The sequence below is a fragment of the Amphiura filiformis genome, chromosome 7 (genome assembly GCF_039555335.1).
Source record: "Amphiura filiformis chromosome 7, Afil_fr2py, whole genome shotgun sequence".
NCBI lineage: Eukaryota > Metazoa > Echinodermata > Ophiuroidea > Amphilepidida > Amphiuridae > Amphiura > Amphiura filiformis.
This window is the reverse complement of record NC_092634.1, coordinates 3,485,904-3,613,029: the sequence shown is the minus strand read 5'-3', so window position 1 is coordinate 3,613,029 and position 127,126 is coordinate 3,485,904. Positions and strand designations below refer to the sequence as shown.

At 37.5% G+C, this 127,126-nt stretch overlaps 3 protein-coding genes and 1 long non-coding RNA gene across 4 annotated transcripts; 1 reads left to right on the top strand and 3 right to left on the bottom strand.

Annotated features, from left to right (window-relative positions):
- Positions 1-15,849: 15,849 nt before the first annotated feature.
- Positions 15,850-17,595, bottom strand: LOC140156638 (uncharacterized). The gene is made up of 3 exons (XR_011859573.1): positions 17,495-17,595; positions 16,730-16,812; positions 15,850-15,992 (listed from the first exon to the last, which is right to left on the bottom strand). It is a non-coding gene; the product is annotated as an uncharacterized lncRNA (long non-coding RNA).
- Positions 17,596-30,198: 12,603 nt separating this feature from the next.
- On the bottom strand, positions 30,199-65,346 carry LOC140156567 (uncharacterized). The gene is made up of 17 exons (XM_072179507.1): positions 65,274-65,346; positions 64,725-64,850; positions 64,163-64,288; positions 63,771-63,896; positions 62,980-63,129; positions 61,229-61,390; positions 58,837-58,995; positions 56,215-56,339; positions 54,703-54,933; positions 51,610-51,757; positions 51,140-51,279; positions 38,868-38,945; positions 37,351-37,401; positions 36,320-36,491; positions 34,987-35,208; positions 33,735-34,060; positions 30,199-30,508 (listed from the first exon to the last, which is right to left on the bottom strand). Exons 1-17 carry the CDS (start codon positions 65,344-65,346, stop codon positions 30,401-30,403), a joined length of 2,523 nt encoding a protein of 840 aa, XP_072035608.1. The 3' UTR covers positions 30,199-30,400.
- Positions 65,347-65,439: 93 nt separating this feature from the next.
- Positions 65,440-85,394, bottom strand: LOC140156566 (X-linked retinitis pigmentosa GTPase regulator-like). Its single transcript, XM_072179506.1, has 4 exons — positions 85,367-85,394; positions 76,498-76,623; positions 67,642-67,734; positions 65,440-65,675 (listed from the first exon to the last, which is right to left on the bottom strand). Exons 1-4 carry the CDS (start codon positions 85,392-85,394, stop codon positions 65,440-65,442), a joined length of 483 nt encoding a protein of 160 aa, XP_072035607.1.
- A 249-nt stretch (positions 85,395-85,643) lies between these two features.
- Positions 85,644-116,346, top strand: LOC140156636 (ornithine transcarbamylase, mitochondrial-like). The gene is made up of 10 exons (XM_072179572.1): positions 85,644-85,741; positions 91,713-91,903; positions 92,667-92,878; positions 94,706-94,793; positions 94,965-95,118; positions 95,850-95,972; positions 96,768-96,821; positions 99,409-99,558; positions 100,017-100,154; positions 114,948-116,346. Exons 1-10 carry the CDS (start codon positions 85,679-85,681, stop codon positions 115,005-115,007), a joined length of 1,233 nt encoding a protein of 410 aa, XP_072035673.1. The 5' UTR covers positions 85,644-85,678; the 3' UTR covers positions 115,008-116,346.
- The last annotated feature ends 10,780 nt before the right edge of the window (positions 116,347-127,126 follow it).

The window sequence follows — 127,126 nt, the reverse complement described above, 5'->3', positions numbered from 1 at the left end:
GGTTATAAAGAAGCAAGTTATTTTCATATTTTTGTAAACATAAAAACAAGATATTTGCCATTGTAATTATTGTGGTATGTAAATCACAGATTGTTATTTTTGCATAATGCCCGGTACAAAGTTTTGTGCGTCTTTTGCAGCTGTACTGGGGTCCATTTCACTAAACTTTTATGTAAGGTAAAACCCATCGTAAAGTTACAAATACCCAATACTGGACGTAACTTTACGAAGGGTCCCTGTAGTAAATCCCAATTACTTCTGAAGGGTATCGTTCATTAGTAAGTTTAGTTTACAAACGATTTCAAGACTTACAAAGCTGCGTAAAGTTGAGTGAAATGGACCACCGGTGCATGTAAATGCATGCATGAATACATTCTATATTCTGTATTGTACAGTCCAGTAGGATGTAGTATGCATTTTACATGCATCTGTGGCACAACCCATACAAAACATGAAACTATATACCGGTACTCAACCCAGGTCACACATTGTGGACAGCATGTTAAGCATCTATAGGAGGAGTCAGGATACAAACCAAAACTGCCAATTTGCATCTCAAATTTAGCTTAATTATTAATACTGTTAAATGTATAATGTATACATTTCTAACTAAATATTATTTTATTTTTCCTTTTTGGCTAATCATGTTATCATACATTTCAAATGTGGTAGTGATGTTGGTGTATATTTTGCTAATCGTGCAGACTATACACGCACATGTACAAGAGCAGTTTGTAGACTCGTTTATGGCGCAACCACAAAAAAAAAACACATTGACTTCACTACCAAACTTGAGGTCAACAGTATAGTAGTTATTTACTGGGGACAGTCTTTTAAAAACTAGTGTGAGCATTTTCAAGACCCAAAAGAGGCTGTTTGATGTCAACAACATAATGTTGTTTTCGGATTGCAAAATTTAAATGTATGCTGAATGATATTTACAACTAAGACATCTATCTTTACATCCACTTGGATTTCCAGGAATCTGGACAGACCCTGTATCCAAATAAAATCTACATGGTTGGTATGATACTGGTAACCTTTTATTGGAATTCACTGAACAATTTCATGTGGAGGATTAGTTTGGTTATCAAAGGTTTTTACCGTTTAATCCAGTAAACTACTCGCATCTTTAGCTTTCGCCATCTTGGATGATGACCTCAAAAGTGACTTGGTTCACTGCTTCTCCCTCATTCCCAGCGTGTGATGGTGCAAGCAGTCATACATGTATATGTGGTCTTAGAGTGTATGAGCCTATCACGTATATATGACTCGCTGCTTGCACCATCACACGCTGGGAATGTAATAGCTATGAATAAATACAATACTCATCTCAAGAGGTCACTTCAAATCATCCGTAAGTCATGATCACATGGTGTAGGAATGTTCTCTGTATTCTCAAAGTGACCTCCACTTGGGATGAATCTGGTAAAAAGAGACGCATGCATCTGACAAGTGCAGCCCTTTGATATGGATGTACACATTCCAGCTGCTGTATTGGCCTATTAATAGCATCTATGCATTTGTATATTATGGGTGAGAATTATGCGATATTGTATGTGTGTGAAATTGGAATATCTTAGGAATGATGTATTCAAATGGATTCAATACACAGATTTATAAAAATGTGATGCAGTTGGGCTAGTCCAGTTGAAATCCATACACCCCCCGATGGAAGAAATGAGCTTAATCTTCCACATAGGGAGTGTGAATGGGGTTACCTGAATGGGTGACTCCATTTGAAATCTACACCTGGGTGTAAGATTAACAGGGCCTTGATTTCATCTTGGTTTGCGAGAATCAAAATCTATCATAGTCACTGCACTTAAAAAAAAAAAAAAAAAAAAAAAAAGAAAGGTTTTATTTCAAACTCTAATGGTGACCCGCAGGTCAAATTGCTAGAATTGTACATTAAACACAACTAAACAGACACAATGCAATTTGCAGGCAGCAGCTTAATCAGCGCCAATATTGCAACATAGAAACAAACAACGATACAAACATCCAATCCAACCCAACCCCATCCCCCGTGAGGCAATGAGGATAAAGTGCCTTGCCCAAGGACACAACACGCTAGCACGAGCGGGGCTCGAACTCACAACCTATGTATTATGAGTTGGGCGCCTTATCCACTCGGCCACACGTGCTCCCACACTTACTGTATGATACAATGAGAGAAGTTGATTCTCGCAACCAAATCTTACAAGAATCATTACGAGAATTGATTCTGTGATCCTCGTCGAAATTGAGGCCCTGATTAAGATCATGTCTTCATGTCATAGAGGGTGTATGGATTGTAATTGGAATAGCCCATTACAGACAATGTGGTTCATTACAGAAATTATTCAGGACTTCTGGAGAAAACACAAAACAGACTGGATACCATGTAGCCTGCCAGTTAATTTGTACTTTTTTGTTCATTAAGTTAATGGCCAATTTTGTATATAAATACATGTATTACATCACAAACTTGTATAAGTATCAATTCTTGCATATTATGTGATTATATGAGTGGCTATTTGTATCTGTGTAATGGCAAAAAAATTGTTAATCTTGCTTTCCTCTGACAAAAAACATGTGTTTTTTAAATTTGTCACAATTAACCCCCTGGATACTACCAGTGCTGCCAACCCTTCTTGATCCTGCAGAAGACTTACTCATTTGCTGACAATTTTCTGTCTTCTGCAAAACATATTATATCTTCTGCATTTACAGCCATCTGTGTTGGCAGCTCTGTACCACTGGTCATCTAACAGCATTTCTGATTGGTTGATAACTTGAAATGCTCAATTCAATTTGGCAATTATGACTAGGCTTTAAACTATTTATGGTCAAACTTGCATTTGCAGATGATCTTATTAATACCCTCCTTGATTGGTTCAAAATTGGACACAATATTCATTTTGGCCAATCAGCAGGTAGTTCTCATGGGGTTAAAGTGAAGGTCACAACCCGTCTCTCCCAAATTGTTATATGTGACCCCTCGGCACAACTGAGCCCGGATGTCGCCAGTGCCACTATTGAGATATGCTCCATCGAACTTAACAATAAACAATAGGAAACAAAGGATTTATTGACTGTTTTATTGATTTTTCACTACTTAAATGTCAAGTACTATAGACATGATATACATCATTTTAAAGCTAATTTTAAGCAGAATATTTTGGTTGAATATCTCAAAAATGATGATTGGCGACTTCAGGGCTCAGTTGTGCCGAGGGGTCACATATGTCATTGGAAAGCAGCATTTTTTTTTCATATTATGGGATTCATACAGTGCCTTGAAATGGGATGCAATGTGATGTGTAAGATAGGCTGCAAAAACTTATGGGATCATTTGATCACATTTTTATTTGAAAATTTGTTTTGTACATTTTTATTTGTATTCTGTTGGTATGTGGTAACAATGGAACTTGCAACTACATGTTGTTGGGAAATTTTAAATTTTCAACAAAATAATAAAAATATACATTGTAACATTATATTGTACATGTAAAATTCTAACCTTATTCAAACATCTGTAAAACTGCAAAAGTTAGTCAAATTGGAGAAACTTTCAGAGGTGTAAGACTTCCGGAAATTCCCGGAATTCCGGAAATGTGGCCAAAATAAAAAAATTCCGAATAAAAAAAAAAAAAAAATTTTTTTTTTTTTTTTTTTTTTTTTTTTTTTTTTACATTTCCGGAATTGGATGATGATAATTCGTCATAAAAAGAGCAAAAAGACAAGCCCCGTGCACTTCTGGAAATTTGGCGAGGTGCTCACCTTTGGCTCGCATGTTTTTCAGGGAGTGGATCGTTACCTCGCTTACACCTCTGAACTTTACTGGATGGCTGCCACCCAACACTAACCCTAACTCTTCTCAAATTCAAAATCTCTGAAGCCTTACTCAAATTCAAACCGTAATCCTAATCTTTACTCAAATTCTAATGGTATGAATTGTACTTAAGATTTGATCAAGTCGATTATAAGTTGTATTATTTGGTAGAGTTGCATGAAGGAGTGTTGTATACAGCTATTCCAAATCTATACACCCTGTTTGGAAGACATGACCTTAATCTTCCACTCAGGGAGTGTGAATTTCAAATGTTGTTACCTGAATGGGTGACTCCATTTGAAATTCACACTCCCTGTGTGGCAGATTAAGGTCATGTCTTCCAGAGGGAGTGTGTGGATTTCAACTGGAATAGTCTATTTCAGTTTTGCAGTCTATTGTAATATGTCACATATTGTATATGTATATACTAACTGTAAATATTGTTTTTTGATTCAGCAAAAAGTGATAAAAATAAATATATTCTCACTACCAGGGAGCAATTCACTGAGGCACTACTATACAAGAAATATCAAAACATGGTTGATATGATGCTAACTTCAGACATGAAAATTTTCCAAGACCAGTTTTCATGCCTGTAACTTAATTAGACTAGTAATTGGTGGGAAAGTATCCAAGTTTGTACACATTTTCATCTTTTTGTAATTATTTATTAGTAAAAATTGGTTCCAAAAGGTTATGATGATGAGTCGAGCTTGGTTATTGTGGTTTGTGCACCACATGTGGCTCTAGTTTAGCTTTCCTAAAGTCTGCAGTCCCTGTGCAGTGTTTCTAGAAATTGTGCAGCATTGACTTCAAGTAACATTACAAATTGATCAGTATCTAGAAACACTGCAACTTCCTGTACTACCAACAGCGCTGCTAAACTGAATCCTGCATCATCTACACTGGGCATGTATTATGCTTGTAGTGATGACCAAAAACCTTACTGCTAGTATTGTGTCGGACCCATGAAAATAATCTTGAGTGACTTTGGTTAGTCAGTATCTAGAAACACTGCAACTTCATGAAGTACCAACAGTGCAGCTAGACTAAATTCAATGTCGTCTACACTGCAAATGTATTTGTGTTATGCTTGTAATATCAACTGAAAAAACTTACTGCTATAGTTTGATCAGCTCGTAATCGGCGGGAATTGTTAGGCTTTTATCACTATGTCGAAAAGTTGACCCATATTGAAAGTGTCATAGTTGACCTGTCTGGTCTCTATTGTGCATGTTAAAGAAAACAGACGTATCGGACTTGAATGAATAATTTGTGATGCTTCTGGCAAGATGTCACAAGACAATTCTGGAAATAAAATATATAGATATTAATCTACAATGTTATAAGGCCCGCCGATTACGAGCTGATCAAAGTACAGTATTGTGTTGGACTTGTGAATATATTCTTGCGTGATTTTGGTTGTGCACCTTAGTGTGACTGCATATCGGCGCACCGTTGTTATGTGCTGTTGTGGCAAGATCATGCTCCGAAGTTCTGTGTTAAAAAACAGACATGGTCAAAGGGTCAATTTGGTCACAACTGCACAGTCTCAGATATCCAGATACTGGTGGTAAGTCAGACACTTTTCTAATGCATGTTTCTCATCGTCAACCCAGATAGTTGATGAATGAAGTGCTGCTACAGACAGCCATTGCCTGCGTTCAAGGAACCAGGTCTAGAAGAAGTGAATTAATATTGAATTGTTCCTTGGAACTGTTAATAGTGTACATAAACATAAAGTTATCATTATAATAACTGTACAATACAATAAATACACAAAGCTATTTTCTCATTGATTACATTGATCCAATCAAGATAAAATTTTAGAAATAAAAAAGAATTATGGATGTATATATTGCAGATATCATTGTATAACTATTGTTGTTTATATTATTTACTATTACAAATTCAAAATATGAATATTCATAGCATATTTTGTGGCGTTATCAATGAATAGTTATGAGGCATTTGGAATTCACACTCCCTGGAATAGTCCATTGTTGCTTTGGTAATTTATACACATAGTCAGGCTGGGAAGTTTTTAGAATAGCATATCAAGCTTGGGTCAGAAAATCAAGGTACAGCTCTAAAGCTGTGAGTGGGCAGTGGGCTATTCAAATTGAAATCCATACACCCGCTATGGAACACATGACCTTAAACTTCTACACAGGGAGTGTGAATTTCAAATTGGGTTACCTGAATGGGTGACTCCGTTTGAAATCTATACCCACTGTGTGGAAGATAAAGGTTGTGTCTTCATAGGACATAGGGGATGTATGGATTTCAACTCGAATGATGGTAAATGACTATTGGCTTTATCTCACTAGTCAGTTTATTATGTATTTTTTATTGTAGTCATATTTGTTGAGAACATTGAAGGATATATTTTATATTTAAACTTTCGTATGCCCATTGAGGAACTCACAAATTGTGTAATAATCAGAATTACACTGGCAACAGTTTGGACTGTGTTACTTGTTGGTCATGTGGAATTGAATCACGGTGAAAGCAAAATATTTTGTAGCATTTTGTATAAATAATTTAATCAGAAGCTTGATTCCTAGCCATTTAACCTGCTGAGCACTACCTGCAGATCTAACATTGCCTCTGATTGGTCAATTACATGGTATTTTCACTTTAATCACCAATCATAATGGAGCTTTGCAAATAATTCACCCAAATTTGTTTGTGTGGTGAAATTATTCTAGCAATGTTGCTGATTGGGCCAATTGATAATGAAAACTTCTTATTAGCCAATCAGCAGGTAGTTCTCATGGGGTTAAGTTTGAATAATTCATTAGGTTGAGATTTGTTTATATATTCATATATGAATCTTTCAAAAGCATGTTGGGAGCTTTCTCGGAATAAATACCAATGCAAATGCGATTTCACCCGAAGCCCAATAGATAAAAAGCCATAATGTACGATCTTATGGACATAAAATGTTTTAATTTTTTTTTTCAAACCTGATTTTTTTGGGCATATTGTAATGTTTACACATGTGCCAACTTCACCTATTATGGAATCAGGCAAATTTGTTGTGTTTGCAGGTCCCGATGGAACTCCCATGTTAAAAAGCCAAATTAGCCAGCGGCATTTCTTTCACTTCACCTTGTTATTTCTACTTAAAATCAACAGAACCCCTTCCTGACAGTTATTGCTTATATTATTTCAGCTTTTTTGAGTAAAGAATAACAAAATTAAAATGTTACAGAAATTGTACATTATGGCTTTAAGGTAGACGAAGAAAGACATTTTTGAAATAAAGTGAAATTTAATTTTAATTTAAAGTTGGTGAAGAAATCTTTCTTTTTATTATTAATTTTTAATTTATATTTTAATTCACTGACCAATTTCATTTTCTACATGTCAAGGCACAATCCTTTCAAACAGATATCACATAAACTAGCTATTTGTTATGTGGTAATCAAGGCATGTACACATTGGCAAATGTGAAAGGATTGTGACGTGACATGTAGTTCTTATTCTATAGTAATGGTAAATCAGTTTGTAATTTTTAGCTGTGATACAAATGATGGATCAATTGTACCTTGTGTGCTGTCTTAAGTTATCATTTCATTTTCTAGTGCTTATATTCATCTTTAGTGAACAACCAAATGTTTATGAAGCTCTATAAACTTATCTGTCGTATACAAGTGATATAAGGCTTAAAGAACATGTCTTTCAATAAGTACTTGCATATTGGAGCATTGTGAGATTTCACAAAAATTGTGCCCTGAATTTTGGTCAAAGTCCAGTTTTTAACATGTGCACAATGTTTACCCATATACGGTACTAATCGGACTCTAATTAAGCTTAAGTTAGTATTTTTCATATAAAACTATTATTTTATATTAAAATTTTGAATTTTCATATAAAATTTTGATATAAAATTCGCAAATCGAGGGTTGACAAACAGGCGGCCTTAACTCACTTTTGGCCATGTTGAGATTTTGGTACCAAAAACATCTGTAATACCCACAGATTCTTAAAATCATAAGCCTTAACTCAATTCAACTTCCTATTGCATCTATAGCACAATAATACTTGGTCACATCTCAATGCAAAAATATAATTTTACTCATTTTTCTCAAAAAGGCACTTTTTGAGTTAAGGCCTTCTGTTTGTCAACCATCGAAATGTTGTTTTGCCTGTTTGTAATTTGTATTGCACAGTTCTGATGTATTTAAAAAAATGAGCCCGACAAACTTTATAAATCATTGTTTAACATCAAATTTGTTAGTATTGTATGTGGCAAAATATAAAAAAATAAGTAAAGCGACCAACCAACCTAGTCTTTGGAGCTGTAAGACAATACAGGCCTAATCAACATTTGTAACCTCTTCATACCTAATACTTTTGTTCGCAGGGCTTCAGTCATTTGGTTTGTTCCTTCAATTCAACTTTGCTACACATTTCTTCACATTAATCAACATTGTATTGAGTTCTTTTGTGATGGCTTGTTTTGTTAACCCCATGAGCACTACCTGCCGATCTAACATTGTCTCGGATTGGTCAGTTACATGATATCTTCATATTAATCACCAATCAGAATGGAGCCTTGCAAATAATTACCCCAATTTTTTTGTGTGGTGAAATTATTCTAAAAATGTTGCTGATTGGTCCAATTGATAATGAAAACATTTTTTTGGTCAATCGGCAGGTAGTACTCATTAGGTTAAAGATTACCACAATCCTAAATGATTTGTTCTTTTTGTAGACTGATATGAAATAGTGTTATATGATTTGTTTTCTTCAATAAAATGAATGAAAGAACGTAAGTGTTTGTCTGTGTGTTAAAAGTCTGCCTGTTTCTACTGGCCTGGAACATGTTTACAGATAAGAAATAAAAAGAGTAAGGTAAAGTTAATTTTTTATTACTTATGTGGTCCAAGCTGTGTGCCAAGCGTAGACGAGCGTACACACAGAAGAAATAATGACGCCGATTGGCTGATCAACGCACTTGACAACAAGCCGGTTGACCCATTGGTCGTCGGCGTGGCGCGTAGTAGGCGACCTTGTTACTTCAACGCGATCGCAATTCACCAGCGCGTACCCGGACCACGTAAGTAATAAAAATTAACTTTACATTAACTTGACGTGGGGAAATAAGTAAAATACGGACTAGACAGTACGCAGAGGGAGGACAAAGCAGCAAGTAGGCATTAGAAGTAGGTAAAGTTTGATAGCGAAAAATGACCAGTTCCAAGGCTCATAGAAGTGTCAAACCTGCAAAAACAACATGGATCAATGGGAATACAAAAAGTACACTAAAACAAGTGATGAAAATCACTGTGCACATAAACAGACAGGCTAAACCAAACAACCAATGTAGGCACAAAAACAGGCAAAGTTTGATGGCCAAAAATTGCCACTTCCAGAGCCCACAGAAGTGTCAGGAAAACAGTACAAGCTCTGTGCACATAAAAGACGAATAAAACCAAACAGACAAAAATAAAAACCCTGATGTTTTGAGCAGATAAACTGTGCTTCTTCAGGGACAGACAAAATATAAAAGAAAATAAAAAACTGAAGGCAAGTTCCAAGACAACAGGCTCAATGCAAAATAAACTTCCTCAATGAGAGCAAGTTGCTACAAAAATACAGATACTTGCCAGAGCAGATACCTTACACTTCCCACAATGCATTTCAAATTTCTGTACTGATTTGCTATCTACTCATTCAATTAGCTTGGATTCTAGTTTTTCTAAAATATTTGAAAAAACAAATTGTGGTCAAAGTCAGTGAAAAGTGCTGTTATCACACCTTTAGACCAAGTATGCATGGTAAAGTATGTGTCCGGGAGTATGTGTTGTATTTTTGTATCTACCAATGATATCACAGTATGTATGGTATAGTGTGTGTTGCCTGTACCCCTGATAGCACAGTATGCATGGTACAATGTGTGTTGTATCTACCCCTGATAGCACAGTATGTATGGTACAGTGTGTGTTGTATCTACCCCTGATAGCACAGTATGTATGGTACAGTGCAGGGTCAGAAATTTGCAACCAAGTGCGAGAATCCTTTTGGATTCTCCCAGTGGAATTTTGCAAGAATCCATGGATTCTCGCCATATAACTTTGTATGATAAACTGAAATATTTACGAGAATTCATTTTAGATTCTTGCAATTTTGTTGACGAGAATCTTTGCGAGAATGGATTCTCGTCTAATTTCTGACCCTGCAGTGTGTGTGTTGTATCTGTCCCTGATAGCACAGTATGTATGTATGGTACAGTGTGTGTTGTATCTATCCCTAATAGCACAGTATGTATGGTACAGAGTGTTGTATCTACCACTGATAGCACAGTATGTATGGTACAGTGTGTGTTGCTATCTTTCCCTGATAGCACAGTATGTATGGTACAGAGTGTTGTATCTACCACTGATGGCACAGTATGTATGGTACAGTGTGTGTTATATCTACCCCTGATAGCACAGTATGTATGGTATAGTGTGTGTTTGCTATCTACCACTGATGGCACAGTATGTATGGTACAGTGTGTGTTGTATCTACCCCTGATAGCACAGTATGTATGGCACAGTGTGTGTTGTATCTATCCCTGATAGCACAGTATGTATGGTACAGTGTGTGTTGTATCTACCCCTGATGGCACAGTATGTATGGTACAGTGTGTGTTGTATCTACCCCTGATAGCACAGTATGTATGGTATAGTGTGTGTTTGCTATCTACCACTGATGGCACAGTATGTATGGTACAGTGTGTGTTGTATCTACCCCTGATAGCACAGTATGTATGGCACAGTGTGTGTTGTATCTACCCCTGATGGCACAGTATGTATGGTACAGTGTGTGTTGTATCTAACCCTGATAGCACAGTATGTATGGTATAGTGTGTGTTTGCTATCTACCACTGATGGCACAGTATGTATGGTACAGTGTGTGTTGTATCTACCCCTGATAGCACAGTATGTATGGCACAGTGTGTGTTGTATCTACCCCTGATAGCACAGTATGCATGGTACAGTGTGTTGTATCTACCCATGATAGCACAGTGTGTATGGCACAGAGCTGCACAGTGTGTGTTGTATCTACCCCTGATAGCACAGTATGTATGGTACAGTGTGTGTTGTATCTAACCCTGATAGCACAGTATGTATGGTACAGTGTGTGTTGTATCTACCCCTGATAACACAGTATGTATAATACAGTGTGTGTTGCTATCTACCCCTGATAGCACAGTATGTATAGTACAGTGTATGTTGTATCTATCCCTGATGACATAGTATGTATGGTACAGTGTGTGTTGTATCTACCCCTGATAGCACAGTATGTATGGTACAGTGTGTGTTGCTATCTACCCCTAATGGCACAGTATGTATGGTACAGTGTATGTTGTATCTATCCCTGATAGCACAGTATGTATAGTACAGTGTGTGTTGCTATCTACCCCTGATAGCACAGTATGTATAGTACAGTGTATGTTGTATCTATCCCTGATAGCACAGTATGTATAATACAGTGTGTGTTGTATCTACCCCTGATAGCACAGTATGTATAATACAGTGTATGTTGTATCTATCCCTGATAGCACAGTATGTATGGTACAGTGTGTGTTGTATCTACCCCTGATAGCACAGTATGTATAATACAGTGTATGTTGTATCTACCCCTGATAGCACAGTATGTATGGTACAGTGCGTGTTGTATCTATCCCTGATAGCACAGTATGTATGGTACAGTGTGTGTTGTATTTACCCCTGATAGCACAGTATGTATGGTATAGTGTGTGTTGTATCTACCCCTGATAGCACAGTATGCATAATACAGTGTATGTTGTATCTATCCCTGATAGCACAGTATGTATGGTACAGTGTGTGTTGCTATCTACCCCTGATAGCACAGTATGTATAATACAGTGTGTGTTGTATCTACCCCTGATAGCACAGTATGTATAATACAGTGTGTGTTGTATCTACCCCTGATAGCACAGTATGCATAGTACAGTGTATGTTGTATCTATCCCTGATGGCACAGTATGTATGGTACAGTGTGTGTTGTATCTACCCCTGATAGCACAGTATGTATAATACAGTGTGTGTTGTATCTACCCCTGATAGCACAGTATGTATGGTACAGTGTGTGTTGTATCTACCCCTGATAGCACAGTATGCATAGTACAGTGTATGTTGTATCTATCCCTGATAGCACAGTATGTATAATACAGTGTGTGTTGTATCTACCCCTGATAGCACAGTATGTATAATACAGTGTGTGTTGTATCTACCCCTGATAGCACAGTATGTATAATACAGTGTGTGTTGTATCTACCCCTGATAGCACAGTATGCATAGTACAGTGTATGTTGTATCTATCCCTGATATCACAGTATGCATGGTACAGTGTGTGTTGTATCTACCCCTGATGGCACAGTATGTATTATTATGACTCAGAATTGATGTGAAGATCCACTAACCAGTTATCTGATTACTAGAAATTAAACCAAATACATGGCTAGTAGATCTTCCATCTGAGACGGGGAAAGACTCAACAGAAACAAACGGAGAGCAAAATATAACTTCACAAATAAACTTTAATTTCTCATCAACAAAGTGATCACAATAATATAATAGATGAGCGAAACATTCTTAGTTCATCCTCCGGCTATGGCTGGCTGACAACTGCCCCGAATAATAGCGGGTAATTGAGGAGACGGAGCTGCGGAGCGATATATATTTAAATTAGCTATGGAAAGCAAATAGCGCCATAACACACGCCCTGCCTTTCTTGAATTGGCGCCTGACAATTCTAATTTAATAATATAACTTTTAAAATAGCAATTTGAATTGATCAACCTATGATTTAAAAATATATATATCTTTCTAACACAAACTTTAACATCAGACATAACATTCATCAAGTAACTGCATGACTAATAATTAACTGCATCTTTTTAATCTGAAACATGTAACTCCAAAACACGATTGGATAGGGAGAAAATTATTTTAAAAACAACATCTTTTAAAACTCTGAAGCTAGTACAGCAGACAAGGAAAAGGGGAAAAGGGGATGACAAACTAACACAATTCTGAAAGACATCGACCAAGACCTTGCACAATCCCCAAACTGGGCATTTACAATGTCAAGTTCCATGTGTTTCAGAAAGTGCGAAGATCTTACTCTACACCTTAAACTACACCTTAAAATTAACCCTAGAGTTCATAATCTTGAATCGCTGAATCCATGGCCAGTAGATCCACCGCTGTCGACTTGAACCCATTCGCTGCACTGTACTTGACGCTGATCTTGACGTTGAACTTGACACTTGCGTGATGAACTCGACACTCAATTTGTCGGTGTGATTCAGATCATGTTTTCCATAAAATTTTAAACATGACGTAACAAGAATTGCTTTTTGCAATTAGACGATAACTGATGACGGATGTCAATATAAATAACAGCCGAATTAATTTCTTCATATAACTGCAGTTTTCAATGCACCAACATTGTGAAATAAGACGCAGTTCCTCCCGTAGATACAGTACTTGGATTTAAAACGCACGAAACAATTCCACACGACGAAATTGCACTTAGACATTCAGATCTGAAGACAAATAGCTGGATAATATTTGATTCAGAATATAACGGGCTTACATGAAAATCGTATGCAAAGTTCCATATGGAAAAGGGTTTTAAAGTTATGCACCATACTTTGCATAGAATGACGTCATGTATCAGGTCACAGTTAATAACCCGTATAATATTTCTTTATTTCTGAATCAAATCTTATTCTGGAATCACACAAATATTGTACTGACGAAACTTCACAATCATTTCAGAATCACACATATTGCATACCAACTGGAACAAAATTCTTCTTTGTCAAGTTCAAATCCAAATGCACCTATTGTTCAGATGATTGACCACGAAAATGACCGAAGAACTCCATAATCCATTCAGCACGACTCGAATTCTCTGAAATATAAACTCAAGCAAAATACACAGTATAAGTATAACACATACATACTATCTAATTTAGCATATCTCTTAATTCCATAATCATAAGAATACCGTATACCAAATATAACATGAAATACAGTATTTCATCATAACATAACACACGCTGCCTTTCTTAAATTCTTCACAAATTTTGAAAAATTAATACAGCCAAAATTCCATAAACACGCAATTTTCAATTCAAAACTCATAATTGAAATTACAATCTGCTTTATTCTCCACATAATTTGGAAAATGAATACATCCAAAATTCCATAAACACACAATTTTCAAAAATTCATAAATTACAATCTGCTCTATGCACATTAGTATTACAAAATTTAATTGCAACACATTCATCTGTTTTTGCCAGATATCTTCACAGGATTACTTTTCAAAAATTCCAAAGCAGCTGGGTTTAAATTATCAACAGGCTCCCAAGTATTTCTGGAACTTGGGAAATCACGCCACTTGATAAGATACTGAAGCTTGTTGTCCCTGTACCTACCACGTAATATCTTCTCTACTTCATACTCACTACTTGTGGTAACAGGAGTCAAAGGTAGACCCGGTATAAAAGATGTGCGCTTATCCAATTCCTGGGATGCCATAAGTGGGGCAAACGAGTCATCTGGACAATCAGCATCTACAACACCTTCTAGAGGATCCTTTGCACAAAATCTTTGGGCATGACATGATTTTCTGGTCTGGCATATCGATCATAGGCAAACTTCATTCGATTAACATGCACTGGGGCTGACATCAACTTATTGTTTGTCAGATTTCAACACGGAAATTCACGGGCCCCGCTTGCTCTCACGAGTAAGTATGGTCCTGACCAAAATTTCATGAGCTTCTTTGACAAGCCTGGTTGAGTGGCTGGAATATATAACCAAATTGTATCACCCACCTGAAACTGTACATCACTTGCATGTTCATCATAACGGTCTTTCATGCTAGCTTGATTAAGTTCAAGATGTTGCTTAGATATTGCACGGAACACTTCTAATTGAGATACCAAATGATGGATATGTTCTCTCACTGTCTTCTCTGGGTATTCACTCTTAGCCATCAATGTCACATCCAGGGGTAGTCTTGCTTCCCTGCCATATAATAAAAAGAAAGGGCTAAATCCTACAGAATTGTCTGCTGGTGTAGACCTATATGCAAATTGAATGGCTGGAATATACTCATCCCAGTTTGTCTGATACTCATTAGCATAGTGTGACAAGGTATCTAAGATAACAGAGTTAAAACGTTCCTGAATAGCATTACACTGTGGATGATAACTACTTGTATTCAACTTTGATGTACGCATAATTCTACACACTTCAAGCACCAGTTTACTGAGGAAATTTGTACCTCGATCACTAAGCAAATATTGCGGACAACCATGTTGACATATAATATGATCAAAGAATGCTCTAGCTACAGTGGCTGCATCAATAGTCTTAATTGGAACTAAGATAGGCCATCTGGTACAGTGATCTGTAAAACACAATACATACCGATTACCATTGGTTGTAATAGGTAGAGGACCCAAGATATCCACACTTACACGCTCAAATGCACTGGGGAGCTTCATGGTCATCATGGGAGCTCTAACTTTGTGTCTATGTGTTTTTCTCTGAGCACAAGATATACACGATCTTACCCAATTGTCAACATCTCTATACATACGCTTTCCAGAAATATCTTTGGCGGATTTTGTGATATGTTCTCTGAAAACCAAAATGAGCTGCTAAAACATTATCATGACAGTTGTTAAGTATGATATCAATCATGGTTACAGGTACATAAAATTGCACAGTATTTCTTTCTGGCATGTGACGCTTTGGCGATGGTGTGTGCCATATATGATACAAAATACCTTCATGGACATAGTATTGATCTGACTGAAATAAAATATCACGTGCTTGTCTTTGATTATCAGGCAATATGTCTTCATCCAAAAATCTTATCATGGGACCAGCAAAAGGATCAGCTAATTGAGCATCTTTGAAATGGTCCACATTAACATCAGTTGGTAAAGAAGGAACTTTTGAATATCTACATACTTTTTTGTCTCCATTCAGTCGTCTATTCCTCTGAAATCTCAGATTTCGAACAGTATTCACTTCTGGATCTGGCTTTGTCTCTGACGCAGGAGAGTCATTGATAACATCATCAGTCATTGTCTCCAAGCCACATTCTGTCCAGTTTGAATCTGTTGCTGAGGAAGTAGGGGAGTCAACATGATATGAGTTACATGAATTACAAGATTCTGACACTTGAGTTGGTATTCTACTTAGTGCATCTGCATTACCATTCTTACATCCTCTTTTATGGACTACTTCATAAGTATATGATTGTAACTTCAGTACCCATCTTATGGCGGCTAACCTGTTGTACGCTTTTGACCAAACAACCATTTCAATGCACAGTGATCAGTCTGAATTATGAACTTTACAGTATGTTGAAGGTATGGGGAATATTTCTTAATCCCTTCAACCACAGCCAAAGCTTCAAGTTCAGTAGTTGTATACGCTCTTTTTCGGAATCATGCAAAGCTCTACCTCCATAACAAATTACCTTCTCTTCACCATCTTGTACCTGTGCTAAAATGAAACCAAGACCTTTTATACTGGCGCCAGTTTGCAACATAAATTGAGTACCATCAAAACGAGGGTAAGCAAGAATTGGAGGTTCTACTAGCTTTTGTTTCAGGATTTCAAACGCTTCTGCACACTCTTTTGACCAAATAAATTGAACATCTTTACGAGTGAGATATGTTAAAGGTGCGGCTATTTTACTGTAATCTCTAATGTACTTCCTGTAATAGCCTACAAAACCTAGAAATGATCTTACTTCCGATACCTTCGTTGGAACTGGATACTCTTGGACTACTTTGGTTTTCTCTGGATCAGTAGCTATCCCATCTTTACTTACAATGTGTCCTAAATAACGCACCTGTTCTTGAGCAAAAGTACACTTTTTAGGCTTGAGCTTCAAATTGGCTTCTCTCAACCTCTGAAATACTTGTCTCAAATGATCTACATGTTCATTAAAATAATTGGAAAACACTATTACATCATCAAGATATATTAATACAAATTTCCAATTTAAACCTCTGAACACTTCTTGCATAACTCTTTGAAACGTGGCTGGAGAATTTGTACACCCCATTGGCATTACATTAAACTCATACAAACCATCTTGTGTAATGAAAGCACTCTTTTGTTTTGAGCTTTCTTCAAGTCCAATTTGGTAATAACCTGACGCTAAATCTAGTGTGGAAAAATAATTTGGTGTTCCTGCGCCTAAGCTATCTAATGCATCATCTATGTGAGGTAGAGGAAAATTATTCTTTTCCACAATTTGGTTACATAATCTCATATCACAACAGAATCTTAGTGTACCATCAGGTTTAGGAATCATTACAACAGGAAAACTCCAACTACTGGTGGATTCTCTGATTAAACCATCTTCTAACATCTGATTGACTTGTTTACGTATTTCAGCTTGCACATGAGGAGGTTGTCTATAAGGACGACATTTGATTGGCGGATGATTACCAGTTCTTATGACATGCTCAATTTTCGTATATCTTCCTCTAGGACTATCTTTGGTTTGAAAAACGTCTACATACTCAGCTATAAGATCAGATAACAAATCAGAATCGGTTTCAGTTAAATGAGAATCATTGAAATTGACCTGAGAAAGAACTTCACGTACCTTAGGATCTGGCGAATTCTGTGCCTTTACATGGACTGATGATACAGGTACTTCATCTACTACAGAGTCATCTATATCGGTAAAATGAATGATTTCACTGTTATTTACAAGTGTAAATGTACCAAGTTTTGTTCTAGGATACAACACAATTGGTTCATTGCTAGTGTTTAACACAAGTAATTGAGTACTACAACTAGATTTGTTAGCAATAGGTTGAACACTTGATACTGTATTGGCAATCAATACTCCTAAAGCAGTGACTCTCCGTCCTCCCTGACATAATCCTATTGTGCCTTTTGGAAGATTATTCGATAACCTCGCACGCACCACTGATTGTGAATGAGGCGGAATTTCTTGCCTTTCAATTACACGTAAATTACTCCTCTTAAACAATCGCAATTTCTGTGTGTTAAAATCTAATCTGGCCTTATGCTGTTTTAGGAATCTTTTTCCCAACATGATTTCCTGACTAAGATTTCGAGCAATATACATTGGCACGAGAAATTTTGAACCTTCAATAAACAACGGAACAACAACAAAACCACTGATTTGCAACACAGATTTATTAGCGGTACGGGCTTTTGTTAATCGCGGTTTTGACACTGCAATTTGGTGTGACAATTCTAAAGAATGCCAGTACTCATGATCGATTAGATTCATTGTACAACCAGTGTCAATTAAACAGTCAATGGTTTGGCTACCAATAGTGACAGAAATATAAACTTCTTCATCAAAATCTGTTTCAACGTTATCACTATCGGATGCAGACGCGGCAAAATTTGAATCAAATTTTCCATTGCGCCGAACTTGGGCTGAATTACACGGAGAATTACTGCTCTTTTGACGCGTTTGGTCAGTCACACTGTTTACATTACAACTATTTGAAACAAATTTCTGTACAGTTTGTGCATGTTTTAACTGTTCATCAGTTGGATAACAACAGTTACTACGACCCCGATTATACACATCTTCCTTTTCAGGACACTGTCTGTAGCTATGACCTAGTGTATTACATCTGTAACATTTCATATTACGGTCATTAACCTCTCTACACGTATACGGACTCTGATCAATACAGCTATTACTGTTTACAGGTGCATGACATCGATCATTTACATTTTGTTCAATAGATTCAATGTACCTCTCATTGGACAATATCCTTTCATTGACCTCGCCAAAACAATTGTTTGTATCGTCCCCACGCTTTAGGTACTACTCTCACTATTTCACTAGTACTTGTATCCACTAATTTCACTATTTCATGACTGAGTCGGAGTAGATCATTATATTCTGTACTATGGATTACCTTCTCTGGCTGCTCTGAGTCAGCAATTGGTATGCCTCGGTGCATGCCTAGGGCAACTTGTATGCCTATAGGAGCCATAATCACATTTACTTTTCGCCATTAATATACATTGTATCAATACAAGAATATCACGCTGCAATATTATTCACAAAATGGCCGAAAACAGAAAACACGCAACAATATTCTTCGCGCCCTAATTCAACTTTGGCGGAAATCACTAGAAGCGTATTTCACTTAATCTATCAAAAATATCACATAATATATATATACAATGAATCAATCCAATATTGCTAGAAATAATAATACCAAATTAACTTACCTGGGGGTTGGTTTTTCCCACCAGGGGCAGCTGACAGCCAGTCACAGCTTGCTTGGTACCGAAAAGATCGGATTCTGCACCATTTATTATGACTCAGAATTGATGTGAAGATCCACTAACCAGTTATCTGATTACTAGAAATTAAACCAAATACATGGCTAGTAGATCTTCCATCTGAGACGATAAAAGACTCAACAGAAACAAACGGAGAGCAAAATATAACTTCACAAATAAACTTTAATTTCTCATCAACAAAGTGATCACAATAATATAATAGATGAGCGAAACATTCTTAGTTCATCCTCCGGCTATGGCTGGCTGACAACTGCCCCGAATAATAGGCCGGGGTAATTGAGGAGACGGAGCCGCGGAGCGATATATATTTAAATTAGCTATGGAAAGCAAATAGCGTCATAACAGTATGGTACAGTGTGTTGTATCTACCCCTGATAGCACAGAATGTATGGTACAGTGTGTGTTGTATCTATCCCTGATAGCACAGAATGTATGGTACAGTGTGTTGTATCTACCCCTGATAGCACAGAATGTATAGTACAGTGTGTGTTGTATCTATCCCTGATGGCACAGTATGTATGGTACAGTGTGTGTTGTATCTACCCCTGATGACATAGTATGTATGGTACAGTGTGTGTTGTATCTACCCCTGATAACACAGTATGTATAATACAGTGTGTGTTGCTATCTACCCCTGATAGCACAGTATGTATGGCACAGTGTGTGTTGTATCTAACCCTGATAGCACAGAATGTATGGTACAGTGTGTGTTGTATCTAACCCTGATAGCACAGTATGTATGGTACAGTGTGTGTTGTATCTTCCCCTGATAGCACAGTATGTATGGCACAGTGTATGTTGTATCTAACCCTGATAGCACAGAATGTATGGTACAGTGTGTGTTGTATCTATCCCTGATAGCACAGTATGCATAGTACAGTGTATGTTGTATCTATCCCTGATAGCACAGTATGTATAGTACAGTGTGTGTTGTATCTACCCCTGATAGCACAGTATGTATGGTACAGTGTGTGTTGTATCTACCCCTGATGGCACAGTATGTATAGTACAGTGTGTGTTGTATCTACCCCTGATGGCACAGTATGTATAGTACAGTGTGTGTTGTATCTACCCCTGATAGCACAGTATGTATAGTACAGTGTGTGTTGTATCTACCCCTGATGGCACAGTATGTATGGTACAGTGTGTGTTGTATCTACCCCTGATGGCACAGTATGTATAGTATTGTGTGTGTTGTATCTACCCCTGATAGCACAGTATGTATAGTACAGTGTGTGTTGTATCTATCCCTGATAGCACAGTATGTATAGTACAGTGTGTGTTGTATCTATCCCTGATAGCACAGTATGTATAGTACAGTGTGTGTTGTATCTACCCCTGATGGCACAGTATGTATAGTACAGTGTGTGTTGTATCTACCCCTGATGGCACAGTATGTATGGCAGTGTGTGTTGTATCTACCCCTGATAGCACAGTATGTATGGTACAGTGTGTGTTGTATCTATCCCTGATAGCACAGTATGTATGGTACAGTGTGTGTTGTATCTACCCCTATTAGCACAGTATGTATATTTACTAAATACAATGTGTTGTATCTACCCTGATACAGTGTGCATTGTATCTACCCCTGATATCACAGTATGTATAGCAGTGCCGCCGAGAGCCATTACGGGCCCGGGGGCAATGTGAACGCACGGGCCCCTTTGAATAGTGATGACGGTGCAGGACTTCAGGTGTGGGGGTGTGTGGGGGGGGAGGGTAACAATGGTATAAATTTCTTTGTAACATGGGGGAGGGAGGTTGGTGTAAAATCCTTGAACATATGTTGCAGCGGAGCGAAAGTAACATGTTTAGCTGCCAATAATCAAATATGAAATTGAAGGAGACAAATGCGCTGCCTTTACAAATTTGCAATTTGAACGGCATGTTGCTCCCAGATTAAGTTTCTCTTAACAACTTCAACGCAAAGTGCAAACAATTTGCCAATTTGAAGCTAAAATGATCCAAGTATGAACCGTTGAATTGGACAAATGCGCCAAGCGCGCGAAAATTTGTATTTCAATTAGCGACTTTTGCTCCCAGATTGGACCTACTGAAACAAACTGAAGGGCAAATGCACGCGAAGCGCGCGCAAATTTGCAATTTGTGTTGCCACGATTAAGCTGCACTCCCCTGATTCCTTTGGCAAAAGCAAACAGTAAATTCAAATATTTAATTAGAGTGTGTGCTTCAAAGGCTATCTTTTTTTTTTTTTTTTATGGGCCCGCTACTTTTTGTTTGCTGTTTATGGGCCGTAAAAGAGCAACGAAAAAAGACCTTATAATGGACCCGTTAACGGGCCCGTAAAGGCAAAGAAAAGAGACCGTAGTGGGCCCGGAAAAAGCAAAGAAAAGATATATACCATAGGCCCGTAAAGGAAAGAAAAGAGACCTTAATGAATATGTAAAAAAAGCTTAATAGCAAAGAAAAGATACCATAATGGACCCATATAAAGAAAAAAGAGACCTCGGAGGGCCCGTAAAAATCAAAGAAGAGATACCTTAGGCCTAATGAACAAGAAAATAGACCTTTGTTGGCCCGTATAGTAAAGCAAAGAAAATATGCCTTATTGCAAGGTATCTTTTCTTAACCTTTTACGGGCCCTTGAGGTCCGTTTTCTTTGCCCCATAGTAAAGTATCTTTTCTTCATTTTTACGGGCCCCCTAGGACCCCGGGGTAACGCCCCCGGTTACCCCCCCTTGTCGGCGGCACTGATGTATAGTACAGTGTGTGTTGTATCTACCCCTAATGGCACAGTATGCATGGTACAGTGTGTGTTGTATCTATCCCTGATAGCACAGTATGTATGGTATAGTGTGTGTTGCCTGTACCCCTGATAGCACAGTATGCATGGTACAGTGCGTGATGTATCTACCCCTGATAGCACAGTATGTATAGTACAGTGTGTGTTGTATCGATCCCTGATAGCACTGTATGTATGGCACAATAAGCGTGTTGTATCTATCCCTGATGGCACAGGCGCTTTTAAGGACACTTTTGCCAAAATGCACCCAATTGGGCGCATTGGTCTTCACTGAAAGAAAACCCACCCATCAATATACAAAAATCGATGAAATGGTATCCCAAAACCATGGCACATCCCTGTATACCTTCAACCTGGGAGAGACCCCCCTCCCGGGACAGGATCTTAGCTAGAAATTGAGGTTTGCCTGTCATTTGAATAAAAAATGCCAGCCCTAATTTGTCCTTTAAAACATTGACCTGACTTCTACAGTCCATTGGGGGCTCAGAGTTCAAATGTGTTACTATGGCCTTCTTTTGCGAATCTGGTTTACTAAAAAGGTCAATAGGGATGTTTCTTGAACACCACAGGTCATAAGCCCTGGAGGCACAACAACGATATTGGAGCATGTGAAAATGAAATATCACCTACAGAGTGCTAATATTCCTTACAAAGCATGGGTTTGAATAACGCGCCAAAGATTCACAGAGGATGATAATAGTTTGTTTGTCCTCCACCACACTTGACTGACTTTCAATGCAGTCATTTTTATCAACCTTTTAACCTTTTGTGCAAGCGCCCTATAGCCTTTCTTAACACCTTCAATTATAATTTAGCATGTGTCAAAGGCATTAATTTTGTCTGTCCCAGGAGCAAACATCCAAGTCTAAAATGACGGGCAGACGGGTGGTTAGCTTAGACACTGTGCAGAGAGTACATGCCTGTGTATTTTACACAATGCCTGTGTATTTTACACAATTAATACACTCCTGGCATTAATAATTATATTTTTCTAACATATAATTTTGATTTGAAGCCCATACCAGTGTGTCACCATGCCCCTTGTATGCCAACACAAAAGTATGTAAATAATACAATACACAAAACAAAGAGACATGTTTCTAAATTGACTTTCCATTTTATTTCTTTATTATAGTTTCCATTCTAACATGTGGTCTGCTCCCACAAAGTCGCAAGTTGGGAGTTTGAGACGTTCCAACTGTTGAGTTGACGTTCTTTGTATAATCAGTGGCATGTTCTTTATGAATGGGGACATAATGTGCTGTACTCTGTATTCAATTCTGTCCCATCCACCCGCTACTGTTTTCTTTTATGTCAGAACTTTCAGGCACTTGCACTCCACTGCTGGTTTTCTTTTCAGCATCCAGCAATATTTGCAACTGAGCACCTGGGATATGAATACCTGCTATGTATGTTTCCTTTAGTGTTCCTGTTTTATTATTGTCAATTTTGCCATACATGTATATGGTTTAAAACAATTTACCTTTCCTTTGCTGACATATCTAAACATTAGTCCAAAAAAACTATTTCGATGAAGACAATCAAACAGCTTCTTTTATAGTTTGCCTTACATGTACACACCTTTTTAGGACTTATAGGACTTAATGTTTGAGCAGCACTTGTTAAGGAATTATAGAACTCAACACTATAATCAAAGATGGAATTAGTTTGCGTCTGATGTCACTGTCAATCAAACTCCCCACGGCCCTTGATTGGTTAGTAGCGCGTAAAATGAAGGTTGATTCATCTGGTGCCAATTGGAGAAAAGGAATTGCAGAAAATGGTGACAAATTACAGTACTTTTACAAAGCAAAAAGCAACTTTTCTAGGCATTGTTGATATGGTGCAGTAAAAGTTTCCTATTACAAAGACTTAAAGCCATATTATAACATTTGCTGAGGAAGACGCCCTCACTGAATTTTTAAAATTCCTTTTTTACACAATTAAATTGTACTTTATTAAACCAATATACCCTGCAAAAATCAAGACTCTATAGATTTTGAATAAAACGCCGGAACCGGCGCTTTATTATTACGATGGAATTATTAGTCGAACGTATACACGATGTTCATAACACACAGTACGTACACGGCGTGCGGGACGGTGATATACACAATAAAGGGTCGTACCACAACATGACCGAAGGAGTGGTACGTATTGGCATATGTGCGCTGGTAGTAAATTCCAATTTTCTTTGCTTTGCCGTAGTTGTTCGCTCAAAAATAAAAGGGATATATCTGACAGTAAAAGCTAACATTTTATGGCAAAGAAATGCTAATCTATTTTGTTTGAAAATGTTATAATATGGCTTTAACTTTGAGAGGATTTGTAAATCTGAAGGTGCAAAATTAACCATAAGGCATGCTGTTTTATTGCCATGTTGAGAAACTTCACCGTGCCTGGGTTTGATTGACAGATGAAGTTTTTTTTAAATTCTGCTTTGATTATAAACACTCTATCAACAAAATTATAGCGCCCTCAACTGCCACTATCTCCACATACTTGAAAACATGTATTTCTTACACAAAAGGCACAACTAAAAATGCACCTGAATGATTTCATAAAATGTGCACATTATGTTTTCATACATACAGGTATATCATCTAATAATTCACATATCAGTGTCTGGTCTTGGAAATGGGCTATTCCAGCTGAAATCCATACACCCCCATGGAAACATGACCTTAATCTCCCACACAGGGAGTGTGAATTTCAAATTGGGATACAAGAATATGTGACTTCATTTAAAATTTACATCTCCTTGTATGGGGAGATTAAGGTCATGTGTTCCATAGGGGTGTATGGATTGTAACAGAAATATCCTATTTTGGAGCAGACGACGCTGAATGGGTGATGCCATTTAAAAACTACACTCCCTATTAAGAAGGTTAAGGTTATGTCTTCCATAGGGGGTGTATGTAATGTAACAGGAATATCCTATTTTGGAGCAGATGACACTGAATGGGTGACACCATTTAAAATCTATATCCCCTGAATGTGGAGATTAAGGTTATGTGTTCCATAGGGGTGTATGGATTTCGACTAGAATAGCCCAATATCTGCCTGGTAACAAAAGTGTACATGTATTGGTTTAATTAAGTGCATCTTGAAGGAAACAATAAAATAACACATTAACATTTTGTTCAATACAAATTATGCTTTTACAAAAGAAAAAAGGATCAATGATATAAATAGCTTTCTTCTATCAAAATTGAATAAATCTTTAAATTTTATACAAGAGTACTTTTCACACAAAGTACATTTAATAAAGCTCTTTCTATAAATTACAAGTGTACAGTATATATACAAATGTACAAAGTAACATGCAAAGAATACTATTGCCATACAGGATAAATACAATATTCTCGGACACAGTAAAATGAGTTACATGTCTGTACAAAAAACTGTATCATGTTATTAGTGACCACCACTCGTCAACTTTTCATAATTGTGTACTTCCACAAAAGGATGCACTTGTCGGCTGCTACGTCTTTTTTACATTGCTAGGAATAAATACCAGACTCATCTCAAGTGGAGGTCAATCACTTCAAATTACCACCAAGCACATGGGTTAGGAATGTTCTCTATAATCCTAAACCATGTGACTTAGGGATGAATTAATGTGATATCCACTTGAGATGAATCCGCATTTATTCCTAGCTATCTTATCACAGAATTAGAGAAGGAGAACTGGGACTCGACCGCCATCTTGATACATAATACAGGCATGGAGCAAAAATTGTTGGGTATTGTTTCCCTCGAAATGTGCTTGAGGCATTCCTTGTCATGCAAGTTTGGCATGAATGATGGTCGAATTTGAGAGACGCACTTGATGCAACCTTGCACGTGAGTACCAAGACGCTGCAGATGAGTCTCCGCGCACTGCCGGAAAGGACCCGAATACCCCAAATTCAATTTTCTCCCCATAGCTGATGTTGCAATTGTACGGGGCAGTATAGGTAGTCCCGGTTCTCTTTCTCTAATTCTGTGTATCTTATACAAAAAGACATGTAGCAGCTGACAAGTGCATCCTTTTGACACAATTATGGAAAAGACTAGCAAGTTCAAATGCATCAAGAATCACTTACTCTGAAAGTTTATACTGACCAAAAGTGCACCAAGCAATTACTTGGTTTAAAACATAGTGCATAGACATACTAACAAGGGTGTGGTGGGCCAAGCAATCAATTGGTACAAAACTTATTATATATGCATATTGATCACGAGGGGAAGTTGCAGGAAACTTTACCAGGACAAAATTGGCAGAATCTCATAATTATCTTCATTGGGCTGGAAAAACCCATGTACTTGTGGCCCTTGACCATGTTTAAAACAAAACTGCCAAGAGGTTACATAGGAGGTTGTGCTTTAAACATGTTCAGGGGCTAAAGACATATAGGTTTTTCCTGTCCAACGACGATATATATATACACATATGTAGATATAATGTTGACATTTATTTTTCTTGGAAGTTTTGGGTACTGCTTTTTTTTCCTGCTTGACAAAAACATTCATACACTACACAACTTCTGACTGCATCTTATAAACTATCTTCTCAACATATCTTACAAATCTTATACACTCTCTTTACTGTACAATACTTACTAAAATCAAATTATAATTTCATTTTAAAAATAAGAAAATGGTAAAACATTGAATTAATCATGAACAAACATACCAGCAACTTCCACTCAATGAATTAAATATGAGAATCTGTATTCTGCCATTTTCTCATGTCATTGTTGGTGGGGGAAATAAAGGGTTGACAAGTTTTAAGTCCCCCGTAAAACTTTTTAAATAAATCAACAAGTTTTATATAAAATTAAAAAGTTATTCTTTGTGAAAAACAAAGCAAAATCAAAATCTGTTCTAAAAAGTCTTAGGGAGGAACTTAGATGTTGTGAAGCCTTCAGTATACTTCTGGATTAATTTGTCATGAATCTGATAATCTAATAAGCTTGTCATTTATAAGCTACAGAAAACTAAAAAAAATTGTAGAATCGCTACCAGCATTGGGCTATTCCAGTTGAAATCCATACACCCCCTGTGGAAAACATGACCTTAATCTCCCACAAAGGGGGTGTGGATTTTGAATGGAGTCACCCATTTCGGTAACCCCATTTGAAATTCACACACCATGTGTGGAAGATGAAGGGGGTGAATGGATTTTAACTAGAATAGCCTATTTGATCACCAGTGATTATTTCTGGTGACTGATGTGCTGAGATTCGTTCATGAAATTAATCCCTGTATTACAAATAATTACAATCAGACATTTCATAAATTCAACTTTCTACATCAAGGCATCAAGAGTATTTCAAGCTGCTTAAAAACATTTCTTTAGAATAAATTTGATTGTCAACATATATAGTGAATATAATATAGGATTTTGTCTTCTGCCTATCCAATATATCATTTCATGATGGATGGGCTGGCATGGAGAAGTCGTTGCCGGCGTTATGAATAGGAAAAAGATAAAATCCTATCCTATCCTCATTCAATTGAGCTGATCATCATATCAAAGTATTTTGGATTACTAAACTGAAAAACAACAATATAACTGCCCATTAGCAAAAGTGTACAAACCCAAACAAAGTTGTTTACCACTATCAGCGCTGTGCACAGTGATCACGCTACATGTCCCCTGAATTCAGTGTGCACACCAACGTTTATCATGCAATATATGCGTAGTATAAATGGCCTGTCTTTTATCACTGTCTAATATTGTCTCATATTATACAGCTGAAAACCAACAATGAATTCTTTACAAACCACACCCACTGAATAAGAATGTACATTAGGTGACCATTCACTTTTCATCCTATATTGAACCTTGTGGACAACATATGTGACACAATCTGCTCCATGGGGGCCAAATGAAGCATTTTTGAAAATTGAGTTACTATAATTATTACCTTGTAGTAGCATTAGGCTATCATATACTGAAAACACCAAAGGTCTAGCATACTTGGTTCTAAAGTTATGAGGTTTTATTTGTGATGTCTATTTTCTTATGTATTTTATTGCTTTTTACTCCATATGTTTGCCTTTATCTCACTTTCAAATTTACCGCCTTTGGTCCCCCATGGACCAGATCATGTCACATATAGCCTATACATGTATATATATTATATTCTTTTCAGAAACATAATACTATTTGAACAGACTGTCTTGATAATTCAGGTTAATAATGCCATGTTTGGTCATCGTTTAGTATACATTTGTGATGTGATCAAGGTAAATGAGTCTGATGTCGATCAAAAACAAAAATCCATTTTCACTTTCATTACATGAGCCATTCTCAGAGATTTACGTTGCTGAAAACCCCATCATAATTAGATGGTTTCAGATATTTTAGTGTTGCTCAGAACAATGAAATGAACAAGGAAGTTGAATACTGTTATTGGCTACATGTATATCTCAAAATCAATATTCCCGACATCCGACTCATTTTGCTTGATCACATCACATTTTACAAATCATAGACAATACCTTATAAATACTGTGGAATATTTACTATGCAACTGTTTCATGTTGTGTTGTTTTTAGTGTTACATTGCACTAATTAGACTAGCCCAGTTGAAATCCCTACATATGACCAAAATCTCCCACACAGGGGGTGTAGGATTTCAAATGGAGTCACCCATTCATGTAACCCCATTTGAAATCTACACTCTCTGTGTGGGAGATTAAGGTCATGTCTTCAATAGAGGGTGTATGGATTTCAATTGGAATAGCCCATTTGCTCACATAATGCACTATTCAAGTACATGTACCTCCCCCACCCCTATACCGGGAATATAGGACACTGGTGGCGATTGTAAGCTGGGATTCTAGGGATTGACCGCTTGATGTTTTCAGGGGTGAGGGTGTGTAGCGATGTGTAACTGTAACAGTGTGTAATTACTCGACCCTGCAGCCTGCAATCCCGGTCATAATTGTTCGAACACTTTAACATGGGTACTTCAAAATATGCCCCCATTCCCCCCATCAATGTTGTTGGTCATGCACCCTTAGAAACATCCAACATTGAATGGTGGGGCAGGGGAGGCTTGTAGTAGTAGGAAATGGTTCAGACTTCACGTCAAAGAAAGCGAAATTTTAATATGTCAAGTATATCAAAAAAACGGTCTCAAACAGTCCTACTTTGACACAAGTGTTCAAACTATTTATGTCCGGGATTGTGGGTGATAATTTCCTGCACTTGCAACCTGAGGGATTGGCAATGGTAGAGACAACAGGATAGTAGGGTATGTAATGCCTACAAGGGTCGTGAAATGCCCAAGGGTCGTCCAATATTCACACTTTCCACGGATCTGCCATGTTAATTGCTACCAAAACGAGGTCCTCTCCCTTTTCTAGCCCTTTTCTAGCAATATGCCAGAAGGCTTTTGCAAAGTGTGCATCGCAATTAAAGCATGTGTTTGACAGGCAACATGCACTTTGCGGGTAGAATCTGGTTTTGAGATGACTGTGTGGTCGGCTATATTTAAATGTAATTAGTCCAAAAATAAGGTGATACTTGAATAGTGTATAACAGTTAATACTGGTTTCAGTATATTGCAACAGAAAATAATGAATACATGTCTGCTTAATAATTCTGCTTGTCAAATATGGAGCATGGTTATGATGTCATCTACAATCTGGGTTGTAGTACCACCACAGAATTAGAGAAGGAGAATCGTGACTTGACCGCCATCTGGCAAAAATTGGGGCTATATTCCGTTTCCCTCCAAATGCGAACAAGGCATTCGTTGTCATGCAAGCGCAGTCGCATTTAAGAGACACACTTGATGCGACCTGCACGCGATACCAAGAAGCTAAAGATGAGACGCAGAATTGTTTTTGTTTGTCTCCGCGTACCGTCGACTAGGACCCAAATACCCCAATTTTCTCCCATAGCTGACAGCACGATTATACGTGGTGGTATAGGGAGTCCCGGTTCTCCTTCCCTAATTCTGTGAGTACCACAAATATATGGAGAGTTGTGATGCAAAATGCCATGTAAAAGGCTACCCTATGTTGAATATGAAATTACTATGACATAGCAAAACTGAAATATGGTAACTCAAATACGAAATAACAATAGGGCAGTTATGCAATGTTATTAACAAAATCTACAATTTCCAGACAATTTTCATTTTCTATTTAATTTTAGATGAAGTAAAAATGCCAAGAATTCTTGAAGGCTTATACCAGCAATCTAAAGATAACAAGATGGAAACCTGGACCTCTATGCCATGGTATCCAATGGGAAGAGGTTTGCTCTTTGCAATACTTCACATTGTGATGCAATGTCACATAGAGGTAGAGCCACCACGCTATCTACTTGTTGTGGTCCAATCCTTTGATATACCCTAGTTGGCTGGTTTCACCTCACTCCGACATCTATAAAATAGTACATGGTTTGATTTCAGGTGGGATCATCTCTCAAGGTGACGTCTATAAAATAGTACATGCTTTAGATTTACTTTGGTCCCCGCTGGATGTTGATGCTTTGGAGCCTTCATCTGGTTCAACTGGTTTCTTCTTTTTCCAAAATTGCCATGGCTGTGTGAGAACAACAAATCAATCAATTAATTACCACTAATGATGTTAAAATGGCTGCGTTCAATTAACTCAATGTCGAGAATGCACACTGCCCCAATCGATCTGAAATTTAAAAAAATCCCATAGGAAAATTGCCAAAAAATGGCTTGTGCTCCCCCCCCAATCATGGTCGGTGCTCCCCCAATGTGATGACCCACACTACGCCACTGGGCATAATGATTTAGTGTGTGGGATGTGATTGTTATAAATTCTATGCAAAGCATAACAAACTAAATGTTGATTAATATCAATCGCAAAAATCACCAAAAAAAGAAGAAGAAGAAGAAGAAAAAACCCAAATCACATCCTTTTGGTCCTTGCAAATAACAAATCAAAATGGCAGACATCTTGCCACCTTATACATTTTACAGATTCTGTATCCTTCCTGGGAAATTTGTTGCCTTTTAACCCTAACCCAACTAGGACTCACTAAAGCTCACTATTAAAACCGCTATGCGTGCATGCATTCCACGGGACTTGATGACGCAATCAGACCAAGTCATATATACCCAAGGAATCGCTGGCCGGGCCAACGCCACCTGTGTAGCTACATGCTGGGGATCTTCATGCGTGGCATGCGAGGGGTCCGAGGTTCAATCCCGGGGTGCCAAGTGACTTTCTTCTTCATCTTCCCTCCTTTTTCGCTCCTTCTTTCCCTTCCGATAGCACAAAAACCACGGGTAGGGTTAGGGTTAAGCTACATGCATGTTTTCCCTATATGCCTCCTTAACCCTAACCCAACTAGGACTCACTAAAGCTCACTATTAAAACCGCTCTGCGTGCATGCATTCCACGGGACTTGATGACGCAATCAGACCAAGTCATATATACCCAAGGAATCGCTGGCGGGCCAACGCCACCTGTGTAGCTACATGCTGGGGATCTTCATGCGTGGCATGCGAGGGGTCCGAGGTTCGAATCCCGGGGTGCCAAGTGACTTTCTTCTTCATCTTCCCTCCTTTTTCGTTCCTTCTTTCCCTTCCGATAGCACAAAAACCACGGGTAGGGTTAGGGTTAAGGTACAGCAGATAGGGGTTCATACACCAAATAACTACATGCTAGACTCAAAGACACATTAGAAATTCAACCCCAGACACAGAATGCTAGCATTAGGCTATTCCAATTGAAATCTATACCCCCTATGGAAGGCATTACCTTAATCTCCCACAACGGGGTTGTAGATTTCAAACGGAGTCACCTACTCAGGTAGCCCATTTAGAATTGACACTCCTTGTATGGGAGGATAAGGGGGAGTATGGATTTCAACTGGAATTGCCCAATATTTCACTATACAACTTTTACTCTCAATATGATCAGCAAAAACGAAGCAATAAGAACGATCAATATCATAAAATAATCTACATCTAGTATGGGGAGAATACAAAAGGAGACAACAAAAATTATCTGCTAAAATATTGCAACTTGAACTTACATGAGCATGCACAGGGTGCAGTGAACAAATTATGATCCAATATTGGTATGAATGTTAACAATGTGACATGCACAGTAATTGATGCAAGCATTGAGGAGGGAAAATAATAAATCAAAAGTTGTTAGTTGGTTAGCAAGCCCTTAATATGGGTGGTTAGTTCTAATTTGAAGATCTGCTCAAAGTTACTTTTTTAGGGCAAATAATTTAAAAATATAAGAAATAAATATAACCCACCAAGTGGATCTCATGGAGCTGTTATTAGGCAGACAGACAGTCAAGTTAGCTCAATCGATAAGGCATTCCACTATGGTGCGATAGGTTGCGGGTTTGAACCCTGGCAGTGTAGGCTCTTGGGGAAAGATTGAGTTGGTTTGAAATTCCCCTGGACAAGGAACTTACTGCTAATTGTCTTGTTGTGACCTGTATGAAGTTCTGGTTGCAAAGTTTATTTGTGGAATGTCTGGTGCTAGGGTGTGTGCTCTTGAAGCTGCAAAGTCCCTGAATTGTTGTTAAATGGTTTATGGAATGATGTGGGCCGACACCCTGTAAAGTGTGCTGAGGCTTGTGGATCAACGTCTAGGCATTGTGCCTGTGCGTAGCACACTATAAAGCACTGCGCTTTTTTTAAAGTGCAATTGAATGCAGCTAGAACACAACGAGTTGAACAGGAAAACAACAGGACAAGGGTTTACGGAGGTCTGATTTTAGACAGCATGTGGAAAAACCTGCATGAACAGTCATTGATTTGACAGAATTGTGGGAAATTGAACTTGGACCTCAGAAATGAGAGGCGAGAGCTTTGACCACTACAACCTGTCTAACCTTGTTAATGACCTTTTAAGAATTATTTTCATTATTTTATCTCCTTGTATTACAGACTGATTTCATGCAACATGCACCATATTTTTTGTCAACATGTTTATGTGCTTTTCTTGACATTCAATATTAAATCAATTTGACATTCAATAGCAAAATCAACACCTTAAAAGAGAAAGTTCATTTCTTTGAGTAGTCATAAATTTAACACAATTGACTACAGGCCAGGACGGAGCTACGTCATGCCGGTGAAAACAACCAAGTGCCGGTGAAAACAACTTGCGCAGATCAATCAAATTAGGTCACTGCACTGTGCGCCCACTGTGCATCGCAAGCGTTACACTTGCGCCGAGTGCGTGTTTGGAATGTTTTGTTTTTGAGCTGCAAGTTGCCAGGGAAATTTGTTAAAAATAGTCTGCTCTCTCCTATAAGCAATAGGCTATTCCAGTTGAAATACATACACCCAATATGGAAGACATCACCTTAATCTCCTACACAGAGAGTGTAGATTTCAACCATTCAGGTAACCCCATTTGAAAGTCGCACGCCCTGCAACTTTTTACAGTGATCGATGACACACTTTGAGCTATTCCAGTTGAAACCCACCCTACCGCTGTGGAAGATTTTGGAAACACCTTCCACAGGGAGAGTATGTTTTTCAAACATCAGAGTTAATCATTTTGAAACTCATACTCCCTCTGTATTAAGGCTTAAACCAATATCTTCCACAACTGGAGTGAGTATTTTAAATGGAAGTTACCCAATTGTCTATTCTATTCAAAACTCATACTCTATCGCATCTGCATGGTTTGCTTCACTCGGGCAGCTGCCCTCACGAAATAAACCATGCAGACGATGCGGACGCATCGTTGTTGTTAAACGGTGATGAACACAGTTGAAACATGATTGAATCCCTAAATCAATCTTTACTAGTCATACCTTGACTTCATCTTCTGGTGATTGCTCATAATTCTTGGAATTGCTCTTTTCTTTTGTATCTTCTTTCTCTTCCTTCTTCCCATTTTTTTTTTTTTTTTTCTTGTCCTTTTCCTTCTCATCTGTTTCATTCTCCTCATCTTCATCCTCATCGTCATCTTCGTCGTCGTCCGCATCATCATCATCATCATCATCCTCATCATCATCGTCGTCATCATCATTCTCTCCTTTCTTGGAAGACGTAGTAGGTTTGCTATCAGCTTTTTCTGTTTTCCCTGGTTTGCTGTCTGATTTGGTCCTCTTTGCAGCTACTTGTATTGCTTTTTTATCTGCAAAAAAATAATAGTATCAACTTTAAAGTAGCGAAACAAATCCTGCAAATTTGGAACAAATTCTGAGAAAGTCTTAATTGAGAACCCAGATAACAGATAACTGATTGTATGTCACATAATGATGGTTCTGTTATGTTACAACATTTGTCAGTAATGAAATTAACGACAGGGTCATTAAAGCTATGTTATAACATTTCCATAAAATATATTTTAGTATTTCTTTTCTATAAAATGTTAGCTTTTACTGTCAGATATGTCTCCTTTTAATTTTGAGCTAAACAACTGAGGTAAAGCAAAGAAAATTGGAATTTACTACCAGCGCCGATGTCGTCAATGCATTTCACTTCATCAGTCATACTACGACGCGTTTCTTTGATGTGTGTTGAGTGTTCCGCACATGTATGTTCCTGCGTTTTATTAAAAATCTCGGATTTTGACTAAACTACAGCACCTAGAGTCTTGATTTTTGCTGGATATGTTAGGTTAATAACGTACGTTATAATCATGTAAAAAACAGAATTTTGAAAAATATTGAGGGCGTCCCTCCTCAGCAAATGTTATAATATGGCTTTAAATTCATGTCGATTAACAATAAACTTTATTTATTTATTTATTTATTTATATTTATAACATTCGGTCAAAGCCAGGCAAAGGCCAATAGTGCTCAGAGACTACTACTACTACTAGTAAATTAAAGGGATGTCAACCAAATATAACAGGACAGGGATATGGGTAGAGGTCTGATTTTAGAAACAGGAGGAAAACCGGAGCACCCAGGCCACAGTGGTTGGAAGTGAGTGAGAAGTTGTAAATACATAGCAACAAGTTCAAGTGCTAATGTGGATAAAAAAATGGTTTATGTTAAAAATTGAAATTTATCACAAAATCATAATGATAGCAATTTAAAACTAAATATAACATACCAGTTTCTTCATCACTGTCATCTTCGTCTTCATCATCATCATCGTCATCATCATCATCGTCATCATCATCATCATCATCATCATCGTCCTCCTCTTCTTCTGTCTTCTTGTTGGTAGTTTTAGAGGACCTTACAGCAGGCACAGGGCGATTTGAAGACTTCTGTGATGTACCATCTGCATCATTGTGTTGCCTGTCAGCTGCCTTTTGGACTTTTCCCTTTTCTGATGAGAAATAAATTTATAATAATGTCAATTTTGCACTCATTAAGTTTTACGCAAAATTAAAAGAAAGAAATTGTGCAGTTCTTGATGCAAAGGAATTGGCTGGAATGCCTCCACCCTAATGTGCGTCATTTTACTGGAAACAGTTTCATTGGGAGAAAAAAAAAAGGATTAGTCTAAATTGATAGGAAAATTTGTCAAATTACTGTCACAGCTAAGTAGCCCAATTTTAGGAAGTTGCGGCACAGTTTTTGTGCATCTAAGGCGTGGCGTTTGCATCATTGGCGACATGTGCTCTTTCTGTTTTATTTCTATTTTTCTTAGGCCTGTTATCGATTATCGAAAGTATCGATAGTCGGAATATTCATAGACTTCTGACATGTTGGTATACTCAATGGTAGAATCGATACACAAACGATATGGTACACATTTAGATTATCCTAAATGACCGTCTCCCAATTCCATGCTGAGCCACCATGTCTTCTCAAACCCCGCCAGAAGATACTTTGCATGGTCATTTTGTTATGCAGGGGGCCTATTCTATTGTACTAATAAACAATGAAGAAACAAAAATTGCATCTTGAAAATGTGTCAATATATTGATACTGTATCGATATGTTGCATAATTTGCTTCCGATATATCGATAGCAGGCCTAATTTTTCTTGAACCAGACCGTTTTCTTGCATGCAAAATGTTTAATTGACTTTCAAATTGCAATAATTCAGATGACTAATGCTGGTTTCATACTTTCCTGCCGCTTGCCGCTTTGCAGATGATTTTACTTCACTGCGCAGTTGCACCAGAAACGCTAGCGGTAAGCTGATATATCGATCACTCCACCGCTTTGCCGCGGCGGCAGCACCACTGGGAGTTGAATTCAAATCAACTCGGAGCGGTGCCGCTCTGACGTATGAGAACAAACTACAATTTTGGAGCGGTGCTGAGCGGAAAGAGTGGTTTTCAGAGTCATGCTGCTGTCGCTCAGCGGTGTGCCGCTCCGCTTGCAGACAAGTGCAAGCAGCAGAAAGTATGAAATCAGCATAACTCAAGCACCCACTGTGCTAATTAGGTCAAATACGGTAATGCCCTTTCCCTTATTTTGTCACTTACCAAGTAGTGATTTCTGTTTAATTTCCTGCCTTTTCTTCTCCATCGCATCCTCATCTTCACTTTCATCTTCACTTTCCTCATCCTCATCATCCTCATCTTCTTCATCACTGTCATCTTCATTGTCTTCTTTACTTGGAGGCTTGTCATTGGTTTTTGGTGCACTTTTGGTGGTCTGAAATTGTAGTGAATTGTAAAACAAAATTGTTAAACTTCCATGACACAAAAACTTGCACTAGAAAAAGTTTCAATTGATTATTTTGACAATTTGGAATTGTTTTGACATAATTTGATCCATTCATACATAATTGGTATTATTCACTTTACAAAGTTTTGTTATCAGATGACTTGCTCAATATTTCTGTTGTCCAAGTATTCGATGGTGATGACTGATCACGTAGAAAAAAGCAAGGTCTCTTCCCTTTCTAAGCGCCGATGACCAATCTTGTTGTCATGACTTTTGATCAGCCAATCATTGTGATTGTTTATCACTTCTGTGTTTACACTTGTGTACGCTCGGCGCACAGCACAGACCACAAAAGCATTCAAAAATTTACTTTACACTTGACAAATGATGTTAAACATGATCCTTAACACTTATTTTGAGTTTTACATGGTGTAGTATTTGTATCAACTTCGTATGGTATTGGTGCTTCACCAATAAGTAGTTACCAATGTACCATTCTTTAATATAAAATATAAGGTGAACAATAGCCCATTAGGAATGACTATGTGAAGTGCTATGTGAATTCAGAAATGCCACTGTTTCATTCAAAAAACCTGAAATTGGTGAGAAAAACCCAAAAAAGCAAGTGAATGCATGCCAAAAAGCCCCAAAAGGACATGAAAATAAATAAAAATGTAGGAATTTGGACTCACAAAAACCTGAATTCAGGCTAAAACCTGAAAAGTAGAATCTCTGTGTGATAAAATATATGCAGGAATACAACATTGTACAAAATTGCACATTTTGCTTTGGAAACATTCAAGATAAATCTTTTGAAAGCAAAATCTATTCAATTCAATTAACCCACCTGTACAGTAGCATCCCCTCCTTCCCTGTGAATGCTTCCATTGGCTTTATTCTTCAAAAAGTAAACAAAAACAGAAGAAAGGCATTTAGAATGGTCATTAACCCCAACCATAATCCAAAACCAATCCTAATTTTTTAATCCTAAACCCTAATCCCAACCATATTCCTAATCCTAGAACTGAATCTTAATCTCTTAGGGTGGTGACAGTCAGAGAAGACATCTTATACTTCCCACAATGCATTTCTTTCATTTCAATTTTCTGTACTAATTTCCTATCTTATGCAACATGGGTTGATAGTGATGAAATAAACAACAAATGGAGCATATCCAGATCTTGCAATATATTTCTTGACTATCAACATATGTTTAGCCAGTATATTTTCAAAATAAAAAAGGCAACCTGTACAAAGTAATGGGAGTGACATTTGATGTAATGAGGTGATGTATCATGTTGCAAAGGATTCTGGGAAGGTGAGATATCTTCTCTTTTGGTAGTTAGTCTTGCAGAAACAAACAAAATCAATAAAAAAACAATTACTCTTCACTTCAGTCAATTTTATATCACCAACATGGGGGATTACTTGGGTCACTTCTCCTGATAAATAATGGGGGGGGGCATACATCCCAACCAACACTTCCATCTTCTGGAAATAAAAGCTTGAGACTATGTGCTAGGAGAATTACATGTTGTACCTGTTTAATAAGGTCCAGAAACAACATCTAAATGCTTGAAATCTCAAAAGTTTTGGTATATTATTTCATTTGTGGCTGCATTTTTGTAATCAAATGATGTTGTATAACATCAAAATCAAAATTCTTAGTGATTTCAAATATACAAACAGACTTCCACATAAATTTGACCATAGGTATTGCAGGACTCCAATACCTATGATTTGATTATGATATATGTTCTTGTAAGACAATGGGACACCAAACAAATAAAGTAAATGCTTATTATAATTAACAAGCAAATGTTTCAAAAGACAAGCAGTTTGATGAAAGCAATAAGACAAGAAAAAGTGAAAGAAGAAAATTAAACAAGGCAAAGCAAATGTGATCCTTTTGGTCAAAAGAGATGTTACAGGGGTCAAATCTTTGTATTAGGATGGAGTTGTGTATGTCAAATAATACATATCATACAAGAAGTAGGAGCATGCAATTTTTCAAAATTGTGGCTAGCGACGTAGTGCCACAGTTGCCTTCAAGATGACAACTTGTGACATGTCGCTATAGTATGCTAGTGACTTTTTGATCAGATATCAGCAATTGCTTTTCTGATCAGCGTCACAAGTTATATGACAATAAAATAAGCTCTTACTAGTATGATTATGTCCTGTGTGTGTGTTGGTAAAATGTGTTACAAGTGAGTATTTCACATTCCCTGTGTGAAAGATTAAGGTCATGTCTTCCATAGGGGCATGGATTTGAACTGGAATAGTCCAATTGAAAGGAATTATTTCAATAATTTTGCTAACATCTCTTTTGACCTTTCAGATGCACCCATAATATACCTGTACTTTTTTCCTTTTAACTTTATGCATAGCTGTGACTAGAGGCTCCATGTCTTGCCTGGCACCACTCTTTGAGAAATGAGTCTACATAGAGAAGGAAGGAATGAATGAGCAAATAAAACATGATATAGAAGCACATTTACACAGAAAATACATGATGTAGAAACACATTTACAAATTTCTCCACTCACAAGAAATGAATACATCTTCATAGCTTAATGCTCTATGTGACTTCAACATAAAAGGTTTGAGATATTTTCTCAAAATTTCAAGAGCTATCTTACGAACTACTGAACCAATACTAGGCTTGTTTGTTCTCATTTTAATGCATTTTTCATGCCGATTCTAAATATGGTCATGAGAATTCTGAAATTTTTTGATTAAAAAAACTGAAACTTGTCGTCTGCAGTCAACACCCGCGTGGAGATAGTTAAAACAAAGGATTGTTGACTTTTTCAATCAAATACAAATAAATTTAACATTTACATGTATTCATAACTTCATGTGACACAATCTGATCCAACCAATAAACTATAGACCACTTTACATCATTGTTTATCAACAAAGGCGAGGGATTGGTCTGTCGATATGCCCGAACGAACCGCTTCACTGTTCAATGGCTTTCTTGTACTATATGAAATGTGGTGGGAGATTTAAAATACACATGCCCTGAGCAGACTACGATGCGCACGCACACTGCAGGGCAAAGAACAATGGAAAGTATAATAATAACGTTTTGAACCACCAGGTTAAAAACCAGTTTGACCCCTGCAGAAATAATGGTTTGGTCCTGTTAGTTTATTGCTAAAAGATCAATATGAAGTGATATAAGATCAATATGAGGTGATACATGTGTATTGTCTATTTGTTTATCATGGGCACCATCAGTGTTCATTGGGCCAATCAGCGATCACCTTTAACAAGGCTTGATTCTTGTGTGTGTGTATGTACCACCATTATTCTGTCAACATTCATGCAGACAAGTCATGTGGTGAATTTTTTCTCACAAATTTCGTTGGAGAATTAAAACAAATTTGTCATGATCGTATGAAGGAAATAAATTGAGGGGACCGCTGTGGATAAATGATGCTACTAGCTGGAATAAAAACTTTAGGTCTATTATAATTGCACAAGTACCGGGCAATTCGCGGGTGCATGGCTTGATATTTCATCGGTTATTTAAGTGCATTCATAGACCGCTTAAATCTACATCTAAAAGAAATACTTGGACAGGACCAATTCAATTGGTATCGACGTCCAGATTCTAGTGGCATCACAAATGTCTAAAACATCGCAACTACAAATGGTAGTAATAGTTTGGTTTCCTTTTCGCATCCGGTGGGCAGAAAATAGACGTTTTAATTTGAAGTGTTTACGCATCGAAACAACCAGCTGCAGGGCGAGTGAAACCATCGAGATGATGTTACAGCGCCTTGCGGCAAGCATGGAAGGATCAAGGGTAAATAATTTGCGACATTGATCGAATTTTATTTGCATCAAATACCTGGTTAAAACTAACCCGATTGAGGGAACGGAAGCCGCTGGAATGTAACAATTCTACGTAAAATAACAGTACTGAAACGTAATTTTCAAGTAAGATGTCTGCAGTCATCTATCCCGAGTATCCATGAAGAGGAGGCAGTAGTGATGTTGAGGTCATAATGACAGTCATAATGAGTTGATTTGGTGAGAAACTTGCTTTTAAAAAGTTCGTCATATCAGTTTCAGTATAAACGTAGGGAGATATATTCAATAGTGAGACAAAGTATTAATATTGCTTTATTAAAAATGACTGAGCTAAAAGTACGTCAAACTTTGATTCACGAAAACAGAACACAAAACACAAAGCCCGTCAATCAATCTGTGGTGATTATGCAAATAGCCGATTTTCTATGACGTGTCAGCAACCCATTACATGCATTACAATGATTGCGACGGTCGTATATTAATATTAATGAGATGACGTTATACCTAAATTTACACTAGTATACATCGTTGAATACGTACAACGTTGAGTCGAAACCAAAACAAATTTTATGAGCTTTTATGTATCAATAAACTTGTGCAGTTATGGGTTAAAATGTTATAAATTAGTATCATATTGGGCTTTTACATTTAATTTACGTTGTTCACGTAATGCATTAACTTAATTGAGAGAAAAATATCGGACTTCTGCAGGACAAAGATAGGCATGACAGGCTGCAGAATTCAACGCACTTGATTATATCGAATTGGCGTGTTTCATTGTTATAAAAAGAAAATATGATCGATATTATTTCAAAACAGGGCCGGGCCATGAATGCCCAGAATGAATGACAAGTTGGGGCAATGATTGATTTTAAAGGGTGCTTTGATAAAAGCATGGATCAGAAATAATAAGCGTTGGGTCAAGAGAACTCAAACTTTTGGGGAGTACCAAGCCTTGGTCCAATAAATTCACGGATTTTGATTGTTGTAGTGGATTAAAAGATCTCGGGGGTTTTCCCCTTGTTGGAGGTAAATTAAAATAAGAGGTGGGCCATGCCAGCGACATACATCGTACTACTGTTTATGCTCTCTCCATTCATATGCCGCGCTGTTTTTTTTTGTGGGTGGGGCATCTTGTAGTAATGTCAATGACCATCGGGAAATTTAATGAGCAGCTTTAATTCTGAATGGTGCACTCGTGTGCAGTTTTAATTTTGAATGATTTTAATTTTGAATGGTGCAAAGTTTTTGCTGATAGCAATCGTCATGAAAAATTGTAAAATGGTTAGCAGGTTTAATATTCAAGGCAATCGGTGAGCGTCATGTAAATAGAGATGCTTGTGTATGAAACTTGAGGAAAATGTCAACAGAAATGAACAGCACTATAATAATTTTAGCATTTTGGAAGGTCGTTTAAGGGTTTCTCGGACAGTAGACTGCCTCGTACTCCACTTATTTGCATACTCTGGCTGTTAGTATTACATTAAATTAACACTAATCATTTGACCACTTAATGTTGAATACAGTAATTGTAAATTGAACGCATTCATAATGGTTAACATTTATTATCGAAAATAGTCTATGACATATTCTATTTTGTCATATATGCAAAAATTGTGATTTTTAAAGGAGCTTATGGAAAATTTATCATCAGGAAAGCCAAAGTGATAAACAAGTTGTTGGATCATAGTCTATGGTCTATGGTTCTATTGCCCAAATTCTTCCAGCTAATTTGCCGAATGCTTATTGATCAGCAATGAGTTCCAACTCGGCATAGTTTACTTCAATTGTTTACTCCACTCGGTGACATCTTTATGTACCGGATTTTCAAAAAATGAGTAAATATTTTGTTTTTTCTTTGAGTAAGGTATTTTCATTAGGCTTGTGTGTATATATAGGTGAAGGACTATATGCTTGCACAATTTGCTCCTCCTTGTTTCTCTCTTCTTCATTGCAGATTAAATACTTCTAGTCGGGTAGCAGAAGGGAAGATGCTTTGCCTGTTTTAAGAGTCGCAATTACCACAGCTACTTGACATTGATCCCATCATTAACCTACAATACCTACAGGGGCTTACTTTAGCCACATATAACAATGACTTATATTGGTATAGTTTTGCACATAACATGGAATGTTACTGAAGGAGGCTAAGGATGGATGCAAATACCACTGAAGAAGTTACTGCATGGTCCTTTATTAAGCAGTCAAAGGATGATACAAGAACAGCGTACAATATATTCAGCACAGATTAATAAATATACTCGATTAACATGATAATGGTATAATTAAACACTAGGTATAGATGCACTTCTGCCTAGGTGAAGAAGAAATTGTATAGTATTGCATGTTGCATTTATAAGCTACACAAGGACTGTTTCGATTGCTTGGGTTAATAAGCATAAAATAAAACGGCATGCAATCATGTATTAAAAAAAAAAAACATGTACTCACTTCTTATGGAGATGGGACCAAAGTACTGGAATTGCGTGTGATTCAATTTATCGGAACATTTGACTGGCTCACCAGCATGTATTATACAGCATTATCAAATATTACTTTCAGTTGTTGTGTATCGGTATACTCCAAATGTCTGCTTAATGGAAGTATGGAGAAAGTATATTTAGCAATTGGAGTGCTCAAGTTATAAGTTTACATTTGCTGACACTGTGCAGTGGATAACTTACATTGTACAAGAACAATAATTATTAAGAATTCAATTGTCAGGTTGGCGTAAGTTAGTCAGTGACCAAACTACATTTTTACATTTTCTCCAGAAACTTAAGAAACAGAATTACGGTGCCCGCAAATTTCAAGATTGTTTTCATATATAGTATTTGGTCGCTCTCGTGATGTGTCTTGCTCTTGTCATTTGAGCATTATACCTGGTGTAGATATGTTTGCTTCGCCACTTTGGTATTGTTAGTTCATATTTTGATATTATTAATAATTGTGCAATTTTGGTTATTAATTATATTTTAAAAAGTGTGCAATATGTTTCGCATAATATTTTGCCTACTCACTCAAGTTATTTTCTTGGTTGTTCTCGTGATTGCTCTTTTCATTGAGTATTATACCTGGTGTAAATATGTTTGTTTCACCACTTTGGTATTGTTTGTTAAGTATCCATTTGTTTGGAATTTTTCATATTCAATTTGATACTGTGTTAAATTGCCATTTTGATATTGCATTGAATTGATCATGTGTTTAATTGCTTTGCGGTATACTTCATTTTCATTTTTTAGTTTTCAACTCACGTGTTATCTATGTAGTGTACAGCTTGGCTTTTAAAAAAATTGTGTTTTATGATTCTAATTTCATCTTCTGTTTGATATCTGTTTGCAGTATATTGCCGTTGTTTATAAAAATTACTTTGGTTAAGCTTATTTTGCTTTATTGCTTTTGCCGTCACTTTAACATTTCACATAGTTGTTTCTTTGCTCATTTGCATGTATTTTTTCCGTGCAATCCCTTTTGTGCAATGTTCATCGTGTTCCTCATTTAAAATTTAATTGTTATTTTTAATGATGTATATTTATAGTTCTATGGGCATTTTGTTTTTACGTACTCATGTTTTAATTGTAAAGCGCCTTGTGGTCTTTGATATAATGCGCTATATAAGATTAAGTTGCAGATAATCATGCATAACAGGCGATAACAGATCTATAAAAGGCCCTCGCAATATGTTGGCTACAATATGTTGGCTACAAAACTTTATAAAGTTTTATGAGGTATGGATTACAAATGGGTCACAAAAACTCACAAATTGTTTGACCAAAAGGTATTCACAATATAACGTTTAGACGAATTTTCCATCTATAACTATTCAGCCACAGTTACATTGTATTGACGATGAATGCATTAAAGTTAATCGTATTATGCAGGTGATACTGCTTGGATTATTAACACTTGTTACTCAAATGCACTCATCTATTTCTTGGCAATACCAAATAATGCAAAAAGGAAAGAAAGAAATCTATATACCCCCACCCTTCACCAAAAAAAAAAAAAAAAAAAAAAAAAAAAAGGGCTAAGGAGTCACTTGCATACATTTTAATGTATGACTAGTGCCTCCTTTGGCAATGTTTTCTAACATGTATTTAATTATGTACATGTATACTTTATATATTTTCATATTGGATTAATTTAATATACTATTTTATATCCAAATTAACCTTTCAGGAATTTCTCTCCTAGGATTCCAGGAAGCAATCTCTTGGAAGAACAGTATTCATGCACAGTTATCGTAAAGATTCAGCCCACTATTCACTAATATAATTATTCATTTGTTTAGTTATGACATGATCAGCTCCTGATTCATGATCAATTCAGCTCCCAGGTAGATTGTTCACTGGGAGGTACTAGATTCCAGGTAGATTGTTCACTGGGACGGTATATCCAATAATATATTCATTATGACATGATCAGTTCCCAGGTAGGTTGTTCACTGGGTTGAGGTAACTTAGGTTCATCTAGGTCCTGATTCATGATCAATTCAGCTCCCAGGTAGATTGTTCACTGGGAGGTACTAGATTCCAGGTAGATTGTTCACTGGGGCGGTATATCCAATAATATAGTTTTGTTATGACTTAATCAGCTCCCAGGTAGATAGTTCACTGGGGAGGTATCTTAGGTAGGTTCATCTAGGTCCTGGTAATAATACTAACTATATATTCAAAGTATTGTGGAAGCTGTTTTCTTAATGTGCATGCTAATTTATTGTAACATATGATATTTGATGCAAATAAATATATGAATGTCTGTCTGAATGCCTGACAGATACGCAATTGGTGTTTGTGGTCAAATTATTTCTGTCTGGGGGTAATAACGTTTTGAACCACCAGGTTAAAAACCAGTTTGACCCCTGCAGAAATAATGGTTTGGTCCTGTTAGTTTATTGCTAAAAGATCAATATGAAGTGATATAAGATCAATATGAGGTGATACATGTGTATTGTCTATTTGTTTATCATGGGCACCATCAGTGTTCATTGGGCCAATCAGCGATCACCTTTAACAAGGCTTGATTCTTGTGTGTGTGTATGTACCACCATTATTCTGTCAACATTCATGCAGACAAGTCATGTGGTGAATTTTTTCTCCCACCCACCACTCCCTATTGCAAGGTGTGCATTTAAAGCCATTAAAGGTTTGAAAATAATATAATAAAAGCCGAAAGTTTATGGCTAATTAAAAAATGTTGATGTATAAGAAAGAATAATCTTGGATAATCAAAGAAAATTTAATAAAATATGTGACATTATCTGAAGAAGATTATATTGTAAATTAAATTTAATACTGTAACAAAAAATGTGCAACTCACTTTGCTTTGTTTGTTCATTTAAACTACTGGGTGAATAACCTACACCAGGATATTATCTACATAAGTGTGGTACCAGTAGCAATTATAGCAAAGATGTATTAATATCGAATTGTTGGACTCGTGGAGCAGTTTACCATTGGTATGTTATCTAACAGTCCTGATGATCTTTTTCAAGGGGCTTATTTAATCATTTTAAATATCTAATTGTTTTTGATGTAGTGCTTATAGATGGGCAATATATGTATTTTATAACGCTTTTTCTGGCTTAATAAAATGAAATGAAATATGTAATTACTTACAAGAGTTAGGGGTGTGCAATTTGACATATATTCATATGCTCTGGGCTCTTTTATATTTATGATGGCGGTATCAGCAAAGTTCGTTATGATAAAATGTCATATGACCACCCTGTGCTTGGCTATATTAAAGAATAAATTTTGCAGGTACTTCATCTTGTAGAAAAAAAGTAGTTTACGGTAACTCTTCTCTGAGCTAGTTTAACATGTTGAATGAACTGTTCTATGGGTGTGATTTAACTTTCACTATAATTTTATCAAGGATTACTCAATGTTAAAACAGTCAAGTAAGGCAATGTTTTCTAACATGTATTTAATTATGTACATGTATACTTTATATATTTTCATATTGGATTAATATACTATTTTATATCCAAATTAACCTTTCAGGAATTTCTCTCCTAGGATTCCAGGAAGCAATCTCTTGGAAGAACAGTATTCATGCACAGTTATCGTAAAGATTCAGCCCACTATTCACTAATATAATTATTCATTTGTTTAGTTATGACATGATCAGCTCCTGATTCATGATCAATTCAGCTCCCAGGTAGATTGTTCACTGGGGAGGTACTAGATTCCAGGTAGATTGTTCACTGGGACGGTATATCCAATAATATATTCATTATGACATGATCAGTTCCCAGGTAGGTTGTTCACTGGGTTGAGGTAACTTAGGTTCATCTAGGTCCTGATTCATGATCAATTCAGCTCCCAGGTAGATTGTTCACTGGGGAGGTACTAGATTCCAGGTAGATTGTTCACTGGGGCGGTATATCCAATAATATAGTTTTGTTATGACTTAATCAGCTCCCAGGTAGATAGTTCACTGGGGAGGTATCTTAGGTAGGTTCATCTAGGTCCTGGTAATAATACTAACTATATATTCAAAGTATTGTGGAAGCTGTTTTCTTAATGTGCATGCTAATTTATTGTAACATATGATATTTGATGCAAATAAATATATGAATGTCTGTCTGAATGCCTGACAGATACGCAATTGGTGTTTGTGGTCAAATTATTTCTGTCTGGGGGTAATGCGTGCGCATGCTGCCGGGCAATGACGTCGCATGTCAAGTGGTCTATAGACTCAACAACTCCCAAATGAAAGCTGAATAATTTGGCAATAATATTCCAAGTTTGTAGTCACCTTTCTAAATATAATGAAGTACTTGCGATGTACCTAATTCCTTCCACAAATCCATTTAATATTATTTCAATTATTTGTTTTGTTGGAAATTGCACAAAAATCAGGCCAAACGTGGATAGCGTGGAAGATGATATTACTGGGAACAAAATGTCTGATTTTACTGAAAATAGCACAATTTATATACCAAGATTGAATGAGTCATAAATAATTTCAAACTAGAGCATGACAATAAATCAAATATCATGTTGTAAGACTTGTCCATCTATACGCTGGCAAAGTTATGTAACAATCGGATTAACTACCATAGCAATAGGTGAAATCAATTTTGAATATACCTCGCTACACTGGTACGTTCACACAGTACCTCTGCATTGAACCATATCATGCTGATCACTCGCACTTTTAAGATTAGTATCTTTGAAAAGACTGGTAATTGCATTCAATCTACGATTGCAGACATACACAGGTGATGAGTGCAACCTGCTTGTAGTGCAGCGTGATGTATTCAAAAATTGTTTTCACCTATTGCTATGGTAGTTAATCCGATTATAACATCACTTTGCCAGCGTATACTGTGTGTGCTGGAGTGGTGGTTTTTTTACAATCTGGATGTGATGTGATTTAGTGATATCCTTACATAGGTGTGCGATTTTGTTTTGGGATGTAACAACTCATATATCACAAGAGACTTGGTTGATTAATACACTGGACATCAATTAAACTGCCGATGTGTCAATTAAACTGCTGTGAAGTAACTTCACTTTTTATACAGAGATTGGGCATGAGTGTCACAGCCCTATACAGTAAGCCAAAAAATTAAGGTACCAGTTACATTCACCCCCTGTATATCCTAAACAAAGGCAGATATGTAATAATTGGAACCAACAGCCAATAGCTACATCTTTTAGGTCGAATTTAAGACCTCATTCGTTGACATTGTTTAAAAAATAAAGACACAACGATCCAAAACCCCAAGGAAGATGCTAATTTAAAAGTTGCAGTTTGCCACATTGCATACCCTATTGATTTGTACACAAAGCGTTCGCGAACAAGATAAGTAGCGCTGTGCTTTCATTGATTAGCACGAAAAACTAGCGTTGTGCTTTCATTGCTAGCATACTATAGCAACTTTTTATTTCATATTTTCATCAGGTTTTTGACTACCGTTTCTTTAATTCTTAACCAATTTCAACAAACAAGGTCTTGAATCAGAGCTAAAGAGTACGGGCATCAGCTGCTTAATTTTGACACATTTGTCTTTATTTAGGATAAACAGGTGTGAACACAACTGGTACCTTAATTTTTTGGCTTACTGTATAATACAGTCACAATCTCTCTTATCCGGCCATGATGGGACCCAGCATTGGTCGGATAAGTGAAAAATCCGGATAAGTGAATTATATGTAATTCTGCATTGAATGTCTGAAGTGCTAACATTGAGACAGCAAATTATTACTCAAATGGGGCAATCATACTGAAAGATGGCATTTGAGTACACTATGCCACCTATTTATGTCCTCCTAAATGCTTCAGCACATGAAATAAAACTCTCAAAGCATCAAAAACATGTTTTCTATGTCCGGATAACAGAGAAATCCACCTAAAAGAGTTCCAGATAAGGGAGGTTGAACTGTATCTTCAAATGACTATATCAAGTGCAAAGGGTGTGTACTTGAGTGTGTTTGTTGATTTGATAAAGTAACTGTACACCACCTTATGATATGGGATACTGTAGAAATCTGGGGATGGGGATGTTTTGCTGATATTATGACTTCATATAAAATTGGAAGCAGAATTCCCAAAATGTGCATACTTTCAGCATGTAATTATGCAATACCACTGATTAGCGTTGCACAAGATCTGCCAATAGTCATCAACGGTTAAGCCCCTCTCCAGCTTGCAAATACTGAAAACAAGCGTCTAGTATGCCTAAAGTGATTCTGCTTCTTCCTTTAGTTTGTTACAGGGGTGTAGATTTCAAATGGAGTCACCCATTCAGGTAACCCCTTGGAAATTCACACTCCCTGTGTGGAAGATTAAGGTCATGTCTGCCATAGGGGGGAGGGGGGGGGGAGTACAGCTTTCAACTGGAATAGCCATATAAACCACCTCTATAAAATAAACATTGAAGTGCTTTGCCTTATGGCAAAAACAGTTTTACACTGCAAAATAATAACTGGTCAACAATTGATAACATCGCCCTCTACAGATCATATAATGGGGTATTCCAATTGAAATCTATACACCCCCTGTGTGAGAGATTAAGGTCATGTCTTCCATAAGGGGTTAGGGATTTCAACTGGAATAGCACAAAACAAAGGATGGTTTATAGTTATCTGGCATTTGTCAGTATGATCCATCTTGCAGTCAAATATAGGCTACATGTTAATTATTTCACAGAATGTATACAATAAAATGGCAGAAATCTATCTCAATTTTCTGATTAATTTACAACATTATCCTGAATTATGCATACATTCAAATCAGTGTAAAAACAGGTGCACTTGGCATAACAATGTACACTTGGCAAAAACATTCATGCTACTTTGAGCAGGCAGGCAATCTATCATGCTTGTGAATACCATAGGGTTGGGTATGCATGGATACATCTAGCAACCATTATACCTGCATTAAGTTTACTCGAGGTAATTGCTCTGATTCATATCTAACAGGTTGTAAGTCCTTCCAGTTGCCACTAGTAGATACAAATCTCTAACACATGGTTATATGAAAAGCATAGACACAAGAAGGAAGAAATAGTAGAAATTCAAACTTAAAATAAGATAAAGAGAAAGTTAGGAGACTACGGGTACATTTCACACTTATGTTTTTGTTTCGGGGTTTGGTTGGGGTTTTCAACAAAAGCAGTTTTTGGGTAGGATGAGCATCCTGCCAAAACATGCTTTTGTTGAAAACCTAAAATATCAGTGATTTTTTGATGATATTTTGATGTGTTCTCAAAATTGAGCAAGTGGATGTAAGGGGTTTTGCAACAAAGCTCTTCATATGCTGAAAAGACATACACTTAAAGCCATATTATAACATTTGCTGTTGAGGACGCCTCACTGATTTTTAAAATTCATTTTTTACACGATTATATTGTACTTTATTAAACCAATATACCCTGCAAAAATCAAGACTCTAGGTGCTGTAGTTTTGTCAAAATCCGAGATTTTGAATAAAGCGCCTGAACCGGCGCCTTATTATTACGATGGAATTATTAGTCGAACGCATACACGATGTTCACAACACACAGTACGTACACGGCGTATGTGACGGTGATCTACACAACAAAGGGTCGTACCATAACATGACCGAAGGAGTGGTACGATTACATGACATACTGCGCTGGTAGTAAATTCCAATTTTCTTTGCTTTGCCGTAGTTGTTCGCTCAAAAATAAAGGGATATATCTGACAGTAAAACTAACATTTTATGTCAAAGAATTGCTAATCTATTTTGTATGATAATGTTATAATATTGCTTTAAGTTGCAGACCTTGTTAAAGAGAAAATGTTCTAGTAGTAAGGGCAAAAACAAAAAGATTGAAAAAGCGCTATATGAATTAAACTAGTTTTGTAAAGTGAGAAGGAGAACAGAATTATGTTTACAATTATCAAATAAAAAAACACAGATTCAATTTTGACCCACTTCCAATTTTGTTTCAAAAAACGAGGAGGGAGGGGTTGGCTGTACTTTTATACAGTTTTTCTTATCTTTTTGTTTACACATTGATTCAATCGCAGTGGAATAACTGTTCAATTAGTACTGGCATGCATGGTGAGAAGACTAGAATTAATTCTATATACTAAGCTCTACAATTAGTTTCTAAACAGGCATGATGGGTATACTAGAATTAATTCTACAAACTAAGCTCTAGAATTAGGCTCTAAACAGGCATGAGTATAGTAGAATTAATCCTATATACTAAGCTAATGTGCTTTCATGCCTTCTAGCGCTAGGTATCTTTCAAATTCAATTTGTGACTTAATGATACAACGATTTCTACTTGCAACAACACTACAAAAATCACATTTTCTACAACTCACAGTGGCAAATGGATCCAATGCGGAAGTATTGTCATCATCATCACTCTCCTCTTCGCTATCCTCAGTGTTTCTATTCTCTTTTTCTTCCTCTGCATTTGTTCTGCTCACTTGTTCTTCATGCCTTCTCTTGATATGTTCTTCTAAATCAAAATTGGGAAAGAAATAAGGCATTACTCATTCATGACATTGGTGTGAGAGGTCCCGGCAGGACCAAAAAAAAATCTTATCTGCTCTCCCAGTGGCCCATGATAAAAGGTCTCATTACAGTCAATTCCGATCAGGGTAATAAAGCCTGATTGTTGGCTACACTTGTCATGTAAAATACCCTGAACAGCTATTTAAGGCATACATTGACCCCTTCACCATGTCACTTGTGCCTGGCCTACGTTTTGTCAGCATTTAGCTCCTAGATTTTAGCTGTTAATGCTTAGATATGCTTGACATAAAAAATTAGCACAATCTAAACTCACCTTGTTCATATTTGATGTTTGGTAGTAATCCCTGATTGAGTGGATTGGTAGATGTTTTTGTCGTGGCAGATAAACCGGGAAGATTTGAGCGTGGTGATGAGCCACCTAGAGGGGGTAGTGTCCTTGCTAATGGTGGTAACTGGGAACTCTGTTGGCAAAAATATTAAATAAATTGAAGCTGAATTGGAACATATCAATGAATTCTTTGGATTTACTGTTAAAATCTATGCAAAATTCATTAGCACAGTGACTTAGTATCTGCCTACCACATAAGATTTGTTATTCCATTGAAGCACTGTATTGTTGGTAGTGGGGCTTTTAGTGTAGCAGGTCCTATTCAATCGGTCGGCATGACATCACTCGAGACAGATCGCTTCATTGCATTTGTTGTTTTTGCACGGATTAGGCTGTTCTATCTGGCCAATAATCTTCGCCTATTATTATCCAAACTTTAAGCCTACTACTGCTATAGTTTTCAGCAGTTCCAGGGGTTCAAATTCGCAATCAATTGCGGGAACCAGTTTAGGTTCTCGCAAATGGCTTTTGCGAGAACCTTTGGTTCTCATCAGAACCAGGCTTTCGATTCCCGCAAAATATTGAGAAAAAAAATTGTAAAATCATAATACCCTATAAATAGGTGGGAATTTGTATGCAACTTACTATAACATTATTAATAACAAAACCAAGTTGATTATCTTTTTTTTTTGTTAAAAGCAGTTGTTTCAACTTTGAATCCTGAAAGTAATTTTAGTTTACCGAACGTAAAATACTGACTACACTGTACACAGTACCGTACACAGCAAGCTCAGCAACTTTCTTTAAGCTTATTAAACTTCGACTATCGCTGTGACTTACCTATCATGCATTAATGAGACCTCAACATAACATTCATGTGAAAAATATAGTGCAGTTTAAAAGGTTTTACACCAGATGAGTTCTATTTTTGGAGAATTTGAGGCCATGGATGACCCAATCTCCTACTGCTAGCTACGCGATGAAGAGATGTCAAAACATGAAAATATACCATATACCGCAATACCCCTAATTTCACTTGATTTATTCATACCTAAATTTATTACAAATTTCCTTAAATGTTCGCTGAAAATTGCTTAAAATAGCTTTTGTATGTACTGTTATATGATTTGCAATTTTAAACCATATCGTTTCAAATGAAATGCAAATTAAATTAAATTAAATTTATTCCACGTATTATTTTGTACATCGGGTAAAGGGTGAGCATTGCAGTAATAAAATGACGACGCTATTTGACAATTAATTATTCATGTTACGATTAATTATTCATGTTTACCAGACACTTTCGTAAGAAAGAGATGCCGTGATTGGTGGAAATAGGCAAGGTGAAAGCGATACAAACCAACGAAGGAGACTTTCATTACTAGCGAGGTCACGGCTATTATTATGGGGGTGATCGTTTGTAAACACTAAAATTACATGGGCCATGGATTTCATGCTCACTGTGCTTTCTGTTCGTGATCGTACAGTAAATTGACAGCTAAAATGATGAAATCTTTGCCTTTTCCCCCAAACATTTCAGAATTATATATATTTTTTTATGCACTAATGATGTTATTAAGGTGAGCACATGCGTGTAATAATTATAAGCTTTAAATTGACGATGCCATTTAACGATTAATTATTCATGTCATGATTAATTATTCATATGACCCGACTCTTTGGTAAGAAAGAGTTGCCGTGATTGGTGGAAATATGTGAGATGAAGACCAATGACATAGACGCTTTTATTACTAGCGAGGTCATATCTATTATTATGGGATGGTGGGTTGTAAACACAGGCCAGGGCGAAACTTTCATGCTCTGTATGTGATCGTACAATATAAAGTAATCGACAGCTAAAATGATGAAAACTTTGCCTTTTTTCCCCAACATTTCAGAATTATATTCATGGATTAATGAGATTATTAAATCACATTTCCGTTGCAGTAAAAAAAGGTAAAAATAACACAAAATGTGATCTTAGACTTCAAGCTTGTGCGCGAACCAATTTTGGTTCGCCCAGTTGCAACCCGGCGAGAACCTTCACGCGAACCGGTTCGCGGGTTCGCGTCGGATTTGAAACCCTGAGTTCTTCAGTGGTCTGCCAATTTGGCGCAGTTTATGGCATATATGGAAGTGGGGTTCTGACTGGCTTATTGAAACACGTCACAGTCATCATCACATGGGCACCTCATTTGCTGACATAGTTCTTTTTACACGATAATCAGCCACACACAGGGCAGATCAGAGCAGACGGATATCGATGAAGGAATTTGCTGAATAGTATAATGGGCTATTCCATTTAAAATCCACAATCCCCATGTGGAAGATTTGGGAAATATCTTCCACAGGGGGAGTATGAATTTCAAATGGAATTGGTTAGTATACAAATATTGACTGCTATGAGGGGCATGGTTAAAAGTATAGGCCCAAGGTGATCTCAAAACCATAGCATGGTTTTGAGATCATCGCGGGCCTATAATGTTAACCATGACCCGAATAAAGCAGTCAATATTTGTTTTATATACCTCATTAATATAGATTTTTGTCATCTGATTGGTAAAAAGGCCTATTTTATTGTTCATAGGCCATGGTAAAATTTACAAAGGAAGTTTTTCGTTATGAACCGATCGCGTCACCGCAACTGGCAGGCAGCGCGTTGGCGCTGCGTGCGTAATGCGAACACGCCATCGCGCGCGTATAGTTTGATTGGCACACACACCAATGATGTGAAAATGACTATGCCCAGGAATAGTCTTTTAAAAGACTATTGCCTGGGGAATAGTTCAGTTTTTATGTAATTCTTAAAAAGGGGGGGCATAGTTAATTCAATGACTGCACTTTTAACCAATCAGATGACAGGAATCTATATATGAGGTTTATAAAGTTAATTATTTTGAAACCCATACTCCCCCTGTATTATGGCTTTAGCTATATCTTCCACAACTGGAGTAAGTATTTTAATGGATGTTACCCAAATTGATACTCCCTCTGTGACAGATTTTAGCTCAATCTTCCACAGGGGTAGTGTCGATTTTAAATGGAATAAGCCAATCTAATAATAGTAAGTTATCTCACCTCTTTCTGCCTTCTCCTACCCCTTGCTGTACCACCTAGAGATGCATTTAGGTCTAATGAGTTATCTAATTTATTGTCGACATCTGCTATTGATGATTGAAGTCTAGCTTGTAATCCACTTGATAGTTTCAATGGATCCGTTTCTTCGCTATCGGATTCTTCTGATGCTTCTCCGTTGGACGTATCTCTCCGTCTTGCTCTAACTATCATGTGACAGCCACCACATGACACCTAGGTGAACAACACAAGTGTAAACAAAAATATTAATAATTACAAATAAAATTATTTACACCTATTACATCATAAGAAGAATATATAATATCTTATGGGCTATTTCAAATGAAATTCATACACCCTCTGTGGAAGGCATGACCCACACCGACATCACCTGGCTAATAATTACTTTGTCAGCAGAGATACTAAAATAAATACCCGGGATCGATACACGTGAATTTGCTATGCACGAGTTTGATATGAGAAGAAAATCTTTGGATACCGGGGTAGAAAATGATGAATATCTCCCGTAAATGATTTCGTATAAAGAAACCAGATGTGGTTCCTTGCACTTGAATATATATTTTGAACAGATATGATAGTCGTTAGCTTGCGTCTTGAGAGAGTAGCTTACATCTTGAGTCAAAAACTGACAATAATTCTGATTTATATGTGCCGAATTACCGGTATATAGCGCAGTGTATAGGCCAATCGTGTAGGTAATCTAAAAGCATATGACCTATGACGTACCACGCTCGACTGACACACAGCGAGGTCAGTCACCGAGCTAATCGGGCTATTGTCAGTAGCCTTAGTCAGATGTCCTTCGCCCATTATGCGACTCAAAACTATTAAACAGGTCGATACAAAATGGCCATGCGTGGCGGTGGATTCAACCTACCATGGCGATTTCTGCCATGAAGATATCGGGGCGATGACACTGTGTGACCTCAATCTTGCACACAGGGCATGTAGAAGTGGGGTTCCAATTGGCTAATTGAATCATATCATGAAATATCTGCACCTCATTTGCTGAACAAGCTGCGTAGCATCACATGACAAAGGCATGAACTGGTTCTTTTTACACAATAATCAAGATAAGCTTGTTGTCAAGTCAGTACCAGTGGAAAAGGACCTTGCAGAGATCTATAGGAACTACATAATTGCAGAAGGTTATCTTATATAACTCAGTGATACACCTGGGTCATATACTGCCTCAACATGTTATGTGATCACCCAAGATATAGTCTGTATATATACCTTGAGTCACCGGCACTAGCTTTGAAGTTCAGCGTGTGCTGCGTTGGCTTAGTGCAGTTTCTTGTGTGTACATATGCGGCACGTTGATCGTGCGTGTAAACTTCAAGTAACGCTAAGCTAAACACAGAACATGTTGAATTTCAAAGCTAGTGCCGGTTACTCGAGGTAGAATACAGACTTTAGAAACCCTCATGAGAACTCAAGTTGTAAAGTAAACATACTTTGCACACATGGCAGAAGTAACTACTGGGATCATACCTGTTCAATAAAGAATCCTTTGAACCTAGTCACCCTGGTTGGTGTGAAAAGATTACAAAAACTTTCTTCTCCTTGTCCCAGTTTGCCATGCCTACCGTCACCAAAGGTATATAATGAGCCTTTATCTGCAATGCAATGGAACATTAATATGATTAGTTTGAAGGCCGGCCAATTTCTCATTCATTCTACACAGTTCATTGGTTGACATTCAATATTTCTACTATTAGTCATACTGTTGAAAAAACGTATATTTAAATGATCAAGCATTTGCAAATAACATAGCTAATTACGCATTCATCAAATGAAATTTCTGAGATGAATACCTGCAAGCTCCTGTCTAGTATTATGGTGAGGTCAAAAGGTCAAATCCAACTTCAACAGGCCCTTATTTCTTGGGTTGCCTGGTCACAGGGGAGATAAGCTCAATTGGACTGACAGAATCAGTCCAAACAGAATAGGAAATACTGGTTCACAAAGGGCCTAAATCGATGTAGGCTATGAGTAATATGTGCCCCGCTACCACTAAATAAAATTCGCAAGTTGGTAGTTTCGAAACGACCTGGTTAATGTGTTGGCGTTCTTCGTTTCACAAGCACATGTTCAAGCCAGTAGTATGTCTGTATGTCCAATGGGCCACATACTACTGGCTTGTACAGACGCATGGCAAACAAAGAACATCAACTCAGTCCGCCAGTGTCTTGAAACTACCAATTTGCGCCTTTAGGCTCATTTTGTGGTAACAGGTCACATATGGCTTACCTGTAATGACTGCTGTATGACCCTCACCACATGATACAGCCCTACATATGGCTTACCTGTAATAACTGCTGTATGACCCTCACCACACGATACAGCCCTACATATGGCTTACCTGTAATGACTGCTGTATGACCCTCACCACATGATACAGCCCTACATATGGCTTACCTGTAATGACTGCTGTATGACCCTCACCACATGATACAGCCCTACATATGGCTTACCTGTAATAACTGCTGTATGACCCTCACCACATGATACAGCCCTACATATGACTTACCTGTAATAACTGCTGTATGACCTTCACCACACGATACAGCCCTACATATGACTTACCTGTAATAACTGCTGTATGACCTTCACCACACGATACAGCCCTACATATGGCTTACCTGTAATGACTGCTGTATGACCCTCACCACACGATACAGCCCTACATATGGCTTACCTGTAATGACTGCTGTATGACCCTCACCACATGATACAGCCCTACATATGGCTTACCTGTAATGACTGCTGTATGACCCTCACCACACGATACAGCCCTACATATGGCTTACCTGTAATGACTGCTGTATGACCCTCACCACATGATACAGCCCTACATATGGCTTACCTGTAATGACTGCTGTATGACCCTCACCACATGATACAGCCCTACATATGGCTTACCTGTAATGACTGCTGTATGACCCTCACCACATGATACAGCCCTACATATGGCTTACCTGTAATGACTGCTGTATGACCCTCACCACACGATACAGCCCTACATATGGCTTACCTGTAATGACTGCTGTATGACCCTCACCACACGATACAGACCTACATTTTCTTTTACTCAATCTGCTCACTCTCTGTGGTGTGTTCAGTTGTAGTAATGACGGCCCTTGTCCTAATTGTCCATGACTGCTATCACCAATGGCTTACCTGTAATGACTGCTGTATGACCCTCACCACACGATACAGCCCTACATTTTCTTTTACTCAATCTGCTCACTCTCTGTGGTGTGTTCAGTTGTAGTAATGACGGCCCTTGTCCTAATTGTCCATGACTGCTATCACCAATGGCTTACCTGTAATGACTGCTGTATGACCCTCACCACACGATACAGCCCTACATTTTCTTTTACTCAATCTGCTCACTCTCTGTGGTGTGTTCAGTTGTAGTAATGACGGCCCTTGTCCTAACTGTCCATGACTGCTATCACCAATGGCTTACCTGTAATAACTGCTGTATGACCTTCACCACATGATACAGCCCTACATTTTCTTTTACTCAATCTGCTCATTCTCTGTGGTGTGTTCAGTTGTAGTAATGACGGCCCTTGTCCTAACTGTCCATGACTGCTATCACCAATGGCTTACCTGTAATGACTGCTGTATGACCCTCACCACACGATACAGCCCTACATTTTCTTTTACTCAATCTGCTCACTCTCTGTGGTGTGTTCAGTTGTAGTAATGATGGCCCTTGTCCTAACTGTCCATGACTGCTATCACCAATGGCTTACCTGTAATGACTGCTGTATGACCTTCACCACACGATACAGCCCTACATTTTCTTTTTACTCAATCTGCTCACTCTCTGTGGTGTGTTCAGTTGTAGTAATGATGGCCCTTGTCCTAACTGTCCATGACTGCTATCACCAATGGCTTACCTGTAATGACTGCTGTATGACCCTCACCACACGATACAGCCCTACATTTTCTTTTACTCAATCTGTTCACTCTCTGTGGTGTGTTCAGTTGTAGTAATGACGGCCCTTGTCCTAACTGTCCATGACTGCTATCACCAATGGCTTACCTGTAATGACTGCTGTATGACCCTCACCACACGATACAGCCCTACATATGGCTTACCTGTAATGACTGCTGTATGACCTTCACCACACGATACAGCCCTACATTTTCTTTTACTCAATCTGCTCACTCTCTGTGGTGTGTTCAGTTGTAGTAATGATGGCCCTTGTCCTAATTGTCCATGACTGCCATCACCAAAGGTGTATACTTTTCCACTCTCTACAATAGGAATAAAAATCAAAGGCATAGACTGCGTAGTTAAAAGTAATTTTGTTAATACTTGCTGGTTAGTCTCAAAGGCAATGGAAGATCGATTGCTAGCAACTAAAATGTGGTTCCTCGGGCGAATGTTGAGGATCCCTTGGACAAGTCACACCACAAATGAAACAATATTGTATAGAGCTGGTAGTCAACAGATGCTTCTGAAGAAAATCCGGAAACTGCAACTTGATTTTCTAGGCCACTGTATGAGGAAAGATGATCTGGAGTGTTTGTTTCTTACGGGGAAGATTAATGAAAGGAGAGATACAGGGTGCCAGAGGACAACATATCTTCAAAGTATCACAGCTTGGACGGGTGTGGATAACATCAAGCTGTTGAGATTGGCAAAGAACAGGATGGATTGGCATTCCATGGTCGCCCACATCACTGGATATGGCACATAGAGAGAGAGAGAGAGAGAGAGAGAGAAAGAGAAGAGCCCAAAATTATGACCCAGTCAGAAGAGATACAAGAAGATTTGCGGACCAGAAAGAGGTTGAGTATACATACCTGCCAACTACTCCGATTTTCAAGGAGTTACTCCGATTTCGAGTTTTAAACCCCAAAATCGGAGTACTCCGATTTTCTGGAGAAAAAAAAAAAAATTAAAAAAATTTTTTTTTTTTTTTTTTTTTTTTTTTTTTTTAAATAATTTTTTTGAAATTTCTTTTCCAAATTTTTGACAACTTTAGAGAACCACTGGACCTATTCTGAAGTGCTAGGATCATTCACAGTTAATTTGAAAACAATTGGAAAAATTACAGTTTGTTATCTTAATATGTAAACCACTAACTAATGTTTACCTCTTCATCTAGCACATATTATAAAATGCATGGAAAACCAATGCATTTATAATATTGTGACAGATGAAGAGGTAAACATTAGTTAGTGGTTTCCATATTAAAGATAACAAACTAATTTTTTGTAATGTTTTCCAATTTTTTTTTTTTTTCAAATCATCTGTGAATGATCCTAGCACTTCAGAATACGCTAGTGTTTCTCCAAAGTCAACAAAAACTTTGACATGTCTTTTGTTAAATGGTTTTTTTTTTTGAATTTTAACTTTGTATTGTGCATCATATCAGTGTCCTATCAGTCACGTAGGCCCTGTTATAAAGCCAAAAAATCGCAAAAGTATAGGAAACTGCATTTTTAAAAGCACATTTTCTATGTGAAGGAAGCATATTTTTCAAACTTGTAAAACAAGTCCCAGAATGTTTTTTCACCTTTTTTCAAAGGTTGCAGTCATCAAATATGTGTTGAAATTGTTGCCAGATATGGAGTATAAATCCCTCCTCAAATGCAACCTTCAGAATAGGTCTAGAGGTTCTCAAGTTGCCAAAAACTTAAGAATTTTAAGAAAAAATTGATTTTTTTATAAAAATTGTCACCTTTGTATTGTGCATCATATCAATGTCCTATCAGTCACATAGGCCTTGTTATAAAGCCAAAAGATCGCTTCAACGAATGATCTTTATGTACAAAAGTATAGGAAACTGCATTTTTAAAAGCACATTTTCTGTGTGAAGGAAGCATATTTTTCAAACTTATAAAAACAGGTTCCAGAATGTTTTTTCACATTTTTTTCAAAGGTTGTAGTCATCAAATATGTGTTGAAATTGTTGCTAGATATGGAGTATAAATCCCTCATCAAAGTGCATAAAAGCCTAGGGCTTCATTTTCACCTTGTTGTTTTTCTATAAAATGTGTCTAATGTGAAGGGGCTTATAAGGGTTTTTACAGTGTAGAAACCCTCTAGTTAGGGGCTTCACTCATTCCCTCACTTCCACGGGGCTTTGCCCCTGACCCCACCAAGGGCCCTTAAGCGGGCCCCTGGACTCCCCGCCGTCAGAGGCGATACTACGGGCGCTTCGCGCCCTACGTTCGCAATGTACTCTGTTTTCTAGGTTTTCAATGTTGGCAGGTATGAGTATACATGAACTGCAAAGCCTACATGCTTTTTGCATATATCCTAACTTGTACATCCTTATCTAGACTAACCTGAATAGAAATAATTGTCTTGTAACTTATCAGTAATAGCTGCCATATGACTATTACCACTGCAAAATCCAGATTCTTTCATGTAAATTCTGACTTTCAACATCCAAATCTAGAACCCGAAAAGAATAGCTGCCTTATAACTAACCAGTTATAGCTCATATTGAGGTGTACTATTAGTACTGTAACTTACCAGTAATAGCTGCCGTATGACTATTACCACATGACACACACATAACAGGTTCTTCAATGCTATCTACATGTTGAGGTGTATTAGTACTGATATCTGCTCTGTCATCTCCTAAACCCAATTTGCCCAACTCATTCTCCCCAAATGTGTACAGTTTCCCATCCTCTGAAATAAATATAAAAAACAACAATTGTACTGGTCAAATAATTATTATTTATGCAGGGGATTTTAAGCATCTGGCTCAAGCAGTGAGTCACTGGCAAGACTACTCAAAATAAGGCGGGCATATATATGTGACATTATTTTCATAGATGCTAGTAAGTTTCTCAAAAAAACACCCCAGAAACTGCTAATAAAAACCCTGAAAAAATTTGTGAATTGATGTTAAACATTAAAAAGCTCCAAAAATGGACTGAAAATGAACAAAAACACAGGAATATTAACTCACAAATAACCTAAATTCAAGCAAAAACCTGTAAAGTGGCACCTCTGAATTTGGAGGCAATGATGAATGAACCATAAATGAATATCTTCTTCATATTCCATAGTTAGGTATCAGGTTTGTGTATTTAGTACAATGAGTCATGTCATCATTAATGTTTATGCTTTAACTGCTGAGTTTGGCATCCAATGACTTCATCCGTATCCTATCGGCTTAAACATTGGTCATGTCCAAGTTTAATGTAGGCAATAGGTCAACAAAGAAAACATGTAATATCAACACAAATTCAAACATTTTCATAAGATTTCATAACTTTTTTTCAACAGGGTGCACAAAATAGAATTCCTAATCTTTTATCAACTCAACATTTGCAGTTATTTGAATAGTTTACAACTTTTTGGCAAATGTTTGCAGGGATGGGTTTACCTGATATAGGATCCCCAAATTAAGTTCCTCCTAATGCTTTTTGAAATTAATCGTAAAACCATTAAAAAAGTGTAACAATGTAAAAAGGTGTGTGTACATGTTGTACACATCTGGATCAATTCATAGCATCATGCATCATTGCGTTCATACATTTTGGCAAATGTTTGCAGGGATGGGTTTACCTGATATAGGATCCCCAAATTAAGTTCCTCCTAATGCTTTTTGAAATTAATCGTAAAACCATTAAAAAAGTGTAACAATGTAAAAAGGTGTGTGTACATGTTGTACACATCTGGATCAATTCATAGCATCATGCATCATTGCGTTCAGTTACAATGGTTCATTATGTAAAATAGAAGCCATTTTAAAAGTTGCATCTGAGTCCATAGGATCAAATCTCAAACAAGGCCAGGCCTATTCATGTGTTTGCTAAGGAAAGTTGACTCATATGGACTCAGGTGCAACTTTTAAAACTGCCTGTTTTTTCACATAATGACCGAACGTGATGATGTGTGACGCTATAAAATTGGTCCAGATAAAACAAATAAGGTTACTCATAACTTTTTACATTGTTACATTTCGTAAAATATTATTTTGATTAATTCCAAAAGGCGTTGGGGGAACATGTAAGTTGTGGATCCTATATCTCAGACCCTACCATAAAGATTCGCCCAATGGCGCTATGGGCTCAATTGACATAAATGAAATTTTAGGCAAAACCTAACAGTGGCCTCCCATAAAATTCCCAACAGCAAATAAGGGCACGGAACCTTAATTCTTGTTGGGATTTCAGAGGCAGGAGCTCTCTATTTCACCATGAAATTTACCCAAGGCAAAGGAGCCCAAAGGCACCATTCGGCGAATCTTTACGGTATATTAGTCTTACCAGTAACAAGAGCTGTATGATAATATCCACATGATACATGTGTGACTGCTATACCAAGTGTTAATTCTCTTGGTATTTCAGTTTCTGTGATACTGCCTAATCCCAGCTGACCATCTGAGCCACTGCCAAACATAAACAGATTGCCTTCAACTATGAAGAGAAATAGAAGAAAAAACACGGATATATAAACGAGGGCGAACTATATTTGATTTGATTTATAATGGTCTTAAAGGAAATATCTGGCAATCATGATGTTATGCCTTATAGACGAATCAAATTTCACGCATTCCTACACCTCAATGGCAGCCAAAGCTGGGTCCCTGTCGGCTCCATCTCACCTAAAATGTGAAATGATGCGGCCTTGGAGGGTATTTTAAACTGCATTCTATCACCCATGTTACACATAGACAAAAGAGTGATGACAGTTTACAACACAAAAGAATCTAACATCTAATTTTAAGCGGCTTTAATCCACCCAATTGGGCAGTCACAACACCAGTTAGGTGCTGCGGGGACCCAATAATGGCCGACCAAATCCTGACCATGATTTGGCTCGTTGGATTCGTCTATATGTTGGAAAAATAATTATCAATAATTATTTAAAACAAACTCATATCGAACATAAAACGAATAAAAACAGCTGGCTCTCAACACGCGATATTCAAAATTCAATATTTGCTTGCCAAGTAATGCAGACATAAATTAGTATCTTTGATGCTGACTTTTATTATAGTCTCTTGGTTTATCATTTTACATTGAGACACATTGCAGCAGTCAACTCCTTTTCTTACCTGTTAATACTGCTGTGTGATCTGTGCCACAGGATATATCTTTATACTGTGTTGCATCCAGAGAACCAATCATAACAGGTGACTCAGCCCCTTGGGTGTCACCCGCTCCTAATTGACCCTCTCCACCTGCCCCAAATGCATACAGTTGACCAGCCTTTATGCATAACACATTGCAGCAGTCAACCCCTTTCCTTACCTGTTAATACTGCTGTGTGATCTGTGCCACAGGATATATCTTTATACTGTGTTGCATCCAGAGAACCAATCATAACAGGTGACTCAGCCCCTTGGGTGTCACCCGCTCCTAATTGACCCTCTCCACCTGCCCCAAATGCATACAGTTGACCAGCCTTTATGCATAACACATTGCAGCAGTCAACCCCTTTCCTTACCTGTTAATACTGCTGTGTGATCAGTCCCACAGGATATATCTTTATACTGTGTTGCATCCAGAGAACCAATCATAACAGGTGACTCAGCCCCTTGAGTGTCACCTGCTCCTAATTGACCCTCTCCACCTGCCCCAAATGCATACAGTTGACCAGCCTTTATGCATAACACATTGCAGCAGTCAACCCCTTTCCTTACCTGTTAATACTGCTGTGTGATCTGTGCCACAGGATATATCTTTATACTTTGTTGCATCCAGAGAACCAATCATAACAGGTGACTCAGCCCCTTGGGTGTCACCTGCTCCTAATTGACCCTCTCCTCCTGCCCCAAATGCATACAGTTCACCAGCACATTGCAGCAGTCAACCCCTTTCCTTACCTGTTAATACTGCTGTGTGATCAGTCCCACAGGATATATCTTTATACTTTGTTGCATCCAGAGAACCAATCATAACAGGTGACTCAGCCCCTTGAGTGTCACCTGCTCCTAATTGACCCTCTCCTCCTGCCCCAAATGCATACAGTTCACCAGCACATTGCAGCAGTCAACCCCTTTCCTTACCTGTTAATACTGCTGTGTGATCAGTCCCACAGGATATATCTTTATACTGTGTTGCATCCAGAGAACCAATCATAACAGGTGACTCAGCCCCTTGAGTGTCACCTGCTCCTAATTGACCCTCTCCACCTGCCCCAAATGCATACAGTTCACCAGCACATTGCAGCAGTCAACCCCTTTCCTTACCTGTTAATACTGCTGTGTGATCTGTGCCACAGGATATATCTTTATACTTTGTTGCATCCAGAGAACCAATCATAACAGGTGACTCAGCCCCTTGGGTGTCACCTGCTCCTAATTGACCCTCTCCTCCTGCCCCAAATGCATACAGTTCACCAGCACATTGCAGCAGTCAACCCCTTTCCTTACCTGTTAATACTGCTGTGTGATCAGTCCCAGAGGATATATCTTTATACTGTGTTGCATCCAGAGAACCAATCATAACAGGTGACTCAGCCCCTTGAGTGTCACCTGCTCCTAATTGACCCTCTCCACCTGCCCCAAATGCATACAGTTCACCAGCACATTGCAGCAGTCAACCCCTTTCCTTACCTGTTAATACTGCTGTGTGATCTGTGCCACAGGATATATCTTTATACTTTGTTGCATCCAGAGAACCAATCATAACAGGTGACTCAGCCCCTTGGGTGTCACCTGCTCCTAATTGACCCTCTCCTCCTGCCCCAAATGCATACAGTTCACCAGCACATTGCAGCAGTCAACCCCTTTCCTTACCTGTTAATACTGCTGTGTGATCAGTCCCACAGGATATATCTTTATACTGTGTTGCATCCAGAGAACCAATCATAACAGGTGACTCAGCCCCTTGAGTGTCACCTGCTCCTAATTGACCCTCTCCTCCTGCCCCAAATGCATACAGTTCACCAGCCTTTGTGCATACTACTGTGTGGAGTCTGCCACAGCCAACAAGTACAACACCGTTCTGCTTCAGAGCTGCAAATATCAATTAGTTTTTCAGTTTCAGCCTCCCCAAAAGGAGAGTTTTATTGCATTGTAAATATAGGCCACCGGCCCTTTTCACATCTATAAAATCAATGATTACAATATTTTCCAATTTTAGAAACACATACAATCAATTAAACCATACAGAGTTTTAAAGTTACTTTTAGCATCATTTAGGTGTGCAGAGGCACAGTACCCTAATCATCCCACAGCTAGAATCAGAGATGTAACTAGGTAACAGATCCATCATTCTGGCTCAAAACAAAATGCATTTTAATCATCCACTTTTTTTTTCTTTCATACATATCTAGGCAGATTAATTTTGATGGCCCCAAACATGGAAATCTGGCAATATCAGGGAAAGGAAAATCTCTGCAGAATGATCATTACAGTCAGCAGCTTTCATGGGTTAACTGGAAGAAATCAGCAAATAGGTTGGTGCACAGGAAAATTTCAAGCTATAGTCCATTTGAATTTCTTGAGACCGTAGCGTCTGCGTGTGGTACATGCGCGATCAAAGGCAGTGCATCTGCAGTGCACTATGTGGCCAGAAGTGACTGTACTGTGCCCTACAGATACACCGCCTGCCTGTAAGTGTGTGTGTATCCCAAGTGGACACTACTGTCTACTGAAATGGACTATAGCTAATTTTTTCATGAGAACAAACCAACATGGCTGTGAGGTTATAGGCATTAAAGTTGAGCATCTGTAAGATCACTAGCAAAGGACCCCCCCCCCCCCTGAAAACCAATGCCTCCCAGTGAGCACTAACTTTTACTTCAGATATGTTTTACATTGGTCCCAGATGAATTCCTATAGTAAATTCCAGATTGGTGCTAAAGCTCCTTCTTAGCAAAACAAGCTATAATGCTATGGTATAAGGATTTATGGACTTAGTAATTTTTTCAAATCTGAAACTTCTATATGTTTTAGTGTTGTGTATGTATGGTCATCTTTCTTTGACCAAGCAAGAACTTTAGCACCAAGCGTTTAGCACCAAGCTGGAATATATCAGAGTAGCTCATTTTCATGTCAACCCCCCTTAAAATTTGAATTGACGCTGTGCAAAAACGAAATAGAGTCAAGAGTCATATTTTCAGGTTTTACATTTCTCATTGATATCTATTAATAACAAAATTAAGAAACAAATCCATGAGGTATGGCATGGAATGACCCAGCAATGATATTTATTGAAAATTTATACACATGTATATATCTGCAAAATTTTTAAAAGCAAACAAGTTAAACAACAGCTTTGTTTGACATTGAACTCTGGCCTCTTGTAATTTGATTTTGCAGCTACTAGGATGACAAGGATCAAGTTTATCAACTCACCATGGGGACATTGAACTTTGCAGGCAAACTTTTCATGCAAACTGGTTCAGGGCAAGCTGGTAAATATATTAAATAATGTCCTTCGCATATCGAGCAGCTGGTTTTTGTACCCCGGTATCACAATTTTCGAGCAGGACTTGATTCCTGGGTATTACTCCCAGCCTTACTATCAACACTATGTCATATCTGTTCTTGAGAAGTTGGACACAAACTTACTTCAACTAGACTATCTTGGGTTAATGTGAAGCAAATGGACAAAACTTCTTGGTTTGATATAAGCATTGAAAAAACGATTTCAAATCAATAATCATTATAACTGATGAAAAGGTTCAACTGAAAAATGCAATGTGATCACACAAATGCCCAGGTCTAGTTGACCCCCCTCATATTTCAAAGTTTTTCATAGTATAATTCCAAGAAAAAACTCAATTGATCCTGAGGGCCTCATCATCTTCTGATGACATCATACCATCCAACAAAGGATCAATTGGCATTGAGACACCAACAGACTGGATTGCCGAAACTGTATGGAAAATGTGAGTTTGAAACTTTGAAATCTGAATATTGTATTCCTGACGAATCTCTTCAAAAAAAAAAAAATAACCCCACTCATGTTTCTTACCTTTGACACTTGAAGGCTTGTTACTTGATTTGGTATGTCCAAGGCCTAGTTGACCCCACTCATTGGATCCAAAAGTATACAATCTACCGGAGGCTGCAAAATAATAAGCAATATGATCATGAGTTCACTAGCTGTTTGTAGTTGTTTGTTTTGTTTCAAATCAAGCAGTTATATTAATGTACATGGTGCTGGCTATGATTGTTTACTACCCAGGGATCTTGCTGTTTTCTAGTTGTTTCTTTTCTTTGCTTTAAATCAAGCAGTTAAATACCATATCAATATACATGGCCCAACTATTATAAATGCTTGTAAACTACCCAAGGATCTGCAATCTTAGAAATATTTGTTCGAACACTTTTAAGGCCTTATTGGAAATGGTCCCCCTTCTACCCCTGTACAATGTTGGCATGCCCAATATGCTCATCTTTACCATATCTTCTCCCAACATTGTTTGGTGGGGAAAGGGAGGGGCATGCTTAAGATGAACATTGAGACAACACTATTATAATTCTTAGTTTCCAGTGACTCATATAGCGTGCGCATTATGCTAAGAAGAACATGGGAATTACAGTGGGTGTTCGAACACATTTTTTCCGGGATTGTGGCTATAAATGCCTTGTTTTGAACTTACCAGTGACAAATGAAGTGTGGTCATCCCCACAAGACACCTGTATCACCTTGTCATTTCTACCCCCCCTGGGTTTTAACTTACCAGTGACAAATGAAGTGTGGTCATCCCCACAAGACACCTGTATCACCTTGTCATTTCTAATCCCCCCCCTGGGTTTTAACTTACCAGTGACAAATGAAGTGTGGTCATCCCCAAAAGACACCTGTATCACCTTGTCATTTCTACCCCCCCTGGGTTTTAACTTACCAGTGACAAATGAAGTGTGGTCATCCCCACAAGACACCTGTATCACCTTGTCATTTCTAATCCCCCCACCCCTGGGTTTTAACTTACCAGTGACATATGAAGTGTGGTCATCCCCACAAGACACCAGTATCACCTTGTCATTTCTAACCCCCCACCCCTGGGTTTTAACTTACCAGTGACATATGGCCACGTGTTTTGAACTCGCCACCCTTAGCGTTACATCACAAATATTATGAATTTTTACACCAATCAAGTTTCAAATTAGAATATCTCCACAACTATCAACCCTAAACTAGCAAAAGTATACATTTTTGGAAAGCTGAAGGCATAAGCAATTTGAATATACACATTTCAACTCATTGTACAGGGTGACCTTGAAGTTATACAGGGTGGAATAAAAAAATCCAAATAAAAATGGGTCACTTAATGCATTGCTTATTACTAACTTGCAGTTATAAACTGAAAGTAAACAACATTGATTTGGTTAGAGGTTAGGGGGAGCCCACTGATTCTGGAAGAAAAAAAATCACAGCTGTTTGGTAATCTTGGTATACAGGGTGTCCCAAAATATGTTCAAATTTTTTTACAATTCAACATATTTTGAACTGAAACATTTTACCCCTAGCCCATACAAAAAAAGTAAGTCCATATTTAGATTCCTCATCAAATTTCCTCTCAGAAAATGTAAACTTTGACTATGATAGGATAAGTAATTAAAAATTTAGGGCAACTTTTAGATTTTGAAGACATCCGCATTGCTTACTACAGTGTTTAATATGAAAACAGGTAGTTTTGCACATAAAAGTTTGCATTTCATAGACTAAACCAATCATAAAGAGTTCAAAATGATTAAAAACAATTAGCAGAATAAATAATCTTTCAAAAGAGCTCTTAACCATGTCTGTAGCCCATATGGATGCAAAGATATGATCAGTTGATTCAACGCGCACACACAAAATCTTTATTTCCCATAGACTTTGCACATACCGCCACCGCCTCCGCCTCATCCCCCACCTCGGTCATTCTGAACTTAAACAACTCTAACTCCACTATCTTAGCTGATAAACAATTCTCCTTTGGAGGTCTTTTAGGGCACACATTTAGCTACAACATGACACCAAACACACTTCAATACCTTTTGTTTAAGCAGAGATATAACAATTTGAACGAGTCTCGATTTGGAAAAGCGTAACAACACCACCATTTTTGGGTGGCGAGTTCAAAACGCGTGGCCATATGAAGTGTGGTCATCCCCACAAGACACCAGTATCACCTTGTCATTTCTACCTCCCCTCCTGGGTTTTAAACTTACCAGTGACAAATGCAGTGTGGTCATCCCCACAAGACACCTGTATCACCTTGTCATTTCTAATCCCCCCCCCCTGGGTTTTAACTTACCAGTGACAAATGAAGTGTGGTCATCTCCCCACAAGACACCTGTATCACCTTGTCATTTCTAATCCCTCCTGGGTTTTAAACTTACCAGTGACAAATGAAGTGTGGTCATCCCCACAAGACACCTGTATCACCTTGTCATTTCTAATCCCCCCCCCGGGTTTTAAACTTACCAGTGACAAATGAAGTGTGGTCATCCCCACAAGACACCTGTATCACCTTGTCATTTCTAATCCCCCCGGTTTTAAACTTACCAGTGACAAATGAAGTGTGGTCATCCCCACAAGACACCTGTATCACCTTGTCATTTCTAATCCCCCGGTTTTAACTTACCAGTGACAAATGAAGTGTGGTCATCTCCCCACAAGACACCTGTATCACCTTGTCATTTCTACTCCCCGGGTTTTAACTTACCAGTGACAAATGAAGTGTGGTCATCCCCACAAGACACCAGTATCACCTTGTCATTTCTAATCCCCCGGTTTTAAACTTACCAGTGACAAATGAAGTGTGGTCATCTCCCCACAAGACACCTGTATCACCTTGTCATTTCTAATCCCTCCTGGGTTTTAACTTACCAGTGACAAATGAAGTGTGGTCATCCCCACAAGACACCTGTATCACCTTGTCATTTCTACCCCCCTGGGTTTTAACTTACCAGTGACAAATGAAGTGTGGTCATCCCCACAAGACACCTGTATCACCTTGTCATTTCTAATCCCCCCTGGGTTTTAACTTACCAGTGACAAATGAAGTGTGGTCATCCCCACAAGACACCAGTATCACCTTGTCATTTCTACCCCCCCTGGGTTTTAACTTACCAGTGACAAATGAAGTGTGGTCATCCCCACAAGACACCTGTATCACCTTGTCATTTCTAATCCCCCCACCCCTGGGTTTTAACTTACCAGTGACAAATGAAGTGTGGTCATCCCCACAAGACACCTGTATCACCTTGTCATTTCTAATCCCCCCGGGTTTTAACTTACCAGTGACATATGAAGTGTGGTCATCCCCACAAGACACCTGTATCACCTTGTCATTTCTAATCCCTCCTGGGTTTTAACTTACCAGTGACAAATGAAGTGTGGTCATCCCCACAAGACACCTGTATCACCTTGTCATTTCTCATCCCCCTGGGTTTTAACTTACCAGTGACATATGAAGTGTGGTCATCCCCACAAGACACCTGTATCACCCTGTCATTTCTAATCCCTCCTGGGTTTTAACTTACCAGTGACAAATGCAGTGTGGTCATCCCCACAAGACACCTGTATCACCTTGTCATTTCTAATCCCTCCTGGGTTTTAACTTACCAGTGACATATGAAGTGTGGTCATCCCCACAAGACACCTGTATCACCCTGTCATTTCTAATCCCTCCTGGGTTTTAACTTACCAGTGACAAATGAAGTGTGGTCAACCCCACAAGACACCTGTATCACCCTGTCATTTCTACCCCACCTGGGTTTTAACTTACCAGTGACATATGAAGTGTGGTCATCCCCACAAGACACCTGTATCACCTTGTCATTTCTAATCCCTCCTGGGTTTTAACTTACCAGTGACATATGAAGTGTGGTCATCCCCACAAGACACCTGTATCACCTTGTCATTTCTAATCCCTCCTGGGTTTTAACTTACCAGTGACATATGAAGTGTGGTCATCCCCACAAGACACCTGTATCACCCTGTCATTTCTAATCCCTCCTGGGTTTTAACTTACCAGTGACAAATGCAGTGTGGTCATCCCCACAAGACACCTGTATCACCTTGTCATTTCTAATCCCTCCTGGGTTTTAACTTACCAGTGACATATGAAGTGTGGTCATCCCCACAAGACACCTGTATCACCCTGTCATTTCTAATCCCTCCTGGGTTTTAACTTACCAGTGACAAATGAAGTGTGGTCATCCCCACAAGACACCTGTATCACCTTGTCATTTCTACCCCCCCCCTGGGTTTTAACTTACCAGTGACATATGAAGTGTGGTCATCCCCACAAGACACCTGTATCACCTTGTCATTTCTACCCCCGGTTTTAACTTACCAGTGACATATGAAGTGTGGTCATCCCCACAAGACACCTGTATCACCTTGTCATTTCTAATCCCTCCTGGGTTTTAACTTACCAGTGACAAATGAAGTGTGGTCATCCCCACAAGACACCTGTATCACCTTGTCATTTCTAATCCCTCCTGGGTTTTAACTTACCAGTGACAAATGAAGTGTGGTCATCCCCACAAGACACCTGTATCACCTTGTCATTTCTAATCCCTCCTGGGTTTTAACTTACCAGTGACATATGAAGTGTGGTCATCCCCACAAGACACCTGTATCACCCTGTCATTTCTAATCCCTCCTGGGTTTTAACTTACCAGTGACAAATGAAGTGTGGTCATCCCCACAAGACACCTGTATCACCTTGTCATTTCTAATCCCTCCTGGGTTTTAACTTACCAGTGACAAATGAAGTGTGGTCATCCCCACAAGACACCTGTATCACCCTGTCATTTCTAATCCTCCCCCTGGGTTTTAAACTTACCAGTGACAAATGAAGTGTGGTCATCCCCACAAGACACATGTATCACCTTGTCATTTCTAATCCCCCACAGGTTTTAAACTTACCAGTGACAAATGAAGTGTGGTCATCCCCACAAGACACCTGTATCACCTTGTCATTTCTAACCCCCCAGGTTTTAAACTTACCAGTGACAAATGAAGTGTGGTCATCCCCACAAGACACCTGTATCACCTTGTCATTTCTAATCCACCCCCTGGGTTTTAACTTACCAGTGACAAATGAAGTGTGGTCATCCCCACAAGACACCTGTATCACCTTGTCATTTCTAATCCCCCCACAGGTTTTGAACTTACCAGTGACAAATGAAGTGTGGTCATCCCCACAAGACACCTGTATCACCTTGTCATTTCTAACCCCCCGGTTTTAAACTTACCAGTGACAAATGAAGTGGGGTCATCCCCACAAGACACCTGTATCACCTTGTCATTTCTAATCTCCCCCCACCCCGGTTTTAAACTTACCAGTGACAAATGAAGTGTGGTCATCCCCACAAGACACCTGTATCACCTTGTCATTTCTAATCCACCCCCTGGGTTTTAAACTTACCAGTGACAAATGAAGTGTGGTCATCCCCACAAGACACATGTATCACCTTGTCATTTTTAATCCCCCCCCCAGGTTTTAAACTTACCAGTGACAAATGAAGTGTGGTCATCCTCACAAGACACCAGTAGCACCTTGTCACTTCTAACCCCGGTTTTAAACTTACCAGTGACAAATGAAGTGTGGTCATCCCCACAAGACACCTGTATCCCCTTGTCATTTCTAACCCCCCGGTTTTAAACTTACCAGTGACAAATGAAGTGTGGTCATCCCCACAAGACACCTGTATCACCTTGTCATTTCTAACCCCCCGGTTTTAAACTTACCAGTGACAAATGCAGTGTGGTCATCCCCACAAGACACCTGTATCACCTTGTCATTTCTAATCCCCCCCCCAGGTTTTAAACTTACCAGTGACAAATGAAGTGTGGTCATCTCCCCACAAGACACCTGTATCACCTTGTCATTTCTAATCCCTCCTGGGTTTTAACTTACCAGTGACAAATGAAGTGTGGTCATCCCCACAAGACACCTGTATCACCTTGTCATTTCTACCCCCCTGGGTTTTAACTTACCAGTGACAAATGAAGTGTGGTCATCCCCACAAGACACCTGTATCACCTTGTCATTTCTAATCCCCCCCTGGGTTTTAACTTACCAGTGACAAATGAAGTGTGGTCATCCCCACAAGACACCAGTATCACCTTGTCATTTCTACCCCCCCCCCCTGGGTTTTAACTTACCAGTGACAAATGAAGTGTGGTCATCCCCACAAGACACCTGTATCACCTTGTCATTTCTAATCCCCCCACCCCTGGGTTTTAACTTACCAGTGACAAATGAAGTGTGGTCATCCCCACAAGACACCTGTATCACCTTGTCATTTCTACCCCCCGGTTTTAACTTACCAGTGACATATGAAGTGTGGTCATCCCCACAAGACACCTGTATCACCTTGTCATTTCTAATCCCTCCTGGGTTTTAACTTACCAGTGACAAATGAAGTGTGGTCATCCCCACAAGACACCTGTATCACCTTGTCATTTCTAATCCCCCCTGGGTTTTAACTTACCAGTGACATATGAAGTGTGGTCATCCCCACAAGACACCTGTATCACCCTGTCATTTCTAATCCCTCCTGGGTTTTAACTTACCAGTGACAAATGCAGTGTGGTCATCCCCACAAGACACCTGTATCACCTTGTCATTTCTAATCCCTCCTGGGTTTTAACTTACCAGTGACATATGAAGTGTGGTCATCCCCACAAGACACCTGTATCACCCTGTCATTTCTAATCCCTCCTGGGTTTTAACTTACCAGTGACAAATGAAGTGTGGTCAACCCCACAAGACACCTGTATCACCCTGTCATTTCTACCCCCCCCCCTGGGTTTTAACTTACCAGTGACATATGAAGTGTGGTCATCCCCACAAGACACCTGTATCACCTTGTCATTTCTAATCCCTCCTGGGTTTTAACTTACCAGTGACATATGAAGTGTGGTCATCCCCACAAGACACCTGTATCACCTTGTCATTTCTAATCCCTCCTGGGTTTTAACTTACCAGTGACATATGAAGTGTGGTCATCCCCACAAGACACCTGTATCACCCTGTCATTTCTAATCCCTCCTGGGTTTTAACTTACCAGTGACAAATGCAGTGTGGTCATCCCCACAAGACACCTGTATCACCTTGTCATTTCTAATCCCTCCTGGGTTTTAACTTACCAGTGACATATGAAGTGTGGTCATCCCCACAAGACACCTGTATCACCCTGTCATTTCTAATCCCTCCTGGGTTTTAACTTACCAGTGACAAATGAAGTGTGGTCATCCCCACAAGACACCTGTATCACCTTGTCATTTCTACCCCCCCTGGGTTTTAACTTACCAGTGACATATGAAGTGTGGTCATCCCCACAAGACACCTGTATCACCTTGTCATTTCTACCCCCCGGTTTTAACTTACCAGTGACATATGAAGTGTGGTCATCCCCACAAGACACCTGTATCACCTTGTCATTTCTAATCCCTCCTGGGTTTTAACTTACCAGTGACAAATGAAGTGTGGTCATCCCCACAAGACACCTGTATCACCTTGTCATTTCTAATCCCTCCTGGGTTTTAACTTACCAGTGACAAATGAAGTGTGGTCATCCCCACAAGACACCTGTATCACCTTGTCATTTCTAATCCCTCCTGGGTTTTAACTTACCAGTGACATATGAAGTGTGGTCATCCCCACAAGACACCTGTATCACCCTGTCATTTCTAATCCCTCCTGGGTTTTAACTTACCAGTGACAAATGAAGTGTGGTCATCCCCACAAGACACCTGTATCACCTTGTCATTTCTAATCCCTCCTGGGTTTTAACTTACCAGTGACAAATGAAGTGTGGTCATCCCCACAAGACACCTGTATCACCCTGTCATTTCTAATCCCCCCCCTGGGTTTTAAACTTACCAGTGACAAATGAAGTGTGGTCATCCCCACAAGACACATGTATCACCTTGTCATTTCTAATCCCCCACAGGTTTTAAACTTACCAGTGACAAATGAAGTGTGGTCATCCCCACAAGACACCTGTATCACCTTGTCATTTCTAACCCCCCCAGGTTTTAAACTTACCAGTGACAAATGAAGTGTGGTCATCCCCACAAGACACCTGTATCACCTTGTCATTTCTAATCCACCCCTGGGTTTTAACTTACCAGTGACAAATGAAGTGTGGTCATCCCCACAAGACACCTGTATCACCTTGTCATTTCTATCCCCCCACAGGTTTTGAACTTACCAGTGACAAATGAAGTGTGGTCATCCCCACAAGACACCTGTATCACCTTGTCATTTCTAACCCCCGGGTTTTAAACTTACCAGTGACAAATGAAGTGTGGTCATCCCCACAAGACACCTGTATCACCTTGTCATTTCTAATCTCCCCCCCCCCGGGTTTTAAACTTACCAGTGACAAATGAAGTGTGGTCATCCCCACAAGACACCTGTATCACCTTGTCATTTCTAATCCACCCCCTGGGTTTTAAACTTACCAGTGACAAATGAAGTGTGGTCATCCCCACAAGACACATGTATCACCTTGTCATTTTTAATCCCCCCAGGTTTTAAACTTACCAGTGACAAATGAAGTGTGGTCATCCTCACAAGACACCAGTAGCACCTTGTCACTTCTAACCCCCCGGTTTTAAACTTACCAGTGACAAATGAAGTGTGGTCATCCCCACAAGACACCTGTATCCCCTTGTCATTTCTAATCCCCCCTCCCCGGTTTTAAACTTACCAGTGACAAATGAAGTGTGGTCATCCCCACAAGACACCTGTATCACCTTGTCATTTCTAACCCCCGGTTTTAAACTTACCAGTGACAAATGAAGTGTGGTCATCCCCACAAGACACCTGTATCACCTTGTCATTTCTAATCTCCCCGGTTTTAAACTTACCAGTGACAAATGAAGTGTGGTCATCCCCACAAGACACCTGTATCACCTTGTCATTTCTAATCCAAAATTTGTTGGCTGTATTGTCTGCAAAACGACTCTTTCCAAATGTAAAAACAGCTCCAGAATCTGAAATAAAAATATTGTAACTTAAGTTTATGAAATAAGCCTCAATCAATCAATTGCTCATCGATCGATCGATTGATCGATCGATCACTCATCGATCAATCAATCAATCATCAATCAATCAATCAATCAATACTCCTCTACCAAGCAAATAAATCAATCAATCAATCAACACTCCTCTACCAAGCAAATAAATAAACAAATAAACAAACAAACAAACACTCCTCTAAAGTTGATTTTTTTATTACTTCCGTGGTCCGGGTACGCGCTGGTGAATTGCGATCGCGTAGAAGTGACAAGGTCGCCTACTACGCGCCGCGCCGAAGACCAATGGGTCAACCGTCTTGTTGTCAAGTGCGTTGATCAGCCAATCACAGTGATTGTTTATTTCTTCTGTGTGTACGCTCGGCTACGCTTGGCGCACAGCTTGAACCACAGAAGTAATAAAAAATTAACTTTACCCAGCCCATAACCAGGTACATAAAACTAAAAGCATGTCAAACAATTTTGATCCTGCCTGAATCTATGCCTGCCCTGCATGCTGCCAGAGGTACTCTGTACAAATTGCCTATACCGATCTGACGACAAAAATTGTTCCAACAGTCGTGATCCCCTGCTTTGTACGCATGCGGTCAGGTCACGGTCTGCTTATACAAACAGTACAGGTCAGTCAGGATCTGAGGTCAGTGAACTGTGCCATCCCTCTTGATAATCAGGCCTGGTACGGTAATCACCTTTTAGTACTACCGATATACAGCTGTCAATCATCACACACAATGAGTCAGAATTACTGGGTTAAATCGGTAATAAAATATAGTGCCTTTGCAACATCTTGCTACAGAGTCATGACATTAAACATCAAGCGTATGGATCGGATTCAAATTTGCACGCTATGAGATGCTGTACAAAAGTTGCCACGAATCACAAAATTTGACACACGTATGGGGCCGCCATGGGGTGCTAACAGCGCGCCCGGGGGCTAACAGCATGTTCGTTAGCAGCCCGACTACGCAATCACGTAGAGTATACGTTCCCGGTGTCAACGACCGTGAGCTTATAAGGACGACTTCTTCTGTATATAGACTGATTCCAATTCCAATTGCAGGACTTGTTATGATTGTAATTTCGAGCAATTTTTCTGTATTTTCTTTCTACCTTATGAATAAACCTTCGCAGTGTTGGAATTAAGCATTTTTTATGCGTAGCAAAATTTGCTTTCACTACTTTTTTCTTGGTACATTCACAAACTTCAGTGTGTAAGTCTATGGCATAAAAATGCTACTCAACTCCAAAATTGTGTAGCAAATTGATAAAATTGTGCAGCATTTTGCTACACGATACCAGCTACATGTATTTTCAACGCTGGACCTTTGTCAGTTTTATGTATTAGAGTCACGCGGTAGCCGTGACCAGCAAGTTTTAAAAAAAAGACTGATAAAGAAGACTAATAACAGATGCTCCCGCGAGACTATATTTACACCTAACATTAAAATACTTGACTTCTATTGTTCGATGTTATTTTTCGCTGGGTACAAAATGTATCTAAAACCATGCTAAATGTTATTTACAGTCCCAGGTGTAATATCTTGACAACTTATTAATTCCAAAAGGGCCACCAATCCTACAGTCAATCATTGTTCGTAATAAACAAATATTTTTGCTTGCATTTCACGCGGTATTTCATAGCGAAAATTAGTTGCAAATCATACTGATCCAGAATTTTTGGACACTGCTACAGGTCTACCTGGTCATCACCTTCACACTACTTTTTCAGATTCACTTCCAAATATACCCTAGCAGTTTCTGAGATACCCTACATACAAATTCTGAGCCCCATTCGCCAAAAAAAAAAATCAAATTTTTCACAATTCTTTTGTTCTTATCGGACGACGGATCCATTTATATAATAAATACTGTATTTCGACACAGTAATTAACAGCAGAGGCCCGTGGCCTAATGGTTAGGCGCTTGACTCCAGATACGCTTTCCCGAGTTCGAAACCCGGTGACCAACTGATTTTTTTCAATGTTTTATTAAACAATTTATTGTCATTAATCAAGGATAACATAATTTTAAACATCCAGTGCTATTGTGATATTATTTTTTTATTAAAGCAAGTTGTTTGATTCTCAGGGAAATTGTTTATTGTGTTAAGGGCCTATTTAAAAACACAGCATAGTGTGATACAACACCATCAAGGATCAAAAGAAATCTGAATAACACAAGAAACTAGATCAGGTATTATAGGGTATGCAATACTGACGTTACTCATTGTTATTCTCATTTAAATATATTTTGTCCTACCACGGGCAAATTCGCATGATAATAGGACAATAAAACATGATTGTGATATGTATGAATGGTTGTTGAATCGATTTAGAGACCTGACTCTCTGTCATCTTCAGCTATCGTAGAACATGACAATTGTCATACCGTCCCGGTAGGTTGATTACAAACACTCTGTAGGTGTGGAATATTGTTCCGCTAGTATGGAAGGCCAGTAGGAAAAGAATATCCAAATAACATTTATCAAGCATATATAGTACGGAAGCGTCTGTGTGACACAACTTGACAAGATAATTATCTTGCCATGTCGACTTATTATCAGCATTATGTCAACATGACAATATAAAATATCTCACCAAGACAACTGAACAAACAAGTCAACATGGCAAGATAAATTATCATGCTAAGTCGACATACCAAAATGGATGTCGTCTTCGCGAAATAAATTATTATGCCAAGTCAATTTAGCAACAAATTAATGTCTACATAGCAGGATATTTTGTCACGTCCAGTTGACTTAACAAACAATATAAGTCAACATGGTAAGATAAATTATCATACCAAGGAAAAGTAATTTTGGACACCGTATAATTTAAATTATTGACAAGCATCCTCGGGATGTAGAGGAGGGCGGACCCAAATTAAAGGGAAAATTAAATCTCAAAAGACCGCCGACAACCGCCGCTCAATAGGGATATCCAACTAGATTGCCCCGCAGGGCTACAAAGAACCACAAACCGCGAAATTTGGATATCCAACTAGATTGCCCCGCAGGGCTATAAAGAACCACACACCAGGCTTGAAGGATTAGGGAAATTATAACCACGAACCGCGAAAGTTGCCTTAACAAACAATATAAGTCAACATGGTAAGATAAATTATCATACCAAGTAATAGTAATTTTGACACCGTATAATATAAATTATTGAAAAGCATCCTCGGGATGTAGAGGAGGGGGCTGCCCAAAATTAATGGGAAAATATAAACCACAAATCTCAAAAGACCGCCGACAACTGCCGCTCAATAGGGATATCCAACTAGATTGCCCCGCAGGGCTACAAATAACCACAAACCGCGAAATTTGGATATCCAGCTAGATTGCCCCGCAGGACTCAGGAACCACAAATCTTGAAATATGGATATCCTACAAATTAAAACCACAGACCGCGAAAACCGCCAACAACTGCCGCTCAATAGAAATATCCAACTAGATTGCCCCGCAGGGCTATAAAGAACCACAAACCGCGAAATTTGGATATCCAACTAGATTGCCCCGCATGGCTATAAAGAACCACACACGAAATATGGATGTCCAACAAGTTTTAACTATAAATTAGCCCTCGATAGAGGGCAAGGCTTGAAGGATTAGGGAAATTATAACCACGAACCGCGAAAGTTGCCTTAACAAACAATATAAGTCAACATGGTAAGATAAATTATCATACCAAGTAATAGTAATTTTGACACCGTATAATTTAAATTATTGAAAAGCATCCTCGGGATGTAGAGGAGGGGGCTGCCCGAAATTAATGGGAACATTTAAACCACAAATCTCAAAAGACCGCCGACAACCGCTGCTCAATAGGGATATCCAACTAGGTTGCCCCGCAGGGCTACAAATAACCACAAACCGCGAAATTGGGATATCCAGCTAGATTGCCCCGCAGGACTCAGGAACCACAAATCTTGAAATATGGATATCCTACAAATTAAAACCACAGACCGCGAAAACCGCCGCTCAATAGAAATATCCAACTAGATTGCCCCGCAGGGCTATAAAGAACCACAAACCGCGAAATTTGGATATCCAACTAGATTGCCCCGCAGGGCTATAAAGAACCACACACGAAATATGGATGTCCAACAAGTTTTAACTATAAATTAGCCCTCGATAGAGGGCAAGGCTTGAAGGATTAGGGAAATTATAACCACGAACCCCGAAAGTTGCCTTAACAAACAATATAAGTCAACATGGTAAGATAAATTATCATACCAAGTAATAGTAATTTTGACACCGTATAATTTAAATTATTGAAAAGCATCCTCGGGATGTAGAGGAGGGGGCTGCCCAAAATTAATGGGAACATTTAAACCACAAATCTCAAAAGACCGCCGACAACCGCCGCTCAATAGGGATATCCAACCCCGCAGGGCTACAAATAACCACAAACCGCGAAATTTGGATATCCAGCTAGCTTGCCCCGCAGGACTAAGGAACCACAAATCTTGAAATATGGATATCCTACAAATTAAAACCACAGACCGCGAAAAACCGCCAACAACTGCTGCTCAATAGAAATATCCAACCACAAACCGCAAAATTTGGATATCCAACTAGATTGCCCCGCAGGGCTATAAAGAATATGGATGTCCAACAAGTTTTAACTATAAATTAGCCCTCGATAGAGGGCAAGGCTTGAAGAATAAGGAAAATTATAACCACGAACCACGAAAGACCTCCAACAACCGCCGCTCAATAGAGATATACAACTAGATTGCCTTCAGGACTACAAAGAACCACAAACTGCAAAATTTGGATATCCAACTAGATTGCCCCGCAGGGCTACAAAGAACCACACACCGCGAAATATGGATATCCAACAAGCTTAAACAATAAATTAGCTCCGATAGAGGACAGGGCTTGAAGAATAAAGGAATACCATGAACCGCGAAAGACCGCAAACAACCGCCGCTCAGTAGAGATATCCAACTAGATTGCCTGCAGGGCTACTAAAGAACCACAAACGGCGAAATTTGGATATCCAACTAGATTGCCCCAGGGCTACAAAGAACCACATAGATTTTAGTTATAGGTATAGCTACATATACTCGTATTTTTTATTGTCATAAATCAAGGATAATATTATTCAAACTTCAATTTTTCGCTTTCTTCGTCTTATGGAGTACTTCGTTACCGGATGACTTTTCAAGCTTAGAGCTACTCGGCTTCATTCATAAAAAGAAAGGAAATCTACCAAAAAACGTTGACAACGTAAACAAAGCAGCAAGTTTAAAAAGCCCCACCTCGGCTCACTTTTTGAAACTTGGTCCCATTTTGAATATCAACAGCAAATCGGTGTTTTTAAAATAGCATTATTGCCATTAACATGCATTTTTGTTATTCGTTTAATTCAATCGATCATTCAATTGATCATGAACTTAATATTATAAAACAAAACATAATTATATAGGATATTGGCCAAGAACAATAACATTTCTGATCGTTCCAGAATGCTAACAACTTAATATCGCATCGGCACATTAAAGATACATAACACTTTGTGTTTTAAGTTGATAATTATGACAAAGTTTAAATCAGTATCTTTTTCAAATGGGACCAAGTTTCAAAAAGTGAGCCGAGGTGGGGCTTTTTAAACTTGCTGCTTTCTTTACGTTGTCAACGCTTTTTTGGTAGATTTAATAAAGTTAAGTTCCATGGTCATATTGATTGTACATGCTAAAATCTGGGCTAATATAACATGACAAATTCACAAATGAAGTACCTTTTCAACATTTGATATAGGCATAGCAGCTAGCTCAGAACAGTCTACGGCAGATGCAGCAAATGGCAATTTTAATGCTTTAAGGGGGTACTACACCCCTGTGGTAAATTTGTGACTATTTTTGGATTTTTCTCCAAAAATAATTACATACCGTACTGGTAACAAAAGTTATGTATATTATTGGGGCAAGGAATCCAATTACTACACTGAAATTTCAGTGACTCAAGACAAGCGGTTCAGTATATATGATAGAAAATGAGGTACATCCTAGCGGTACCTTATTTCTTATCATAAATAACGAACCGATTGTCTTGGGTCACTGAAATTCCAGTGTAGTAATTGGATTCCTTGCCCCTTGTTACCAGTGTTTTATTAGTTTTTGAGAAAAATGCAAAAATAGACATAAATTTATCGAGGGGTGTAGTACCCCCTTAACATGTTTAAAGCGTGAGCATCATGCGTGATCATGGTGATGCACACAGTAGATCGCGACAGCGCAGGATGCGATAGCAGGGAAATGGCTGCTTTTATAGTTTTATTACCGTACTTTTAATATTAAGTAAACACTTCCCAATATTTTGTATTCCCTGCTACAACAACTATCACAAGCAAGAGCTTGGCAGGCCATGGTTGGATTCAGCGTCACTCACGCAGTTGCACAAGCTCATTTAGCTGGCGTGCATATCGTGCAGTGTACACAAAAAATCATCACACTATGTCACTGTCAGGCTGTTCATTCTGACATTCAATCATTGTCAATTGGAATTTCACTGTATACTATAATAATATTTACAGTAATTTCTTGGCTGAACTGGAACACTATAAACGCTAGTCGCTCCGCGATAAACAAATGCGAATATAGCGCAGTGACTGAGTGTAGGTATGCTAGGTGAATTCAAATTTGCCATCAAACTGCATCATTTTACATATCAAATTTAAAAAGCCCTTAGTAAAGAAAGCCAAAACTGAAAACATTTTTGTCATAGCACTTTCCGTAACAAAGTTACATCTTGTCAAAGATTGACTTTCATCAAAAAGATTCTGCTAGCAAAATTCCCAAAAACGGCATTTAGGGGTGTTTCTAGATCTTGGTCTCATGGCGATAGCAGCTTTTTTTTAATGGAACTGCTATCAAAATCCTCTAAAATTCCATGTGCGACTTGATTATCACCATAAAAATCATATATTTGGGTCAAGTGAAGTATACATGTAGAAAACATATTTATGTAGGTTTCCTTCACCGTCGACCTATTCTCGAAAAAAATTAAAATTTCTATGTAAATATGCATTGTGTTTGGGCCCCGGTCTCGGCGCATTTCGCTGACTATAGCCAAAATATTAAATTCTCAATCATGAGAGCTAGTACAAGGAACTTAATACGATGTCCTCATTCACAAACTGATACTATCTGTCCATCGTATAAGACTGTTACCGCACGGCAACTGGTTGAAGGAATATTACACAGTCAAGAATAGGCTCCATCATTTTGTTCTGAACCCTCCCAGTCTCCCAAAACATCAAAACATCAAAAGCGTTGCACTTATACTTACTTAAGACTGTCCTTTTTCATATAACGCAGACAAAGTAGCCCGGTGGGTTCAGTCTTCACTGACAATGTGTACGCATGATGGTTCCAATTAGGGGTACTTTTCAAGAAATGTCCGCGGAATTTTCGAGGACAAAATTGTTCGCGATTGTCCAAATTAGGGGTGTTTTGGAGCAAAATTGTCCTTGAAATGAAAAATAGGGTATATTTCTTGGACTTTCGTCCGTGTTTTACCGCTACAGTTTTTGTTATTGTCCTCATTTCCCCGTGAAATATGGGTAAAAATTCAAAAGCGTCCTTAAATGGTAAAAATAGGGGTATTTATTTCCAAAAAATGTCCTTGATTCCTCGTGATAAGGGGGCGAAATGAAAATGCGTCCTCAAAATGATAAAAATAGGGGAGGTTTTTTTGGGGCAAATTGTCCTTGATTTCACGAAAATAGGGGGTAAAATTGCTGCAAATGTCCTCGATTCCCCGTGAAATAGGGGTCATTTTCAAATCCTGGAACGGTCATACGTCCTACCTTTAAATACAAACTGAACCCACCGGGCAAAGTAGGGCCAACTTGCCTAGAAATGGTCAAATTTTGGCAAGAAATATCTCTGTGTAATCCTATGTAAGTCCCATATCACATCGTTATCGGCGATCGAGGTTTTTTTTTTCTGAAGTTTGGTTGGTACCCACCAGCGTCATGCATGTGACGTGACACGGCTAAAATAAGCGACCGGGAATCGGGGATCGTTAAAACGCCAACAAATTTCAAAACATAGAAAGCAGTAAACTTATTGGCGAGCGGTCCGAATTTTGAGCCATAAGTTTACGTGGTGAACTACATGAGAGCCAACTTGGGTACGCACAGTTATTTGCGCCGAGCGTACTACGCAAATACAGGCGCTTACGGCGCAAACACAGCTTTTGAGAATTGACCAATCACACGGTCGTTGCTAGGCAAGGTAAAGGTTCGGTCATGCAGGTCGCGCGCTCGTGTTATTTTATGAAAAGTACGCTGACGCAGAAGATACATCCTTTCTTGATCGAGAAATTGTTATTTTGGCTATAGCAAATGTGTTAACTAAGCTAAGGTTTGCCGGCTGGGATACCTACTGAGTGCATAAGAAAGCTTATATACACATGCCTTACATTGCGTACACGCTTAGTATGCTAAATGAACGCAACACGCATGTTCCAGTTGTTTGGCCAAGAAATACTTAATTTTACTGTAGTTTGAATTGAACATTTTGTGAGAACTTTAAAAAAATATTGTATAATTTGTTTGATAAACTGACAGTCATTGACTTAAAAAACACCCTTAAAAAAAATCACTAACTACATTCGAAGTGTTAAAGTTATCCGATAATATAGAAAAAGCCAACACATGTAGGTTACTAAGCAAAAGCTTAAATTGTTTACCTGGAATGTCAGCGTCGTCTGTCGCCATTTTCTGTCAAACAAATAATATGTCAAAGGTCAAGGTCATTTGTTATCGTAAATCACCCGGATGTATCAATCAATCATCTAGTGTTTTATGTTTTGTCTAATTATTTTTATCAATATTTTACCTTTATTAGAAGAATACCAAGTACCATCCAAATTGTATTAATTATATGCTTAATACACAAGAATCCAAAGGGAAAACACTACTATTTTTGGAAGAGTTTGCATGTAAACAACTTTCAGAAACCAAAAAATTAATAGAAACACTGACTGTCACTCCATGTGTTCATGTTTACATTGATTGAGTTTATATCCACGATCAGCAACAATTTGACAGCAACATTTTTACAGGTATAGTCTTTTCCTTTTTGATTTTAAATCAGTTAGGCAACAACATCTACTTGCATTATTTTGTTTTATTTTTATGCATTAATGCTTTTATTGTTTAAAAAAAATTGCAGTCCAAAATATTAACTCCAACAATTTTGCAGGACATTCATTTTGCTCATGTGCTACTGCTGGGATTTCATTCACGAAGTACCTAGACTGGCCCCCAGTCTCGGTTCGGTTCCATCTCTGGATAATGTAACAATAAATAATTACATAATGCCCTATGAAAAAAATATGAAAAGTCCTGTAACCCCCCCCCCCTTATTTTCTTCAATGCCAAAAACCCATTCCTCTTCATCCACAAATCGACGCCACTAATTACACCCACCACAGTCAACCATGCAGCAATATAGAAATTACAAGGTAGTTATATATTAAGGATGTAAAATAAACCACAAATATACTCGTATTATAAGGGGTGGTGCAATAATTATGTGTACCCCGGGGTGAATTATAGGGGGGCAAAGATTTTTGGCAGGCCAAAAGGGGGGGCATTTTTTGGCAGGTCAAAAGGGGGGGGTCAAGCGATTTTGGCAGGTCAAAAGGGGGGGCAAGCAATTTTGGCACAGATATTTTGGGCACCGCTTCTATATTACGCCCTAAAAGGCGTGGAAAACGTTAGGAACACGCTCAAATATGCAAAATTTCCTGCTCACTGCGCTCGCACTATATGATAAGACAATTTAAGGTTTTAAATTCGGGTTCCCCAAAATCTTGCATGTGTAAGGGGGGGGGCAAAGATTTTTTGGCACATCAAAAGGGGGGGGCAAAGGTTTTTTGGCACGCCGAAAGGGGGGGCAAAGATTTTTGGCACGGCCAGAGGGGGGGGGCAGCGATTTTTGGCAGACCATTTTGAGAATTCACCCCGGTACACATAATTATTGCACCACCCCTAAGTGAACGCGAAAGTCCATTGAGCGCTGATTCCGAGACTGGTCCAATCTGTTAGAGATCTCCTTCCAAATATTCGTTCAACGAAGCACGTTGTTTCGATGTCACTTACGAAAGCCCCGCCCCAGTTTCAATTCAAATATGGTAGCACAAAGCTATGCCGCTGGATGTGACGCAGATCGGATGGGACACTTGTCAACAACTGAGAGGTATTGAGCTCAAGTGGCACGCGCTGATAGACCCATGGTACGCGCAATAATAAAAGGCAACGACACGACTCGGACGTCGGCCCATTGTCCAGATTGCGTACATCGCGGGCGGTTTGCAAATGTTTGCACATTATTTAGCTAGGGAAGCCTTTTCAAATATCCCCGCACTGCCAAGCTGCGTTGATTGGTCGGATATAATATCGTTGTTTCAGTCGCTTACACAAACGTTAATGTAGTGAAAACATGGATGTGGTATATAGAAAGATTGCGTGACTCCAAATCCGTAAAAGTGAACTCCCAGCATTTTGTGGGAACTTGAAGGCAAATTGCTTACAGACTGGGAGGGTCCATGTATTGGGTTGATTTTTAATGCTATGTAATCTACATTACCAGTCGTTCTCCATGGACCCGAGGGAGGGTCTACAAAGTACCCAGTGCATGTACCCTACTTTAAGGGGGTACTACACCCTGCCCAATTTTGTGCTTATTTTTGCATTTTTCTCAAAAATTATAGCGCATTGATGATGACAAGTAAGTATGTACCGGTATGTAAAGTTGGTTTTTTTGAACTTCCGCGCTGGTGAATTGCGATCGCGTAGGAAGTGACAAGGTCGCCTACTACTACGCGCCGCGCCGAGGGGCGAAGACCAATGGTCAGCTGGCTTGTTGTCAAGTGCGTTGATCAGCCAATTAGCGTGATTGCTTATTGCTTTTGCATTTACGATCGTGTACGCGATACGCACAGGCACGACCACGGAAGTTTAAAAAAACCACTTTATTTAGTGGCAAGGATAGGGACAGGCATAAACATTTAAAATTGATTCTACATGTTAACTTGAATTGTTGTTTATTGGAAGAGAGAACTATTTCTCAGAAACAATTTGATACCAAAATCAGTCTTCTACTGTATTGCTAAGTGAAGTTATGATGAAATTACTGTTGGAACATGGGGATATTTTCTGATATTGACTTCCATACATGAAGGAGTGCATGGGGGACTTGATAATTTTTGTGCCCCCCTGTCAATTTTTTGTTTTCATTGTAATTTAATCTAATTTTTGTTTTTAAAATACTTTGTATATTGTCATTTTCAACACATCTGTGAAATTTCATGTGAAAATTCAAATCTTTAGGTGGTAAAAATGTTTAGGCCAAAATGATGATTTTTGCCAAGGCTAAGCGATTACAAAAAAGTGCTTTCGTCCAGCAATTAAGGGGGTACTACACCCCTGCCCAATTTTGTGCCTATTTTTGCATTTTTCTCAAAAACTATAGCGCATTGGTGACAAGTAAGATATGTATATTAGATAGGGGCAAGGACTACAACTACTGCACTGGAAATTTTATTTCAGCACAGACAACAGTTGTGGAGTTACAGTCAAAAATGAGGGGAAACCAATATTTGATCAATAAATCAATAACTACTTGCCTTGAGTTGCTGAATTTTCAGTGCAGTAGTTGGAGTCCTTGCCCCTATAATATACATATCTTACCTGTCACCAATGCGCTATAATTTTTGAGAAAAATGCAAAAATAGGCACAACATAAGCCAGGGGTGTAGTACCCCCTTAAGTAAACTTGAATTGTTATGTGAAAAGGATACAAGTTTTTGTCAAGCTATGTTTCCCTTTTGTCAGAAGATGAATTTTGGGTGAAAATTGACTTTTTTCCCAAAAATGCCCCTTTTTGACCCCTTTTTTGACCAAAATGATGATTTTTGCCAGTGTTGTTAATTTACCGGTAAATTAAAAATGGTGGTAAATTACCGGTAAATTACGGTAAATTACCGTAAAAAATGGTAAAACAAGTAAATTAAGTAAATTATAAAAGCGCTTTAAATGACAAATAAAAATTCAATTCTTTTCATATTAAGAGCTACATATAGATACTTGTACACAGTGCTGTTTTGTAGAATTCACCTCTCCAGATGAAAATCAGCTTCATAAACAAAGCTGAAGTTGAAAGAAGTGAATCAAAAGTCATGTAGTATTTACGCACATTTTTAGAAAGGGTTTTCATGTTTTCTCTCATAAACAGAGACACACACAGAGCCTGTAGACCACTCGGCACTACTCCCTATTCCAGAAAAATACAGCACTAATATTTTTGCAATTTTAAAACAAATATTAATGATCTTGTTTTGATGAATGAAACATAGCTAAATCCTAATCCTCTACTTAGTTCTAACTGCCAATAAAAGTCAAAATTTTACTAGATAATTTGGTCAATATTTGGAAATAAGGGCCAATGTGTTTTATTGTTTTTTTTTGAGACAACCAAGCCCAAATACTAAATTCAAGTTATGCATTCTAATTTTTGGAAGACACATACAATTTTAATAATCTTCTTCATAACCAATAATCAAAAATGACATAAAATATTCAAATTATGAACTATTTTTTAGCCTTTAGTCAAGATTTTGAATGCTTAGACTTGTGCCAAGTCTTAGAATTTTGTGGGTACAATTGCAAGAAAACATGCAATTTTTTGGCACACCTCCCTTCAAATTGGCCAAATATTTAAATTGCCAGTTAGAACTAACTAAAGGATTAGGATTAAACTGTTTCATTTCGCAAAACAAGATAACATTTTTTAATTCCAAAACTATAGTTTTGTATTTTTTTCTGGGATAGCTAAGGAGTAGATATATTATACCATTTGAGAAAATTACATTCAGTTTTATGTAATCACATACTTATTTTCATTTTCATGGTAGACACACTTAGGCCATATCTCATGATTGATGGTAATGAACCTGACAATTCATATTAGGATCTGAAAAATCTAAGATTTTCAAGGATGCTAACTATGCCATGAAAGAGTGTTAAAACTAAATGTAGAATGAACAATGATATTTTACAGAGACAAATAGCATTTATTTTCTGAATGATATGAATCAAAAGGGTAGTTCACTCACATTTGTGACAAAAAATCTGGGAAATTTTACCAGAGTTTTCTACAGTTTGTTGATGCATTATTTCAATGGTTAATGTTTATAAGTTTTATTTAGAAAGCTCACAAGATAGGCAAGCCATGATCAAAGGCAGTGGCGATTCAAAGGATTCAGGACTGAATGGAAATTTAATATTGGTATGGGTTGTGGGGGGGTATGCTGCTTTCAGTGCTTTCATAATTTCAGTAGCCTGGTTTGATATAAGATTTAAAAATTTAGTGAAAGTTTTGAGGTGTTAATCTGTTATTGTTTTATATTTTGAGTTATATGAGTGTTAAATTTACTTCCATTGCAAGTCACAAGAACATGCTGGTCGGCTGAATGCACAATCACTGAAACTGCAACTCAAAGTTAATTTGTACATTATAGAGCAGATAGTAAAGTATGGCAATTATGTAGGTAGCTACAAAATCATTATTCCAAGCTAAGTTGTACAAATATGGCAAACAAAATTGTCATCTGATGTAAAACAAACAAACAAACAAAATATTATTAGAAGCTTTAATTAAAAAAATCCTTTTATTTTATAATTTACTTATTTTACTTATTTTACCATATTTTACCACAGTAAATTAAGATGGCGGTAAATTATTCATGACCACTTAAATTTTCCAGTTGGCACTTCAAATAAACTAGTTGAGAAGGCCTGAACTAGAGCATCTGAAGAAGATTAATTTTGGTTTTATTCACCATTTTCTCCAAAAATGAGTTTTCAGTGGCACAGATTTAGGGCCTTTTTATTATCAAGTAAATAAATAGCGCCCTCGCTCAGATGTGCCTGTTCCTAGCAAGGACTACAACTACTGCACTGGGAATTTTATTTCAGCACAGACAACAGTTGCGGAGTGACAGTCAAAAATGAGGGAAAACCAATATTTGATCAATAAATCAATAACTACTTGCCTTGAGTTACCGAATTTTCAGAGCAGTAGTTGTAGTCTTTGCCCCTATATGCATATCTTACTTGTAACCAATGTGCTAAAATTTTTGAGAAAATGCAAAAATATGCACAAAATTGGCCAGGGGTGTAGTACCCCCTTAATTGTACTGCTATTGCATTGTTGGATGTCCTTCAATCAAAGACTTTATCCAATTTTCATACACTCTCTATATCAAAGCAGCTAATCAGAAAAGCGGTTAGAAAAATACGAAACATGCATTGATTGTACACATTCATGTATCGTGTAGGATCGATTAATTTTTCGGGTGGGTTGATGCATACATGTATTTAGTTGATGCATTTATATTTAGTTATATTTAGTTCTATTTTCCAACATATTTAGTGATAATTTTGTATAAAAATCATCAAAAAAATGGGGGGGGGGCACCTAAACATTTTCTTCCTTTAAGGTAGTACTACACTCCTTGATAAATTTGTGACTATTTTTGCATTTTTCTCAAAAAATAACACACTGATAACAAAAGTTATGTATATTATAGGGGTAAGGAATCCAGTTACTACAGTGGAATTTCAGTGATTCAAGCGGTACGTTATTTATGATAAGAAAAGAGGTACCGCTAGAATGTACCTCATTTCTTACCATATATAATGAACCACTTGTCTTGAATCACTGAAATTTCAGTGAGGTAATTGGATTCCTTGCCCCTTTAATATGTATAACTTTTATTACCAGTGTGTAGTTATTTTTTGAGAAAAATGCAAAATTAGTCAAAAAAATTATAAGGGGGTGTAGTACCACCTTAAATTTGAAAACAAAACACAATTTTAACTGTATCTTCGTCATTGTAAAGCATAATTTTAGCTACGTCACAAGACGTGGTCATTATACTTTTTCAATGATCTGCATTTTTGTCTGTGTATTTAAAAGTTATTATCTGTGATTGGATTTTAACATATCTCATATATTAATCTTTGAAGGGTATCGTCAAACAACAGGAGTCAAAGATGTCTGCCCTACTGCGTCTACATAATACTTTCCCTAGTGTAGCAAGAGGTGTGATTCGTGCAGCCCCAGTGCTGACAAGCCAGACAAGACCTAACAATGATGTTGGAGGACCATTGCATGTTCCCAAGGCAACATATAGTATCCATGGCAACATAGCAGGGGTGTAAGTAAAGAAATATTGACAAGGGAAAAGTGTTCTCTTATCATACATGTACGTATTAAGTGTATTTAAGTGAAAATTAGAGCAAAATTTCGGCATATACTCAAGATTATGAATGTTTAGATTTGTTCCAAGTCTATGAATTTTGTCACTCGATTGTCACAAAACAAGTAAAATGCATGTGTTGGCTATTTTTTCAAGACATTATTAAATAGAAAAACTTTTTCTTTTATCTCCAAATAAATGATTGATTAGGATTGAGCTATGTTTTATTTGAATCCCAACAAATTAGTGCTGTATTTTTCTGGAATGTGGAGTAGGTTATGTATTGAATTGGTGACATATATGCAGGAACATGAATGTTCAATTTTGCACTTAATATATATAAACTTTCTATTAAATGCCCCACCATTTTTTTTCAACCAAGATGTTTAAAAAATGCTGAAATTTGCTATAATGTGTAGTAAGCGTACTACAGTGCACACACGATCGGTAATGGCAACGGTAGTTGGCGAAAGTCTCATCGTAAACCCAGAAGTGAACTGGAAGTCGTCATTCCTAAGTTCATAGTTTGTCATTTCAGTGTGAGTTTTATAGCTTACCTTACAATTTTAATGGTACGGTAATTACCATTCTAAAAAAGACCTCCAATAAATGCCCCTTTTGGAAAATGCCACTTTTTGAAAAAGCTTGCAGTGAGTGAAATAGAGTAAATGGATGTAAATTTTTGTTTACTAATTTACATGTTATAACTTACCTTTTGTAGGTCTGATCCAAACTGGACCTCTATGATTGGCCGTCATTTCCTGACCTTGCGTGATTACAATGACCATGAAGTGAAGCAACTGTTATGGACGGCTGCAGACTTAAAGACTCGTATTCTGACCAATGGAGAGGTTTACCAGCCACTAGTGAATAAGTCAGCTGGTTTGATTTTTGAGAAGAGAAGTACCAGGACTAGGATATCATCAGAAACAGGTGCATTGGGCATTCCAGTTGAAATCCATACACCCTATGGAACACATGATCTTAATCTTTCATGCAGGTAGTGTGAATTTCAAATGGAGTTACCTGAATGGTTGACTCCATTTGAAATCTACACTCCCTGTGTGGGAGATTAATGTAATGTCTTTGATAGGGGTGTATGTATTTTGATTGGAATAGTCCATACTAATTGCTTAAAATTTGGTAAATGCCTCAAAATTGAGCACATTTTGATGGTCACAGTATCAAAGCACTGTACATATTTTCCGCTGTTGTTTGAAATACATGTATATCAAGTGCCATACAATGCCGAGGCATGTTCATATCTATGGGCAGCGCTCAATGGACAATATTCATAACAGCTCCCCATTTCACCCCTGGCTAGAGAGAGGCAAGTAAGATAAAGCACCTTGCGCAGGTGCACAACATGATGGCACCTCTGGGGCTCAAATTCTTATCCTTCAATTGTGAGGCAGAGCCTGAACTGCTGCACCACAGTGTCCCTCGAAAGCAGGGAGACAAGTATGGGCACATATGCCTGGGGTGATGTTGCTTTTTTTCATACATGAATTTTATTAGGCTATTCCATTTAAAATCCACACTCCCACTGTGGAAGATTTTGGAAATATCTTCCACAGGGGGAGTATGATTTTCAAATGAAATAAGCACATTAGGCGGCTCCATTTGGATTTCAACCTAAATCTTCCACAGAGGAAGAGTGAGTTTCAAATGGAGCAGCCTAATGTGTTCATTCCATTTGAAATTCATACTCCCCCTGTGGAGTATATATCCAAAATCTTCCACTGGGGGATTGTGGAGTTTAAATGGAATAGCCCATTGTATTTTTATACCTCCGATGACGGTATTACGTTTCCTGTTTGTCCGTGTGCTCATCTGTCAGTCTGTGTGTAGACTATGCCATAGTCGAATTTTATTAAAAATATGTTATTATTAGTCATGATGAACCCATTTCGTTGAACTCAAAATTATACTGATGTTTATTAAAATTAAAGTATTCAATAGTAAAATGGTCATAAAGAATTAAGAATATCAGATGATTAGTGACAGTAAAAGTAATTGAATGCAACATTATCTTGCATAATTATAATGGCTCACTTAATACTGAACAATTCTGATTTTGGAATCTACCAGTTTATTGATAGCGAACCACGAAAATCCGACTATGGACTTGGAATTTTAAGCAGAACGTTGCCCCGGGACTTTGCTCTCTAAAAACACACTGTCAAGCATACTTGTTTATCAGTCCATTAACCACAAGTACTAAGCATGGTATAGTACAAGACGCTAGATGTTTGATGAGAGATTAACTTTCGCTGTCAACACAAAAGCGCCCAAATACCACAGATAGTTGTGTACGGTGTAGTTAATGGTAATGGCGCTGGCCCAGAAGATTTAAACCATAGCGAGATATGGGCGACCAATCACAAGGCAGATCCATTTAAAGATGCATTACATCATGGCCAATTTTAGTTATGCCAGAAATTGGCCTAACTCTCCATAGAGTCCCGTGTTAAAAATCTTAACCGCAAGGCAAAGTCAGTAGTCCACTTGGGAAGCTAACAAACAGAGGGAGTGCGGTGACTGAAAAGATCAGATACAGATGTGAAAATCTATCAGTTGCACACAAATCAATATAAATCAGAGTTTTATGCTTAAATGTAATAGCCAGAGTATGCAAAATGGGCAAGTGGACTACGGAGAAGTCTAGTCTGTGTGAGGTTGCGAGGACAATTTCTCAGAACTGGTAAGGCGTATAGTGTCAGTGATGTGACTTGTATTTTTTTTCCCTTAACGTTTCAGGATTTTCTCTTCTTGGTGGCCATGCTTGCTTTTTAACTCAGGATGACATCCATCTGGGAGTCAATGAAAGTCTCTATGATACTGCTAAGTGAGTCAAATTAATTTATTTTATTCATAAATTAATGTCAAACTACATCTTGGTATCAACAGTGTCCTGGCTTTTACACAAATGGCACCTAGATAATGTCGTCATTTTGCATATACTATGAATGGATCTGATATAATCCCTGTTTTAATACCGGTTTACTTACTATTGTAGTGTGTTGTCACAGTTTCTTGACGTCGTATTAGCCAGAGTATACAAGCATAGCGATTTGGATACACTAGCTGAGGCAGGTTCTATTCCAATTGTTAATGGTCTATCAGAGATCTATCACCCTCTCCAATCATTGGCTGATTTCCAGACATTACAGGTATGAAGACACTATAAGCCCTTTTGAAATATGGTGGGCACAAAAGGAGAGGGCGTACTTTGAAGTGAGTAATTTTTTGTATGCTACTCAGCTGACAAAAGATTACTCACTTCAAAGTATGCCCTCTCCTTTTGTGCCCGCCATATTTCAAAAAGGCTTATTTAAACTACTCACAAAAATAAGCAGAGTGATTTAGATGTTTTACCTATTTGTGATTTAGTTGGTTTCCAATTGTCAATGGTTTATCACATATCGATCACCCTCTCCTAGCGGTAGCTGATTTCCAGACATTACACCCAGCAAACAAAACCGTTATAAAATGTTTTCAATGGGTTATATTTTTGGTTTTGGTTTTGCTAAAAACGTACTAATAACATTAAATGTCAGGTTTTATATAGGTCATGAAAACATTTTAAAATGTTTTATATGAAAATACACTACAACATTTTTAAAATGTCAAAATGTTATAAAATATTTTTGCTGTAATATTTCAAATCACTGACTCTGTTAGTAACCTATACTTTGTCTCAGCTTGTGTTTGGTGGTGACGTAGGTGCATATATTTTGCTGACTGTTATTTTGAATTGGGTGTGCTGACCTTCTCCCACAGAGTGTATACGAGCATGCAAGGGAGTCAGCATTCTAAAAGCATTTACGTCACTACCAAACTAAAGGTGTAAAGAAATGTGTTTCATGCATGTTTGATATTTCAATTGGATTTTCTTCCTCAGGAGCATTATGGGTCATTATCTGGTCTGACGGTAGCGTGGGTTGGTGATGGTAACAACATTATTCATTCCTTAATGATGGCTGCACCAAAACTAGGTGTACATCTTAAAATAGCTACACCAAAGGTAAGCTTATACGGAGTAGGGTTTAGATTGGTGGTGGTTAATATTTTTTCCCAGGGCATTATGGCTCATCATCCGGTCTGACAGTAGCATGGGTTGGTTTTGAAGATTGAAATTATTTGAAATGTAACATAGCAACATAGAGTATTTCAGAAATAAAGGGTAATATAGTATCCTTAACACTCATATAATGTGTCTGAGGCTTTAAAAATGTAAATAATTATGGGAGAGGCACAGTCGAACCCATTATTTAAATGTTTTTACATGCTTAATTTTAAAAATAATGCTTGAATAAGTTATGTGATCTCAAAACAAGACCAAACTAGAAAATCCAAGGCTATAGCCTCCAAAAGGTGCAGAGGTCTGCTTTATGTTTTCAGTGTCAAAATTTGGACAGGCAGTTTGGGTGAAAATGACAGGCGCTTGTCAAATCCTAGCTAAAAGCCTGGTCTGTGATGGGTATGCGCCTACCAATACCAGTCCTCAAAAGAATAGGCCTTCCTGTATAAAAAATAATCTTAGCAAAAGGGGGGTCTGCTTTATGTTTTCAGTGTCAAAATTCTGGTATAAAAATAATATTAGCAAAAGGGGTCATTCTATGCAAAACCTGAAACACATGGGGATCATTGGATAGTGGTTTAGGTATATATGAAAAACAAATAGTCTCACATAAACATTTAAAGCCAATTGCACTTAAGCTTGGTCTTAGCTGCACCATGTGTGGTGTTCACTACATGTACTTATATCTTTAGATGACTTATTTGGGACTGCTGTCCCCCTATTTTTGTTTCATTTCAGGGATACGAAGTAGATTCACAGGTCATGAAAGATACACAAGAATTAGCCAAGAAGGTAAATATTTAGGGCAGCAATTATCAACATTTTATTCTTTCTTGTTGTTAGTGGTTGCCCCCATGTCTGTGTGTGGGCACAGGTCAAGAATATAAGCTCACCTGACAAAGCAGAGTATCAAGGGACAAACCCAGGGTATTTGCAGTGGGTTTCAGGAGTCTAAAGTAGGATTCACAGGGTTATTATTTATTTATGGGGTTTTTCATGAAAGATTTTATCATTGACTAAATAGGGGCCTCTTATTTACATGGTGTGAAAGCAGACATGTTCCAAGTTTGATTTAATATTGGAGTATTGGGCTATTCTATTTGAAAACCACACTACCCCTGTGGACAATTTTGGAAATATCTTCCTTAAAGGGGGTATTACACAGCTGTGACGTTAGTCACGGCTGTGTCTTTTTTCTTACAGGTTCTTCTTCTTCTTTCTGTCAACCATTACATTTGCTCTAGCACTCACATGCTTACATCGATTTTGACCTAACTTGGTCACAATGATCATTGACTGTGCCCCTACATGTCACATGAAACTTGTGGGGTCAAAGGTCACACAGGGGTCATAGGGGTCAAAAACGTGATTTCAACTCAAAATGCATCTTCTCCTACAAACTACGTAGGACAGTGACGTCACTTGCACACATCCATTGTTATTATCCAGTGTCCATATGGTGTACACAGATTTGGGGTCAAAGGTCATTAAAGGGTCACTTCCGTATAAAACGAAATACTTTTAAATTATTTTATTTGCTAATGAAAACATAGGACAGTAACGGTATGTTCACATATGAGTTGCAGTTACCCAATGTATATGTTGTATTTTTTATATTTGAAGTTAAATCTCATTAAGGGGTCACTTCCGGTATAAAACGAAATACCTTTAAAATGCATCTTCTTCCACAGATTCTGTAAGACAGTGACACCACTTGCACACATGCATTGTTATTACCCAGTGTCAATGTGGTGTACACAGATTTGGGGTCAAAGGTCATTAAGGGACCACTTCCGGTATAAATCGAAATTTCTTCAAAAAATTTTATTAGCTAAGAAAAACATAGGACAGTGATGGTATGTTCACACATGAATTGTTTTTAACCAATGTATATATGGTATTTTTTATTTGGGGTCAAAGGTCATTAAGGGGTCATTTCCGTATAAAACGAAATACCTTTAAAATGCATCTTCTCCCACAAATTACGCAGGACAGTGATGCCACTTACACACATGCATTGTTATTACTCAGTGTCCATGGGGTGTACACATATTTGGGGTCAAAGGTCATTAAAGGGTCACTTCCGGTCTGAGACGAAAAACATTCAAAATGTCCCTTCTGCCACAAATAACATGGCAAAGTAATGCCACGTGCACGAATACATTGACATTAGCCAATGCCTATGGGGTTTTCATATATTTTGGTGTCAAAGGTCAGTAAGGGGTCACAACACGGCTGTGTTCGTGGTCTTAGACCACAGCTAAGTCTAGTTAATTTTGTGTTTGATTGAACACATTAGGCAGTTCCATTTGAATTTCATACACCCTCTGAGAAAGATTCAACCCAAATCTTCCATAGAGGAAGGGTGAGTTTCAAATTGAGCTGCCTAATGTGCTAATTCCTTTTTAAATTTATACTCCCTCTATGGAATATATTTCCAAAATCTTTCACAGGGGTAGTGTGGTTTTCAAATGGAAGTCTAATTTTTGTGAGCAGTTTCCACAAAACCAGGATCATGCTAAGTTAGCTCAATAGGTAAAGTTCGATGCATTGGTGATGGCAATACGAGTTTGAGCCCGGTCGCGGTCTCTGTTCTCGTAAATAATTGAATTAACTTGAAATTCACCTGAGTAAGGAACCAAATACAAAAACATGAGCAGCTAATCCTGGCTGCAATGTTATTATTGTGGTATTTGTTAGAAGTGGGCTGATAGTTGCTAAATTTATATGGTGGTATGTAGCCACACCGGTCAGTGAATTCCTGTAAAGTGTTCTGAGGCTTGTGGGTTTAAGCCTGTACATAGCGTACTATAAATCACTGGGCTTTTCTTTTATTCTTTTTTTATTGCACTTTTTGATCAAATTGTAAAGATTATGGTACCAAATGAGCTTAAAATGACATACTTTTGATGTGCATATATTTGAACAGTTTCTAAATTTGATTGACTGTTACATTCTTGTGAATGAGGCAGTTAAATTCATAAACCATGTATGATGGTACAAACATGAGCAGACGACAGTGGGAGAACCGTTTTCATTTGTTGTTTAATGAGAAATGTGATATAATCTGATCAAAATGACTTATATGGGCTAACAATGTGTGATGCAGATAGATTGCAAAATGTTTTGTGTAGAAAATCATTGATGGACCACAATGGCCTCATCCCAGAGGCATAGTTCAATAACCTCAATTAAATAATCATACTGCAAAATTTGACCTCAAGTTGCTGAGTTTTTGTACCCAAATTTTTTAATGTCATTGAATGGATGTGCAAATGTATTGGGGTTAAAGAACCGTGCCCTGATTGATGAGCATGTTGTGGATCCTAGTAATATATTACATAATGGCTTGAATTTTATTATTCTCCTTTCACTGCAGCATGGGACTGAAATATACACAACCAATGATCCTAAAGATGCATGCTCCAAAGCTAATGTCATAGTGACAGACACATGGATCAGTATGGGACAAGAAGAAGAAGCTAAACAGAGAATAAAAGCATTTGAAGGATACCGACTTACAATGAAGGTATGAACAAGGCCCTGACAGTCAATTTTACTGGTCCAACATGCCAACTTTTGCCATTTGATTATATCAATTGATCACGCTGTTGTTTTTTCTGTTTGTGGTGGCCATTGTATGCTGAAGAAGCATCCATGTATGATAAAGAGGAATTCAAGTCTGGCCACTGAGTAACATTGCACTTTGCACACAAAACTTTGAAGGTTGTTATGCAACTACGAAAGTGTGGTGCAACACTCATGATGACGAGGGGGTCGTCTACAGTCTGAAAGACAACACAAAATCATGTTATTGTCCAATCAGATTATGTATCTACGAACTAGACCACTCCCACTGACTAAGAATAGCATGTTGGGTACCCATATTTAAAGTTGAAGCAGTGAAATAGTAATGTGAGAAGAAAAATCACAGCATTCCAGATAAAATTATAGAATAATTTGCTCAATTTTTTCTTCTTATTTTAGCATGCAGAATTAGCTGCCAAAGACTGGTGCTTCCTACACTGTTTACCTCGACATCAGGAAGAAGTAGATGAGGAATTATTTTATTGTGACCGCTCCCTTGTGTGGCAAGAGGCTAACAACAGGAGGTGGACTGTGATGGTAAGTGGTGTTATTTTCTTGTGTGGCAAAAGGCTAACAAATAAGAGGTGGACTGTGATTGTAAATGGTGTTATTTTATTGTGACCTCTCCCTTGTGTGGCAAGAGGCTAACAACAGGAGGTGGACTGTGATGGTAAGTGGTGTTATTTTATTGTAACCGCTCCCTTGTCTGGCAAGAGGCTAACAATAGGAGATGGACTGTGATGGTAAGTGGAATTATTTTATTGTGACCGCTCCCTTATGTGGTAAGAAGTCATCAACAGGAGGTGGACTGTGATGGTAAGTGGAATTATTTTATTGTGACCGCTCCCTTTTGTGGCAAGAGGCTAAACAAGGCTGTTTAGATAGTCTTTTTTCCAGGTACCAAACGTTGAATATTCCGGATTTACATGTATGTTATACACTCTGCCAGCAGCAAGACAACAAAAACACATTCAAGGTACAAACATCTTTCGTTTCTTTTCCTGATTCTCTTTAAAAACAATAGTAAACCTGCAGAAATGAAACAAAATAGAACAAAAAACCTGAAACTGTTGCCATGTTTCACCACCACGGCCGCCAGCGCAATGTCATTCGCGTCCGCCATGTCGCCATGTCATTTGTGCTTTATAGAAATAGCGTGTCAAAAATTCAGATTTACATAGAAATAAACATCATTTTTATATCATGGACAACTAGATGTTTATAAAATTAATTTATAAACAATACAATTAAGGATTTGTGGTATTTTTTTTCAGTCTAAATGAATTTATTTTATTTATTTTATTCAATTTATTCTTGCATTGTCTGCACGGTCGAAAAATAATGTTTAGTTCCCATGCCGCTATGCGGGGAGTTTTACATGGTTCAGTTGCAAATTGCAGAATGAGACGCTGGGGATGATGTTAAAACTATGTTTTGCAAGGTCGTACAGAACGACGAAAGGTTTTGAATGCGGTAAAAGTCGTTTACGTGATCAGAATTTTGTAACATCAGATGACTCAAGTATAGTCCCACCCCGCTTTTGGGTGAACATTTTTCAAAATTGGGGTGGGACTATACTCGAATTAAAAAAAAATCGGCTTTGGAGTGTCCCTGGACCTAGACCTAAATGCTAGGATCATTCATGGTTGATTTAAAAAAAAAAATTGTAGGCCCATGTGTTTTGAATAAATTTGTACTCATGTTATACTCTATTAATGATTTCAAAATGCATACAAATTTAATGCATTTTGAAATCATTAATAGAGTATGACATGAAAAAATAAATAACTTTAAAAATAAAAATAAATTTTTTTTTTTTAAATTTCGGAAATTTTTCGAAAATTTGGGGGTGGGACTTTACTCGTAGGGGGAACTATACTCACGTCAGTACGGTATATGAGAAAAATTTTGGGTGGCGGCGCGAGAGACGGTCGGTTGGTCGAGGGCAAGCAAACATTTTTTTTTTTGGCCTAATGGTGCTTGTTTGACAAAACCCATCATTGATTCAATTATGTTCTGCACACATACTCGGGCAAATGATACTCAATATTCTTACTTTTATATAAATAAATTAAGAAATTAACATTTTGGGTTGCAGCAGATGAAATGTCAATGGAATATGTTAAAATAAGTACAAATATGCCCAGTATTGATTAGTATAGTGGTTCTTGAAACAGGGCATTATCAAATTGAAAAGAATCTCAAAAACTTTAATTAGCCAATAGAGGCTGGGCATGTGACGTATCATACCGTAAATATGGCGTACTACTCAAATGCATTCAACAAAAGCATGATTGCAATCTATTGCAACAGTTTGTCTCGCACACATATCAAATGCACTACGAAGTACGATCAAATAGGTTGATGACAACATTTGATTGAATGGACTGCACTGCGCCATGATTACGGTGAAGGACACTGGTTCAAATCCTTTGTTTGGAGCCAATCGATATAAGCATGCAGGGCCTCTAAGAGTATGGAGACCAGAATGTAAGTGATAGTGAGTGAAGCTAAGGCCAAACAAAAAATATTAGCCTTTTCGAGATATGGCGGACACAATAGGATGGTGCTTCACGAAGTGGGTAGTCTTTTGAATTTGCCGGGTTTTACCCAGATTGAAGACTGCCCTCCTTTTGTGTACGCCAGTTTTGCCCTCCCAAGGGTAACATGGGGGATGTTGGACTTGGATGGTCAATTTTTATTTATATATATATTTTTCAGATCAATCAAACATTTATATGAAAACCTACCCAAAGAGAGGTAGGTATGTCAATATTACAGAAATTAATGTTGTAATTATTATTATTGTCAATCGAAACATTAATTTGCATGTAAGCATTACTTTTCACAATAGGACAATCCAAACTAGGGTCAGTATTCATTTGTACAGTAAATTTGTTTTGCCAATTTTCAAAACACGGACTGGTCATGGATGGAAACCCATTTTTTTAAAAATACTGAGCCTTGCTGCAGGTGTATGAGTGATAAATATCATCAAGAATCAATCATGAATCGTTTTGTTTCATAATAAACTAAACCATGTATAACACAAATCCAAGGCTTCGTGGGGGTTGATAAATCTATTAACTGGGGCCACTGGGCTAACTAAACAATAGATGGATTACAAGATACACTAATGTGCGCATTAATCTATGCCTGCAGATGGATGTGTGATAATCCGTCATAACGAAAGCACAGCTTTAATACGTGGGTTGAAGCTTACAGTCCACTTTCTTGCAAGTACCTAATGCTGACTTTATAATTTTAATCACCACCAATAGCCCAAGTGATCACTGACCAATACAAATGCTCCTTATTTCCAAAGATGTAAAGTACAATCCATTTCATTGGCTAAAACGCAATGGGTCAACACTAGCGACTGGACTATTATTCACTTCAAAGAAATAAGAGTAAAATATAAAGAGCCTTCTCAAAATAATCATGTCCTCTTTCTCCAAGATGTCTTAAGCATTTGTTTAGTTTATCACTCAACTACGCTTGCTCATGCACATCCGGTTTTGTGGACAAATGGAACAATGTATTCTACTGGACATTATGTGACCCGTTCTGACAAAACCAGGAACAAGTCGCATTTTTGACATTTCATGATTTGAATAAAAATGTAAGCACTAGACAATAAGCTTTAAAATGATACCAAAATTACTTTTCAAGATATGGATAATTTTGTAAATGATACTTTGATATTTTTGCCAAGTTGCTAATCTGAGTAATGGGCTAATTAGTTTCCTGCCTTACACAGGATTAAATAGGGATTATCATAGTTCAATTGTTAATTACTGATTAAATAAACCTCGTTTTAATAAGTACTTCCAAGGATTTGAAAATCCACATAGTTCCACAGTCAAATACCATGAAATTAAGAATTCCAACATTTGATTTTTTTTATGGGAATGTCATCTTTAAAAGCTTATAACTCAAAAACATGCCTGGTGACTTGTTCCGGGTTTTGTTGGAGCTGGTCACATATGTGGCACATCACATCCAAACACAACAGTTATTGGAAACCCAATTTAAGGTTTGCAAATTGGGAACCCCCAAATTTGGAGGGTGCAAATGGAGGGGGGGGGGCAAAGATATTTTAGGCCAAAAAGACAGGGAAGAGCAAGCAGTTTTGGCATGCTGTTTGGACATTTTACCCCCAGCTCATAAGTATTGCAAATAAAATAAAATGTTAAATAAATGTTGGTATTTATACAGCGCCTTTCACATGTGAACATGTACCAAAGCGCTTTAAATTTATTCCGCCGTCGTTAGAATATGTCAGCTGCCCAAGGCATGCTCATACCTTTGGGCGGCGCTCAATGGACAGTATTCATAACAGCTCCCCATTTCACACCTGGAGTAATCGAGATAAAGTGCCTTACTCAAGGGCACAACACGATGGCGTCACCATGGCTCGAACCCGCAACCTTCCGATTATGAGTCCTAGCCCGTTCCGCTCGGCCACCGTGCTCACTCGGCCACAGCCCATTAGGCATTTGGACTCTATGTGTCAAATAAAATTCATATTCTACATTTCAATATAAATGTAGCTAAATAACAATTAAATAAAAAAATAAAAAAAGTAGTTATTTAATTTGGTAGAGACTTAGACAATTGCCATGTTTTGATATAATAAACTCAAAAAATACATTTCATAAAGTGAATGCTGCTTTAATGTTTCAGTAAAAGTAATTCAGCACATTAATGATATTGATTGCAAAGCACTACTAATATCTAAATAGCACTGGTAATCAATTTGTCTGATACAGATTGATTTGAAAAGATTTTTAATTGATTTTTGTTTAATAGTGTATCATTGACATTGCATTTCTCCCCTGGGGTCCAATTACTTTGGTTTGTGTCTTTAAATTGGATTCCGAATACGAGTAATGTCTTTCTGATATCAAATAATTTTTATTTTTTTGAAATTCGCGATATAATACAAATTTTATGGCAAATGATTAATAATTGATATTTTTGACATTTAACAGTCCTTGAAGTAAACTTGATAAATCTTATGATATGTACTTTAAGTGTATGTAGCTGGGAGGAAAAGCCGGCCATTATTTGAAAATTGTGATCTTACAAATTGAAGATATACACTTTCCCAAAAAGGCCTACAATTTTTGATAAATAAATATATAAATAAACAAACAAATAAATGAGCAGATAAAAAAAATAAAAATGCAAATAACTAGCTAAATCAATCAATCAATCAATCAATAATACACATCAAATTTATCACGAAAGACTGTGAGAAAGAGCTCAATACCGAAGGAGGGCAATAAAAAAAATAAATAACAAAATAACAAAAATAACAATAATTTAAAAATAAAATAAAATAAATAAATAAAATAAATAAATAAATAAACCAACCAACCAACCAACCAACCAACCAACCAACCAACCAACCAACCAACCAACCAACCAACCAACCAACCAACCAACCAACCAACCAACCAACCAACCAACCAACCAACCAACCAACCAACCAACCAACCAACCAACCAACCAACCAACCAACCAACCAACCAACCAACCAATGATAATTGAGAAAAACTTTTTATGTTGAAGTCAGCATGCAGAGCATTAGTGTTCATTAATCGATCAGTGGTGCAATCGGCAAACTATTTTTTGCAGAATTAATAAGAAATTTTGTAAAGGTATATTGAAGAGCTGCAAAACATGATGTATGATTTTTAGCAGTATGCTTTGACTATATTTATAAATACGCATGTGACCACCTCCACGCTGACATAACAACTTGTAGACAGTAAGTCTCAAAGTGACCTTCTACATAGTGAGTGGTGACTCCTGTACATTTGAATGCAAAGGTCACTAATGTGCAGCAAAATTGTCTATTTTGTTCAAGTTTGTAATTATATTGTAAACGTTTCTGTTGATAAATATTTTTTGCATCGGCAAATAATTTCAAAATGCTGCTTTTGATAACATATTACAAATTCAGAATCCCCCATGTGCAACAATTTTGCTATTCAATTAATAATTAAATTTGATGATATTTATCTAAAGAGTTCCTATCCTTTTCAATGTCATGAGGATTTGGTCACGCTTGCTGGTCTTGGTATGTTGTGCCCAATGGTCACATGCGTATTTATAAATATGTATCTATAAATATAGTTGAAGGTAGCTGTTTAGTGCTTCATTCACAAGAAAGTATCTAATTTATATAGATACAAGAAAACTGCAGGTTCTTAATCAATTTCTGGGTATGGGTCTGATCGGTAAACATAGTTTTGTTTCATGATTAATTAGAACTACACACATGAAGACCACAGGCTGAAAATCAATCGATTCAAATGGATGACCATTCTCTTTTCATATGACTGCATGATATCCACAAAACCAATTCTCACAAAATTTATTAAAGCACTTCAGGCTTAGTCTTTTTGTCTTTTTCTTATTTTAGTACACCACTGGGCATTATAATTATGCAAAAAGCAGAAATTCAAGTAAAATTGAGGGCGTCGCTGTGAAGGAAATCACACATGATGGCTTTAAAAGATTTGTCTGATCATATATTATTTTGTTATAGATGTATGTAAAGTGCAAAATTACAATACAAACCAGAGCTTTGTGTACAAACAAGCACACCGATTCTTATTTAACTTTTGTTTGTTCCATCAAACTAAATGATTGTAATTTCATGAAAAATAAAATAGTGCTGACCAGGGACAGACTTAGGTTTCAGTTTTCCACTGGCCCTCCGGGCCAGTGAAATGGCAAATCTAGTGGCCCTGCAATAAATTTACTGGCCCAACAATTTTTCAATATGTTCTACTGCAAAAAAAGAAAACCCAACTTTTTTGTCGGTGCTTTTGGGGAAAAATCTATATCAATTTTTAATCATTTGTCATCATACAATGTATATCATATCGCAAATATCAAAAAATCAAAATTATTTGATATTCCTTGTTTTCAAAATGCAATTCGATATGTCTGATGTGCTCTCAGGTCCCACAAAAATATGTGGAAACATCACTATCCGAGCCCTTAAAGTCAAGCAAACCTTAACATTAATCAGGGTTCGGTTTTTGCCGAAAAAACTGGCAAAAACTTGTTTTTGCCTGGTTTAAACCGGCAAAAACTGGTAAAAACTCACATATAGTCAGTCAAGTATTAAAAAGTAACACAGAAAGCTCATAAACAATAACACGCAACATTTAATGAATCATTTAACATATTTTTTGTCTCATCAAGCCCTTAAAATGAAAATGATTTGGTTATGATATGACACATATGCACTATGAACAATGAAAATCCAATAATCCATACATGTTAGTTTCTTAAAATGTTGCTTATAATTACCAAATCTTGCAGTATTAAATCTAGGAAATTATTTTTGTGACTTAAAAATTTGTTTTGAGATGAGAAAAGTGAAACATTTATCAGTTTTGTTACCCTGTAACATTTCAATTTGTTTTGTACTGAATGTACTCAATGTAGAGAGTGTAGTCACTAACACAAGTTCAGTCAGTAGGCCTAGTCCTGCCTTTTTTTAGTTCCAAAAGTTTCAAACTAGGCGGTATCGCTAGTTCCAAAAGTTTCAAACTAGGCGGTATTTACGGTATCGCTATCATCATCAGATATAATTATGAAGCGCATGGAAGAGCTAAGTAGTACATAGGCCTACTATCATCGTAAAAAGCGGCCGTATATTTCCAACTTGCTAGCAATGCAAGAATAAGAATATAATTATTATACAAACAAATCATTGAATAAAGATATAAATTTCAAGTGACAGACAGAGCAGAAAACTGTGTAAATATGACCATCACTGATATCTTGTCTCGTAAGTGTTATATCAGGCTCAAAAATCGAGTGGCCCGCCGGGCCAGCATTGTTGGAAGTTTACTGGCCCGATGCAAAATCCACTGGCCCCGGGCCACCGGGCCACTGCTTAAATCCGTCCCTGGTGCTGACATCAGCATTTTTAAAATTTCAAGTATTTCTGAGAAATCAGTGTAATTCTCTTCATATTATGTATTATTGTAAAAGAAATTAATTAGCAAACCGGCGATCTAGTGGCACAGGCCTCTTAAGTTCCTCTCTAAGACGTCTCCAAAACAAATACTGTCCATATCCATCACCTGGCCATTTTAGGCACTGCACTTTACAGAGTAATTGTCTAAACAACAGAGTCTTTTTATTATTTGGAATCTCTTCCAGGATGATAAGAATCATCACATTGCGATTCTCTTCCAGGACTCTATAGTGTGCCATCTCTAGTTCTTTATTACACCAATTGTCTTCAAAAAATTGTGGCGAGAGTATAATAAGAACCTTGCGGCTTCTTTGCATGTGGAGAGATATTTCTTCTAACTTTATTCTCCCAATACGCATGTCTCGACACCTTAGGAAAAGTCTGAAAGGTTCCTCTCCTTGCTCAATATTGGGTAGAAGCTCTCCATGTACCCAATCATCAGCACTTTCTTCATGGTAGGGAACATAGGCATCATATCGAGGGGGTCCATTCTCATCATCATTGATACGTTCAGCATTTTCAATAAGATGGTACTGTTGGTTTCTTCTTCGGTTGAATACCAGGAAAAATTTGTACTTGATGTGCCACCAATAACGCACAATCAAAATTACTACAACTACTAGAACGATAACACAAGTAATACCAATTGAAATGTATGTGCCTAGTGGTAATGCACAATCTAAATTTACCTGTGTAATGCTTAAGTCTTTTTCTGAATCTGGGGAAAAACATATATATTTTCCAGAAGCGAGAACATTTCTAGAAACAAGAAGATGGACTGTGTCATCTTCAAGTATCCAGTTCCAAAATGTTTCCAGATTGCAATCACAATGAAACTTATTGTTACTCACATCTAGAGCGTCCATATAAGGATACTCTGATTTGGTTAGCATTAATTTTGGGATATTTCTAATTGCATTGTCAGTAAGAATCAATGTTTGTATATTGCTTAAGTGCTTCAAATTGGTTACTAGTGTCAGCTTGTTGTTGCTTAAATCAAGATAAATAAGGTTACAGAAAAACTTGAAAAGATCATTATCAATTGTTGGAATATGATTATTTTTTAAAGAAAGATGTTTTAACTTAGGTGCTCTGAAGATATCCAATATAGTAGCAATGTCACCATAAGATAAATCCTTTAGTGTATTTAAGAACAGGTATTGTAAACTAGGCAAGTGCATTTCTGCGGAAGAATAAGAGTAAAATGAGCAGATGGAAAAATCTAAAATCACAAGATGTTGGCACATATAATTGGTTAGTTTAAAGGTCACAAATGTTGCACTAGCATCATAATATTCCAACTGAGGTGCAACTTGGCATATATTTGCACTGAAAAACTTATAATTATTTGGGTACCCTATGTCTAGTACTTTCAAATTTGGTGGAGAGCATGGCCAATATAAAGGAGTAAGAGACTTATCAAAGTTATTGAATGACAAATCTATGTTTTCAAGTGTTGAAATGTCACACAGTTGTCGCCAGAAAAATTGAAAATCACCACTCAGTGGATTGTATGATGACTCAAACATGGTGCTAAAGCTACTGAATACATTCAGAGCACTGGATGAAGGCTTCTTAGCAGTGGGTGAAAATCTTAACTTACTTGAACTGAAGGTATTTATATTTACAGACATGGTTTGATTTGCGAAAGAAACATGCACAAGATCTAAAAGTTGTAAATGCATGAACCATTTAAAAGGTGCACTTGCAAACCCATATCCATAAGCATTTAATGTCAATGTTTGCAATGATGCCTTCCAATTTCCCCATGATGCAAATGTTGTTGAATCTAAGTAGACTGTTTTGATGTTAAGCATTGCCATTGTTAGGTTTTGAAGAGGTGAATCTAGTGAGTTCAAAGCCTCTATGGCTGTATGGATGTCAACTTGAAGGTTAAGGTGGAGACTAGTAAGATTATTGAGTACCTCAAATTCTGGAAGACTGGTAGTACTTGGGAATGCCTGGGTAAATTCAAGATATGTCAAAGGAATCAGTTGTTTACATTTATTGCTGGCCTTCAGGTGACGGCTATTTTCTGCATATGATGAGCAAAACTTGATTTCAGAACAGGATCCACCAACTCTGATGTCAAGGTGTTGTAGGTTGTGTAATCCTATAAACAACTTCTCAATGCTATCACAGTCATATATATCACCTTCAATGTGCAATTCACATAATGATGAAAGTAGAGCTAGAGGGGTACCAGTAATAGTATCAGATCCATCATCAAATGATATCTTCAGAATTTGTAAGTTTTCCAATCCTACAAGTGATGAAGTACTAAGACTTGTTGCGTTTTGCCAACTCAGTTCAAGTATGTGCAGTGAGATGAGATCTTGAAATGGAAAACCAGCTAGAGTTCCCAAGTAGTTTTTATATAATTTTAGATGTGTAAGTTTGCTTAGTTTGCAAAATGTTTTGTCAGTTATGAAGGAAAATGAGTTGAAATTCATGTCCAAACTTTGTAGATTTTGAAGTCCGATAAATGTAGCATCAAGTAAAGAATGTATAGAGTTATAACTTAAATCCAAAGTTACTAGATCATGAAGTTCAGTGAATGCATTAACTGGCAAGGCTGGTAAATAGTTACTGGAAATATCCAAATCATGCAATTTGTGCAGTCTACTAAAAACTTGAGCTGACATGAGGGATATGGAATTGCCACGCAAGTTCAAAGTTAACAGCTCTTTGAGTCGATTAAAAGCACCATCAAGTAAAGATGATATATTATTTGAGGAAAGATCCAAATATTGCAGCATGTGAAGACCAGGAAATTCACTATCAGGAATAACAGTCAAATCATTCCTACCTAGATCAAGTGACTTGATAGAAGCAGCATTTCGAAATGGTGGAATACAAACCAGGTTTCTGTAGCTACAATCCATATTGGTATAATTCCACATTTTACAAGCAACACTTCCTTGTGGATAACAAGAGTTTTTCTCTCTTATTTGTTGTCTATTCAGAGGATGAATACAAACAGAATACAGAATCTGATACACAAAAATGATACACATACACCATAGTTGTACACAAACCATTGTGGAGTTAGAAATGTGTCTTACACAGCATCATAATAAAGAAAAATTGGTGAATTGTTTTAAACAAAGTTGCCAATTAATATGAAACTCTGAAGGAATGCTATTTTTATCAACTTGATTTTTTCAGTTATACAGAAAGGGGTTGCCAACATTTCTCAGGCAACTTGTACTTCAAAAATACAGTTTTAAAAGCAAAACAATGATATAAATTCCAAGTTAATGCTGCTCTTAAAGATGTATGTATCATAATTTTGCATTACTGTGAAAGTATTAATTGCAATAGGAATCATGTGTAGTGCAAATTGGGACGTGGTTTAATATGAGGTCTACATTAAACAAGTCAACTACATCAACACATATCAACTATTTAAAAAATAGCCCAATTGTGTGCATAAGATGATGATTGGCAACTCTGAGTGATAGGGAAGGAAGTAAATTGTTTCTATTATAATCTTGTGATGTTCTGATTCAAAACCAACTACAGCAAATTGCTCACATAAGGTGCGACCCTTACAGCCATAGCCAATTGCCCCAGTTATATAGGCTTATAGCATATAAGGCATAGGCCTATTTAGCAAGCCAAAAGTTCTGACACTACTGGCTTGTCATATATGGCAAAGGTAATGCAGACATTTATTTGAGCGTGATATTTGAAAACTCTTTTTAGACTGATAAATTCATGTGTCATGGGACAAATTCACCCAATTTTATCATTATTAGGTTTTCAAAATAAAGAAGCCTTCATTAATATGCAAATGTGGCTACTGTCCGAGTGGTGAATTAATTGGACAGCTAGGTTATGTATAAAGGTATCAAATGCAAGATTCTGAAAACAATAATGCATTATTAATGGTCACAATCAGTTAAAAATGTAGCCCCTAGAGCAAATTATATGAGATTGAAAGAAGAAATTCAAGGAAAAGTTCAGCTGGACTTTAACCACTGAAAAACAGTAGCCCAGCTTAAGTTTGCAAATGGCTAAGGAAATGAACCACAATCATACTATACTCTGGTTGCTCTACGAAAAAGGAATGTATGTAGCTGGAGTGAAAAGCTGATGATCAATTGAAAATTTTGACCTTTCATATTGTAGATATGGATTTTCCCCAAAAAACACCAAATAAAAATAGGTCTTTGGGGGGAAAATGTATATCTTCAATATGAAAGGTCAAATTTTTCAATTGATCATCGGCTTTTTATCCCAGCTACATACACTTTAAGTAAATATCATTAGATTTATAAAGTTTACTTCGAGGACTGTTATATATCAACAAGGGTCTCAAGTTTGAATCCTGGTGAAAACAAACAACTAACTTGTTCATCTTCTCTCTATTCCTTCCTTCTTTCCTTTCCATTATCCAAAGCAGATAGTGAATTAGAGTTAAGAGTTAATACATATTGATGGAATATTCATACAATCAGCTATTCTTGTACATTCTTGTACATGACCTTCGTGATAGATGTTATCCATCTATATTCATTGCCATATATCTATTTATTTCCTTTCTAGGAATCTGTTTCAGTTTCAAGTAGTAAGTTTATATAAATACAACAGCTATCACTTTTAGTCCAACAGGTAAAAATGGTTGGTTTTTATATTTCTTTGAATTTAGGGGAATGAAAAATAGCATATGCCAGTAAGTGAGACTTGATGTAAATGAACAGTTGAGCAAACAAAACAAAAACCTATTTTTTGTGTGTGACCTGATGAATCTGCATTAATAGATGATTTCCCAAGCTTCAACACAATCTTTAAGTAGGGCAGTAAATGATTTCTTCCCTTTACCTCCTTGTAGAAAAATAATATCCATACAATATTGAGCAGATTTCACCAATAGACTTGACCTTTTCAAAAAAAACACCTCTAGCCCACAGGGAGTATGATCAAATAAAGTATTGATTATATCAAACCCCCTGATATTTCTGACATGACAACTCGTACTTTTAAACATTCCTTCCTACAAAGTGTCAGATATTTACTCATCTATCATTGAAATAAAAAATAAAAGTGATTGATTTACCCCCACTGATACAAAATTAGGTCAAATAACTATCTGCGTAATACATGAATATATGAGCAGAAAGAGAATGAGAAATGGGGATGAGAAAAATGAGGAGAGAAGGGTGATGGGGAGGAAATCTGTTGTTGTTGGAGTAGGGTCTTTTCCTCCACTGAATTGGGAAACTGCCCATCCTCTTTCCACCAGTAAAATACAAACAAGCAAAAACACAAGAGCACATACATAAACAAATATAACAAATGACAGATTTTGGACAAAAGTTTCTTTTTGGGGAGTGGTGAATTTCAGGATTTGTATACCCTGAGCCCCTCTGCTCTGAAAATACCCTTACACCCTCAAATGTCCTCATTTTGAAAACAATCTAATACAGTGATGCCACATTTGAGTATTTTCCAAACTGTGTTAACCTTAAAGTGCTCATTGTAAAAGGTTAACCCTTGAGCACTACCTGCCGATCTAATATTGCCTCTGATTCGTCAATTACATGATATCTTCTTTTTAATCACTAATCAGAATGGAGTTTTGCAAATAATTCACCCCAATTTTTTGTGTGATGAAATTATTCTAACAATGTTGCTGATTGGTCCAATTGATAATGAAAACTTCTTTTTGACCAATCGGCAGGTAGTTCTTGTGGGGTTAATAAAGAGAATTGAAGATTGCTAATCAATTCCTTTTCTCTTTATTTCTGGGAAGATACATTAATTTGTTATCATACCACTTAACGACTACTGAGAGAGATGTGGATGGACAATTTGTAAAAACTACTTTCAAAATTGTCTAATTTCATTTTTGGTCAAGGGTGTATGAACCAAGAATTGTATAAAAGTGAAACTTTTATTGGTGGTATTAGTGGTTTACACAATTCATCTATGCAGTCTCTTGGGTTTGCCAGGGCAAGGCTGCATACTTGGAAATCATCACAGATTTTTCATGGACAAATCAACCTAAGGCCAAGAAAAAAAAATTCTTTGCTTGCCCTCAAATGAATTTTAACAATTGGGTCGGTCGGTCAAGATTTCTTTTTTTTTTTCTTCTTTTTTTTTAAATTACTAGCAAACTCTACTGTTTGTATTAATTAAGGTTCAAAATATGAAAGATCAGACAATTTTGGTGTCAAAATGAATCAACTAACATTACAAAACAACTAAAATGTTGAACACAAGCTCTAAAATAATTTTTTTTTACATCTTCAGAATGCAAAAATTTGAAAAGAAAAAAAAAATTTTTCAGGAATTTCCAAAAATAGGGTCGGTATTCTTTTGTACAGTAAATAGAAAAAAAACACCTTTTTTCTGATTTCCAAAATAAGGGTCAGTCGGTTGAGGGCAAGCAAACATCTTTTTTTTTGGCCTAATGTCATAAAAATTGAAAAGAAGAAATAAAACAAGTGGTGTTTTTTTTACTCTTACTTGATCACAATATGCAGGGGCGGATCCAGGAATTTTCAATAGGGTGCCCTCTAAATCCGCCCCTGATATGTTATGGACTGTGATGGTAAGTGCAGTGGTGTTATTTTATTGTGACAGCTCCCTTGTGTGGCAAGAGGCTAACAATAGGAGTTGGACTGTGATGGTAAATGATGTTATTTTATTATGACCGCTCCCTTGTGTGGCAACAATAGGAGTTGGACTGTGATGGTATAAGTGGTATTATTTTATTGTGACTGCTCCCTTGTGTGGCAGGCTAACAACAGGAGGTGGACTGTGATGGTAAGTGGAATTATTTTATTGTGACCACTCCCTTGTGTGGTAAGAGGCTATTAACAGGTGACAACAGGTGGACTGTGATGGTAAGTGAAATTATTTTATTGTGACCACTCCCTTGTGTGGCAAGAGGCAAACAATAGGAGGTGGATTTTGATGGTAAGTGGAAATATTTTATTGTGACCGCTCCCTTGTGTGGCAAGAGGCTAACAACAGGTGATGGTTTGCCAGGAATATATCCAGAACTAATCATTGCCTGTGCCTGACAATCACAAGCTAGGCATTATTTGACATTTTGGCATTATGCACTGATTGCATTAAATGTAGCAACACAAATGTTTATATTAACAAGATTTGACATAGAATTATTCCTGAATTTCCTCATGGCATCATGATACACGGTGGCATTTGGCTATTCAAGTTGAAATCCAGACACTCCATATGGAAGACATGACCTTAACCTTTAGGGAAACCTATTAGGGAGTCTGAATGCTCCTTCCATTTATCACTGTTAATCCCACTTACATCACCTCTTCTTACTCTCCAATCTGCAGGCTGTCTTCCTATCTCTGTTGAGGGATCATAAGGTGACCACACCTGCACCAAAGTTCTGAACACCAAACTGAAGACGACAAGCAAACCTGGATGCATACATACCAGCTACTGAAATAATTACTCTTCCAAAGAGCAATCATAATTTATAGTTTTCTAGCTAAACACATAGTGTCTGTGTTGGAGTTTTTGTTATGTTTTATTGTTACATAACGTGGCATGAAGTAACCTTTGTTCTCCTTCCCCAATTTTTTCACTGAATAGTTGCTGTATTGCTTTTTATGTCTTCAAGCCAAGACATTGGCAGGATACATATCAGTATTTCAAAGTGGTATATTTGTACATGGCACAGTACATTTGGGTTAATGTTTGGGATTTGGTAAGTTATTGCTTCAGGGAAGGGAAAAATGTGATTGAGTGATTTAGGTTCAGCCCTCGAATTAACCCACGGCACCCATGGCATTTTGCCGTGGGTGCCCATCCCCACTGCCGTAATGCCCTGAAAATGATGCCTTTACCCAAGGCAGTCACTTGCCGTGCCCTCTAATGAAGTTGCCATCGGTGTCCCAGCCCTGCCCCTTCATTATGAAATCATCTATCTATGTTTGTGTGTGTTTTCTTCACTTTGAGAAATTGCCTTGGTGCCCTTCTCAAATTTTCAACAGTTGCCATGATGCCCTCTTGAAATATTACAAACTGCTGTGCTGCCTTGCCTTTTCAGTGAAAATCCAAGGCAATTTTCAACTTGCCCTAAAAAGTTGCTGTGCCCCTTCAGATCTTTAATTCGAGGGCTGTTTAGGTTCATAATTGAATACATGAGTGGAAGAAGGGCCCAACTCCAATTTTTTACAATAATGAGTTACACACAGGATTTTATTGCCAGCAGACTGATCTTCCTTGTGTGTGAAAAATGAGCCAAAATCCACTCTCTAAATAGTCTTTCACGTACACTTAATCATGGTTTTCATGGAAGAAAGGCCCAACTCCATGGAGTTGGGCCCTTCTTCCACAAATATAGGGTTTAAGAGGAATTTTGTTCATCCATGAAATCTGCTTTTCACTACAATAAATTTTCTTGCTAACATATTACATGAGTTCTACATGTGCAATTAATGGTGATTACGTAATTTCTGTAGCTATTTATAACACAGAACTGGCACTTGCAGTATATTAGTGGAAGAAGGGCCCAACCCCAACTCGTATTAAGACCTGTACCGCTGCCATGGAAATATCAAATATAATTTCGAATGTATGTACTATTGTATGTTCATGTATTAAAGGTCCCATGAAGATGAAAATGTTCTGTCTATAAAACTTTTCCAAATATTAAGTTTTTTCTTAATATCTCAAAAACAGTTTTGATGGAGTTGGGCCCTTCTTCCACTCAGGTATTCAATTGAAGATGGTATTGGTAAGGATCAAGGATAAGGTTAATGACTGTGTTCACAGGCCACATGGCTGTTCTTTATAAGTGTTTGGGCAAGACAACAACTCTCTATGCATTGTAATATTGTATGGAACATTAAGTATTGTAATATTTTATATGGTATTTGTAATTTCATACAACTAGTCCAAAAATTTCCACTTGCAGACGTTTCGGAAACTCACTGTTTCCTTTATCGATGCTATTGTTTCAGTGACGATCTGTGTACAGCAGATGATTTTTGCTGCTTAGCAACCGAGTTGCCAGTTGATTTTTCAGCTATCAGATCGTCAAATACGTGACTCAAGTTGTATTGCCCCTCGTCTCGGTTCATGTTTTTTCCCCGCTGCTGTACACAGATCGTCACTGCAACAATAGCATCGATAAAGGAAACTGTGAGGTTCCGAGACGTCTGCAAGTAAGTGGAAATTTTTGGACTAGTTGTATGAAATTACAAATACCAGTTTACCATGAACAGTCCTGATGAACATCTTCAAGAAGATTTTATATGTGTGTAAAACCAATCCGTGTGCATTACATGGTATTTGGCATATTTGAGCTTTGTTGCAGGAAAAATATGGCCCTAAACTAAGAAAATGGAAACCAAAAAATGACATGAGCATCAGAACACTTTCAAATGTGACAGAAGACAGTTGGCCTGAATTGCCAAAAAGTAGCTGAAAGGAACAAAAGTTTTGCCAAAAAGTGGGGGCAACATGTCCTCCATATATATGTAGGAATGACGCCCATGAGAGCAGAATTGCCTGAAGCGATTGGAAAAATGTAGGTCATAGTGACCCAATTTGTATAATGTTATGTAATCATGTGTATAGCAAAAATATTAATTAAACAAATTTTGCACTCCCAACTAGCCGTTTGCCATTTTGGATGCTGGATGATGCTTTTCTCAGAAGTAATGCACAAGGCAAAATTGGAAGTTGTGTGTAAAATTTCTGAATTTGTATACTACTTATTCAGTGATTTGCTGAACCAAAAATACCCTAAAGTGGACAAATGGCAAAAGTAAAAGCCGTCTGATAAAAACAAATCGGACATCAAAATGAAGTATGTCCTTTTATAATTGAAGACCGAATTAAAAAGACGTCAGGGTAAAGGCACAACAAGATTGGTTGCTGACCTGTGCAATACAGTAGTTTTCATCTGGTTGACAGGACATCATACGCAAACTAGTCTTTTTATTTCAGTCTTCAATTATATTAATTTTTTTTCTTGTTGCATGTTGCATGGCAAGGCTGCTGAATTCAGCATGGTAAGGTGCTAGCAGTAGACAGAGGATAGTAATTTATACTTTCAGAGCAGGTTATTTCAATTAGATATTGCTTTTAGCAACGTTATTGAGTATTTTGTAGATGTAGATTTACTTTTTTATGCAATACACATGATATTTTGTGATAAAATGTGGCAATTATGCAGTTAGACAAAATATATTGTGTACAGAAAATCGCTGAATAGTGCTTTTGCTTTTAAACCAAAGAAACCCTAAAATTAACTGGTTTAGTGTATGTAATCAGTACTGTCAATTTAAATGATAACCATTAGCATGCAACAGAATTACTGTATGTTGTGACAAATGTATTTTTATAAGAGGTGGATAGTAATAGCCCGGGAGTGGGGGGCACTCGACTTTGGAAGTGACAGGGGTGTACGGACAGCAGTTCGAAACTAGGGTCTTTCGATGAGAGCATAGACACCAAAAAAGGACGGTCTTTCAGTGAAAAAGGTGACTGTGGAAATTTTGGGACAAGATATAAAAGTTGATCAAAATTGTCAAAAAATCATATAAATCTGAAAAATTTGAAAATTTTTGAAAAATTTGAGGAACAATAATGAAAAAAAAAAACAGGGTCATTCAGTGAGAGAATATCAGAATTTGTCCCAAAATTTGTGAAAAAAAGGGGTTTTTTTGTGACAGGAAAACAAAAAAAGGGGGCCATTGGGTGAGAGGTAGTTCAGTAAAATAAAAAAGGGTCATTGGGCGAGAGGGAGTTGAAAAATGGGGGTCATTGTGGCTGCACATCCATTCCCCGTCACCCATTTTTAGTGCCCCACCCCCGGAGTAATAGATAAAGCAAAATCCACGAGTTATTTGATGTATCATGTAAAATTGTCCAATTCTCATATCATCTTACAAAGTTGATTGAGTGTGGTGCGCAGGGTATTCCACAATTATTTATTAATTCCAGTTAATCTCAGCTTTGATGTGAAAGAGGCTGTCAATTAAAGGGGTATTCAATTATATGGGTATTTCGTGATTTCAACATCCTCCTTTTGAGGTATGATTTAATAGATATTCACATATAAAGATTATTTCCAAAATGTCAGTCAATTCAGATTTTAAATTTGCCAATGACACATATTAACATGTATTATTGCAGCTCCACCAGGGCTACTGTGTCATAATTTTGGGCTGTTGACAGCCAAGAAATACAAATTGGACGATATCTTTGTCAAATGATTGAATCTGCAAGAAAGGTTATGCACACAATCATGATGTAGTCCTAGTTTCTGGAGTAAGTTGAGGGCATGATTACTAAGTGCCCTTTTAAAATATAGGTCACCCCTGGAGGGGGTACTCGCATGTAAAGGTGGTATGGGTATGTGCAGCGGTCAAGGGTCCCCTTTTCAGGCTCTCCAGCATTTCTTTAAGACCCACACTTGGATCATGCTCCAGTTCTTTGAGCCTCACACTCTGACAATTGTAGCTCTTTAGCTCAAATTTTTGAAATCTTTTTGCTCCAAAGTCTACAATTTGGCCCAATTTTAGTTCACAAGACCCATCAAAAATGTTGAAATTTCAGTTCATCAAGCCCCTATTTTGCCCAAAATCAGTTCTTATTTCCCAAAGTTAGGCGCTCCACGCTGCACACCCCTACCAAAATTTCAGTTGAATGCCCCCTCGGGTCACCCACCTTAAAAAATGGTAAAATTTCACTTATATAAGTTTGTTTAGATGTACAATACTACAACTATTCAATGCCAGCAGGCTATTGCCCTTTTAAAATATAGGTCACCCACCTTAAAAATGGTAAAATTTTGCTTGTATTAGACAAGTTTATACACAATGTGTTAATTAGGATCTTGCCTCATGTGTTTAGATGTACATTATACAACTATTCAATCCCTCATTTCAAATATATAGTTTTGGTTTCTCTATTGTTCAGAAACCAAAAATCAAGGGATTAAAATGTGGAGATAAACTGGTTTGTAATCATGACACTATTGTGCTGGGAGGACACAAGAGGGTATATATAACCAGAAGTATAATGGCCTATAACCATACGTATATAATAGCCTATTGTGCTAACATTTTCATTATCGGATATCTATCAACGCGGGCGACAGTTACTCTCTTCCGTAGGTGGCACACTTTCATGACACCTGATAATTACACCCGAGTTCTATATATACGAGGCCTACATGTAGAAATCATGTGCATATATTGAGGGGTGGGGGGTGTTTTGTTTATTTGTCTGAAATATAAACGATGCATGATGATGTAGATGATTTGATTATGTATTAGATTATTCCCCGGAAAGCACAACCCATACCTATGTTCCTCCGCCACCTAATATAACCTCCTCCTCCCCCTCCCCACACTCGACATCGACTCTTCCCTATTATTCCACTCCACCTTACCCTTACCCCACCCCATACACACCCTCTTTCCCTGACGATCTCTTCTATCTCGAGTCTCTCTCTTCTCCAATAAATAAATTGAATAAAAGTCAATTTAAACCAGCTTTCTATGATATTGATCTTCCGTCATGGGACATGCACAAAAATAGAGTTGTGTATAATAGTGTTTATATCACTCAAGTCAAGTGTCTTTTGTAATGTATGTGGACATATTTCGATGGTCTATATATTTTCACAGTGAAATAAGCTAAGGCTGATTCGTAGTCTCAAGTCAATGCTTTCAAATTAAATCAATGCTTTCAAATGTAGACTGCTTTGTTCGACTTCTCTGCTCGTGAATATTGCACTGCGAAATTTAAACATTTCTTTTGTATACTTAGAGTAGGTAACTTCAAATCAAATAATTTTACAATCCACACCACTTATAAGAAACTGAAACCAAAACCGAAACTGACTGACACAAATGTTCGGTTTTAAACAAAAGGTAGAAACAATGAGTTCGATATCTTATGATTCAAGTGGTTAGGCAGGACAATAGGAAACCACGTGACCAAAACCAAAACTAAAACTATATATTTGAAATGAGGCAATGTCAGCAGGCTAGTGCCAAATTGGAGCCCTGCTGCTGCTGTCTTTTTGTAGTAGGCCCATGTCAACATGTTGGAAAAATAAAACTATATATGGTGCTGATAAAAAACATGTATTAAATTGAGAGCTTGTGTTTTCTTGTGTGTTCTTCTTCATGATGCTGTGGGTAACTCTGCTCATTTTCAATGAAAAGATATCTAACACTTCCCACAATGCATTTCTTCCATTTCAATTTTCTGTATCGATTTGCTATCTAGTGCAACATGGGTCGATAGTGACGAAATGTACCAGAATGAAACAAATTACTAATATTACACATTGAGATTCTTAATTTTCATATGCAAAGAAGAACTAAATTTGGAAAGTATTTACTGATGAAAAATGCAATTTATCAACAGAAACTCTTCCTGGAACTTATAAATTTTGCTGTAAAATCTGGTCATGCATACTGCCTTTCCGATTTGTCACTTTCCAAACTGGTCACATGGTGATTAAAATAACCTGATGCATAGACTAATACAAGACTATTCACCAACAGTCAAATTCCCCATACTTTATACTGTGAATTCTCACATGTTCATGAGGCCGATCGTTCATGTCTAACAATAGAGTGTTGTGTGTATTCGCGTAAAGACCGTAAAAATATGCGGTATGTGCATAGCTGTTTCGTCTGTCACACTTCATGGAATGATCGGCCCTCATTATTATCGGTCGTTTGTGGTTAGACTGTATCTCTTTAGTCCATGAGCCTATGATAATTGATGTAAGCCAGTGTTGCCAGTTGTTTTTCCTTCTGGGGATTTTCTTTTTTTCTTCTTTTTTTAAACAATTTTTGGATCAAATACAAGGAACTTTAGAGACAAATTTTGTAGTTCTAGTCCAATAAAAACAGCACTTACGGTGGACGTTTCGAAATTTGTCAGATTTCTTTATCAACTCCACAGTAAGTGCTGTTTTTATTGGACTAGAACTATGAAATTTGTCTCTATTTTCAATAACAGTCCTGATGAACATATTCAGTAATACAAAGAATTTTGTTTACTGAGTTTACTCTACAACCTGGCGGTCGATAAAAATAACACTTCTGAAAACAAATAAATCTTGCCTTTGTATCCACAACCATCAATATTTATTTCATATCCACACTTCATCTTATTCCCAATAGTCTCTCGTTTGAGAGTAACGCCATGTTGGATGTCGCAGTAGCAGTGTGTTACACGATTGCGTCATTAGCGTACAGAAAAACCACACTTGTATGAGATGTATGCCCTATGGGATTAGATCAAAGTGCACAATTCAAACCTGCCACTATGACATCCAACATAGCGTTACTCTCAACTTGAGACAAGACATACTATAATCAATCACATAAGAATATAATTATAAAACACACATTCACACCCCTGACAGAAAATATATATACATCTTGACAGGTTAAAAAATTGGCGAGAGGTCCAAATTTCTGAGATACTGATCATCTGTGGCCATTCATAATAATCACTAGTGCATTGAGCTATCCCAGTTTAAATCCACACCTCCTATGGAAGACATGGCCTTAATGTCCCACACAGGTGTTGTAGATTTCAAATGTTATCACCCATTCAGGTAACCCCATTTGAAATTCACACTCCCTGTGTGGCAGATTAAGGTCATGTCTTCCATAGGGGGTGTATGGTTTTCAACTGGAATAGCCCATTATAAAGGATTTCACTTTAGAAAGTAATTCCCTCAAATTCTGCTCAAAAATGATCAAAATTTTTCTAGTGGCACTTTCGTAGCTCATGTTTCTTCTCTCGCAACAAATGATGCCGCCTTTAAGGATCAAACAATAGTTTTACTGTACACCTGTTGCAAGGGCACTCTTAACTTGAGAGAAGGGCTGCACTCAAGGTGTAGTTCTTTATGAATATGGCCACTGACACATAGGCCCTCTGGTAGCTTGGCCTCTTGTCAGACTTGATATTAAATCAGTTATTAAACAGGTGTATCCATTGACACCAATACTGATACTTGTAAGGGATGAAATCAAAACTCGACCGGCGGTTCCATCCAACTGGAGCCGGTTTCTATTGTTCTAAACAATGGAATGCGCGGTAACCGCCAGTCAACTGCCGGTCAAGTTTTTATTTCATCATAAGTCTATAATAGTACATCCACATTCATTTGGAGCAACCTATATTTTCATGCAGGTTACCTTTTCAATTGAGGGGCTCGTTAACTCCATATTGAGTAATAGCCCATATTGAGTGGTAGCCCTGATCAATTATACTTTTGTTCCTATTATTTTGGTCCAATTAACCTCTTCCCAATGCTCCAATATATCATTTTTTGCAAGCTCCTTATTAAGCGTCAACCCTCACATAATAAGTGCTTGACGTCAAGTTTGTGCATAGGATTGTGCGATATAATACATGCTGGATGATTAGCTGTACGCTTAATTTGTAAAAGGAAATCTGCAAAACATTACAATATGGAATGTATCATAATAATTTAATACATTATCAAATTGATCACATCTTTAAATAAATGATTATATATTCACAATTATTGAAAGATTTATTTATGCAGTAATACATTTTGCTTCATAATTTACATTGCAATATGTGCATTCATTTTATGTATTGCACAGTGTGCAAGGTGATTGATGTTTCAACAACTCTTCCGATACTTTTGTACAGGAGCCAACCATTGTTAATCCGTGATGAATCAACACTTTTACAGTAAGCGTATACGCGAACGCAAGCGCGTATCCACATCCGATTTTGAAGCATCGCTTTTCCACCCAATTGGGCAACTACAACCCCAGTTTGGTGTGGATGGCCCCCAGTAATGGCGGAATGAATTCTGACAATCACTTGGCTCGTCGGATTAGAGTATTGCTGCCACCCCCAGAGGTACACTGCTGCCCCTACTTCATTGGTACTCTAAGAGTATGTGTGTGGGTACTCTTGACTACCCACATCAGAATCACATGTACAGTACACACACTGGTACTGGATTGGCACTGCATGTGTACTCTAGAGTAGTTACAAAGTATGGGCATCAGTGTACCTCTAAGGTTGACAGCAATAGGAATCTGGTAGTGCAGTGGCGTACCGTGGCCGCCCCAACCCCGGGGGGGCTGAAGAAAATTCAATTTTGCCGCCTTTCCTCAAAAGCCCTAAAAGGTTGACCTAATTTTTTTCTCGGTCGTTTGAAAAAGTGAAGAGAAAAAAAAAAAAAAAAAAAAAAAAAGGGTTTCAGGCACTAGCGCCCTAAAAGCAGCACATTTTGATGTACATTTTCAAAATTTTGTATGCTTTATCAAATTTTTCCATTTTTTTTATTTACTAATTCTTTTTGCCGCCCTTCGCTTTTTGCCGCCTATTTTTGCTGCCCTTCTTCTTCCTTGGCCCCTTCATTTTGGTCACCCCAGTGTATACATGTATGTACACATATCACATAGTTCATGCTTTCGAGATCAAGACAAGATAAATTTGCATCCAAATTTATGGCTCTCATAATCATAAACTGATAAAATCACTAACTAACATTATATTTAACCCAGCAAACACAAAACATTTTTTGTAAATTACATTTTCAAAAGTACACAAATCTTGTTTAAAACATTTTTAAAAAGTTGCCACAAATATTGCCAAATGTTGCCAACAAAATGTTATTAAAGTGTTGTCAACACATTTATAACTGTTTCCCAAAAAAAATAACAATTGCTATTTTCACATTAGTTTCAAAACATTTTTTTGATCAAGAATGTTTTTAAAATGTTTTCTTAACCTGTTAAAGTTTAGTTGTTTAAACATTTTTGAAGCAAAATGTTTTTAAAAGATATCTTGTGTGTGTTTGCTGGGTTACTAATACTAATACCCATTCCATAATTTTATTTTACTTCATTTTCCTAACAGCTAGAATATTTATAGCTCTCCTAGTTTCATTCCTAGAACTTAACCAATCGCTTGATTTGTTCCCTCATCTTTACCATAACACAGCAATAATGAATATATATATATATATATACCATAAACAATTATATAACTTTTTTAAAACCTCAAATCTATTTTTGTGCGTTGACATAAATCTATATGAAAGCGATACTCAACAGTTTTTTTCTTCTTCAGCCGAAGTGTCTCTCTATATACATATATGGTTACCATGACAACATACTGACCTCAAAGGTACTGCTAAAAATGTGCTTTTTAAAAGCAGCTGAGATAAAACAGTCTTTTATAATCTGTATACTTTCCCCAAGTCTGCAATTTAGATATTATTTTTTATTATATCTCTAAATGTGATGATGAGAAGTATATAAGTATACATTTTCAGAAAGGAAATAATGCAAGGAATCCAACTAGCATAACAGATTCCTGCAAAAATTAACAGTTTGGGAGAAAATCTCAAAATTTGACTTTACTTTACTGACTTAAAGTCATAATGTACGATTTTTTTTCAGAATTTACCTTTATTTTTTTCAAAACCGATTTTTTGGTATATTTGTAATACTTACACATGTTCTAACTTAAATCTATGAGCAAACTGTCAAATTCGGCCCTATTTGTAGTAAAACGGGACGATTTTCTGTTGGTCCGACATAAAGTCATAATTTTTAGATTATGACTTTATGTCGGCCACGATCAAGAACCGTAGTCTCCTACAAAACTAAGTTGATTACGCTCCTCCACATGTGGAGGGAGCGTAACCAAACTGGCCGCCAGGAGACTAACTCTGAGGCCGCACTCGCTGTCCTAATCCAAATCGTAAGTAGATGTTTCGAGTGATAGAGGTGAAGTTTATGATGTTGTTTCTTTGCAAATTCCCAATGTTTTTCAAGTCCAAATGTATTGGGAACTTTCATAATAATTGCATATTATCATTTTAGAAGAAAAAAAAGAAAAATCTAAAAATTAAAAAAGATCGTACATTAAGGCTTTAAGGAAAGTATACAGACTGTAGACCCTATGCAATGCACCACTTGAAATTGTATTAAAAATTCATTCATTTAATCAGTTATACCATGTGTACTAAACAATGCTGCACTGACCAATCATTGCACATGTAGTGATGTATTCATGTTGATAGTAGATATCGAAACAAAGTTTAACTGGTCCAAAACATTTACATAATTATTAGATATGAATAATTTCAAGAGACAACCCGTCTTCAGCAGAGTACAGCAGTATACCACAATGATGCAGGTTATATTGCATAGAGTCTATATAGACTGATTCCAGACAGCGAGATATTGTGAAAAAGCAATTCTCTGCAACCAATTATGAAAATATAACCACTTCATAAGTGTTGGTTTCGTACACTAGGATGGATTGTACACAACTACTTCACAAGTGTTGCTTTGGTCACAATAGGGAAAATGTTACTATAGTGTGTCTTGTCTCAAGTAGAGAGTAACACCATGTTGGAATCTACAGCGGCAGATAGGATCCATGTGCTAACCTAATCCTGTGGGGCCGATGCACCTGCATAGAAGGTCAATTTGTCTATATAGTAGTATCGTAACTGTGTAAAAGCACGGATTCAAACCTACCACTGCGAAATCCAACATGGTGTTACTCTTCACTTGAGATGAGACACTCTATTCATTTTTTGCATGGTCATCAAGTTTGAAGGTAGAGCCTCGATCTGGCGCGCAGCATGCATGAATGGAAAATCAAACCAGTCATATAACTTTTTCTAAAAGTTAAAAAAGTCATATAACATTATGTAAAGTGACATAATGCCTTCTTTCTTGTCTGTTACCAGTTTAAGACTCTACCCAATATGGCAGAACCATGGAAGTGGTGAATAGGGTGAATTATACAAAGCTTTAAACACAGTGGTTGCCAATCCTTTTTTGTGGAACAGGACTCTGTTTCTGTCTCCTTGGGACATTTGTGTTGGCAAAGGAAATTTGAATTTGCATGGTAAAGTCACATAAAAATCTCACTCACTCACAGGATACAAAAGTTTAGTTTAGGAAAATATTCTGAAGGATACATAATATAGAATAAAATACTCATTTTGCAGAATTAAACCATCTTGCATCTTATTGCTTGTCTCTACATTAATAATATAACCAATTTATGCCAAAAGAGATTAGATTCAAAGAATTCTAACTCATAATAGTCTGTAGGTAAAGCTATGGTAACCCCCATATTGGAATGTTAACCATGGGGACAAAAATAGAGAACCTGTCACATGTTTTGCAAATGCATGAAATTGTATGATAACTGATCCCTTTATGCTTATGCATGTCCACAATAAGCACATTTATCACCAAACTGACCAGGTAGAATTCTTTGAATCTAATCCCTTTTTGCATAAATTTACATACAGTTTTGTCAATTTGGCCAAACATCAACCGTGGTTTACTTCGCTCAAGCTGCTAGTTTGTTGGTCCCTTTTTAATTTGATGGTTGAAAAGAGGGTGATAAGGAATGACCCATCCCCCTTGCCGGATTCAACCACAAGGTTATTGCACTTTTTAAAGGGCCTTTCAGAGATATATCAAGGACCAAGAACACT

Bases quoted from the DNA above. Each gene is read 5' to 3' on its own strand.
- LOC140156567 (XM_072179507.1), bottom strand. From the start codon at position 65,346: ATGATTGGTTCTCTGGATGCAACAAAGTATAAAGATATATCCTGTGGC. The intron at 36,492-37,350 runs GTGGGTTAATTG...CTACAATTTCAG, and splicing joins GAGGGGATGCTACTGTACAG to ACCACCAAAAGTGCACCAAA. The intron at 35,209-36,319 runs GTAAGTGACAAA...ATTTCTCATCAG, and splicing joins TAAACAGAAATCACTACTTG to AAAAGGGAAAAGTCCAAAAG.
- LOC140156636 (XM_072179572.1), top strand. From the start codon at position 85,679: ATGTTTACATTGATTGAGTTTATATCCACGATCAGCAACAATTTGACA. The intron at 95,119-95,849 runs GTATGAAGACAC...TTTCTTCCTCAG, and splicing joins CTGATTTCCAGACATTACAG to GAGCATTATGGGTCATTATC. The intron at 99,559-100,016 runs GTATGAACAAGG...TTCTTATTTTAG, and splicing joins GATACCGACTTACAATGAAG to CATGCAGAATTAGCTGCCAA.
- LOC140156566 (XM_072179506.1), bottom strand. From the start codon at position 85,394: ATGGCGACAGACGACGCTGACATTCCAG. The intron at 76,624-85,366 runs GTAAACAATTTA...TTTTTATTTCAG, and splicing joins AGACGACGCTGACATTCCAG to ATTCTGGAGCTGTTTTTACA. The intron at 67,735-76,497 runs GTAAGTTTAAAA...ATTATTTTGCAG, and splicing joins CCACACTTCATTTGTCACTG to CCTCCGGTAGATTGTATACT.